This window comes from Ipomoea nil, unplaced genomic scaffold (assembly GCF_001879475.1).
Source record: "Ipomoea nil cultivar Tokyo-kokei standard unplaced genomic scaffold, Asagao_1.1 scaffold0688, whole genome shotgun sequence".
Lineage (NCBI taxonomy): Eukaryota > Viridiplantae > Streptophyta > Magnoliopsida > Solanales > Convolvulaceae > Ipomoea > Ipomoea nil.
Genome location: NW_017617116.1, coordinates 1,982,962 through 2,124,603, shown reverse-complemented (window position 1 = coordinate 2,124,603; position 141,642 = coordinate 1,982,962). Strand labels below are relative to the sequence as shown.

The 141,642-nt window shown below is 33.4% G+C and overlaps 14 protein-coding genes across 26 annotated transcripts; 5 read left to right on the top strand and 9 right to left on the bottom strand.

Annotated features, from left to right (window-relative positions):
- Positions 1-9,437: 9,437 nt before the first annotated feature.
- LOC109175409 lies at positions 9,438-10,753 on the bottom strand. Its single transcript, XM_019324673.1, has 4 exons — positions 10,738-10,753; positions 10,516-10,595; positions 9,960-10,367; positions 9,438-9,857 (listed from the first exon to the last, which is right to left on the bottom strand). Exons 1-4 carry the CDS (start codon positions 10,751-10,753, stop codon positions 9,438-9,440), a joined length of 924 nt encoding a protein of 307 aa, XP_019180218.1.
- Positions 10,754-26,675: 15,922 nt separating this feature from the next.
- On the top strand, positions 26,676-30,828 carry LOC109176087 (ethylene receptor 2-like). 2 transcript variants are annotated; one of them, XM_019325509.1, is made up of 3 exons: positions 26,676-27,397; positions 27,912-29,644; positions 29,869-30,828. In XM_019325509.1, exons 1-3 carry the CDS (start codon positions 27,349-27,351, stop codon positions 30,427-30,429), a joined length of 2,343 nt encoding a protein of 780 aa, XP_019181054.1. In that variant the 5' UTR covers positions 26,676-27,348; the 3' UTR covers positions 30,430-30,828. The 2 variants fall into 2 exon arrangements, with proteins under 2 accessions (XP_019181054.1, XP_019181055.1); XM_019325510.1 differs by having other exon boundaries at positions 27,787-29,644.
- Positions 30,829-31,396: 568 nt separating this feature from the next.
- Positions 31,397-33,375, top strand: LOC109175408. The gene is made up of 2 exons (XM_019324672.1): positions 31,397-31,451; positions 32,666-33,375. Exons 1-2 carry the CDS (start codon positions 31,397-31,399, stop codon positions 33,373-33,375), a joined length of 765 nt encoding a protein of 254 aa, XP_019180217.1.
- A 3,880-nt stretch (positions 33,376-37,255) lies between these two features.
- Positions 37,256-45,616, top strand: LOC109175407 (putative late blight resistance protein homolog R1B-16). The gene is made up of 4 exons (XM_019324671.1): positions 37,256-37,464; positions 37,663-37,743; positions 42,910-45,120; positions 45,426-45,616. The coding sequence occupies exons 3-4, from the start codon at positions 42,939-42,941 to the stop codon at positions 45,614-45,616; spliced, it is 2,373 nt and encodes a 790-aa protein (XP_019180216.1). The 5' UTR covers positions 37,256-37,464; positions 37,663-37,743; positions 42,910-42,938.
- Positions 45,617-55,423: 9,807 nt separating this feature from the next.
- On the bottom strand, positions 55,424-56,266 carry LOC109175406 (AT-hook motif nuclear-localized protein 19-like; the record flags this gene model as incomplete). The annotated part of the gene is made up of 1 exon (XM_019324670.1): positions 55,424-56,266. A coding segment is annotated over one exon (837 nt), but the record flags the coding sequence as incomplete, so codon positions are not given.
- Positions 56,267-60,231: 3,965 nt separating this feature from the next.
- LOC109176199 (bet1-like SNARE 1-2) lies at positions 60,232-64,621 on the bottom strand. 2 transcript variants are annotated; one of them, XM_019325652.1, is made up of 6 exons: positions 64,483-64,621; positions 63,024-63,180; positions 61,650-61,706; positions 61,506-61,565; positions 61,327-61,373; positions 60,232-60,636 (listed from the first exon to the last, which is right to left on the bottom strand). In XM_019325652.1, exons 1-6 carry the CDS (start codon positions 64,494-64,496, stop codon positions 60,609-60,611), a joined length of 363 nt encoding a protein of 120 aa, XP_019181197.1. In that variant the 5' UTR covers positions 64,497-64,621; the 3' UTR covers positions 60,232-60,608. The 2 variants fall into 2 exon arrangements, with proteins under 2 accessions (XP_019181197.1, XP_019181196.1); XM_019325651.1 differs by having other exon boundaries at positions 61,288-61,373; positions 64,483-64,619.
- Positions 64,622-65,875: 1,254 nt separating this feature from the next.
- LOC109176198 lies at positions 65,876-73,876 on the bottom strand. Of its 3 annotated transcripts, XM_019325649.1 has the most exons (3): positions 73,871-73,876; positions 71,205-71,207; positions 65,876-67,865 (listed from the first exon to the last, which is right to left on the bottom strand). In XM_019325649.1, exon 3 carries the CDS (start codon positions 67,841-67,843, stop codon positions 66,110-66,112), a length of 1,734 nt encoding a protein of 577 aa, XP_019181194.1. In that variant the 5' UTR covers positions 67,844-67,865; positions 71,205-71,207; positions 73,871-73,876; the 3' UTR covers positions 65,876-66,109. The 3 variants fall into 3 exon arrangements, with proteins under 3 accessions (XP_019181194.1, XP_019181193.1, XP_019181195.1); XM_019325648.1 differs by lacking the exons at positions 71,205-71,207; positions 73,871-73,876 and having other exon boundaries at positions 65,876-66,060; positions 66,100-68,298; XM_019325650.1 differs by lacking the exons at positions 71,205-71,207; positions 73,871-73,876 and having other exon boundaries at positions 65,876-66,763; positions 66,818-68,298.
- Positions 73,877-74,020: 144 nt separating this feature from the next.
- LOC109176196 (putative SWI/SNF-related matrix-associated actin-dependent regulator of chromatin subfamily A member 3-like 3) lies at positions 74,021-79,215 on the bottom strand. Of its 3 annotated transcripts, XM_019325645.1 has the most exons (18): positions 79,163-79,209; positions 78,332-79,132; positions 78,106-78,239; positions 77,892-78,027; positions 77,735-77,788; positions 77,517-77,642; positions 77,277-77,428; positions 77,041-77,125; positions 76,736-76,906; positions 76,509-76,652; positions 76,240-76,392; positions 76,032-76,099; positions 75,824-75,946; positions 75,622-75,721; positions 75,369-75,481; positions 74,713-75,286; positions 74,572-74,643; positions 74,021-74,474 (listed from the first exon to the last, which is right to left on the bottom strand). In XM_019325645.1, the coding sequence occupies exons 1-18, from the start codon at positions 79,175-79,177 to the stop codon at positions 74,253-74,255; spliced, it is 3,243 nt and encodes a 1,080-aa protein (XP_019181190.1). In that variant the 5' UTR covers positions 79,178-79,209; the 3' UTR covers positions 74,021-74,252. The 3 variants fall into 3 exon arrangements, with proteins under 3 accessions (XP_019181190.1, XP_019181191.1, XP_019181192.1); XM_019325646.1 differs by lacking the exons at positions 75,824-75,946; positions 76,032-76,099 and having other exon boundaries at positions 74,163-74,474; positions 76,268-76,392; positions 79,163-79,215; XM_019325647.1 differs by lacking the exons at positions 76,240-76,392; positions 76,509-76,652; positions 76,736-76,906; positions 77,041-77,125 and having other exon boundaries at positions 74,163-74,474; positions 77,252-77,428; positions 79,163-79,214.
- Positions 79,216-82,556: 3,341 nt separating this feature from the next.
- On the top strand, positions 82,557-85,187 carry LOC109175711. Its single transcript, XM_019325045.1, has 5 exons — positions 82,557-82,744; positions 84,203-84,317; positions 84,412-84,501; positions 84,651-84,749; positions 84,834-85,187. Exons 1-5 carry the CDS (start codon positions 82,677-82,679, stop codon positions 84,930-84,932), a joined length of 471 nt encoding a protein of 156 aa, XP_019180590.1. The 5' UTR covers positions 82,557-82,676; the 3' UTR covers positions 84,933-85,187.
- A 3,447-nt stretch (positions 85,188-88,634) lies between these two features.
- Positions 88,635-91,367, top strand: LOC109175701 (1-aminocyclopropane-1-carboxylate oxidase homolog 1-like). The gene is made up of 3 exons (XM_019325029.1): positions 88,635-89,267; positions 90,270-90,591; positions 90,949-91,367. Exons 1-3 carry the CDS (start codon positions 88,729-88,731, stop codon positions 91,198-91,200), a joined length of 1,113 nt encoding a protein of 370 aa, XP_019180574.1. The 5' UTR covers positions 88,635-88,728; the 3' UTR covers positions 91,201-91,367.
- Positions 91,368-92,849: 1,482 nt separating this feature from the next.
- Positions 92,850-121,602, bottom strand: LOC109175705 ((+)-neomenthol dehydrogenase-like). 4 transcript variants are annotated; one of them, XM_019325033.1, is made up of 6 exons: positions 121,572-121,602; positions 98,622-98,812; positions 98,196-98,455; positions 96,745-96,846; positions 94,378-94,560; positions 92,850-93,290 (listed from the first exon to the last, which is right to left on the bottom strand). In XM_019325033.1, the coding sequence occupies exons 2-6, from the start codon at positions 98,677-98,679 to the stop codon at positions 92,901-92,903; spliced, it is 993 nt and encodes a 330-aa protein (XP_019180578.1). In that variant the 5' UTR covers positions 98,680-98,812; positions 121,572-121,602; the 3' UTR covers positions 92,850-92,900. The 4 variants fall into 4 exon arrangements, with proteins under 4 accessions (XP_019180578.1, XP_019180577.1, XP_019180580.1 ...); XM_019325032.1 differs by lacking the exon at positions 121,572-121,602 and having other exon boundaries at positions 98,622-98,898; XM_019325035.1 differs by lacking the exon at positions 121,572-121,602 and having other exon boundaries at positions 94,378-94,557; positions 98,622-98,898.
- On the bottom strand, positions 108,660-121,623 carry LOC109175708 ((+)-neomenthol dehydrogenase-like). Of its 2 annotated transcripts, XM_019325041.1 has the most exons (7): positions 121,486-121,623; positions 121,328-121,400; positions 118,910-118,913; positions 111,408-111,586; positions 109,958-110,059; positions 109,279-109,461; positions 108,660-109,075 (listed from the first exon to the last, which is right to left on the bottom strand). In XM_019325041.1, the coding sequence occupies exons 1-7, from the start codon at positions 121,506-121,508 to the stop codon at positions 108,686-108,688; spliced, it is 954 nt and encodes a 317-aa protein (XP_019180586.1). In that variant the 5' UTR covers positions 121,509-121,623; the 3' UTR covers positions 108,660-108,685. The 2 variants fall into 2 exon arrangements, with proteins under 2 accessions (XP_019180586.1, XP_019180587.1); XM_019325042.1 differs by lacking the exons at positions 118,910-118,913; positions 121,328-121,400; positions 121,486-121,623 and adding an exon at positions 111,807-111,891 and having other exon boundaries at positions 111,408-111,662.
- Positions 121,624-128,084: 6,461 nt separating this feature from the next.
- Positions 128,085-130,813, bottom strand: LOC109175706 ((+)-neomenthol dehydrogenase-like). 3 transcript variants are annotated; one of them, XM_019325037.1, is made up of 5 exons: positions 130,692-130,813; positions 130,130-130,385; positions 129,273-129,374; positions 128,735-128,917; positions 128,085-128,529 (listed from the first exon to the last, which is right to left on the bottom strand). In XM_019325037.1, exons 1-5 carry the CDS (start codon positions 130,727-130,729, stop codon positions 128,143-128,145), a joined length of 966 nt encoding a protein of 321 aa, XP_019180582.1. In that variant the 5' UTR covers positions 130,730-130,813; the 3' UTR covers positions 128,085-128,142. The 3 variants fall into 3 exon arrangements, with proteins under 3 accessions (XP_019180582.1, XP_019180583.1, XP_019180584.1); XM_019325038.1 differs by having other exon boundaries at positions 128,735-128,914; XM_019325039.1 differs by lacking the exon at positions 130,692-130,813 and adding an exon at positions 130,642-130,674.
- Positions 130,814-133,749: 2,936 nt separating this feature from the next.
- Positions 133,750-136,978, bottom strand: LOC109175709 ((+)-neomenthol dehydrogenase-like). The gene is made up of 5 exons (XM_019325044.1): positions 136,851-136,978; positions 136,428-136,683; positions 134,876-134,977; positions 134,619-134,798; positions 133,750-134,341 (listed from the first exon to the last, which is right to left on the bottom strand). The coding sequence occupies exons 1-5, from the start codon at positions 136,871-136,873 to the stop codon at positions 133,970-133,972; spliced, it is 933 nt and encodes a 310-aa protein (XP_019180589.1). The 5' UTR covers positions 136,874-136,978; the 3' UTR covers positions 133,750-133,969.
- Positions 136,979-141,642: the final 4,664 nt, after the last annotated feature.

Here is a 141,642-nt window from a genome sequence, read left to right as displayed (position 1 = left end):
GACAGTTCACTTTTAGTCTTTTTTATCAGAACATCTTAATTTGGTCATAGTATTATTGTAGCATGACCATTTTTGGTCATCTGTCAACAAAATAGATCATTAAAATGCCGTAAAATACAATAATATTTTGATCTTTTTTTTTTTTTTTATACAAAGTAGGTTGACTAGTTATATTTTTTATGTTTATTTTTTTTTAAAAAAAAATCATAGTTGAAAATCGAAATGCCATTGTATTTAATAACATTTAAACTGTTTTGTTGATAGAGGACCAAAAATTATCATGTCACAATAATACTAGGATGAAAAGTAGATGTTTTGAAACAAAATGAGTAAAAGTGGACTGTCACATATAAATTTAGGATTATAAATGGAATTAACTCTTTATAAAAAGCTAAAAATCTATTTAAAAAAGAAAAGAAAAGAAAGCAAAATGTGTTAAGTATAGTAATGGAATAGCTTGCATTAAACTTCCAAAATACTATTTTCAAAAGAGACTTTAATTTGCCAAATTTTCAATAGACTTCATTGCTCTAAACAGTCATTCAAATGGGAGAAAACGTAACATTTAATAGTAATAAAAAAAAAAACTAATTTAAAAAGTGAAATAATTGTTTATGTGATAAATGTATGAAGGTTATGCATTTTTAATGATGAAGGGAGAATAAGGGTTTCTATTTTTGTAAAATAGTATGATTATTAATGGAAAAAAAAGTTGAGAGTTTATTTTTCAAACATTATAAGCATATTTGGTTTAAAAAATAATCTTGAGGAAAATAGGAATGTTATTCATAGAGAATGAAAGAGAAAATTATACTTTTAGTCATAAATAATTATCGCATTGTCACATTATATTTCTCTTTTAATTCTGCATTGTTACATCTTTGACTTTCATTTGTTTTGTCACAATTAGTACTCCATTTAAATTTCTTTCATCCAATCATTTAATCAGGATGGTGAATATATAATTTCATCATTCAATTAAAAAGAGTTTATAAGAGATTGAGAGAAATTACATGTTGAGGCAAGAGACATGATAAAATTATATATAATCATCTTCTTCTTTTTTTTTTTTTAAATGATGAAATGACAAAAATTTAAATAAAGGGTTAATTGTGACATACAAATAAAAGTCAATGATGTAATTAATGAAACAAAATTAAAAGAGTATGATTAAGTACGACAATGTCACAATAGTCAATAATTAAAAATGAAATTTTCTCAATTAAAATTAAAAAAAAAAGGAATTAAATATGAATTCTTTTACTATTATTTGGCTCACTTAAGAAATAGATTAGATGTTCGAAATTGTATTCCGATATTTGATTGATTTAAGAATAGAATAAACATTCAAATGATAAAAAATATATAATTTATACTAAACAATAATTATAATTATATATTGGTCCCTGTGACAAGTAAAATTTTAGAGATTGGAGATTTGGGGGAAGGGTTGAATAGGCTTTTAAACAATTTTAAATTTTAGCAAAAACTACACTACGTACTATACACAACAAAATTCTTTAGCTTGCCAAGGATTTTAGTATTTTATTCAAACAAGTATGTGATTATGGATGATTAGCATATTGGTATGGTAAAACAAGGAGAGAGATTATAGTGGTTCAAGAAATCCTCACTCCACTTTTCTCTTATTGTCGATGATAAAATTCGCTATCTATTTGGTAAAAATACAAGTGAGAGTCTACCTTTCACCAGGATCAAATACCAAGTCCTCTTGTTACTTGCTCAACTCCATTAATGGTCCTTCAATAGCTATATCACCAAGCAATTGGCTTCACTATCTATCACTATAGTGCAAGGATCTTCCACCAAGTCTCCTTGAACTCAATATCGCCAGCACTTCTCGAGTGAGAGTTGTAGATGTTTGGTGCTAAACACTGTGAATCAAGAAAATAAATTCATGTTGGAGTTAGAACATTGAATTGTGATTTGAAAGCTTCAAGTTTATCTCTTGAAAATCTAGGTATAAATGCTATGAAAATCAAAGGTTAATAATCGCGATATTCAAATCCATCTTCTTCCATATATTATCAAAGATTTTTTTTTTTTTTTGAAAGGTTATCAAAGATCTTATTATTTTGTTGTTTTGTCGAAACATCACTTCATCAATTCTCCTGTTTTAGTGAATAAAAGCCAATCGTTATATTGTAGACCGCGGTGAAACGGGGCAGTTTCTTTAAGTAAAGAAACAGCCCGCTGTTATTGTTAACAGAGTCCGCATATTTGGTGTATTAAACACCAACTGACACTACAGACCTACAGTATATCTAAACCAATACTGTCTCACGACAAATGAAACTACAGTTATATCAAAATGATACTGTAGTTGTGATAAAGTGAAACTGCAGTATATAAAATGAAACTGAATAACATTTCACATATTTGAGTGTATATTGTACAATGAAGCTGTAATTATATCAAAATGATCATGTAGTTATGTTTTAATAAAACTATAGTGTATATAAAATAAAGTTAAATAACATTTTCACATATTTGAGTCTATAAATATCGAATGAAACTGTAGTTATATCGAAGTGAAACTGTAGTTGTGTTGAACTGACACTGCAGTGTATACAAAATGAAATTGAATAACAGATTTACTTTTTGCGGAAGGGTGCGGAACGGCGGGAAACGGATGCCGTTTCTTTTCATTAATAAACAAAACGACATCGTTTTGATGTGCGATGCATGATCGATCATGCACTGCGGTGCACGATATAATTTGCGAATAAAAGCTTGTCCATAAGTTTTGATTGTTCGCTATATCCAATAAACTCATGGATCTCTAATTTATGACCCAATTGATTTTGGGCTCAAGCCCCATTGCTTTATCAATAACCTAGTAGTTTAGAATAATTTGTAAGTGGATTTTTTTTAAAAAAAAAATATTATTGACTCTATTACAATGTTGTATTTTGTCATATATACTTTCTCAACTTACTGAAGCACAAAGAGTCAAGGGCCACAACTATGTTGTTCGACCACAAGGCCTTTGGCTGTAAGTGGATTGTTAATGTAACTACAAAATTAAAAGTTTGATTCCATATTAGTCTCATAATGGTATAAATATTAGATACTGTAAAAAAAAAAAAAGAAAAAAAAAAGAAGGAAAGATAACGACAAATTATACCGTGGACCGCGGTTCAAAATGCATTGTGATCCAGGCATCAAATATGCACTGCAATTTCATTTCAACACAACTATAGTGTCATTTTTATATAACTACAGTTTCACTAGACAATATATACTCAAATATGTGAAATTGTTATTCAGTTCCATTTTGTATACACTGCAATTTTATTTCAACACAACTACAGTTCCATTTCAATTCAATTGCAGTTTCATTTTATAATATAATAAAAATAATACTTGAGACAGTGTCAATTTAGATACACTATAGTGTCTGCCATTTTGAACCGTGGTCCATAGTAAAGGAAAACTAAAAACAAAGAAAAAGGCCCAATTTCGTGGTCCACAGTAAAGGAAAACTAAAAACAAAGAAAAAGGCCCAATTTCGGTTTGGCACCTATTGGTAATCCATACCAAAGCTTTATTGGACAAATACGCCCAATCAAGTAGCCTCTTGTTCCATTGCCATAATCAGAGATATAATCTTTGAACATAGAAGAGAAATATTCTTATTTAATTTAATTAATGTATTATTTTCCAATTTTGCTCCTTATTTTCAACAATAACAACAAAGTGTTCATGACTTTTACAAACATCATTATAGAGAATGGATCATAATTTGAATATACACTCACACATTATATTATTTAAGAATTTAATGTTAATTTACGTTAAAAAAAAAGTATGAACATATCACGAAAACACATAAAGAGGCGTTTGATTCGTCACTTTTAAATTGAAGGAACAATCATAATCAAATGTAATTGAAGTGTTTCTCAGCTCTATTAATTTTTAATATCTCATAATCAGAACCAAAACTGAGAGGTCGAATGCTCTCACCCTACTAATAAGACTTTTAATCAAAATTTTCGTTTTCATATTCAATTTATTTTCAGTATTAATTCTGATTCTAATGTACTACCAAGTACACAAATAATAATAATAATAAGGTATCCCTCCAGCCGATAGCAAGAAGACTAACGGTCAGCACACTAAGTGGTAGGGTGGCCAAATGGTTTGCTACATTCACATGGGTGGGGATCAAATCCACGTCCTCATGCTTAAAGGACGAGGTGCTGAACCACCACACCAACCATGTTAGTTAATAAGTATTATTATTAAGTTTCACAATGCAACTTAGGTTAGACTAATCTTGAGCCCACAGAGTCCCTGCTCGTGAGCCACCTTATTAGTCTTCAGATTTTCAATACTATTTGTACACTCTGCTCATAAGGAGTCATCTCCTTTGGCCGGTCAAGGGGACAAACTATTGATTCAAACCAAACACTACCTTGAAATAACTATTGCCTTCATGGCTGCGTAGATGCAACACTAACATACAAGTTTTAGGGGTAGTTGAATGAAATATTTAGCAGTGCCACTTGTTGTCGGTTCAATGGACTATGCCATTAGTCCAAAAGTAGTTATTGCATGCATGCATGCCTAACACAAACTATATTCTATAGACACCATACCTTCATGAATGGGTGTTAACCAAATTATGGATCTCTTAATTATTTCCCCAAATGGAACCATGAGGGCCACAACTTATGTTGGGAAATGTGTATTCTTGGCCGGGAAACATGCATTGCCCTACAAAGTGAAATTTTAGTAGGGAATCCAAACCCCTCAAATCATCATGTACTAGGAAATTAAGCTTAATCATGTCCTAACCACAAAACCCACTTCAATTCCACCTCGAAAAGAAAATTGAAAGAACATCTCACCAACCTTAATTACTTACATACATACCTAGGAATCCAATGATGCTAATTAAGTCATAACAACTTGGATATGAATGACTTAATCTTTATGCCTAATTTGTGTATGTGGCACATTGTGACAAAGTTTGTCTAAAATTTTAATTTCCATTTCACAAAGGACCCATACTACCAACTTTCATGTTAAATCTAAATTTAGTATTGCAGTGCAAGGTGGAGCATGGATGTTGAGAAATGCAAAGGAAATATATATCAAACAATAATGTTTTATTCTCTTTCCTCTTTAGAGTGTTGGTAAAAGCTAAGTACATCTCTATCTTGCTCTCACATATGATTTCTTCCCTAAAATATTCTAAATTAATGAGTTTCGATATATGATTTAATTCGGGTGCATGAATATAGAGATAGACCAATAATCTAAACTTTGGAGGATGACACTTGATGGATTTAATTATCCGGGGTGGTCCCGAATTATCAAACTCGGTTAAGAATGTAGGTAGTAAAAGGATAAAGCGATGTCGTTGTAAGGTCGTTGGGACCATATACTGTATTAGATATCGCTAATAAGTTATTACAAGGCTTGATTAGGACAAATAGTAATGAAAGTAGTCAACGTGTCTCAATTGGACAAAGGAGGGGCCTTTTATACAAGCCACGAACCTCCTAACTGCCCGCCTAATTAGGGGGGACGGTTGTCCCCCGCTTTGACCGCGCCCGGTCCGGAGACCGGGCAACGCGGCCGAGGTCGGCTGCGGGCCTCGTGTTGACCTCCTGCTGAGGCGCCCGCCGGGGCCTCGTGCCGAGACGGACGGATCAGGCACGTAACGTCGCCCCTGGGCTCTGTTCTTGCTCCGTGTTCTCTGGTCGGTTCGACTCCATTCGTAATATATCCATCAACACTAATTTCGTACTTGCATTAGTAATGATAGTGGTGAAATCATTTTCAAGGCAGTGATCTATATGGCCAAACATTGGTCCATAATCAGGTGCGAACTACTGAAGGATTGCACCACACTTACTAAATGATTGCACTACAAAGGTCCTCAAATATGTTTGGAAGCCGTTGCGGTGCAGTCCTTTAGTAGTTTGTAGGTTTGCAGGTTGCGGTGCAGTCCTTTAGTAGTTTGTAGGTTTGCAGGTTAAGGGTGATTCACACCTGACTATGATTCACCAAACATCATCAACAGCTATTTTTTTTTTTTTCAATATAAAACCTTGTTGCGATGAGGATTGTATATTCAACGTAAACCAATAATAGTCTGAACAATAACAATATAAGGAGATAAGTAAAGAGTTCTAGCCAACTACTAATACAAGAGTCCTAACACTCCCCCTCAAGCTCAAGGTGGAGCAGTCGAAATGTTGAGCTTGTCACGAAGAAGAGAGAATCGAGTCGACGCAAGTGGCTTGGTAAAAATATCAGCAATCTGATCCTTCGTGGAAATAAAGTGAACCTGAATTTCCTTTTTGGCGACCTTGTCTCGGACAAAGTGATAGTCAATTTCCACATGCTTAGTCCGAGCATGGAAAACCGGATTGGCACACAGGTACGTAGCACCCAAGTTGTCACACCATAGACTAGGCGGAGAAGCTGGAGAGAAACCGATTTCCTTAAGCAGAGAAACAAGCCACGTCACCTCAGCCGCCACATCAGCTAAGGCCTTATATTCTGCCTCAGTAGAAGAACGCGCCACAGTGCGTTGCTTCCGGCACGACCACGAGATTAGATTAGAGCCCAAAAATATTGCAAAACCACTGGTGGACTTCCTATCATCCGGACTACCAGCCCAATCCGAATCAGAAAACGCATGCAGCGAGGTAGATAAAGACTTCCGAACACACAGCCCCATGCCAAGAGTGCCTTTCACATAACGCAACACCCGCTTCATCATAGACCAATCGGCAGTAGAAGGAGCCTGCATGCGTTGACATAGCCGGTTGACTGCAAAAGACAAATCAGGACGAGTCACCGTTAAGTACTGCAAAGCACCAGCTAGCCCACGATAGTGCGTAGGATCAGCAAAGGGAGCAACATCACCGTCCTCAGAGCGGGCAACTGAGATCGGGGTAGAAACCGGCTTACAGTCAACCATCCCTGCACGCTTGAGAATATCCTGAACATAACGGCGCTGAGACAAAAGAATACCATCAGAAATAGAGACAGTCTCAATCCCTAGAAAAAAAAGATGGGGGCCCCATATCTCGAATTTTAAACTCCTGAGCAAGCCGATCCACCAGTCCAGTAACTCGGCTAGAATCCGAGCCCATGACAAGAATGTCATCGACATAAACCAGAAAATAAAGCTGCACACCATGATCAGAATAAATGAACAAAGACACGTCAGTCTTCGATGGAGTAAAGCCAACGGAAAGAAGAAAGTTATGTAATCGGGTAAACCATGCACGCGGGGCTTGCTTAAGCCCATACAAAGAGCGCTGCAGATGACAAACATGAGTAGGAACTGACTTGTCCTCGTATCCCGGAGGCTGACGCATATACACTGTCTCAGCCAAACGCCCATTAAGGAAGGCGTTGTGCACATCCAGCTGCCGAATACACCAATCACGAGAATAGGCCAAAGAAAGAAAAAGACGAACCGTGGTGGGCTTAACAACCGGACTGAACGTCTCAAAGAAATCCTTGCCCGCAATCTGATTAAAGCCCTTGGCAACTAACCGGGCCTTGTGTCGCTCAACAGATCCATCAGCATTCCTCTTGACACGGAATACCCACTTGCAGCCCACAACATTCATCCCTGGAGTATAGGGAACAAGCTGCCAGGTCTGATTTTGAAGCAAAGCATTAAACTCAGCATCCATGGCCTCACGCCACTCTGGATGCTTGACTGCCTGGGAGTAACACGTGGGCTCAGGTGGATCAACAGTAGACACCAACGCCACATGCTCCTGTGGACCCGGGCTTCGTGTGGCCATAACATGAGAACGAGGACCAACCACCTTAGTCCCACGGCGAGGACGACCACGAGCCGGCCTACCACGAACAGAAACTGTCTGCTCACTAGACACAGAGTCAGCCGGTACCGGATCCGAATCCACAACCTGTTTCTCAAAATCACTAACCACCACCTCGGTAGTAGGAGGAGGCACAGAAACAACTGGAGCAACACCCCAAGGAGCAGCCGGGGGCCGAGAAACCACCTGCGAAGAAATAGAGCCAGCAAAAGGAAACACGGACTCATCAAATCGCACATGGCGACAGATAAAGACCTTATTAGTGTTAGGATTCAGACAACGATAGCCTCGAAAAGAGTCAGGATAACCTAAGAAAACACAGGGAGACGAACGATATTCCAATTTATTACGATTATAGGGACGTAACAAAGGAAAACACAGACAGCCAAAAACACGCAAGAAAGAATAAGAGGGAGGCGAACGATGTAGCCGAAAATGAGGAGACTCATCGTTCAACACACGAGTCAGCATCTTGTTAATCAAGTAAACTGCAGTCTCAAACGCATAATCCCAAAAACGAGAGGGAATAGACGCCTGAGCCATCAAAGCCAACCCAGTTTCAACTATATGCCGATGACGGCGTTCTACCCGACCATTCTGCTCATGAGTATACGCACAGGACTGCCTGTGACGAATACCGAGCGACTCGAAAGTAGAGTGGAGCTTTTTGTACTCTCCCCCTAGATCAGACTGAATAGACACAATTTTGTGGGAATATGACCGCTCAACTAGTGACCGAAACCGTTCAAATATAGAATAAATATCTGTTTTCGCACGCATAGGATAAAACCACACATAACGCGTAAAATCATCCATGAATAGAACAAAATAGCGAAAACCATTAACAGAGTACACAGGCGCTGGGCCCCAAATATCAGTATATATAAGTTCTAATACTCGAGTACTTTTAGTCTCAACACGAGGTAAAGAAAAACGGGAAGACTTCCCTAACTGACACGAGGAACACAAACGAGACAAATCACTAGAATTAAACGAACTAACACCGGATGTCTGCAATATCTAACGCAACACCCGTGTGTGTGGATGACCAAGCCGCTTGTGCCAAGTAGAGGACGACGCACGCGCAGCAACAAAAGCAGACGGACTCGAAGACACAGGCCACGAATATAAGCCACCGGAGGTACCCCCCTTAAAAACCACCTTCTTGGTCAAGAGATCCTTCACAAGAAAACAGTCAGGATGAAATTCAAAAAAGACACGGTTATCTTTAGCAAACCGCTGAACAGAAAGCAACGAAGAGGACAACCCAGGAACATGCAGAACATCATTTAAACTAAACGATCTAGAAGAAGAAGCTATCGAAGCAGACCCAACACTAAAAATAGGCATACCTGCACCATTACCCACACGTAAGGTGTCCGGACCATCATAACGAGCCGAAGAAGTCAACATAGAGGAGTCGGGAGTAGCATGATTCGTGGCTCCCGTGTCAGGAAACCACTGATGAGACTCAACACCACCGGTCTCACCACCCGAAACAACCATATGCGCCTGAGGATCTGTGGTCTCAGAATATCGCTGGAAACAAGCCCGTGCCGAGTGTCCAAACTTCTCGCAAATCTGACACCGGATGTCCTACCGCCCACGGCCACGACCCCGACCACCTCGGCCACGACCCGAGCCTCCACCGCCCGAGCCGCCACTGCCCGAGCTTCCACCGCCATTGCCCGAGCCTCCACGATAAGACTGGCCGCCACCGCGGCCTCCTCCTCGGCCACGCGACGCTGCCATAGCAGTCGGGGCAGCAGCATCACCACCACCCGGCGCACAAATATACTCCTGTGAAGTTAAATAATCAGAAAGCTCAGTTAAGGTTACCGGAGAGCCACGCGTCAGTGGTGCAACAAGAGGACGAAGCTCCGGTCGTAAGCCACGAAAAACGTAGAGATTCTGATCATCAAGCGTAATAACCCGGCCGGCCAGCGCCAAATCCTCAACCAGAACTCTCGCCCGACTCAAGTAATCCGAGACGGACGACGCCCCTTGGGACAGCCCCTGCAGCTCGCCTCAAAGCCTCAAAGCCCGGGAACGTGTCGCCGAGCCAAGCTCCTGCTCGATCGCCGACCACAGAAGCCGCGACGTGGAGCGCCCGATCGCCATAGGTAGCATCTCGTCGGACAAGGATGAAATCAATAGAGAAAGAACAGCCTTGTCCTGCCGGCGCCATTGCTGCTGCAGCGAAGCCAGATCAGACGGCCGGCCACCACTGTCCGCCGTCGACTCCACCGGGACGGACGACGGCAGTGCTGCCGTCGGACATGGCAGTGTGCCATCAACAAAACCAAGCAACCCTTGGCCTTCTAAGAATGACAACATCTGAGTACGCCAAAACAAATAATTGTGGGCGGTAAGTTTGATAGACACGAAGTGATGGGCGGAGGACAAACTAGTATTCGGGTAAACGGGAGTGGGGGCAACCTCGGACACAGTCCGTTCAGACGAATCACGAACAGAACCGCCATTGTTATCTCCCAAGGTTGCCATGAAAATAAGAATCCCTGGATACTGATACCAGATGAGGATTGTATATTCAACGTAAACCAATAATAGTCTGAACAATAACAATATAAGGAGATAAGTAAAGAGTCCTAGCCAACTACTAATACAAGAGTCCTAACAGTTGCAACCTTATATATAATTCTAAATTTTCAACCACTTTAGCAAGTTTTCCAGTATACCATACTACATATCTAGAAGCAGACTTCAACTTGATTTTCTGAAAAACCTGTTGTGCTGGACAAACAGGGTGCATGTAGATAAATTAACAAAGACAGACTATTTCTGTTAACTTTTCAAAGCTCTTGAAAACAATGTTGTTTTTGTCGAATAATTCAGTTCTGCCGGCTTGAGTGTGAGGTATAATATACAGACATACAGTAAGCTGTCACCATAATCTCTTGACTCTTGGCATATTATATTATATTCTACAACTCTACAAGCAGTTGCAGCTTCCCTAGTTATTATCATGCACAGTATTTGTATGAAACAAATTAAACCCAAGCGCAGCCTAGGAAAACGTAATCCAGCTAAATTAGTCAGACTGTTGGTTTGATATTATAATCACAAAATTCTAATTCAACTTTCAATGGAAGTGGTCTGACCTTTTAGTTTGAATCTGTCAACTATGAATAAACAACCTAGATTGATTTATTTCATTGTGGTTCTTTTCCAGCTACGATCATAAAGTGAGGTTTACTAAAGTGGCTACATGTTTTTGCAGTAAAAGTGACCTAATGACTTTTTTAGTTTGAGCCGATCAACTATATATAATAACTGATCGCAGCCGGCAGGCACGCTAGTTGGGTGTGCATGCACAATGCACTGCATGTTGAATTCATTATATTACTCAGCAAAAACCAATTAACAAACACATAAAGAGACAATGGTAGCTTTATTTAGGGTAAAAAGTGGGCATTTTAATTTGTTGTAGTTAATGAAGCATGCTTATCTTCTCTTCATAAAAGGACAAAGGAAATCGCAGTAGATGATAATGAAAAACGAGGTTGGTCCAATCTATTTTTTAGTTCTCTTTCTTATTTTATATATATCTATGTATTAGGATTCAGGTTCATGAACCTGGTGACACACATCCCTATCTGAATGGGATTAACTTTAATTGACCGTGAAATTTCAACATTAATTATTATTACTCCCTTTATCCCACAAAAACTATTCATCTTTTTACATTTTAAAATTTTGTTTTCTTGCATTACCTTTTGAAAAATGCTTTATTCCCCTTTAAAAAAATTTCATTCTAAATTCTCTTTTGACATAACTTGAGTGTTATAAATTAATTGATCCCATTAATTTGTTATCAAAGCAGACTTGTTATGAAGAGTAGTATGGAAAAAAATTTAGAAGGGTGAATATTATTACTTTTATTTTTTTTCTTTAAAATTTTATTTATATTTTTAGGAGATCAGATAAAAATTTTGTATCTTTTTCAGTCTTATTATTAAACTAGTTTTTTACGCGCATTGCGCAATTAGAATAATGTCCACGTTTTTTATTTTATTTTATTTTATTTTATTTTATTTTATTTTAAATAAGTACTTTAAAGTATATTAAGGTAAGATTATATTGGAATTGTTCATGCATAGATAATTGAATGTTGAATTTGTGTATTTAAATAGGTAATTCTAAGTTTACAAATGCAAGATAATATAGTCAAGATTGATTATAATTGTCAATATTATAATTGTATTGGTGTGGTTGAAACCAAATACAAGACATAAGGGAGAGCAAATAAAAATTAGGGCATAAAATATTAAATATATACTAATATTGAAGAGTTAACTGTTGATTGCCAAACAAGGACATTGCGAGGTAGTTTCCCATCTCAATTTGTTGTGTGATCTGAATACTCTTTTTGTAAATAAATTTCCCAAGTAGTTAATATAATTGACTTAATTATATTTATTTATTTATTTTTTAAAACAATTATTATTATTATTATTATTATTATTATTATTATTATTATTATTATTATTATTATTATTATTATTATTATTATTATTATTATTATTATTATTATTATTATTATTATTATTATTATACCATTAGGTCATTTTACATGTTAATCTAAATAGCTAATTTTTTCAAATATCTTTTTACCAATCGTTGATGTAATTCGCTGGTCAAATCCGTTAATATAATCCGCTAACTGCTAATTGCTGATTGTCAAACAAGGACATTGCGAGGTAGTTCTCACTTCAATTTGTTGTGTGATTTGAATACTCTCTTTGTCAACAAATCCCGTAGTTAATATGATTGTCTTTATTAATTATATTTTTTTTTATTTTTTTATGGTATTAATAAAATACTTGGTAAATAAATATATAGCATTATTGTGTATTATAACTTTGATATTTAATTAAAAAATAGTGCACAAAAAAAAAAAAAAGACAATGTAGTGAATATAATCAATTGATGAATTTGAATGTAAAGTATTTTTACATTGGAGAAATATAAAGACAATATAACTAATAAAATTATTTCTCTTAATTAATTTATTGATAATGAATAATTTTTTTTTTTTAATAAAGACATTGTAGGGACAATGTAGTGAATATAATCAATTGATGAAATTGAATGTAAAGAATTTTTATATTGGAGTAAAATAAAGACAATATAACTAATGAAATTATTTATCTTATTTAATTTATTGATAATGAATAAATTTTTTTTGAATAAAGACATTGTAGACACATAATTCTAAATTAAAGAAATACATATATATATATATATATATATATATATATATATATATTATTTTTTGTTGTAGCTACTAAATTATTATTTAATTTAATAAGAGTAAAATATAATACAGAGTACCAATTATGTCAACTTTGATTGGGATGAGGTTCGAACCTAAGACCTTTTTTTATTGAAATCAATGAGTAAATTAACGGTGAACTAACAGAAATTAACGGAAAAGATAATATTTAACGGAAAAGTTAACGGATAATCATATTCATTAAGGATAAATTAGGAAATCTAAAGGAAAAATTAAAATTTGATCAATCTGAGCCATTCATTTGATTAAAAAATTTGACCGTCATTTTTTCTATCCATAGGCCTAACTCTCTTGGGCTCTTATTAGTATAGTAGATAGATATATATCTGTAGTAGTAAATAATACAATTATTTTACCAATGATCTTATGATTTAATAGCACGAAATGACTCGAGCATTTGCAGGAGTAATTCGAGCCTAAGAACATCGAGTTTTTATGCTTTGTTGGAGGGAGAAAATTGAGGAAATAATTTTTTTTTTTTAAGGGAAAATGACACTTTTTCCCCCTGAGTTATATACCTATAGCATTTTTTCCCCCTAAATTATTGAAGTGGCTGTTTTCCCCCCTGAAATGTTAAATGGACATATTTACCCTTAAACTAAATATTTAATTTATTTTTTTTCTCCAACAAATTATGACCATAATTTGGTTCAAACTAAACAAACACTATAGCAACCAAACCGAAATATTCCAATTACAATTTAGAATCGAAATTCGATACTTAGAGTTTATTAAAATCGTGAACCGGAACGGACGGTTCATGTTTCGAACTGAAAAAATAAAATACATTTATTGTTGAATTTAGACTATTTTAAAATAAAGACGGTTAAAAATCGCGAATCGGATCCGGAACCGCCGGTTCACGGTTCAAGATTGAATTTTTTTGATACATAATTTTAATAAATTGACATTTAAATATTGGATTCTAGATCTGAATTATAACCGGAAACTATTAATTCGATTGCTTTAGTATCCGGTTCAATTCAAACCGAACCGTGGTCATCCCTACGTATACGCAATAATTTGTTGGAGTAGTAAAATAAATAAAATGTTTACTTTAAGGGTATAAATGTCAATTTAATATATCATGGGGAAAAAGCACCACTTTTAGAATAATTGAGGGGGCTAATGTGCTTACCTAAATAATTGAGGGGGAAAAAGTGCTATAAGTATATAACTCAGGGGTAAAAAGTGCCATTTTCCCTTTTTTTAACTTAGGTGATCCTAGTCGGACTAATTCTAAGTTCACAGGACCCTACCCCTAGAGCCACTGCGGAGGTAAATCGCAAGTTGCGCAAAGTCTTTATGTGCGCATAAGGGATCCAATCAAAAACTTTTTTTCTCATACATGTTTCCAGTAAAATTCAAACACCACAATGTTGCCTCCGGTCATAATCTTTAAATCCGACGACCAATCAACTACGCTAAGCTCGATGGGTCAAGAAATATAAAATTTTAATTTTGCAGTAAGTAGATTTTTTTTTTTTTTTTTTTGTGAGATCCACGCAAAGAAAAACTTTAAAAAAAAAATGCAGCTGCCTAGTTAGCACATGCACATGTCAACTGGGAGTGTATATTCATATATTTTTTTTCTTCTCTGACATCATTATTTTTTTCGTATTTTTTTTCTCTCCCTCTTCTCTCTTAAAGTCTTAGCTGATTTGAAAAAACTTGATAAAATCTTTCACGGATGGAGATGCTCTAAGTTAATGGAATAAATGGTTAAATTAGCTAGGAAGATAATATGAATCCCTAAGAAATTATTGCAAACAGTTATAATGATCAAATTAAAACCTTTTGACTCAAATCTATCACCAGCCTTTGAGATATTATTTTCTAGAAGGATCAAACACAAGCCGCCCACTAGAATCATGCATCAAATTATTATGCTCAATCATATATATAGCATCCAATTTTTTGTAGGAAAAATCTATTTTATTAATTTATGATAAAAATATTAGTTCATAGAAATTTTTTTACAATATTCATCATAAAAATATTCACTTCAAAAAATAAAAAATACGTGTCAGGAGTATATTTGTACACTTTATGTAACTGACTCAATAATTTTTACTATCAGTATTACTCCGTATAATATTTTTCTTAATTCGTAAATAAGTTCATAACTTATACATGAATATAAAATTTTTTTAATAATACTTATCTTAAGTAGTTATATTTATTTGAAAGGAATATATATATATATATATATATATATATATATATATATATATATATATATATATATATATATATATCATAAAAAAAGTAGTTATATTTATTTAATAGAAATTTTGTTTAAAATTGGGCACAGCATTTTCCAATTATGGCATGCTTGGTGTGCAATGCACCTTAATGGGAAAGCAATAACCACATAAGATAATGTTGGAAAATTGGTCTCCACTAAAGCAACATATATGATTTATCATTTTTTTTTTCAGCTCTCCACTACAATATACCATTAATTATCCACCCATGTATATCTCAGTACATCCCTAAATTTGTGATTATACATCATAGAAAAGTCTTCATCCTCATATAATTTAAAAAAAAAAAAAAAACATTACTGTAAAATCTTTAGTTTACAAAAAATTCACTGGTTGAAGGTGCATTATACGTAAAATCAGACTTATTACCCTAGTCAACAAAGAATATAATAATAATGAGGTAAATAAGGCTAAATCGTTAATAAATTGATCAACTTAAATAATAAAAAAAAAAGTCAATAGATAAACCACAAAAATCTATAGTTTATATTGCATGGAACGTAACTTCAATCCTTAAGGTAAATATAATTATTTACATATTTTTATGTACAATATATTACAATTAATTAATATTAATGAGAAAATCTATCATTGATACCAATACCTCTTATAGCTTTAGAATTTATACTGGGTGCAATTCAATAACGCAAAACTTTTTATATTCACTATACTATTGGTCAATTGACACTAATTAATTTTTTTTTTTTTATGTTTGTATTTTTATGATTGTTGAATTGTACGTTGCGCTACATGTAGTGCTATCATTTATATATGACAAAATTATCCTTACATCATTAAACTTCTGTTAGTATTTACTGGGGTTGGAGCCTTGGAGGTGTGTTGGCAACCATTGATCATTTTGGTCTACTAATACCATATGAGAACAAAAAAATTTACAAAGAGTCTTTTTATTAATATTGATCAAATGTGGTTACAAAGTTCAAGAAGAAACCATGTATAGCGATACAAGATAAAGTCTTAGCTAGAGCAAGACCGGTAAAAGTAAAATTTACGATTATATATAAAAATGAAGTAGAAATCCTAAAGCTGATAAATCCTTCAGAATTTACACCAGACACCCAAAATTCAAATATTATAAAAGTTTTGAATGCAAACAGATCTGAAGGGAAGACAAATATAATATTATTTTGCCAAAAATACAAGCCAATAAAATAAAACATTAAATATTATATTAATTTTAATGTCAACTATAATAATGAACATCTCCTATATAATCTTGCATTGATATATCCATAGTTGAAAAAATCGCTAGGCATTCCTCAGGCACTCAGGGGGGCCTAGGCGGCGATTAATATAATCAGCCGCACCCATGTATTTTTTATTTTATTTTATTTTTTAAAATTTGTTTAAATTTTTCAGACTTGATAATTATAAACTATTTAATACTTTAATATATAGTTAATACTAAAATATTAAATATTAACCTAAAAAAATTAAAGTTTGAACAATTTAAGGTTCTTTAGCTCAAAATTATGTCGTTTTGAGTGGAATAACCCATTTAAAAAAGAAGAAAACAATAACTAATCGGCTGACTAAGTGACCTAATCTACTAGCGCCTAGTGCCTCGGCGCCTAGGCGGAATTTTTGCAACACTGAATATACCTTGAATTACTTATTTAAATATAAACATTGGACATTAAATCATTTGCGCAATGCGCGTGTAAAACTAATACGAAAAATAAACATATATATTAGTGATTCACCTTACAATGTACATCGACAATAGTTGACGGTATAATTATTGGTCATCGGATAGTGTCACAATTTCTAAGTTAAGCGAAATTGCTTTCCAAACTAATATAATGACTGCTCAGCTCTTAATGTGGCCTACCATTCTTATCTATAATATCTACTTGATAAAGATATTAGGATTATACTAATTTATTTGTACACGTTTAAAAAAAAATATTTTTTTTTGAAAAAAAAAAATAAAAAATTATATGATACGGTATGTATTTAATTTACAACCTAACCATTATGCATGCTTAAATTTATATTATATTCAATCACTACCTAGTACCTACCAACCGTTATTAATGAAACTTTAAATGAAAAGGTTAGGTATTCTAATCATACCAAATTATCTTCTATTCGTAATTTAAACATTTAAGTAGGTATGAAAAGTTAGACTATGAGAGTGATAAAAGGGATATTTATAATCATTATTTGAGAGGGTGCACATAGTAAATTCCACTCCCATATAAAATCACATAGGAGCAGTGAGTACTGAATGTGTTAACAAAAATCAAACTTGTAATCTTTTAATATAAGAATAATGCATCACTCACATAGTTATACCCATTTCGGGACTATTATTATTTTTTTATTATGAATATATGTTACCCCTAATTATTGTCGTAATTGTCATTTATGTTGCTCTTGTAACAAAGTCTATTACTCATGTTTCCTAACTTCGTTGGATTATATGTTGGACCCATGAATTGAGCCTGCTCCAAATTTATGTCATTATTATTGTGTGGACCATATTTTGTATATTATAAAATAATGTACATTTAGTTCAAAAATAATGTACTTTTAGTCTATTAAAAATGCACTTTGTATTCAGAGAAAGTACATTATTTGAATACTAAAAGTACATTATTTTATATAATGTACATTCAGTACAAAAATAATGTACTTTTAATATATTAAAAATGTACATTCTTTTATGGTCCATACAACACTATGTGAACACAATAATTTACCAACTTCTGAAGAGATAAATTTAATCTAATTTAGTTTCGAGATTAAACACCAAACTGCACACTTCAACAACAAGAAGTCCATTCTAAATCCAAAGCCCCATATTCGATCGTAACAGAGATCGAACTTCCGCCGTACCCCGCTACTAAAAATAAGTATTCTTAAGTGAGCATTCTTATCCATCATACCTATGTTCTAGACAAATAGGCATGCACAAGGGTACAAGATTTTTTTTTTTTTTTTTTTTTTGAATGCTACTAGCTCTATTACATTGTAGTATCTGTTCATATACTTTCTCAACCAGCCAATAACGCCTCCACTGAGGCGAACTCACAACCTTCCAAATGGAAGTCCAACCCGGATACCATTAGACCACATAGTCCTGGTCACAAGGGTACAAGATTAGTTTGCAGAAGTCAAAGTAGTTAGTGAATAATGATTCACCACATGTTAGTTGGAGGTTCAGGAATTAGGAGGCTTATTACCCGTACTTGAAAAAGACTGCCATAAAAAATCCTTGTGTGAATATAACAATTCCTAACTGCATATAAAAATAGGTACACCACACAACTCATATAAGATTTGCAACATGTCATTACTTACCTAAGTTCAATGAACTTCCCACTTTATCATTGAGTTGAAAGGATCCTATGTTGGCCCAATTTTAACAATTAAAAACTTATATATTCTAAGTTATAAATAAGCTATTAATTTAACTTCATAATTTTTTAAAATAAACTTTTATTTTGAAAGCTATTCTATATGACCATGTTTGGTAAAATAGTTAATTTATTAATCAATTTTGGCTTATTTGACAACTATTAATTGTTTGACTTGATTAAAAAAATAATATAAGTGTTCGATTAATTAATTTTTTGTAACTCCAAAATATTAAAATTCAAAAAGTTGTTCAAAGCAACTTTTTCAATTAGCTTTTTGAGAATAAAAAAAAAACTAAATAGCTATCAGCTAATAGCTAATTTACTAAATACCTTTCTATAATCAGCTAATAATGTTTCAATCAGCTAACAGCTAACATCCATTTACCAAACAGGGTAATATATAGGTTTTGGAAAAGAAAAAAAAAAAAAAAACCTCTAAATTATATTTCTTTCACTTTTATTCTTGTTATTTTACAAAAATATCGTACTCTACCTTTCATTAATTACCCTATTACTCCCTCTCTAGTTCACTATTTAATCTTTATTGTCACATCTACTTCCACCTCACCTATTTTGAAATTTTACAATAATAGATGACGAAACTCCAATAACTTTCTAACTTTCTATCTATCTATATATACTAATATAATAAGAGCCAATAAAATTAAAAAATTTCAATCCAATTATTTGCTGAAATGAATGGTTCATATTATTTTAATTTTATTATTTTTTAAAAAAAAAATTTCTACTTTACCTTCTATTATATTATTTACTTTATTTTTTTTTTAAATAGCTCATGTTGTGTCTGTTATAGTAACAAAATGCATTTTTCTTGCCAACAAAAATGGACAAATATTTCAAACCACTAGCATTTTCCTAAAAATAAAAGTGGACATAATTTGGTTATAAATTTTTGTCTGTCGTAAATACAGAGATAAGGTATGAATGTTCATACACCTTGGAAGGTGGAAGAAAATGTTGAAGAAAAAAGTATTGAATCTTTTTTTTTTTTTTTTTTTTTCAAGGTATGACAAATTTATAGGGTAATAGCTGTACTCAACTGACCCAATAACTTAAATTAAATGAAACTAAGCTAGTAAGTTACTAAAATCTTATTATAAAACAGTCATAGGACAAAATTGATAAACATAAGTACCACACTAACATTTTGGCATTTTAATTTCAATGAGCCAACTTCTGGTGTGTGTATGTATGTATGAATGTATGTATGAATTATTAGATCATATGATAACAAGTATTTAAATTAGGAGAAAACTAAGAACTAATTTAAGCTTTACATTTGAAAATTCGGACGTACCATATCAAATTTTAAAAAAATATTGTGACATTTACGTAATTATCACTAACTTTATAATGAAAAATTGAGCACTAAAAAATGCACTTTTCCATGGGAGAAGAATAATGTGGGAATAAAGTAAGAATTTAAATTTCAACATTTGATTTGCATGAATAGAATTATTGAAAATATCAATTGCAATGTTTGATATGCATGGAAATTGAAAATGAACAATACTATAAAGTCCAAAATGCTCATACTACTACTTCTTCAAGTAACAATTAAACTATCAAACTTGAAAGACTTGAATAAAATTATACAATTTGCAATTTCAACGAGTCATTTCTTAGTTAAAATTGATAATCACTAAGTAATCATCTTACATGTGCAATGTTAATTATTTGAAGTGGTTTTGACATGTCACTTTTTTTTTTTTTTTTTTTAATTTATAAAACTAACAAAAAAAAAAAGAGAGAAAAAAAAAAATTCAAAAGCGCAATTTTTCACCTTTGATATGGAGATGAAGATTTGTCTATGATTGAAAATGATGTTGTCTCTAGATTGAAGATATATAATTTTGAAATCTTATTCTCTAGATAGGAAACAATAAGATGAGCCTTAGCTTCTTTGTCTTCAATTTACAGACGAAAAGAAATCTTTGGGAATGGCCTTTGTCTTCTATGTTGAGCATATAACAATTAAGTATGCAATTCAACTATCAGCTTAAGTTTTAAGTTGAGATGAAGCACATGCTTCAATTTGGTATCAGAGCTAAACTGAAGGTTATGTGTTGAATTTCTGCGCCACCTGATAAAAAAAAAAGAGATTACGTCGGATGTGTTTTAGTTGAGATAGAGCACATACATAAATGTGTTATTCAACTATCAGTTTAAACTTTTAATTGAGATGTATCGGAGAGAACAAGACATATGTCAATTGTTAGTTGCAAAACGAATTGAAACGTACGTAATTAGGGATGCTGACGATGAGGTTTTGAAATATGAAGAAAGAGTGCGTCCAAGTTCCCTTCATGTATGTTTATGGGACCCTCCTTCCCTTACCCTTCCCTAGATTTCCTTTCTATCCCCTTCACATATGGATAAATACATTATTAATGCCTTAACACAACTCAAAGTAACTTAAAATAACTTTATAAACTTTACTTTACTAGTAACTACATAATGCAATGTTTAAATTCTTCTAAAGATCAAAGAAGGAATTGAATTTTATCGATGATGAGATGAGCGTGCCATCACCTTGCTTTCGAGATGTGAAGTGTTGAGTTTTTCCGACACTGAGATCCCTCCTCCTTAATAACCAAAAAAAGCTAGAAATTTGACATTATTAAGACCTGTCTTATATGAGATTCAAAAACTTCTAAATTCATTATCAATATTTCATTAATTTACTTTAATCTTTATTTCTTGATGTGATAATAATGCTTTATAAGTTTAAGAAAATAATTTTTTTATTTATATTTTGAGTTAATTCATTGAATTATCATTAATGTTATGAAAATATAATTCATGACATAATTAAATGTGAACAATTTCATATCAACCGTTAAGTTATAATAATATCAACTCAACTTTGGAAGAATGATCAGGGATCGAGTCTCACCAGCGGCAGTGTGGGAGCAACCTCTCAAAGTGAGGGGGGCTCCTTGTGCGCAGTGAGCACCGGTCTAGCCTCTGTGGTTCATGTTCAGTTGAGTCACCATGATTTACATCTTCCCAAATGCTCTGTCGGGTCGGGGTGGGGGGTCCCTTAGGGTTGGGGTTCAGCCTTTGTTGAAAGAATAATAATATCAAACTCCTTAACAATTTTTTTTCAAAATCTTTATTGACCACTAAAATTGTAAAATATAATTTCCTAAAATTAAATTGTTGTGGCCCTAAAAAGACATTTCTTCGAAGTATCATTGTTTTTTTTTTTTTTTTTTTGAAAACAAGTATCATTGTTAATTAATAATATTATTAATTGATATAAATAAACAAAATTACAAAAGCAAAACCACTCCTAAATAAAGGACTAAAAGCTCATAATTGCCCCTTACAATTGCCAATGACCTTTCTTTAGTTTGGGTTAAATAAAATAATAATTAAGAATTTTTAATATTTGTTTTCCTATTGAGAGTTATTTTTTTAGAGATACAAGAATTTGACTCTGAAAATCTATAATTTAGAATTTTGTAAATCAATTGCTAATATAACACTACTGGAAATTATTGAATTTCCGACCACATGAAAATGATCTTAAATCAATTCGAAAGTAAAAAGTGGTCGGAAATAGCAACAAAGGTTTTTCCGGATACCAAAAGTGGTTGGAACAAGGCTTTCGACTTGATTTAAAATCACTTTCAGGTGGTCGGAAATTTCAAAATTTCCAGTAGTGATAAAATATGAAAAATATTAACAAGTTGATATAGTAGTATGGCAATTAAATCCCTATTTATTATAAATGGTTTGAATTTAATTTCCATTAAAAATATTTTAAACTCTCCGTTCCTTATTTATAAAGATAAAGAAAGGTTTGACATGAGATTGATTTTTTTTGGTGGAAGAAAGGGGCCGAGGCCCCCGGGTTAATAAAGCCTTCTAACTGCAACATTGTTCGCGTCACGAGCAATCATCGGGATGATCCCGTGGGGAGGGTGCAACAAGGTTGTCGTTCCTCATTGAGAAACCTGTCCCAGGTTGGCGAGGCAATCAGCACATTGGTTACCTTCACGCAGCATGTGTTTGAGCTCTTGACATGAGATTGATGGTGTAGTAGATTAATTGTATCATGAAAAAAAAAAAAAAAAAGGAAAGAAAAGAGAGTCACTATCTTTTAGAAGAAACATCTTCGCATTAAAGTAAGTGGAGTAATTAACTCTTTCACTAATTTGGCTCAACTACTTTTGACGGTAATAAACAACATTGTATTTATGGCCTAAAAAAACAACATTGTATATATTCTTATGTCATTTTCTATATTTCATAATGCATTAATTGTTCATTAATTTTAAAAGATAGTTTTTTGGTCACTTTTTTCTTTCCCTTCACTCATGGGAGCATATATTTTTGAGGTAGAATCAATATGTTCTAATCAAATTCTTCTTTCTAGTTCAATTACTACCAAAGTATATAGCCACAGCTAAGCTATACTTATAATCTATGTAGTATAAAACACGAGAAATACTAAAACAACAATTCAAAAAAAATTAAAAAAAAGAACCACGCGAAAAATATATAACATGTATATATTAAGTCTGAGTGTGTGTATCTTATAAGAAGGAAGGTAGGTTAGTATCCTTCAATTATGTCCATTTTTTCTTTAATTTTTTTTTTATATATAATGTGCTATAAAAGTTGTATTTTACATTTTGCCCAAAGTCTCTAACACTTTCAGAACCTAGAAGTATAAACAAAACCCTATATTGTAGTGGAAGTAGAAACAGAACCCTCTGTTGTAATAGAAGTAGAAACATATTGGAATGTAAGAAGTAATTGCCTTGTATCATTAGAATGTGGATTTTTGAGACAGCCTAATATATGATTTCTTAAAGAGGAAGTGCCATATTCTTTAGACTCACATGCAAAGAGTTTTGCACAATATAGATCTTCCCTTTAGTAACTTTGCTCTCATCATTTAAGATATTTTCAAAGCGATCCCAAACTTTTGATATGAACTCAATCTCTTTCCTCTTATTTGCAAGAAAAAACTAGAGGAGGCATAGATATGTAGACACTTGAGTATTTTTCTATGTAGCTTGGGTTTCCACTCCATGTTCCTCAGTTGAGCAGCACCAACCTGAGAGCCATCATGGCTGGCCGGAGACAGAAGCAGACAATGGAGTCTCCAACTACGAAGTCGATGAGACACCCAGGGACGGAGCCAGAAATTCGATTGAGGGGGGGCGAAACAGTACAGACGGATTCGGAAAATTTTTCCAATAAAAGCGAAACATTAAAACAAAAGAGATAATTTAATAAATAAATTACCTTAGAAATATAATTGTAAATATTGTTGGATATGGACGAAAAATTAAACACATCGAAACTTTATAAAAATATTCATAACAAAATATGAAACATAATTAATTTGATAAAATATTTTGAATAGAAAACACATTATAAATTACACATCTTATTATTAATATAAAAGAATGTTATATATATATATATATATATATATATATATATATATATATATATATATATATATATATATATATATATATATATATATATATATATATATATATATATAGGGTCCGGATCAGGTGAGGACCTAATCTTAGGTGAGGACGTGAGGACTAATCTAGACCATTAAATCAGAATGATGTATGATTGAGATTAAGAGAAACAAATCACACGGATTAAGAAAACAAATCCCTTTAAAATATTAAAATATATAAATTTAGGGTAAATCAGTCTTATTAAAAGATGTGCATTCCTATACTGAGTGTTGTGCATCAATAACTTCATTGTTGTGCATTCAAACCCCGCCAAAAAATCATACAGTGAACATCCAATGTTCTACGATGCATTGAACTATGTGCTATAATGCACAACTCCCTAGCCTATAGTGCACAACTTACAACACTAGGTTGCACAATCAGCACACACGAATGCACAATCGTACTACCCAGGCATTTATACATATACACGATAATCCAGATATAGACAATATTATACTCAAAAGAACAAGCGAAAAAAAATAAAAAATACTGATTAGTTTGCATGGGCGAACACTCAATCAATGATGAAGAAAGCGCGGCTCCAAATTGCAACGGTGATGATCCAAGAAAATAGGAAACCAATTTGGCCCAGGATTATACATGCGTTCACACTTAAAAAAAAATAGAAAAAGACACTATTATCCCACTTTAACAAAAAAGATCAATCCATGTCATCTCAAGAACTCAAATCTGGACCATCCAAATAAAAAAACAAACGCACAAGATTAGTCCTCACGTCCTCACCTAAGATTAGGTCCTCACCTGATCCGGATTCTATATATATATATATATATATATATATATATATATATATATATATATATATATGTGTGTGTGTGTGTGTGTGTGTGTGTGTGTGTGTGTGTGTGTGTGTGTGTGTGTGTGTGTGTGTGTGTGTGTGTGTGTGTGTGTGTGTGTGTGTGTGTGTGTGTGTGAGAGAGAGAGAGAGAGAGTAAAAAGAATTGTAAAACTATGTTGATGTCAAGATTTAAACCCTTAACCTCACTATTACCAAATATATGTTTTACCACCTAATCTAACTCACTTATTGTTAACATCTATAATACTAAACCCTGTACTATATATACATATATACATACAAAAACTATATATGGGGTGGGGGTGGGGTGTGGGGAGGGGGGGGGGGGCAGCTGACCACCCTGCCCCCTTTTGGCTCCGTCCCTGGAGACACCCAAGCCCGCTTTGACCGTCGAAGACTGCGAAGTTCCCGGCGATCCAGCCGGTCGATCAAGGATTAGATGGTAGGACTGGGGTCGTCTCATCGCGACGGCCATTCGTTGATGGTGAGATTGCTGATTGGCCACCGGTGACTTCCCCAGGCGTTAATGCGTAGCTGACGACTTTTCAGCGTATGGAGGCGGCGAACAAAGAGAAGGATAGTGGCGTTGGTCTCGGCTACAAGCTCTGCCAGTCAGGGCCCAGTGCGACTGCCCCATGTCGGAACCTTAGCTTTGGACGTCGGCATCTCGGCGGTTGAAGCAGGCTTGGGTGTTTGTCAACTTCATTGTTGGAGACTCCGTCGTCTGCTTCTGTCCTCGGACAGCCATGATGGCTGTCGGGTTGGTGTTGCTCATACTGCTGGAGTGGTATCCGGCGTGGTTACATCTTACATGTAGGTTTTTTTTAGTCCATGTGACTGCTTATGTCAGCATTAACCGAAATGTTACATGTAAAATAGGTGAGTTACACTAATTTGACGAGTTGATGGGTTCAATTAGAGCTATCTTATGCTGTGAGCACATGCCCACCTTGCAAGGTTGGCACGGTTCCATATCCATAATTTCTATACTGTAGATTCATAATTTCTATATTGTAAATCCATAATTCTATACTGTAGATTAATAAAATTTATACTTTAGATTCTTAATTTCTAAACCGTAGATTCATAATTTCTATACTGCAGATTCATAATATCTGTACTGTAGATTCATAATTTCTGCATTATAAATTCATAATTTATGTACTGTAAATTCATAATTTAAATACACTGCCTTCATCACTTTAAAGCTTAAAAAGAAAATGAAGGGATTAAGGCAGCCATGGCAGCTGCCTTCATCCCTTCATGGATCTGGTGATATCCTGTTTTTTTTTTTTTTTCTAATAATTTTTTTAAAAAGTTTTAGCTAATTACCTGTTGGGATAACCTGTTAATTTAAGTCATTTGAGACAACTTGCATGATTTTACAATGTTCAATGACCTAATTATACTTTTTTATAGTGTTTAATGGTCTAATTGCACTTTTTTTTTTCTTTTTCTGTTTAGTGATCTAATTGCACTTTCAAGTTACTGAAGCAATTTGAACCTTATTTCATAATAAAATAATAAAATAAAATAAAAGCTCCAACTACTATCATGTCAGCCCGAAGTTTCCACTCTAACATCGTACAATTTCGACACAGCACGCCATAGCCCCCCCATACCGTAACGAAGTATTTGCCCAATACAGATACGATGAAAATCCATACGCTCAATATACTACTCTCCGTAATAGCCGACTCCATATAACTCCACCTGTCTTCTTCTTCATTCCATTGCAGATTTGCACCACTTTCCTAGCAAACAACGCCTCCTTCTCTCTCTATATCTACACTCCCTATTACACTCTCATGCTCCCTTCTTACACCCGTTTCTTCATCCTTATTCGGAAACTTCCATTGTTACACCACAACACAAATCTTGAAGAATCACAAAGTTTCCTTCATAAAATTCTACTGGGCCGGGGTGCAGTATATCTTGAAGACTTGAACCCTCCATATAAATACAAAAACAAGTATGGTTTTGTTAGGGAAGCGAAATCCTCTCTTTCCTTTCTTTGCCAGCTTACGAGCTTAATCGCCGGCTTTCCGGGTTAATTTGGAAGTGCAAAAGTGCCAAAACCCGGGAATAACTGGTTTGATTGCATCTGAGTCTCTGAGTTTTCTGGGATTTTTGGGCTTTAATTTCTTTGGGATTTCCCCTATACAAGAAACCAATGCAAGGGAGAAGCATTGGTGATGACGGAGTTCTGGGTTTTCACTGTCAACTGCGAGTTTGGTTTTCCAGGTAAAAAAATCCCATCTTTCTTCCACATTTCAATATTTTAGCTGTATTTTACATTAAAATATGAAAAAAAAAAAAAAAAAAAAAAAAACTATTACTCCGTACTTTACTAAATGTTGGCTACTTTTTGTGCTTTTTTATATTCTTAAATCGTTTGTTTTTGTTATACATGTGAAAGCAACGATTTGGATTTTTTAACAAAAATAGTCTTAATTGCTATTGATATATTTGGTGTATCAGACTCTTTTTTGGGTACATAGTGTATCTGAGTTTTTTTTTTTTTTTTTTTTTTTTTTTTTTTTTTTTTTATAGATATATTATATTTCATGTGTTTGATCAATTCAAATAGTTTAAATATGTAAATGATATAATTTTTCCATGTACCTGGACAGGTTACTAAGCAGGAAATGAGTGTTTTAAAGTTATGTTCTGTGAGTGTGTGATTGGGACAGGAAGTTAATGGAGAGTAGTTATAGTCTATTTAGTTAATGGATTAAGGAATTTAGCATATTTTAAGGTATGATGTTGAAGCTGCTAGCATCAGGGCTGTTTATTTCGTGGTTCCTAGTTGTGCTAGCAGCTGCTGATAATGGCGTTGGGTGTAACTGTGATGATATCGAGGGAGTTTGGAGCATCGAGAGCATTTTGGAGTGCCAAAAAGTTAGCGACTTTTTGATTGCGGTGGCCTATTTCTCCATCCCGATTGAGCTTCTTTACTTCATTAGCTGCTCGAACATCCCGCTTAAGTTGGTGGTGTTTGAGTTTATTGCGTTCATCGTTCTGTGTGGGATGACTCATCTGCTCAGTGGTTGGACTTACTATGGGCAACATCCGTTTCACCTTATGCTTGCCCTCACGGTTTTCAAAGCTCTCACGGCCATGGTCTCGTTTGCTACTGCTATAACGCTTATAACGCTCATCCCCTTGCTGCTGAAGGTGAAGGTGAGGGAAATAATGCTGAAGAAGAAGGCCCGGGATCTTGGTCGAGAAGTTGGGATGATAAAGAAGCAGAAAGAAGCAGGGTGGGATGTCCGGATGCTTACTCAAGAAATTCGCAAGTCGCTCGATCGCCACACGATACTGTATACGACGCTGATTGAGCTATCCAAGACGTTGGGTTTGTGTAATTGCGCGATTTGGATGCCTAACGAGGGAAAAACGGGAATGAATCTGACTCATGAGGTGAGGGGGAAGGACTTTTCGAGTTTATACAACTACTCTATTCCGATTCTTGATCCGGATGTTCAAGAAATCAAGAAGAGCGTCGAAGTGAAGCTACTCGACCCTGAATCTCCACTTGCTGGTGCTAGTAGTGGAGGGAACTGCGAGCCCGGAGGCGTGGCTGCAATAAGGGTGCCGATGCTGAGGGTTGCTAACTTTAAAGGCGGGACTCCCGAGCTTGTGCCTGCGTGTTATGCAATTCTGGTGTTGGTGATTCCCGCTGGGCAGGGGAGATGTTGGGGCAACCAGGAAATCGAAATAGTAAAGGTTGTAGCTGATCAGGTTGCGGTGGCGATTTCCCATGCTGCGGTGCTCGAAGAGTCTCAGCATATGCGGGAGAAATTAGTCGAGCAAAACCGAGCTCTACAACAAGCACAGAAGGATGCCCTGAGGGCCAATCAGGCAAGAACCGGCTTTCAAATGGTCGTGAGCAATGGGATGAGAAGACCTTTGCACTCGATCTCGGGCTTGCTCTCAATCTTGCAAGACGAGAAATTAAACACTGACCAAAAACTCCTCGTAGATGCGATGGCGAAAACCAGCAACGTCCTCTCGAACTTAATAAACGACGTGATGGATACTTCGACAAAGGACAACGGGAAGTTCCCGCTCGAGTTCAGGTCCTTTCAGCTACACTCTATGGTAAAAGAAGCTGCCTGCCTTATCAAGTGCCTTTGTGCTTTTAAGGGTAATGATTTTGCTGTCGAAGTTGACCGATCCCTTCCCAATCGTGTTATGGGTGACGAAAGACGAGTTTTTCAGGTTATTCTTCACGTGGTTGGGAATCTCTTGAAGATCAGCGGGGGAGGGTGCCTTAAATTTCTCGTAGTACCTGAAAAAGCAAGCCATGGAGGAAATGATTTCCGATGGAAGACATGGAGATCAAACTCGTCTAGTGAAAATGTTTATATCCGGCTTGAAATCGGGATATGTAGTTATAAGTCTAGGACGGAAGGTGCAACAAAATCGAACGGTAGTAGGGAGGTCGAGGATGGCTTAAGCTTTAGCCTGTGCCGAAAGCTAGTTAAGGTATGTTTGCCATTCTACTGACTCTGTTACAATGCAGTATCTGTTCATAACTACTTTCTCAACCTACTGAAGACCAGAGAGCAACTTGGTGCCACTAGACCACAAGGTCCTTGGCATGTTTGCCGTTTTTAATTGCACTATACATTTAATAGGGACTAGTGATAACTAATAACTAGTCATCATGTATTTCGAAACATCATATTTTGAAACATTATGTTATGCAGTTAATGCAAGGAGAGATATGGATGGTCCCAAATTCGAAGGGGTTTGATCGGAGCGTAGCAATTCTTCTTCCATTTCAACTCAAGCCATCAATCGTTTTAGACATATCCGAGTATGGGGAGTTGGCCTCTAACCATACAAATCCGTATTTTCTGTTCGAGGGGCTCGAAGTCTTGTTAGCCGACTACAATGATCTGAATAGAGCAGTAACTTGCAGGCTGCTCGAGAAACTTGGATGCATCGTTTCCACAGTTTCGTCTGGATATGATTGTCTCGGTGCACTGGGCCCTGGAGTATCCTTGTTTCAGGTAGTCCTTTTGGAGCTTAATTTACCGGATTTGGATGGCTTTGAATTAACCATGAGAATCCGGAAGCTTCGAAGCCGTGGTAGCTTCCCACTTATCATTGCTCTAACAGCAAGCAGCGACGAAGATGTGATTGGGAGATGCTTGCAAGTTGGAATGAATGGTGTTATTCGTAAACCAGTTCTTTTGCAAGGAATTGCGGGCGAGCTTCAACGAGTCCTATTACTCACGAACAGAATCATATCACCTCGAGAATGAATGATTCACTGGAGTGGTCCATTGCACGACCCGGATCAAATCGGTATAGAATATGCACTTTTTTCTTTTTTTTTGCTCTCGTGTCATAATCTTCAATCTTGATATTCAATTAGCAGTTCATTCTATCCACCTTCATACTTATCACCCAACTCCTCCTGTCTAGCGATCACTTTAAGTATGTACAGTCGATGAATACATAACAAGGAACATCATAGCACACTACCGAGAAACTGTAAATTGCTCACTTGTTGATGTTAGGAGCCAGTTTTGTTTAATTTCCACCCAGCCTGAATATGCATTGTGTTCTATACATGACTCTATACTTGTGATCTTCAGATTATATAATGTATATATACTTACACCACTCTGTAACAGTGGATTATATTTCTTGTGTTATCACGTTATTAGTGTTGGGCGGATCCCTGTATGTGAAGGGCCAAAGTCAGCACCCTGCCTCGCCTTCGCTATTTGCTATAGCTTTTGGCGTAGTGGTAAGTGTTTGATCCTAACAAGTGGTATCAGAGTCAGGTTATGGTTTCGAGTCACAGCGAGAGTAAAAACTGTGCAATTAAGGCTGGGGCCACTACGCCAAACGCTATAACCAGTAGCAAATGTGCAACTTTAATTCCTTATGCGTTATGAGGCAAGTGGTGGACTTGGCCCTTCACTCCTAGACTGCCATAACCTGAAATTCTCTTGTACCATCGGACTTTGATACTTCGAATTTTGCACTCGAAATTAGTAAACCAGCAACTATGTTCATGCCCAACATGCATGGTTTCTTTAACATTTCCCAACTCCATTGTTGATGGATCTTGTACTATGATGTTTTTGTGATGCATTATCTGTATATTCTCTTGGTTGTATTTTGGTGATGATTTAGCAGTAGCTTTGCATGTGGGGGGAGGAGCATGGGTGGCATGTTGTGTGGGTGTGTGTTATGAGGAAGGCATCAGAAGTGGGGGAAATGTATGGAAGAAATATTGGTCAAAGATATTTCTTCTCTAGTGGTGTGTTCTCTGGTAAACTTTGTGACAAATTTGAAAACCATGCATGAATATGAGTTGGTACGTCATATATGAAGTTTGTCCAATGTCACCACTTTTCTCACTAAAGTCAACTGTCAATTTTCTTCACATAGTGCCATCATACTATTTTTTTCTTCTTCCTTCCTATTGTTTAATTCGTCAAAAATACTATTTTTCCTATTAAACTGAGAGAAATTATATTTTTGTTTTTCAGTTATACCTGTGATACAAACTTAGTTTCTGAGTTATATGCATCACTATCTTTAAGAGGAAATTCTATGTTGCTACTTTTGTATAGGTTTTTTTTTTTTTTCACCATAAAATGCCTCATTAGGGAGTGAATGTGTGTAATTGTGTGAATGGTAAATGTAGGGGAGTTTTGCAACTTGCAAGGTCCATCTTCAACCCTTAAGTTATATGTGGAGTGAAGATGTTAGTCCTTCGGAGACTATTCTATCACCAATATGTTACTAGTATTTAATAAAGTAGTTGGTTATTCAGATACTAAAACTGTCACTGTGTGCATAAATTAGGGGTTAAAATGGTCAAGCAGATGAAAATGGTCAATTGTAGTATAATGGCACCAAGTTGTTCCCTCACAGGGGAGGTTGTGGGATCGAGCCTCTAGAGACGATATTGACGTACTGTATTGTAACAGAGTTAGTAGTATATTTAAAATAACATTATCAGACTCAGATTACTTACGAGTGTAGTAAATGGTATTTTTCAACTCGACTGATCTTTATTGGGTGAGATAATATGTAGTATCCCACTGGACAAAGCATATTGTGATATTCCATGAAACTATAATGGGATATTGACAGAAGATGAAGCTAATTTTCAAACGTTTGCTAATTGCCAGACATGCATTATTGTGAATAACAAATGGTCAATCTTTGTCTAATGGTCTGTGTGGCTGGACTGGATGTTTGTAGCTCAATGACACCTTTGTGGCTCTTTCAAATTTAGGAGATCATATGTTTGTACTTTTGTGGGGCATTGAATAAATGTTCATTTTTAATATAATGTTTTTAACAGTACATTATTTAAGTAGTATATCAAATAATGTATTTTAAAAAAATGAGCCTTCATGGTTGGCGATGGAGATTCTGATTCATATTCAACTGGCAGAATAATAAATTCAGAATTATAGGCAACTTAGGTTGGTTCATGAAATGTTTGGTTTGATGAACTTCTAAATGCTCTAGACTCTGACGGGATATTCTATGCAGTAGCAATACTTTACAATATATGGAGAGCAAGGAACAGGGCCGTATGGGAAGCAACATTACCACGGCCGGAAGTGGTCCTCAAAATAGCCGCTGCTACCAAGCTGGCTTGGACTCGGGCGCACCCACAGCAGCCCACGGCACCGCCCACCACGCTCCTAGCCATGCCAAATCCGTTGCAAGGGAACGCCAACCTCCATGCGCCAGATTCCTTCGCTGCCGAGCCACCTGGACCGCCAAGGCGCATATGCCGTGTGGACGGGGGGTATTTGCAGGAGACAGGACAAGCTGCTTTGGGGGTACTCTTACTAGACACGGACGGGGGATATGTTTCGGCATTCAGTGGACCACTACAAGGATGCTCCTCACCACTTATGGTAGAGGTGCTCGCATGTAAAGAGGCTCTATCATGGTTGAAGGATCGGGGTGAGCAGAGTGTTGAGGTTTATACGGACTGCCTGACACTACATCACTATCTTACTACACCAACTATTGTGCTGCGCACATATCTAGGCTATGCCATTGACACTTGCAGGCTTATTGCATCTTCGTTTCAGTCTTGTTCGTTTCATTTTATTCCTAGAGTAGAGAACCATTTAGCTCATGCTTTAGCTACTACAGCTTATCAGCAAACTGCAATTATGTATTGGGATCTGCTCCCACCGGATGTTATTTCGGCCTACTTTTAATGAAGCATCATAAAATTTTCAAAAAGGTTGGTTCATGAAATAGTGCCGTGAACCTTAATCTAACCGAACCTAAAACTTCTACTTGATTTTTAAACTTGTATTAAATTTCGACCGATTAATTTTTGTTATTTAGTGATAGTAAATAGCAGAAAATAAAAGCAGTAATTAAATCAAGTACACAGTAATTTGTTACGCAGTTCGAAGCGCTTCTCCTACGTCTGCGGGGCAACCCACGTCTGCCCAATCCACCGTAAATGTTCACCGAGTAGTTTTACAATAGAACAGTACATTAGACTATCACAGTCTTAGCTACCATACTACAAACAACCTTCCTAACATCCAACCTGGATCGTGATGTGCATGCCTTGATAACCTTCGAACAGTACTCCAACTGATTCAGGTGCAGACCGTAGCTCAGCAGAATAATTAAATATATTTGATTCAATTCGTTAGCAGTAATAGAATGTTCACTTCTAAAAATAATATTAAATCTCAAATTGACAACTTCCACAATGATCTTTCTTTCCTTTTATAGTGATGAAGCTTCCAATTTCTCAAGGCACAAAAGTAGCTTTCCAACATAGTAACTCATTCTCAGCCATTCGTTTAAACACCACACATTTTGCTTGAACCATAACCTGTTAGTTGATTTCCCTTTCATATCACTAATAAACAAGAGCCACTCAAACATTTAACATATGATGAATAAAAATGGTCCAAGAGCTTTGGCTAACCTAAGTCTATTATTTATAAAAATAAATTAGCCAACATAGGTTTAATATGTACAAAATATGTACACTTACAGTTCACTTGTAGTCTTTTGTCGATTAGAGTCATAAGACGATGTTTACTCAATATACACCATTGGATAATGATTACGGATTTTCCTTTTCATCCAAAAAAAAAAAAAGTAATTTTTAATATTCAACTGAGGAAGAAAAAAAAAATCGTCATACTAGTACATAATTAATATAAGGCGATTTTTTCGCAAATTTACAATTTTTTTTTTAAAAAAAAATTTTGAAGCATCAAAGTATCAAACTTTTAAATGTGATTGCAATGATATGATGATTAGACCAAGAAGAGACCAATTCCTGGCTAATGTGATTGTGGTATTGGTATATTTAATAGAAACGTGTCTCACACCATCCATAAATGTAAAGTTTGCAATAATAAGATGTCACATTCGAAGCCTAAGTTTGTTTATAGGCGAGGGGTTATGAATCTTAGTACATATATATCACTTCAATAATGCATGCCACTGGGTCATATCGCGTAGCTAACAATGTACCCTCATTAATTAGCGGAAAATGCTACATGTATTCTCATATTATACTTCTAACTTCTACTTCCACACACTGAATTTTGATGTAGGCACTTGTATTGGGATTCACATAAAAACATAACTTATCAGAATTCGTGACATCAGAGAGTAAAATTTAAAAAGTAAGATTAAAGAATACATGTAGTAGAACTCTTAATTAGCTTACGTCATGTATACCAATAAAATAAAGGGTGATGTATATAATTATGACAAGATATATAGATAGAGACCGAAATTTAGTGATATAAATTTATAATTGTAAGTAAAAAGAAATTTAGTGACTATAATTTTTGCCTATAACAATTAGCGGTCGCGGACCCTAGTTCAAAAATGTTACATTATTATTTCGTTTCTTTTTCTTTTTATACAAATAAAGTTAATGTGTAAAAAAATATTACTAAAAAGTTGTAATTCGGATCTTTTAAATAAGGATTAATATTTGATTTATGGTCAAAGAAAAACAAAGCAAATTTTTAAAAAATGACTTTCTTTCTTTTTTTGGGAGAAGTCATTTTCTAGGCAGAGAAAAAGTTCATGGGTGACGAGATGGGAAGGCGACCAGTGGTCGCATTCCATCTCTGGTAGAAGGCGATTGACGATGGTTCGGCCATTTTCGATCGTCGATTTTGTCTTTCAAGTTGACTGGATAAAGTTTAGGGTATTTGACGCTTTTCTTTTCTACTCATTTTCTGGTAAATGAACTAAGCACACGAATACAGTTTTCTGAAATATAACCAAACACTAAAATGAAAATATTTTTTGACAAATAACTCAGGTTCCAAAAAATAATTTCTAGAAATCATTTTTTCTAGCTTGAAAAAAGGCTTGATTCAAGCTCGTGTGCGCCGGCACCTGCGGGCACGAATGGAAGGACCATCAGTTATGGAACCAATTCCCCATGGTTCAATTCAAAAATCTTACAAACCTTAGCTTGGATGAGCATTTATTAAGGAAACTTCATGGTTTTAAAAATTTGAGGTGTGGAGTCTCAAAATCATATCTATTTGTTGAAATTGACTTTCTCCATCATCTTGAGTTATCCCGTAGTAGTATATGTAAACCACATCTTCTTAATGATCTTAAACTTAGCAAGTTCCCATCAAATATTAAGAAAATACATTTCTTTATGATTAGTCTTTGGTCGTTTGCAATCTTAATTCCATTACAAACCGCAAACAAAAGTGTTAGCAAGTTGGTGGCCTCAAGTGGTATAATACTATAACGGTATTGAACGACCTCGGATCCACAGGAAGGTGCAGTGCGTTCTAGTTAACAAAATTCTGTCTTTTATTAAAGAGAAATAATAATTGTCTTTTAGGTTGTGTTTAGAAATTTGGAAAATGATTTCACATTTTTCAAATTTTTCATGTTTGGATGGGGTTGGAAAACCCAGTCAACGGAAAACATTTTCCGTTGACTGGGAAATATCAAACCCAATTTAGCGGAAAATGACTTCCGCCAAAATTTGGCGGAAGTCATTTTCCGCCAAACGTAAAACAATGTTTCCGGCGGAAACCAGACCACTGTTTCCGCCGAAAACCTTAAAAAAAAAATGAGAGGAAGAGAGGATCTCTGGTTTCCGCAGTCAGAAACCAGTCTGGTTTCCGACTATGGAAACCAGAGAGAACTTCTCTCTGGTTTCCGGCGAGGGAAACCAAAGAGAAGTAGAGAACTTCTCTCTGGTTTCCGGCAAAAACCGTAAAAAAAAAAAAAAAAAAAAAAAAAAAATTGAGAGGAAGAGAGGAACTCTGGTTTCCGCAGTTGAAAACCAGTCTGGTTTCCGGCTGTGGAAACCAGAGAGAAGAAGCGAGGGAAACCAGAGAGAACCGGCGGTGGAAACCAGAGAAGTTCTTTCTGGTTTCTACTGTCCTTTTTGTTTTTTTTTTTTTTTAAATTTATTTTTTTTTAACTTTTTAATAATTAATATTTTTTGATTTTTTTTTAAAAATAAATTTTATTATAAATATTTTTTTTATTTTAAACAAAATAATTAATAATTAATTGTATAAAATGTTTAATTATACCATTCTACCTCATTTTTCAGAAAATGAACCAAACACACAAAAGACAGTTTTCTGTTGTGTTGCCAAACACGAGAAAGGAAAATATTTTCTAAAAAATAACTCATTTTCCAGAAGTCATTTTCCTACTTTTCAAACGGACCCTTATTAAACAATAGATATAGATAATATAAATGAAGAAAATGATTCCCCATGCCATTTGAATAGTCAAGCTCCACAATAAGGTGAATTATTAAGCAATAGATAATTTAAATGAAGAAAATCAATCCCCTTTTGAATAGTCAAGCTAGATGATAAAATCAATTATTAAGCAATAAATAAATAATTTAAATGAAGAAAATATAATATTCCCGATTTGAATAGTCAATAAATAATTTAAATGAAGAAAATGAATCCCCAAGCCGTTTGAATAGTCAAGCTTGACGACCTGAGGGACCAAAATCAATTTAATTAAGATCGACAAAACAAATGAACAGCATATATATCCTTGTAACTTTGTTCTATAAATGGGCTAAAACCATATTTGTTGTCTTCCACCCAAAATCAATCTCTCATCATATATTAGCATTTCAATTCTCCCGTAATTATCTGCAGCAATCTCTTTTCATATTTTCATATAAACCACTCTCATCTCTTCTTCTACTTTAATTAAGAAATCTGCAGATTTCTTAAAGATATATATTGGATAGTCGCTCTGAATTGAAACTCATTTCTCTGCCCATTCACTTACGAATCAGATCAGAGGTAATTAAGTTGTTTTTGAAATAATATAATATTATATTGTAGGTATTGTTAATAAAGCCATTTCTTTCATTCCTAACTTGTTTGCTTAGTTTTTGCTGTTGTGTTGTTGGCTCTATATTGTTCATTAAATTAGTTTATATTATGAATTGTTTCTGGGAATCTAATCATTCTTTCCTTTCATCTTTTATCTAATTTCAGGCAAATTATAATCTTTGACAAGTTATTAGTTCTTTCAAAGTGTTCATCTCCGGATCAATCGAAGTTTATGCGCACTTACCATACTAAGGTTAGTAAGCTCTTGCTAGTATGAAGTTTGTGGTCAATTTGGAAAAGGCTAATTAGTTGATGATAAAAATTGATAAATTAAAGCTCACTATTTATGAAATTAACTCTTTTATCTATTATTTGACTATGATAAGTCTTTTATTAATAATCTGGTCTAAATTAACTTTTGTATTAACATGTTCTTTACATTTTCACTAATGCATGAAGCTCATGAATTTAATATGTCTATTTTAGTATCAAGTCCATTTTTACATTCACACATTTAAATTTAACTCTTACTAAATAAATATTTAATTAAAAGAAAAAATTTGAAACAAAATTAATAGTCATTTATGGTCAAATTGAAAGTCAATAATAAAAATTGATGAATGTCAATAACTATACAATCATTCCTAGAATTTACTCTCTCATCTATCAATTGACTATCGTAAATTTTTACATAGTATAACTTTTTTCCAAATATTTGTTTACGAATTATTTTATTTCAAAAGTTTTAAAATAATTTGATGAAATTTAAAATTTTTTAATCATTTGTTTAATATCTTAGATCAATTTATATATTGATATAATAGATTAATAGTAGAAAAATTTCATTGATAAAAGAAAATAATATATTTTATAAGTTGAAATGAAAGTGAGATTATTTTTAAAAGAAAAAAGGTAATTAAATGGATGAAGAATGAATAGTAATTAATAAAAAATTTCATCATTTTAAAAGTGAGAAGATTACATGAGTGCAAATAGTCTTATCATCCAAGGCTGCAACAAAATTTTCTTTCACTTTGAACCCACCAAAAATTATATTGTTACCAAAAAAGCTATTATCTACTAATATATATATATATATATATATATATATATATATATATATATTATCTACTATCTACTGAATGTAATAAGAGTCAATATTAGTAAAGGTATATAATGACAATAAAACTATGTTGGTGTAATTAATAATATGGATTAATAATTTGTACATTTTTATTTATTCCTTATACATCTATTTAAATATAGTAAGAGTCAATATTAGTAAGTTTATAATGAAAATAAAAATTATGTTAGTGAAATAATGTGAATTGATAATTTGTACATTTTTATTTATTTTTTGTACAATGATAATACATTTTTAAAGTTACTTTCTTTCACTTTTTACTTTTCAATTTATGTACACACTTTAGAAAAATAATATTCGATTAACTATTTATTACACTTAATTTACTCATTGGTGAAGTATTTTCTAATATAATAATAATAATAATAATAATAATAATAATAATAATAATAATAATAATAGTACTAATAGTAATAATGATTACTAATAGTAATAATGATAATAATAATAATAATAATAATTATTATTATTATTATTATTATTATTATTATTATTAAATTAGTATACACAAGATGAAACTCATGTCAATTTTTTTTTAACACTTTTATTCTTTGTGGTAATAATTAAAATTAAAATATAATAATATTTAGTTTATTTACTTAATTTTTTTTTTGAAAAGTTTATTTACTTAATTTGATTTGTTTCTTTCAACTATATTTTTTAAACAAAAGTGAAAGTTATTATTTTTAGAATCTTCATCAACGAATATGAATGTCATATTATAATTATTCTAAGAATAATTTGTACTTTCTTTACTTAAATAAATCATTATTTGTTGTAACTTTAATTTTATATTCCAAATCTATATTGCTTTAATTAAATTGTGCATTTCATTACATGCCTAATTTGATTGAGACAAAATTTTAACTCTTTACTGCCTCATCAATATCGCATTAAGAAGACTAAATTTATTTTAGTATGAAAATTATAAGAAATCATTTTTATTATGAATTATAGCCATCTAGAACAATACTCATATTTACTAATACTTTATTACAAATTGAAAATACTCTTTTTTTATTATATTGAAAATAATTATTTTTATTTTATATTAAATATTTTATGTTAATTATTTAATATTTAAAAATGTATTAAGCATTTACTTATTTTAATTTTTGTATCGGACATTAATTTAATCACGTAATGCACTCGTTATAACAAGTAAATAAATATAATAAGAGCCAATGTTGATAATGTTATAACGGGAATAAAAATTATATTGGGGTAATAATGTGAATAGATAACTTGTTCATTTTGATTTATTCATTGTAAAATGATAAGACATTTTCAAAGTTATTATCTTTCTCTTTTTATTTTTCCATTTCTGTACAAACATTAGTAACGAAATATATATTTTGTTAATTATTTATTATTTTAATTTACTCATTACAAAATATTTTTTAACATAATAATAATAGTAATAGTAATAACAACAACAACAATTATAACATACATTTTCTTTTTATATAATAATTATAACAAATAAATTAGTGTATATAAAATGAAATTTATATACATTTTTTTAAAAATTTTTCTATTATTTTTTCAACTCTTTTCTTCTTTGTAATAAAAATTAATATATAATAATATTTACTTAATTTGATTTGTTTCTTTCAATTATATATTAAAAATAAAAATATAAAATATAAAATGAATGTTACACTATAATTATTCTAACAATACTTTATTTTCTCTTTACTTATATCAAATCTTATTTGTTGTAACTCAAACTCTAATTTTCTATTCTAAATCTATATTACTTTAATTAAAATGTATATTTTATTATAAGTTGATTAACTATCTATGAGACAATTTTTTTTTTTTATATTTTAAGAATTTAAATGCACAATTTTCATTATCTAATCAATCTTATAGGAAATAAATAATATTTCAAAATATTTAGTGAGAATTTACCAGATGAATAGTTCATATATAACAACAATTGAAGTTTCAATAATTTACACAATGAAAACTTATAATAAATTTATATGTTATAAATTAATTTGCATAACTCTTTAATTACTATTCAACAACATCAGTAAACTTATTATAATCATGTCACTTTAAAAAAAAAAAATTTATTGACTCATCATTATCACATTTAAGATGAACTGAATTTATTTTATTATAAAAATTGTTAGAACATATATAATGTGTATTCTCAATTATAACTATATATCTACAATGTTGGTAAGGTTATAACATGAATAAAAATTATGTTAGTGTAATAAAATATGAATCAGTGACTTGTACATTTTAATTTATTCCATGTCCAATGATAAAACATTTTCAAAGTTACTATCTTTCACTTTTACTTTTCGATTTATTACAAATTTTGTTTTTTGAAAAAGAAGATTTATATGTACGAACTTTAGTAATGGATGGAATATTCTGCTAAGTATTTAGTATTTTCAAGTTTCTCATTGCAAAAATATTTTCTAACATTTTAATAACAACAACAACAACAACAACAATGATGACATTTTGTATTTTACATTATTATTATTATTATTATTATTATTATTATTATTATTATTATTATTATAACAGTTAAATTAGTGTCAATGATTTCTATTTTTTCAACTATTTTTTCTTTGTGGTAACAATTAAAATATAAAAATATTTACATAATTTGATTTGTTTAATCAACTTTATATTAAAAAAAAAAAAAGTAAAAACTACTATTATGTGAATATTTATCCTAAAAGATATATATGAATGTCATGATATAATTATTCTAAAATATAGCCTTTCTTTTTCAACTATTTATTTCATTTTGCTTAATATATTATAGCACAAATTTTAATTTTTTTATTCCAAATCTTTATTGCAAATTAGAGTACATTTTATTACAACTTGATATACTATGTATGTAATAAAATTTCTCCATATTTTAAATAATATTTCAAAATGTTAATGAGAGTTTACAAGATGAATAGCTATATATAACACCAATTGATGTTCTAATCATATACACAAGGAAAATTTATAAATTCAAATGTTATAACTTAATACCATAACTTTTTAATTACTATTCAACAACAACAGTAAGCTTATTATAATTATGTTACTTTAAACATAAAAAAATGAAAGTTAAGTTTTACTGACTAATCATCAATATTGCATTAAGAATGCTTATTTATTTTAATATAAAAATTGTTAATAAATTATTTTTATTTTCGATTATAACTATCTACAACGATACTTATATTTACTATTACTTTTATAACAAATTGAAAATATTAATTTTGATTATATTGAATATAATTATTTTTATTTTATATTAATTAATTATTTATTTTTTGAAAATAAAAGGTTAATTCATTAATAATTATTTATTATTTGAAAAGTGTATTAAGCATTTACTTATTTTAATTTTTATATGAGTCATATATATATATATATATATATATATATATATATATATATATATATATATATATATATATATATATATATATATATATATATAATAAACATAATAAGTGTGAATGAAAGTTATACCATTGATTTAAGTCCATTTTTTCTGTTAAGTTTTTTTTGTACATTATGCTATAAAGGTTGTACATTAAAATATTTTGGACAAACATACCCCTATCGTTATAACTTCCATTATCTTTTCCACTATTGTTACCATGCACATGCATCCACCATATATTTTCTTATCTTCGTCATTAATAATAATATATACACATTAAATATTTGAGTTATATGTTAATTATTACATAAATATAAATATCAAATTTATAAAAATAATTTACATTATTATTATTATTATTTAGAATAATTTAAATATCTAAAATCTAAATAAATTTAAAATTTTAATATAATGTATTAATATTGGGCACCTATATTTGGCGCATCGCGCATAAAAAATACTAGTATATATATATATATATATATATATATATATATATATATATATATATATATATATATATATATATATTATCACAGGAATAAATATGGGCACTAGAAGGGTAATTGTCACATCTCACAAAACACTACTTGTAATTACCTATTACTGTGTATAAAGTTTCCCATTTTATGGCAACTCATTTTCTAAAAGATACATTTATAATTTCTAAAAGTAAAATCTTTAATATCAATTTATATCCTCTTTGTGCCAACACTCTTCTCTTTTCGTCATCACGTCCATTATCAAGTGCTTTGGCTCTCATAATTTTTTCACTTTCTTACTTTAATTTGTTCTTTTATTCTGATTGATGAAAAATATTGAATATATTTCAACCAAACCTTGTAATTGTAGAAATAATAGAAGCTTTTTGAGATCAAAATGATGCCAAACATCTCTAGTCCAGATAATGATATAGTTGTGGGTTTCAAGAAAGAAGAAGAAACTATCATAGAACATCTTATTCATGGGTCAGACGAGAGAGAAGTTATTTTAATTACTGGTATGAGCGGATTGGGGAAGACAACTTTGGCCAAGAGAGTGTATGAGAAGAAAAATGTAGCCGACTTCTTTGACAAGTGTGCATGGTGTACTGTTTCTCAAGAATATGATTACAAAGACTTGTTGAACAAAATATATAGTCAAGTATGTGGCAGCGAGATAAAGATGAGCAGTAGTGTATCTGCAGAGCTTCGCAAAAGTTTGATGGGAATGAGATACCTCGTAGTGTTGGATGATATTTGGAGTCTAGAAGCATGGGAAGAGTTGAATAGAGTTTTTCCCTCATGTGACAATGGAAGTAGAATTGTCTTAACAAGCAGACAAGAAAGTGTGGTTTCTGATGCCAAACATATTCATCTTCCATTCTTCACTACTGATGAGAGCTGGGAATTATTGCAAGTGAAGTTATTTAAAGGGAAGGGATATCCTGAAGAGCTTGAAAATGTTGGAAGAAAAATATCTAAAAAATGTGGGGGATTACCTTTGACAATTGGTTTGATGGCGGGTCTTCTTGAAAAAGTTGAAAAGAGTGAGCAAATGTGGAGTGGATTTCTATTTACTTTAAACTCCGATGATAAATTTCGAGACGTGATACAAAGCAAAGATGCGATAGAGCTTAGTTACAAGTATTTATCAGATCATTTGAAGCCATGCTTACTTTACTTTGCTGCATTCCACGAGGATGAAAAAATTGATGTTTCGAAACTAATGGAACTATGGATATGTGAAGGATTCATCATAGAGAAAGGGAGAGTAGAAGATGAAGCAGAGGAGTACTTAAACCATTTGGTTTGCAGTAACCTAATTATGGTGTCTGAAAAGAAGTATGATGGTCACATCCTATCATGCACGGTTCATGATTTGGTACGTGACTTTTGCTTAACAGAAGCTAGAGAAAATATTTCCTTGGAGGTAATTAATATGAAAAAGAAATTGGATCCAACTCTGAATTTTACCCCACATCGAATATGTTTTCATTTACGAGGGAGACATAATCTTCCTTCTGAATTAGTACCATGGAATTCTTCTATTCGCACAGTTTTGGTTTTCCAAAATGGTTATGCTAGTCCCTTTTATAAAGGTTCATGGATTGCTAAAAAATTTGAGCATCTCACAATCTTGGATTTAGAGGCAATCCGTGTGTACCAATCAATTTTGTTTGAAGGTAACTCACTGATTCATCTAAGGTATCTAGCTCTCAAAGTAGATGGAGATGAAGATGATGTTGCAGATGATGTCTCGCCATTATCACTAGGGAATCTCAAGTGTCTCATAACATTAAAGTTGCGATCACATAAGGTGCATTTCCCAATTTTTTTCCTGAATATGAGTAGATTGAGACATCTGAATATTAGTGGTGCCAGTTGTGATAAGTCTTGCGTGAAGAAATCAATAGCAGATATGATTGAAGCAATTCCTTGTTCAGAAGAATTGCAAACCTGGGTTTCGTCATGTCCTCTCACTGCAATGCACGAACCTTTATTGAGAAAGCTTCCCAATCTCAAAACTTTGCAAGGTGGTTTATCAACATATCCATTCCCCGAAATTGACTTTCTCCATGATCTTGAAAAGTTGAACTTATTCGGTAGTTTTGAAAGTCATCCGCATCTTCTTAATGATCTTAAACTCAGCAAGTTTCCATCAAGTCTTAAGGAAATGTGGTTGAATGGTATTACTCTTTCCGTGTCTGCAATTTCAACAATTGCACAACAACTTCCCAATCTCGAGAGTCTAATATTACTCCATTGCAAGTTTGAGGAGGGCTTAGAATGGAATGTGGATGAGGAAACCCAATTCAAGAAACTCAAACGCCTCCAATTAATTTTTCTTGATATTGTAATTTGGAATATTAGCATTCCTGCTGAGTCATTTCCTTGCCTTGAGCAATTAGCTTTGGGATACTGTCGGAACTTAGTAGTTATAACTTCTACTTTTGAGGATGTTTTAACATTGAAACTCATAACTGCCAAGGATTGCAATCCCTTTGTTGACGTTTGGGTGAAGCAAAATGAGGAATGTGCACGGGAAATGGGAATTGAGCAACTCAATGTCGAGATTCTCGGTAAGTACTATACATTATACAGTAGTCACTGCTGGAAAGTATGGAATTTTCGACCACCTAAAAGTGATCTTAAATCAAGTCGAAATCCTTATTCCGACCACTTTTGGTATCCGAAAAAACTTTTATTGCTATTTCCAATCACTTTTTACTTTCGACTTGATTTAAGATCACTTTCATGTGGTCGGAAATTCCATAATTTTCAGATTTTCAGCAGTGAGTGATTATGCATTATTTTTACTCTGATCTTGGTTTAATTAACTAAATCTCTTTAATTTTCATGTTTAATTTATTGAAATGATTGACAGAGCCATCTGAGTGTTATAATAATTTTGATTCCAAGTCTGAGCATGATGAGTCAAACTTTGTAACAAAGGAGGAGAAAATAGGAGAAAGATGGTGGAGAAAGAGACCAAGAGTGAGGATGAGGATATTGGATGGCATGCGGGCTAAACTAAAAAGCATGGAAAAGAGGATGAGAAAGAGATCAGGAGTCTAATCAAAGTGATGCACGGATCGGATCGATTATAAATGTAGATGAAGGTTAGGGTTGGGGTGGGGTTCAGCCTTTTGGAAGAATAAATGTAGATGAAGGTTATATCTTTTATTTGAATAATAATATTTTTATTTCTTTCTATTGTAACTCTTTTCAATTAAAATTCTTTTTTGACATTTTTTCTCCTATATTTGAATTCATTTTTCTTCTGCAACTCTTCACCGCCCAGTAGCAACTCCTTAAAGTTCTAACTCTAATTTATGTTCATAAATAAATTACATCTTTTCCCAATTAATTTTTTTTTTTTTTATGTTCATAAATAAATATTTAAATTTTTTTTATGTTCATAAATAAATTACATCTTTTCCCAATTAAAATTTTTTTTTTTGGAATGTTACTAGCCCTTTTCTCCTATATTTGAATTCATTTTTCTTCCCTATTACATTGTGAGTAAATACCCAAAATGGTCCCTCGACTATAGCTAAATTCACAAATTGGTCCTCGACTTTTAATTTCAACCAATTAAGTCCTTAACTTTGTAATTTTAACACAATTTGATCTTCTGTCTATTTGACCGTTTGTTGACTGTGATTTTTGAGGATATATATGTAATTTCATGGTTCATCGTCGATTTTTTAAAGTTTTGGTTGCATTTCCAGACCGCACTGTTACGTTTGAATCCACTGCAGAAAGCAATCTACCAAATTCGATCGCCTTTCTTCATCCTCCCTTTGGATTCAATGTAGTTGAGTTCGTACCAGAGCGAAGAAGATGACGTGTTTCCGAACCAGTGCAACGTCATCCTGAAGGTCTCCACGTGCTCCGACAAGAGCTGAAGGTTCTTCTGGAGATCGTCGATCACGGTCAACAAACGGTCAAATAGATGGAGGACCAAATCGTGTCAAAATTACAAAGTTAAGGACTTAATTGGTTGAAATTGAAAGTTTTTGGGTATTTACTCTTACATTGTAGTATCTGTTCATATACTTTCTCAACCTACTAAAACATAAAGAACCAATAACGCCTCCACTAAGGCTTGAACTCATAACCTTCCAAATAGAAGTCCAACTCAGGTACCATTAGACCACATAGTCTTGATTTTTTTTTTCTTTTAATTTAATATATATCTCATATATAATATAAAAACAAAATTTTTTTATAAATTAAATATATCTCATATATTAAATAATATAACAATAATATAATAATCACATCATTTAAATTTTATAAAAATATCTTTTTTAGTCTTTTTACATTTATCAATTTATCAAAAAGTTAATTTTACCAAACACTTTTAAGCATAATCAGCTAGTTAACAGATCTTCAGTTTTCATTTTCTAGCTTATAACTTTTCAGCTTTCAGCTACCTTTTCATTAAAAAAAAAAAAATTATATTGTTTTGAATTTGATTTGATTAAAATATGAGTTTGAACTCAACCTTATATATATAAGTTTTATATTATTGATGAGTTAAACACGAAGATTTAAATACCGTCTAGGATGAATGAATGAATAACCTAATGGATGTATTTGATATTACCATACCCTGATACCCACCACATTTAATAATTTAATTGACTAAATATATCACATTCTTTTTTATTACAAAATAAAAGAAACATCCACATATACCCAATATTTGCCTACACTAAGGCTCAAACACTAAACCCCCACATAAAGAGTCAAACCAAATACGAATAAACCACAAGTCAATTGATACTACTCAAACCATGTTAATTGACATGTTTCACACGCTAGAGTTTTTTCCTAATTTAGAGCACTCCCTTATACGGTGCTGGCACTCAAATTTAGACCTACTGTCATATAGATTGACTTCCAAAAATTTGGTGGTAATGTGTATATCATCACAAAAACATGTTCCGTTCTTGATTCAAAAAGAGATAGAAAGAGATGTAAAGTAATTTAAAAAAAAAAAAAAAAAAAAAAAAAAAGTTAAACTAAATTCATGTTTTCTTTGTGAAATTAATTAAGGGGTGTGTTCCACGTCTTTTAAAGACTATTATACATTTTAAAAAGACTATTATCAATTGAAACATCATTGAATTAAAATGATATTTTAGTTGTGCTGAAATGAAAATGCAATATGTATAAAATGAAATTGAATAATATGTCTCACATATCGAGTGTATATTGTCAAATAAAACTGTAGTTAACTTGAAATGATATTTTAATTTTGCTAAAATAAAACTACAGTATGTATAAAAAGAAACTGAATAACATGTCTCACATATTGAGTGTATATTATCAAATGAAACTGTAGTTATATCGAAATGATACTTTAGTTGTGTTGTACGTAATGAAACTACAATATATATAAATGAAACTGAATAACAGTTTCACATATTTGAGTGTACATTGTCTAATAAAATCATAGTTGAATTAGAGTTATAATTTATTAGTGTTATAATAAGACTACAGTGTGTATAAAATGAATTTCAATAACAGGTCTCACTGTAATAAAACTATTATATGTATAATGTCAAATGAAACTGTAGTTGAAACAAAATGAAACTTTATTTGTGCTGAAATGAAAATGCAATGTATATAAAATGAAACCGAATATTTTATATAAACAGAAATAATTATGCGAAACGAATACCATTTCTTATGCCTTTAGTTTGGTTCCAATACCAAATTAAAGCATGTATTCTATCTCAACTAAAAGCATAAACTGATAATTGAATTGCACATTACTCAACAATTACACAGTAAAATTTGCCAATATGCTAAACCACTAATACATATTCTCATGGCGAGTAATTAATTATATTAATTAGTGGTGTAGGTTTCATTAATGGGAGCTTAGTGGAATCACATAGAATTGCTACAAAAAGTTATGTGGCAAAATGCAAGTGGCAGTGAGCTATGGGCCTATGGCCGAGTCTACGCACTTAAATTGTATGAAAAGGCAAACGGCCTAAGAATGGAAAAGCAATACTCAATTTGTTCTTATTGGCCCTCTTTTCCTTGAAATGGGTATCATTATTTTAGTGGTGGGAAAACATTTTAGTAATTATTGGGGCTAATAGGTCCCTTCAACAGACTTTTAGCTATGGAATGTTTGGGATTGAGTTGCTGATCATATTTTATTTACGTTAATTAGCCTCTTCACGTGAAGAGGGTCCCACATGTTTCATTAGTCTTTTACTAAATTAAATTAATTACGATCCGTTGAGTGCCCTTGCAAAGTGCCAAAATGTCATGTCTTGTGGGTTTATAAAGAACACTACATTGGTCTCATCTCTCAACCAAAGCCATGTCCTTTCACCTTTCCGGCTTTCCCATAGTATTCCCAATAGTTATGCTGTACAACCGAATGCACCATGCGCGCATGGTGCATACGATGCAAAATGATGTCGTTTTGATTAAAAACGCGTCTTACTTAAAAAAAAAAATTAAGTTTGATTCTCGGCAATAGCATTATTGTAGATATATAGTTATGAATTTTTAGATATATAGTTATGAATTTCTGGATATATAGTTATGAATTTATGGATATTTAGTTCATTCATTGTGGACATTTAGTTCATTCATTGTAGATATTTACTTCATTCATTCACTGTGGATATATAGTTATGAATTTATGGATATATAGTTATGAATTTCTGGATATATAGTTATGAAATATAGTTATGAATTTCTGGATATATAGTTATGAATTTATGGATATTTAGTTCATTCATTGTGGATTTCTACTTCATTCATTCACTGTGAATATATAGTTATGAATTTGTGGATATATAGTTATAAATTTATGGATATATAAAAATGCTATTGACGAGAACCGAACCTGATTTCTTTTTTAAGTGGGACTCAGGTTTTTTTAACCAAAACGACGTCGTTTTGCATCGTATGCACCATGTGCATGGTGCATTCGGTTGCACAGCATAATTTGCGTAGTACTCCCTTTCAATTAAATATCTATACTAATGGTAACCAGCTTGGTTGGTGTGAATGGTCGTACACTATTGTCCCTTAAGAGGTCGGGATCGGAGTTTGAACCACCTCTTATATGAAAATACCAATCTGGCCAATATTTTGCCCCTTAATTAGGCCGGTCTAGTGCGAATGTGGATTAGTCTGAGTATGATACGGGCTTAAAGGTACCTTCTACAGTTAGTGTTTGCTCAGGACACCTCGTGATTTAACCAAAAAAAAATTCTATTCTAATGGTTATATTACATCAATCGTTATGTTGTGCCTCTGTGTGCACCATGCATGGTGCACACGGATGCAAAAACGACGTCGTTTTGACTAACGACGCGCATCCCACTTTAAAAAAAAAAATAGTTTTGATTCCCCTCAACAGCATTATGTTGTTAATTGATTCTGGATTTTTAGTTTATTGATTCTGGATTTTTAGTTTATTGATTCTGAATTTTTAGTTCATTGATTCTGGATATTTAGACGAAAATCGAAACTTTGATTTTTTTTCATTCATGCTGGATATTTAGTTCATTCATTATGAATATTTAGTTCATTCATTATGGATTTTTAGTTCATTCATTCGGGATTTTTAGTTCATTGATTCTGGATATATAGTTCAAATTATGCACAACATAATGTTGTTGCCGGGCATCAAAACTGATTTTTTTTTTTTAAGTGGACGTGTGTTTTTAGTCAAAACGACGTCGTTTTTGCATCCGTGTGCATCATGCATGGTGCACACGGATGCACAACATAATTTGCCATATTACATATTTATATCTTATACCTTTTAAAAATTTATTTATTCAACCCTTCTAGACTTTTACTCTATCAAATCGGGATCAATGCCTCTTCTTTAAGAATAAGTGAAATTAAACTTTTTTTAGTACTACTGACTCTGTTACATTGTAGTATCTGTTCAAATATACTTTCTCAACCTATTGAAGCACGAAGAGTCAATATCGCCCATATTGAGACTTTAACTCATGATCTCCCATTTAGGAGAGTTACTTTGAGAGTCAATCTCACCCCCCCCCCCCCCCCCCCCCCCCCAAAAAAAAAAAAAAAAAAAAAAAACCTAGAAATGCTATGTTGAAATCTTTAAAAAAAAAAAAAAAAAAAAACTTTTTCATAGTTAAAATACACATACATTAGAAATATTTGTATAGCATACTAACACGTATTGTAAGTATGAAAATGTTAAGCAATAAAGAAATATGTAAGAAATGAAAGTGCGTAAAGTAAAGAGACATGCAACAAATTTGATAGTGGTTCAAGATTGTTATAATTTCTCTACTCCACTCTTCTCCTTTTCCACTAGGAGGTAATTCACTAGTATCTTTTGTCCACTATATTAGAAATCATGTGTATTAGATTTTGATTATACCAAACTTATTATGGAATTAGGTCTCCAATTTTTTTTATTTATCTAGACTTAGGTTTTTCTAGGCTGTAATTGTCCAGAAGATTATGCTTTGGAACGAACAATACTACCCGTAAGTTAACCACGCACATTGGATAGTAATTCAATTTAGAAGGTAACCTTAGGAATGTCAATTTCCTAGAAAGTCATTTTCCAAAGAAATTCAAGGACTCGGAAGGTGAAGCTACATAATAGTCAAGGTACCAAATAGTTTATAGTCGAAAAGATCAAAGATCGAGAAATTTAAGACTGAATAACTAACGATTTGAAGACCCAGAAAGTTCAAGGCTGAATAGCAGAAGGACCAAAGCATATCATTAATCGGAAGGTCATTGAGATCGGAAGGTAAAATTAATACCGAATAGTAAATGGATTGACTCCTAGTCAAAGGTTACATTTGGAAGGTTGCCCAAAAGGTTGATGGTAGTCCAAGTGATCAGGGTTTAAGTGAATTAAAAAGTTAAGATTTTAAATTATCATCCTCTAGGGATGAGACTCTATGGAATGATCTTTGAAGAAACAAAACTTGTCACAGGGGTAGTAGAGAAACAAATGAAAGCTAAGCAATGATTAGAATTTGGGGACACTTTGTATGCTGCTTGAATAGATCAGAGAATGTTTTTGCTCATTGAAAAGGAATCTATATTACTTATCATTCTCTTAGTCTTTGTAAGTTCATCTTATCAATTCTCTGCTACAAGGATTTTCTATTGCTTGTAGAAACCTCTACAACAACAAATCCTTTGTTGTTAGCATTACCTTGCTACTAGATAAGTCTTGTTGCTTTGACAATTTTTATTGCTTTCAAACTTCTACTATTGTAAACACTTCTGTTGCTTGAAAAATCATTGCTGGTTTGTAATTATGTTGTATAGTTTATTTGACTTGATTCTAAACTTAATTTGTACATTGCATTATCAAAATTTAATTTACACTTATTTCTAACACCTATATTATAAAATTGATTAATTTAGTCCCTATACTGTTAAAAATAGAAAAATCAAATAATTTATTAACACTATTAATTTGGTTATACCACGAGGTGTCCCGAGTATGCCTAATTATAAGAGGCACTTTTAAACTCATATCATACTTAGACTAATCCTCGTTCATACCGGGCTGGTCCAATTAAGGAGAAAAATGCTGGCTATATTCATTTCTCCATCGAGAGGTTGTTTTGAACTCTCAACCTCTCTTAAGATATAAGAGTGCACGGTTACTCAGCTCACGCCATCCAAGCTAGTTTATTAACACTATTATTTATGGTTATATATAATAAGCTAAAATAAAAATGTACTAAAAATATTTTCAACATTACAATAACATTAACAATAACTTATTGCCAACTACTATGTAGTGTGATGACACATCTATCAGACTCCAGTGGTGGGGGCATTGATTCTTTAAGATAAAAAGATTGAGAAAGTAAACAGGTGCTACATACCTTGTAAAGAATCATGAGTGTTTTTTTAAAAAAAAAAAAAAAAAAGATAATATAAGAAAGATAATGTAAAAGTAATTTCCTCAATTACACAAAAAAAAATTAAACAATATATTACCAACATTTACATGGATAAGAATAGCACAATTAAAATTATATATCATGTAAAGAAGGGTTATGTGATACCACATAAATAATTAGAACATTTTTCAATAATTATACAAAAAATAATATAATTAGAATTATATATCTTTTATGTGGTATATGATTCTAATTATATTTTTTTATCCTTATAATTTTGATAGTATATGATTTAATAAATAAAACATACAGAATAATTCTTAACTTGTTTCATTTTTTAAAATCAATTAGATTTTAGAGTAAACTTTTATAGTGACCCATCCATAAGGTGTCATGCAAAGGTAAAAATAGTACAATATAATATTTATTTTTATTATTATTATTTCAACTCTATTTTGAAATATTTTTTCAACATTTTTTTTGTTGAAACAATCAAATTAAACTTTACAAAGAATGAAGGACCAAGTAATGAAATAAGAATTTTGTTATATTTAATTGGGAAAAAAATAGTTTTATAAATATAAAAGTAAACATACAAGTAATGAAGTTATAATAAAGATGATGATTTTGTTTTTTTGTTTTTTTAAATAATAAAGATGATGATTATTTTTATAATAAAATGAGGGGTACAGCCTTTTAAAATAATTTCGACCATTTTATGAATAGATCGGTATTATTAACTAAAATTGTTTACATCATAATAAACTCACCACCCATTCAAAATAAAATTTTAATTAGTTGTGCCCCGGCCTGTATGTATGCAAATGGCAAATTATGATCCACACAGTGATGTATGAATTATAATAAAAAAGTACATTTTTAATATAATAAAATTGTATTATTCGTGTACTGGATGTACATTATACAAAATAGTGTACTTTCAGTACTTAAATAATATATTGGCTCTGTTTGGCAGAGCTTATTTAGGAACTTATAGCTTATTTTAAGTTACTAATAAGCTATAAGTTATGTTTGGTAATGTTCTCAAAATAAGCTAGTATCTTTAAAATAAGAGCTTATTTTGAAAAGTTACCTTAGGTAATGTTTTAAAAATAAGCTAGTATCTTTAAAATAAGAGCTTATTTTGAAAAGTTACCTTAGGTAATGTTTTAAAAATAAGCTAGTCGTTTCCTAACTTTTTTTCATCTTTATCCTTATTATTTTAAATAAATGACCTCCTTTGGTTAAAAAATAAAAAATAAAAAATATGACATCCTTTACTTTGCCCCATTAAAATGTTTTTGGCATTTTCTCTTTCTCCTATATTTTTATTCTATCATCTTCCGCAACTTTTCACCACCCAACAATTCTTTAAATTCTAACTCCAATCGTCCATTCATAAATAAATAACATCCTTATACTTCCCCATTAAAAACTTTTTTCTTTTGTTTTAATTTAATATATATCTCATATATATTATAAAATAAAAACTTTTTTTATAAATTAAATATATCTCATATATTTAATAATATAAAAACAATATAATATTCACATCATTTAAATTTTATGAAAATATCCTTTTTAGTCTTTTTACATTTATCAGCTCATTAAAAAGCTAATTTTACCAAACACTTTTAAGTATAATCAGTTAGTTAACGGCTCTTCAGTTTTCAGCTTCTACCTTATAACTTTTCAGCTTTCAGCTACCTTTTTAGATAGGTTTGTCAATGTACATTTTTTAAATACAATATAAATTTTTAATATACTAAAAGTACATTATTTGATAGTATGGTTCACACAACTGCATGTTATGATGGTATATATACACAAATTTATATAAAAGTAAACACTCACGTACACAATCCTTAACATTCTCATTATTATTATTTTTTTTAGTACTACTGACTCTATTACCATTCTTAACATTCTCATCAATAAAATAATAATCTCATATATATATATATATATATATATATATATATATATATATATATATATATATATATATATATATATATAATAAACTAGCCATTTAACATAAAGTCTATACCCACTGCATAGAGTTCCATCCCCTCATTAAAATATGTAGGTATACTTATTATTATATTCTTTCATTCTTTATCAATTATTGCCAAGACAAAGAATCAGTTCAATGCACCTCCTTTAATTTAAACAATTCGGTCTTCAGATCATCAACAACTACAACATATCATTAAATTGTATACTTAAAATACAATGTCACCAAATTTTACGAAATTAAGAATATATAGTCCATAAGTTAAAATATGATTAATATCTTAATAAATATCATTTCTAAAACGTAATTAATTATGTGAACTCACAAGCACACATCAACATTTTTCTTTTCATTTTTTAAATATATACGCACACGCGCACACATGCACACATGTAGCATTAATTCGCCTTCTTCCCGCCTCGTTGTCTTGAAGCTGGAGTGTTGCTTCTATGCATTTTAGATCAAAGCTAAGAGAAGTAGAAGAGTTTAATGAATGATACATAACACCAAATTTCATCATCACAAAGCATTTAAATTAAAATTCATCAAACAAAGATATATGGATAGAAAAGATGAAGTAAAGTATGTATATGTGAAGATATATTTTCTGCGGATTAAGTAATAATTAATTCTTATTTTATACATACCTAGAAAAAGATGGAATTCATTTCTTAATTTTCCACCCAAAAGATTTTTAAAATCAAACAAAAATAAAGGAATTAACCATATTTTATTGCAAACACAGTCCATGGAAGCAAGAGAAATTAATAATAATATTATTATTATATGATTTCTCTTCATATATCTATCTATATATATATAAACCACACCACAACAAACCTCAGAATTGTTTTCTTTAGCACAAACATGAAACCTAAACATAAACAAGATCAAATACTTGTGAAATCAATTGAGTACCTCCGATCTTCTCTTTCTCCTTTGCCCTAATTTTTTGATCTGATCATCTTAAAACTGTGGCCTGGGATTCCCCCAAACATATGCATCGCCACTCAAATGTGCTCCATTATTTGGTGTTAGATTGTAAAGAGGCGACATTGATGAAGGGATTATTGGCATCTGTGCCGCCGGGGGAGGCGGCGAGCCGCCGCCGAGAATTTGCGCCGCCGTTCTTCCGCCGCCGTGATCATCTTCTTCCTCCGGTACTGGCAATCTTTCGTAAGTTGCGTTAGTGAAGCTGGCAGCTATGACCATAACTGGCCCCACAGCCACCAAGGGTCCCACCACGCTTCCGCCCAACACCTGTCCCTGGGCGCCGGCGAGGTAGACGGTGAGCCCGTTGGCCGCCTGGGGAGCCGGACCGGGCAAGAATGCTCCGGTCAAGGACAAAAGCTCGAACCGGCCCTGAAGCACCAAAGCTCGAACCGGCTGTCTTAGGGTTACATTGGCGACGGAGCCGTTAGCGCTCAGCACGCAAACACCTCTCTGGTGTCGCCTTGCAAACTGAGCTATGCTCTCCGCCACGTCGCCGCCGGCGGCCACCTCCATGACGTGGCTCCGGATGGCGTTGGGGCTGTCGCGGGCCACCAACACCGGCGGTTTCGGCTTGTTCTTGGACCCCGCCGGCCGCCCTCTCGGCCGCTTCGTCGTCCCAACTTCAACTGCTCCCTCTTTAGCCTCATCTCCATCTTCATTAATATCTCCATTATTACTGCTTTTTCCATTGCTTTCCAATTCGCTAACTGAAACAACCTGTTTGGTAAGTGCAGGTGAGCAACTCGCCGGCAGGTCGATCCCCGGCAAGCCCACCGTCCCGGCCCACCACCGATTAGCCAGACTTGCAATAATTAATTAATACCCTAAATCAAGAAAAGCTTAATTATATGTGTGTGTGTATATATAAAATATAAAGAGTAATTAAATCTTGGGAAGGGAGAAGCTCCTTTAATTTTTTGTGGGGAATTAGATGCAGCTAGCTAGAAGTATTTCATGGAATCAAGTAAAGGGAGAAAGAAGATAACTGCAGAAAAGTGCAACAATTTTTCTTTTGTTTTTTTTTTTCCTTAAGAATTAGATGATTGAGTAAATTGATGAAAAGATATATAGATGAGAGATGCAAGATACTATATATGAAATTGTTTCAAAAAGAAATATACATCCAAAAAAAAAATGCATATACAGGAACTTCGACTTTATGTCTTATCCTATGTATATCATTACTTATATTTGATAAAATTGTATAACACACTTCTCAAAAGTATAATGCGGAGTAGTTGATCAGATTGTTAATTTGGTAACCATAAGGTTACAAATTCTTCAATTCTCCTTTGTCGACTGAGACCACGATACAGGATTTGTCGTTTACCCAGTGCACATCCTTGGAACAGATCGAGAAGATAACTTTATCAAACACAATATATGCATAATATCAATATGTACTTATAACATGTACTATATATCATGCCCCTTAAACTTTCAATACGGATGGGGGAAAAATGTGTGTAACAAGAAGATACTGAAAGTTTGGTTATTGTGATTAGATGTGATGAAGAAAGCAAGGTTAATTGGATGTATATGTATTGTATTGTTATGATAGAGAGATAAAAGGTAGCTAATTAAGGAAAATTAAAGATTAGGGTTTGATAGATGTTGGTGGGGCCTTGTGGGCATGTGGACATCGCTGTCTTGGCTCCGACACATTGAGCGGATGGGGAAGTCTTTGGGTCAAGAAGCGTTTTGGTGGAAGGGTTAGAAATTAACTACCCCGGTTAGAGTAGGTTAAGAGTATAACCTAATACATGGTGACATGGTGTCATGGTGTATATATACTAGGGATGGCAATTTCAATCCGACCCGTGGATATCCACCCGAATCCATTCCGCATGGATCGGGTTTTTTTGGGTGATGGTGGGTGGTGGGTCGGGGGTGGGTCTTAAAAAAGAAAACTCGCGGTGGGTCGGGTTGGATTCGGGTTCTATGTACAAGACCCGCCTAGAACCCCACCCGACCCACCATGCGTGTGTGTGTATATATATAATAGTAAAATAAGTACTAATATGTAGTTATTTATAATAGTTTATATAACTTCGTGTATCTTTTTATTATTTTTTATATCAAAACTACTAAATTTATTTTTAAAAATTAACAATTTAGTTATTATATTTAAATATTTCCATTATTTATGTTTTAATATCACTAATGGATTTTATTTTTTTTATTATGTGTAAATAATTTAAATATTATTTTTTGAAAAACATAATAAGATGATAAGTGGTGGGTATTCGTAGTGGGCACCCGCACCCGGTGGGGGTGGGGTGGGTTCTGAAAAAGTCCACCCGATGTGGGTTGGAGGTGGGGGTGGGTGGAGAAAATATAAGGTGGGTCGGGTGATGGATGTAGCCCTCCCCGACCCACACCCGACCCATTGCCATCCCTAATATATACTATATCTACACTATAGGGCACATCTTTATGTGGACCATAACAAAAATACATTAATAACATACTAAAAGTACGTACATTATTTGTGTATTGAATGTACATTATACAAAATATTGTAATTTTAGTATTCAAATAATGTATTTTTCTTGAATACAATGTACATTTTTAATATACTAAAAGTACTTTTTTTTTTAAAACTATTAAAAGTATATTATTTGTGTGCTGAATGTAAATTATTTCAGACTATTCACGTCCAAATGAACACAGATTAATTACAAGACTATACCAAAGTCGGCCTCGACTCGATGTGAAAGACTACGGGATCGAGATAGCCGAGGGAAAGTTGAAGCGTACTAACTGAGGTAGCCAAAGACGGCCTAGATCTCGCATTCCACAGAGTTGCTGAGGACAATCCTCAGTCATGGCTCTTTTTTTTCTCTCATCGGATAGATGAGGTCTGACACCCACACCTTTAGGGCATGATAGTTCATTCTGTTTTTCATTAAGTTTGGCCTTGTGTTGGCCTCAACCATTTTTTGTTAAAACTTGGTTGAGGTCAGATTTCAACCTTCTTTTTGTGTGTGTGTGTAAACTTTCACTCCCTTTCTACTTGGCCAATTACAAGGATTGAGTAATAAACAATATAATAATGAAGAAAATGATTTATTTATTTTGGATCACGAATTGAAGTTAATATGGGCACATAGGATGATTAATAATTACACGATCATATTATGAAGTTATATCCTCCTTAATAGCAAATTGGCTTCTTATTTCTCACCATGGAGGTATCTATACTAGGTTGAACCTTGGAGATGAGTTGGCAACTGGCCAAACTTCTTTGATAACATGGACTCTTGACTCTTTCTAGTTTCTACCCTTTTATTTTTGCAAGCTTTGAGGTAGCAACCAACCTCTCATTGCTCTCTACTCCATCGGTTAGGTTTAATTATTTGTCGATTTAGGTTGTCATTGGGGTTCATGTTACAACATCCATTGGAGTTACAAAAATAAAATTGTAAAGTTGTGCTTTCACTACGATCTATAACTTTTGGCATAGCAGTAAGAGTTCTATCTAAGACTGTATCCGTTCCTTCGGTCAAACAAGCAAGTCCAAAAGCCTTATATCTTTATAGGAAGTCCGCTGCTTCTTGTTTTCTTGTTTCAGTGTCCGATTAGAGGAAACGTTTAATCATAATAAATGATATTAGAATCAGATTACAAGTTGAACTGTTACGAGACCTTTGAGAAAAGAAGCGCTAGGAGTGGTGTGGGTGAAAGTCGTCAACTGTCAACTAAATCTGCGATAATGAGTTCAGGTTCACACCACTCCTTTGTCTAAAAAATAATAATAATAATAACTGCATCAACGTAAATAGGAATATGTAATATAATATAGATTTCTAGTGGTCGGAATAATCTAGTTGATGGGGTCGTTAATTGATAAATAAAATATATTCCTAGCACTGTACATATAATTGATCAATTAAGACCACAAGCATATGTTGAAATTAATAATAAAAATAATCCAGAAATTGCTACAACCATCTAGTTGTCTTTTCACAGGGTAATAATTGTCCATAAATTTTTCTCATGTTCATCGAAAAAGTTGACAAAATTGTTCACAGATGATCAAGGTCCATGTGCTAATCTTTAAAATATAGATTTTAATCAAACTTTTATCATCTTAATATAAAGGAAAAATATATATTTAATCCCTGAGTTATACACATATTAACGATTCAGTCTTTTAATTGTTGACTCCTCAGTAATTAATAAAGTGGCATGTTTGGTCTTAAAGTTAAGTTTTCGTCTCAACTTTGACAAAAAATCTCATATTATTAGAGGGATAAAATAAGAAATTCACATCTTATTCTCCTTAAATTAAAATTATTTTTGCAACATTATTTTTCACTTCCCAACCTCCTATTTTATAGTTCTTCCACTCTAAAGCATTTCAACAAATCATAAGACCAACTCAATGAATACAATAATAATTGAGAGGCTGATTCAAAATTTGGATATACTCAATGACCAAAGATGCAATTATCCATGATATAAATTCATGTCAAATTTGTCCTCCTTAACTTTATTCTCTTTTCTTTTCCTTTCCTATTTAAAAAATAATAATTATTAGTTTTCAAATTTTATAGATGAAAACAAATAAGGTCACTCACTAACAATATATATCAACAATCTAGGGGGGGGGGGGGGGGGGGGGGGTTCAATAGTAAAAGAAATTTGTTGGCACAAGAATCCAATAACTATACACTTTACAAGTTTAAATTCAAAATATGATCCAACTAACTAATTCAAATCCTCTTTTGGAAATACCTTCAAATGTTCACTCTCCTAATGGCAAATTGTTGAAGTGGGAAAGAAAAGAACCATACATGTGTCATTAAGTTTGAATTTCAATTCTCATGCAAATCAAAAGAAAGATCATTCCTGTAGTTTGTGTGATTAAAATTATCCCTACCCAACAAATAACTGTCAATACCATTTTCACGAGTAATAACAACGAGCGTTCAACAGTTATCAACACTGATTATCACACTGCAACAAATGCCATCTTCGGCATAGCAGACAGAATTCCCTTTGGTTGAACACAGAAATTTTGCAAGAAAATAATATCTCAAACTTCCTCTGCTGGTTGAAATTGTCAACCCCGAGACCAATACTATGCTTCTATTATCTTCATAGGCCAAATATCAACTCTGGTATAGCAGGATAGTCAGTTCCACTTTCAACCGTGCATAAAATACATGAGCAACCTACAAGCAAAAGAAATAACTAGCACTTATCTTTACCACTTGAGCAAATGAAATTCAAGTATACCTTGGTTCTTCACTGTATATGATAACTCATTATCCTGGACACAAATATTAGAAAATTTGAAGAATCTACATTGGAATTGAGCAACACTGGTGCAGCATCAACTTTCAAGTTCTTAGAATTATAGATACACTTGCTTGCAGTCCTTTAGCTGTAAATTCTCAGTCCAATTGAAGCATCCCAGTTAAACTAGTAGAAGAAATCAATTCATGCATTTCTATTGTCCCCTAAGTTTGATTACTATAGAAATTTGCAGAAAACTAATATGCTTCTTTGGTTCCAAATCACCTAGTTAATGGATTAGCAATCCCTCAACTATTTTTTCCGGATATGTTTGGATAAACAATTCCACCAGCTACTTCTGTATTGCTATTTTTTGTCTACTATTTTCTAGTATCAAAACAAGGGAGTGACGGGGTTCATTAGTACAATCCCCCCAATCCACGAACCAATCAAGACATCTTATAGTGGACACTGAAATAATAGAAATCTCTTAAACACAATGGATTTTAATTCCATGTTTTCAGTAATTCCACTGAGGGCCAATTTTGAGTAATACACAAGTTGTAGATCAAAATATAGATGCTTACCTAAAAATATAGTATATCAAAAAGAAGGAAAGCACAAACCATCCAGCAAGCTTGCATGTTCTCCGATTTGATTTCTTCTCAAACACCTAAAAAAGTAAATTGATTATCAAAGTCCAATTTGGCAACCACAATTTACACAAACATATATAATGGATAAGTACACAAAGTAGTACATATCTAATGAAACAAAAAACAATAAGCTATTCTAGTTTCCATACCATCTTGAAGCGATCCATGGTCCTTGACAGGACTCCTCTTGATGAATCCATCTCATTCCCCTAATTTATATTGATAGGTAAAGTCGATCAACAATAAGATATATTTTTCAATACAAAGCCCACACTATTCTGCTGCCATCATACCATTTTGTCTAGCATTCGATTATGACTTTCCACCTCCTCATGTATGTCTCCTGTTAGCTGTAAATAAATATGCAAGGACAAACTGCATTCAGAACTGTCATTAAATACATAGCATGGTGAATTTAAAGCACATATAATTAACCCTTAAGATGATAAATAAAAAAGTCACAAGAAAGGATATGAATATTACTAATGAAGCACTCTGAACAGCATACAACTTTGTTTGTACAGAACTTCCATAATATGCATATGAACTTTATAAGGATAAAATAAAATACTAGAAAAGTGTATCAACTTTATTCATGAAGCTCTCTGAATGTCATGCATATTCGTAGTAATCTGTATATAGAAATTGCATGACGATGAAAATACTTGTTGTATCAATAGTTCATGGCTAAAAGCTCAGAGTTATGGTATAAAAAAATAAAAAATAAAATTAAAATTAAAAAATCACCAATTAGATAATGTGTTGTGATAGTAGGAGCCAAAACCACCTCATGCACCATTAGTCAGTGCTCCTAGTTACATATTCTTCTATCAGCCCTTGGAATAGCTTTTACAATATGACAACATGAGACAAGCATACAAAATTAAGAGATTATTCTGGCTCAATGCTTGGAGTTTTACACTTCACTGTAGTACCTCACCCTGGAGTATCAACTTAGCAACTCCAGGAGGACATTGCCACTAGGACACCAGTAACAACTATACGCCTCTTAACATATTTGCATTTCAGTCATTGTTAAGTACAAGGGCACAGTCAGAGCTATTTTCTTTCACTGTAATTATCTAAATTCAGAAAGAAACTATATCTTTAAGCCATCTGTCTGAAAAACTAGGACATCAAATCTAAGGGTCTATGTAGCATTTTGATCCTGATCCAGTAATTTGTCTAACTTCATAAGGATGAAATAAAATGCCTAAAAGTAGATGGCACAAGACCTTGAAAAATAAAAAATGGCATTGTTCACCCAACATGAACATCAAGGTAATTGAAACATTAATCAGTTAGAATATAGGAAGTATTTCCCCACCAAAGAAATTCACACCCATCCTTACCTCAAGGATATAACTTCAAACCCATCTACTACAGATGTTGCAAAAAGTTAAGTAATGAACACATTAAATAATGTTTAAAAAATTACAATATAGTAAGTGAAATTTTGCCTATCTAAAGTTTCAAACTAATGCTATATGCCTTTTAAGTTTTGATTTTTGGATTTATAAAGCTATACACAGCAACTGCAACTGTAAAATAGAGTGAGCCTTAAAAAGAATGCAAGCACCCAAGTAAGAAATTCTGCTTGCATGTGTGGATCAGTGGGTGGGGGGGGCGGTGATGGTTTGAAAAGAACCCTCACAACAGAAACTCACCTTCTTTAAAAAGGTGACTCTATCTTGTAAGTTGTCCACAGCTTTGTCATTATCATGTTCATCCATGTCACGGGAGTAAGAATGTGAAGCCCTGATGCCACCTTCCTCAATACTATCATAGTTATCAAAGAGAGCTGATCTAGTGGCTCGATGATCCCTGCACATAAATAAGTCCAGTGTGTAAAAATTTAAGAAGTGCTAGACATTAGTAAAATTACTACATTGAAAATAGGCCCAATCATCATGATGATGAATTCAATAAAGAGATCTTCACACATCAAGATGCATGGAAGTACATGACAGAAATTACAACGTATATGCTTATAACACTTCCATAACTCAGCAATGCAAGAAGATGAAGAAATAGCTTAAGGTAATAATGTTTGAACTCAGACAATCTTACCTCAAGAACGTGTGTATTTGCATTTAAAGATATGAGAAAATAATGCAACAGCCAACAGATTGAGATCATAAAAGGTTCTATGCTTCAAATAATTTAAATCAATAGCCATTAACATAATAATGAAGGCAATTTCAGTTAATTGTTCTGTTTTCCTCCTTAGAACTTTAAGGGCCCCTTTTTTGGCTCCATTTGCAGTTAATGCTCAAACTATTCTGATGAGTATGGACTACCATCTAAATATCTAATAATCAACCAAAACATAGTTCAGAACTTCCTGGCCTAGTGAACCAATCTATTGAAACAGAAGAAAAAGCATTGGATCTTATTATACAAAACAGAGAAAATTTTCATTAATGATAATTTATAATTTCAAAATTTTCAGACACCATGAAATGACACAACACTAAACCATGCAAAGAGATGTTAACCAATGAAGGTAGAAGCTCAGTTCAAGTAAGAAGTACTATGTTCTGAAATGCATAGTTTACACTTCATATTTTGCTCCACCTCATCATCTAAGCAGATCATTCAAGAGTGGATAAGCTTTCCATTTCACTTATGTTTTGAGCTTTCATATAACCAAATTTGAGCAATACCTTTTCAGCTTTTCTAAGTAACTTCCATTCAAACATGGTTTTCTGAAGAAAAAGATCAGTCACAACTGCAAGCTCATTGCCTAATGACAGAACAGTAGATATCAAGACATTTCCAGTCAATTCCAGAAGTCATAAAAACCATTCCACTGGAAAATTTCACAAACTTGTTTCTTCGAAGAGAAGAATTCCCTAACTTCCGTCAACTACATCTTCCATTTACCATTTCCGGCTTTGCGGTTAATCCTTTAACACCATTTTCTTTATACTTATGCCAAACTAATCTATAGTGTCACCGACATTGACTCAATAATTCATCATTTCGCATAATTCAGGCTCAAAATACACTTAGTAAATCACAAATACGCATCAAAATACATACAGTGAGAGAAACGTAGAATTAAATACATCGAAACTTAAAATGCAAGCACGTTACCCTAAAATCAAGAATGTAGAGACAAACCTTCGATAGCTCATCGAATTGTTTCAACGGTGTCCAGAGGAATATCAATGCAGAACAAAGAGCGAAGATTATACAAAAAAGCAAGAAGAAATTGAGGACAATATGACAATTAAAACAAGAAAAAGCGAATTAAGAAGCAACTGAAATGACAGATTTAGGATCGAATTTTAAGTTATCAAAAATAGTATTAAATTCCGGATATTTTGTGTTTTTAATCCCCATGTATTTCTTATTACTTGTTTTAGTCTCTCATGTTTTAAATAATTTGCAACTTTACTTCTCAAAGCAACAAAACTATTAAATTATATTAGGATTTTATTTTTTTTGAAAACAATAAAACTGAGATAGATTACTGCATGAAAGAAAAAATAAAGTCAGACGAGACAGATCAGAGTACAACAAATTATCCTGAAAATACATCTTAGAAGCTAGAGAGTGTGCTATCATATTTTTTTTTTTTTTTTGAAGATCGAGTGTGCTATCATATTAGAATTTTATTTAATACATAAATATTTAATATTTTTTTTTCTTTATAGCCTTTTCAATTTTAATAATTCATCTTGCAAAATATAGAATTGACAACCTTCTTCTCTAAATTTTTCCTCTTTAATTGTGATATATTATCTCTATTCTCCTCCCCGAGTAAACAAACCTATTAAAATTAAGTATACTAGTTTACAAATGAAATGTCAAAATTTAAAAAGGTTATAAAGAAAAAATATATATAAGAAATTATTAAGTAAAAATTTAATAGAGTTTAATAATGTTGTTGCTTCATGAACTAAATATTTGAAAAATAAAGAGTTAAAAATTAAAATAATTGAGAGGCTAAAAATAGTTCCCTTAAATTTAAATTATAAATAGACAATAGTTTGTGAATAAATTTGCATCAATTCTATGATTACTAATGGTACTCGGGTTGGACTTTCATTTAGAAGGTTGTGAGTTTGAGCCTCAGTGGAAGTGTTATTGGTTCTCTCAACTTCAAAGGTCCCCGACAGAGCATTTGCTTACTGCGCACAAGGAGTCCTTCCGCTCTTGATCCCAGATCTGTTTTCAAACTTTATCCATGTGATCAACTGAGCTACTGAGACTAAAAATGAGGATTTCAATTTTCACGTTCAACCGGTACACATCAACACATGCACCGTTGTTCCCAAGTTGACCATTTGTCGGTGCAAAATGCTTTAAGGAATTCACACAAGATCAGATGATTTATGATCCCTTTGGTGATTATATTTAGACAAAGCTCACTTTCACAAAATGCTTAAATCTCAACACAATTACAGGACACCATTTTTAACAAAATCTCCATTGAAGCAGAAAAGAACATAGCAAAAACTAAGTATCATGAGAAATCCACATGATTAAAAGATTTACTGAATTACAGAAGAGAAATTAACAAGTAATTCTTTTATAATTAATAACCACATAAAAGGAAAATGTACTAATTCATACATGAAAGTATATATAATCCACACTGCCTTCATGAAGTGCAAGTGTGGAACTATATACTCCAGAACTCCAAGCTTTTCATGGCATTGTGTTTCAACTATCATCTAATTTATCATACAGATTCCAATGTTCACAGCATATCCAACCCCGGGATTGTTATCCCCGACTCCAATCACCACTCCACGTAGTCCTCGAGATCAAAACTGCTCGCGCAATCCAACAAAGCGTTTTGCTGGTGCTCGTACCAGCATATATAGTTCAGTCCCACGAGCAACTCACAGATAGCTGCCTCGGTCATTTTGCAATCACAAAAGAACAGCGTTTGGAGCAGAAGAACGTTAGCCCTCGTGACAACCTGCTGCTGCTGCTCGAAATTACGCTCGCTTTGCCACCTAATCATGTTGTGTGCCAACGGGGAAAGCCACTCGAGGGTTCCTTCGAGCCTTTCTTTCCAACCATGAGCAAGAGGGGCATCGTATATTGCTAAACCGTTCATATAAGACTTCAAGTTAGTCTTCAACGCCTTTCTTATGCTCGTGGGTAACATTAGGTATAGATCGTTCCTAGCTTCCTCACCAACGAGATGCGGGTAACAAAGCAGCTTCTCTATGACGATTATGATATTCGCGTAATGCAATGATAGAGCTGAGCCTCCAACGGTTGATGGAGGAGCATAGAACAATACCCGAGTTTTGGGACCAAATCTTGCATTGTTGTTACTCATACTACCCCGGAAAGGAATGCCACTTAGGGATCTAGTAAAGAAACGGGACGAATTTGGTGTTTGTCTCCTCGTTCCACTTGTAACACTGCAACATCTAGAAACCTGGCTGGTTCTATCGTCAGTGCCAGTATCATTATCATTATCATTATCATCATCATCATCATCATCATCGTCCCGCCTTGTAGCAGAACTCAAACTTAAACATTCCATAAATAACCTCCCGGGTCCAATCCCACACGCGAAATTGAAATCCTCTGCACTGAACAACCCACCTTCACTTCTTTGCAACCCGCTTTGAGCCAAGTAGCTCGTGCTCCTCCTCCTCTCTAACGTTCTCCCGATAACCCCTGAATGATTACTGGGATTCTTCTTGCTCAAACCCAATCTTTTCAAATCTATCTGACTATGTTTCTCCTCAAAATCATGAGCCCCGGAGTTTGAGACACTCAGAGAATCCCTCCTAACGATTCTAACCCCGAAAACAGTATTGATCCGGGCATAAACTGTACATACAGTCCTAGCCAGCATTTCAACAACCTTATCATAATTCTGATTCCACAATGAAGCATCTTTCAAATGCCTCACATCTTGTTTCTGCCAAACCAGTTTATGCTCATAAGCTTTCCTAGTCTCCTCATGTTGATTCTGCTGGAACTTCCTCAAACACAACTCCAATTCATTCAGAACCTCCATTTCTCTATACAAGCTTGCAGTGGACCCCACATACCTCTCCATTTTCTTCACCATCCCCTCCATATCCTTCACCAGAAACCCAAATTCCCTAACATCAATTAGGCCAGAAGTGATATCCCCATACACATGCTCAAACCCCTGCAATGCAGGGATTGTGCATTTCTTCCCCAACCTAGAAACCACACTAGCAACCCTGTCCAAATCATCTAGTTTCTCTACAAAAGCCAGTTCTAATAGCCTGGTTTCATCACCAGAGACAAGAGTTCTTATCCCCACACACTTCAAGATCTCATTGTTGAGCTTGCTTATCTCAGGGTCACTCAAGGATTTGTGCAAATGAACAACCTTAGACATTACGTTAGCCACTTCAAAAGAAAGTATCCCTATCACTTGCTTTTCTTGCTTCTTAGAATTCTCGAGTAGCAAAGCATGCTTAACGTTATTACTCACCTGATTCCTCATCCTCAACAGCCAAGGCTCCGCCACCATTTCCCACTTTGCTTCCCCAAAGCTTCACCTTCAAAGCCCGGAGCTTTTTTTTTTTTTTTGAGATCTGGCTACTTGGCTAGCTACTTTCCAAGAAAGTTAGCATTTTGGGGTGGGGAAGCTGAGTTGAGAGAAAGGTATTTGAAGGATTCTTGAAGAAGGAACCCATTGATTCTGTACTGAAGAAAGTGGGGAGAGTTTATAGACAGAAAAGTGAAATGCGCATGGGTTTGGAAGTGGGGAGAGTGCTCAAGACTGCAATTTTTTTCAGGGAGGCGTGGGGAGAAGACAGTGGAGATGTAATTGATTGTTTCAAGTTTCAACTGAGCTAAAGAAGAATGGTAATGGAGGGAAACAGAATGGAAGAAATTGAGTGGAAGAACAAGAATTTGGGGCTTTTTATATGTGATTTTGTTTGTATAATGATTCTTCTGAAAAGGGCAATGGCAGTTTGAAATGGGGCCTTGGAAAAAGGTCTCCACATTTCTATCAAGTTATCAACTTTATTACAGACAAATGCTGTAGATTTTCTTAAGAAAAAAAAAAAAAAAAAAAAGAGTTTTTATTTTATTTTTGTCACATTCAATCATATATTCCTAGTCAAATCGCAACTGTTAGGATCAAACGCTTATCACTCAGATTAAAAGATATAATAAGGTTAATAATATGTTTCATTAGCGATTATAGTGTGCAAGTTCAACCCAAAAGAATAGCTCAAGTGAGCTCTTTTTATGGGGGAGAATTTCAAAATAATAACTCGAGTTTGATTCCCACAAGTGACAATTTCTTTTGAGCCAGCTTATGTGCCTCTCGGAGCGAATTAGGTGGACCTGGACCGCTAAACGGATAGAAAAAGACTCAGAACACAGTGTAATTTACACCAAAAAATAAAATAGTGTGCAAGTTCAAATCTTATGGAAAAAAATAATGTGAATCTTCTAAAAGTGTTCAAATTTGTATTGCATGATGCCATGATAAATATGAAAGATAAATAAGACAAAAAATATATATTATTATACATTTGAATTCAATTTGCCAAGAAGTAATATTTTTTGAAACTTATTTAAATTTGACGAGTATCCACAAGTCAAAAATGTTGACCTTAGGTTGAATTTGACAAGCAACAAAAAGTTGTGTACTCTCTTCCAGTTTTGATTTGCTTCTTTAGTTAAAAACTTTGACTTCTGGGCATTGCAATTGCCATCATCACTGTCAGAATTTTTACCACTACCTCAGAAGTGGGAAAGCAGTAAAAAATAGAAGGGGGAGTGAAAATTCAAAAAACCCAACAAGAAAACAAATAGTTAAGCCAGGCTCTGTTCAGACTCCAACCATGCATTTATGAAGGCATGTTCATCTTTAAAGAGGGGAGAATTCATTAGTCCTCATTATGTTCTCCACTTACCGAACTTTTAATAGCACACCAAATTGTAATGTGCCATTGAGATTTGAGAGTTAATATTTGTATATTTTTTTTTTGAGGAAGTTAATATTTGTAGTTATTAAATGCATAAGCCCACAAAATTAAGGTGACCAATTAAAATCTTTTTTTTTAATTGAGTCGAGTTAAATTTAAATAGTAAAAAATTAAAATTTGATTAAAACAAAACAATCAAAATTTAAACTTGACTTAACTTCAACTCGAGTTATTCGGGTTTGGTTTGAGTACACTCAATATTTTTTCTTTCTAATTTTACACAAATAATGTAAAAAAATTATTTTAAAACTGAAAAATTGATAAAAATGGAATTTCTAGTATATCTAAATTAACGCGAAATAAATTCACCCGAACTAAACATATTCGAAATGAATTTGGTTCGGATATCGAGTGTCAAAAATATCATCCAAAATTTTCATATACCCAAAGTAAAATTCAAGTATCACTCAAATTGAACCGACACACAATCCTAGTTAATCGAATTACTCAAACCTTAGCTCAGCTCAACAATGATCAAATCGGATACAATTATTCGTTGAATCAAGTTTGAGTGCTTATAAGTAATTCATTTACATCCTTAGAATTATGAAGGAAAATGTTGATGTTAGATCAAACAATTGTTAGAAGGAGGTATTTAAAAGTTAGGGGTTCAGTGTTACCATTCTAAACGGAAAGTTACAAGTTTGAGTCTCATCCCTATCAAAAATTTTGACATAATTATGTTGAGTAGATACCGCGGTTAAATTAGGTTGTAGTACAAAAGAAAAAAGAAAAAAAAAAAAAAAAAAAGGCATTCAAGTTTCATTTTGAAAAAATCAGTTGGAAATATATTTATATATTTATGGAAATTTTATAATTGTATCGCTAAAATCATCCAAAAAGAAACGAAAAAGAAAAAAAAAAAAAATTGGGCTGTTTAGCTAAGGTACCTAACCCCACAAGGTAGTGAGTGTAGGTGAGGAGACTTATGTTGATATATCTTTGTTGTAGTGTGTGCCACAAACATAATGACTAAATCCACCTTGTTCACTTGGAAGTGCCAAATTTCATGATAATTCAAACATATTCTAGTACACATATAATGAAAAGAGTAAATTTTAAATTCTTTCATGATAATTCAAACATATTGTAGTACACATACACATAATAGTTTCAAATTTAATTTCTCTTCAATGCTAATTTCGTATTATTTTTGTAAAATTAAATAATTAAATAATTAAAATATAATTAAATTACTATCTCGTGAACAATATGGTAGAATCGTTTGTCGAGCATCAATTTGAAAATCATTGAATTAGATATACATTTAACGGTGACAATGATAGAAAACTAAATTAGGTAAGACCTATTTGAATATTAAAGTATTTAATTGAATAATGTTGAAAGTCAAAGACCTATTTAAGAATTATTATAACATAATCAGAATAATTTACATTTCATCTCTCAAAATTTTAAAAGTCAAGACGAAATTTGTAACAAATTTTAAAAGTCAAGACGAAATTGGTAACAAATAACTAAATTTAAAACAAACATTAAAAGGACAAAGAATTAATGCCTGCACTGGGGTTTGAATCTATGACATTCCATTTGAAAGAGTCACAACTATGCTGCTTGATCACAAATAATTTTATTTGTTGGGTTGACAATGCATAAATTAATTATAACCAAATATATTCCCTTGTGCGCAGTCTAGCCTCTATGGTTCATGTTCAGTTGAGTCACCATGATTTACATCCTCCCAAATGCTCTGTCGGGCCGGGATGTGGGGGGCCCTTAGGGTTGGGGTTCAGCCTTTAGGAATAATTATAACCAAATATATTAGTATTATACATCAACTACCCCAACCTAAGAAACCAATCCATTTTTGGTATTAGCATATATCTATGCATCCATGTATATATGTAACTCTAAATGCGAATGATGTACTCGCTCCAATTAACCAGCTCACACTTGGCATTTTGGAGAGGGTAGAGAAGAGTAGACCCCAATTCAACCACCAAGATAATAGAGTAGCTATGGAGGGAATAATGGGTTTATTTTATTTTTTTGTAATAATTTTTATTGATATTAGTTAGATATATAACTACATGGTTATTTGTTTGAACACAACTACATGATTATAGTTAATTATGTATTTGTAATTTTTTCTGAAATCAAAACTACTACCACTAACTCATCGGCTAAAGGTCTTGTGGTCGAGCGGCATAGCTTTGGCCGCTCATCTGAGAGGTCTCAAGTTCGCCCTCCAATGTGAGGACATTGACTCTTTGTACTTCATTCTTAGACAAAAGCGAAGTGGTGCATTTGGTCCTAACCGTTAAAACTAACGGAATAATTTAAAAAATATTTAAAATTTTAGGGGTAAACTAGAAAATTCACATTTTATTCACTTTCTTATATTGAAACCACTTTTGCAACATTATTTTAAACTTCCTAGCATTCTATTTCAAGATTCTTCAATTCCAAAAGTAATTCAATAATCTTCGTATGACTTGTTAGTAACCTGAGTCTCGTATAAGGAACCTGTGACTTAGTACAAACAAGAGAACACTTGGTCATTGTCTTCAAGCATGTAAAACACACCATCTTAAAAGTTTATGATTTCCCTTACTAAACATAATGGTAATCAAACCATAACTTTTGAAATACAAGAAGATAACAAATTTCTCAAGTTATTTTTATGACAAATTCATCAAGGGAGTAACTTGAGATTATTAATACGTAAAATTCTTTAGTAAGCTCTGTAGTAACTTAATCAAGAATCGTATATCCTAACAATATATGAAAATTATATTATATATATCCATCACCTCATCTGTCTTCTTAAAAATCAGAGTAATGAATAAGGAACCTAAGATTCAGTTATGAAAATTCTAAAAACTTTTGTTACTTCTAAAAACGATTATTGACTAAACTACTGCATATGAAAATTTTTTACATACTAAAAATCTCAAGTTATTCCGTTAGTGATCGAATTTCTCATAAAAGCAAATTGAGAAATTTGACATCATTTTGTATTTCAAAAGTTCTGGTTTGATTACCTTTGTTGCTTTGTAAAGAAAATTGAAAATTGATAGGATAGTGTGTTTCACACGTATGAAGACAATGATCAAGCGTTTCTTTGTTGTGCTAAGTTAAGTTTGTTATACGAGAGCCAGATTCCTAACAAGTCATACTAAAGTTATTGAAATGTTTTTAAAATTGAACAATCTTGAAATAAGAGGCTAAGAAGTGAAAAATAATGTTGTGAAAGTGGTTTTGATATAAGAAGTGGAATAAAATGTGAATTTCCTACTTTACCCCTCAAATTTTAAATATTTTTAAATTTTTCTGTTAGTTTTAACGGTCGGAGACCAAATGCCCCACTTTGTTCATAACTAAGGGACTAAAATAGATAAGATCATAACTCAGGGACGGAGTTAGAACTTGAGTATAACTCAGAGACGGAGTCATAACATAAGTATAACTCAAGGACCAAAGATGTCATTTTTCCATAATAATAATAATCAGGGGTAATTTAGTCATTTTCGTATTTTTCTCTTTCTAAGGTAGCACTGAATTAGTATTCCCATAGGAGAACGTATGAATTGGAATTCCTCAAATAGAGAGAATTGTAATTCGATGTAATTATAATTTGCTTCAACCAAACACAATAATTTAGAATACCAAGAAATTATGTTGTAAAGAATGAAATTACAACTATATCTAACCAAACACCGTGTAAACAATTATCCCTCCGTATGCATGCAAGTTTTTGTTTGGAAATTGGAATCGCCTGTGCTTGCTTTCGATGGTGCTCTGATCTACTGGACTACTGCCCCCACAAAGTCTCTTCAAAAAAACTTTTTAACAAATAATGTCATGGAGCAATAGGGAGAAAGTTTTGTTGTTGTTTAGGTTTTCAGCCTTACTTTTTGACTAGTCATTGTACACATATATTTGACTATATTTCTGGATTAAAGCACCAAAAGGTCCAAAAGTGATCAATTTGGCAACCAAATCAACAATACTTATTTTTTGAAACCTATCAACAATACTTATTTTTTGAAACCAATCAACAATACTTATGGTACTACTATATGAGAGTTAATACCCAAAATCGTCCTCGACTATAGTGATTTTTCTCAATTTCGTCCTAAACGACTTTGGTGACCTAATATCGTCCCAGACTTTTGTGTTTCGCTCAATTTAGTCCTCCATTTGTTATTCCGTCAAATTGGTGTTAAATTAAGGGACAATTCAGTAATGTCAATATTGATCTCTCTTTACTTTCAACTTATGAAGTGCGAAATTCCTCTTTCTTGTACGAATTACACCCAGAATTACTCCCGGACCTGCAAATCAAATTTTATATTCGCAGTTTTAGAAGTAATTCTGGGAGTAATTCGTAAAAAAAAGGGATTTCGCAGTTCACATGTCTATGAGTAAAGAGATGCCAATATTAAAATTACTGAATTGTCTATTTATTTAACACCAAATGGACAGAATAACAAATGAGGGACTAAATTGAGTAAAAACACAAAAGTCTAGGACTAAATTGAGCGAAACACAAAAGTTTGGAACGATATTAGGTCACCAAAGTCGTTTAAGACGAAATTGAGAAAAACCACTATAGTCGAGGACGATTTTGGATATTAACTCACTATATGACTTAGATAACTTAAATAATTCTGATTAAGAAATTATAAAAAATTAAATTTAAAGCTACTTGCATTTTGAAAGTACATGAAAATGTACTCAGTAGTAAATAATTAAATTTCAAAATTCCATGCGGATATACATATTTTCGAATTTACATTACATGATCCGCTATCAATAAGAGCAATAGAGCATAGATATATAGAGAATCAAATCCCCAGCGTTAAATATTTGTTTGAATTTACAAAAACTCCAGGGGATAATGGAACTACGCAAAATACAATGGGAAAAGCAAGCATGATTCTCTCTCTCTAGAACTAATACCCAATCAAAAAATCATCGGAAAAGCATCTTGAGCTCTTCGATTCTGGCCGACCGGACTTCATCGTCGGTGAGAGCTCCGGCGATCATCTTCTGTTTTCTAGCTTGAACCTGCTGCATCCTTTCTTCCACCGTCTCCTTAACGATGAATCTTCTAACACAAACTGTACGTTTCTGACCAATCCGATGAATTCTCATGATTGCCTGCTCTTCAACCGCAGGATTCCACCATGGATCCTGCATAGCATATATACATACATACGTTTAACGAATCAGGAGTTGAGAGTCATTGTGAGAAGAAAAGCAGGAAATCAAGAAATCTAAAAGCATATACCATAAGAAACACATTGGAGGCTGCTGTGAGATTCAAGCCCACACCCCCAGCTTTCAGAGACATAAGCAAAACCTGCAAGAAAATTTTTAGTCTTTCATTCTTTCTGGCATATTCATGTGATTATAGTTTTTGAGTGCTTACCATTTTCTCAGTAGTCTCACTGAACTCATTCAAAACCTTTTCTCTTTGTTTCTGTTGAGTCTTTCCATCAAATCTTAAAAACCCAATGCCACTTTTTTTGAGAGGGATCTCCAGGAGATCCAGGAACAAAGTCCACTGGCTAAAAACAATGCTTTTTTCACCAGACTTTGAATTGCGTATTCGTTGCAAGCAATCCATCAGTTTTGTCACCTTCGAAGACTCCTTCCAGTCCTTGTTAACATCAATTCTGAACTTAGTTGCTTTAGGACTAGTGATCAGCTCGTTTCTATTTAACACCCGACGACAGATTGGACACATTCCAGAAGACGGATTTCGCCAGCTTGATAACAGACATTCTCTGCACATTGTGTGTGCACAAGGTGTGAACACAGGGTCATCTGGAGACTCTAGGCATATGGGACACTCTGTGTTTTCGCTGTCCTTACGAATTTCCTCAACAACCTCTTCAATGTATGCTCGTGTAGGCGCGTTCTGAGAATCAGAATCAGGGTTGAATTCAAGAAACTTCTGGGCAAGCTTGTCAAGGTTTGCATATTTGTCTACATCGCCCCGGCTGCAAATTTAGGGGAAATAAACTGTTTTAGAGATCATTTCATCATAGAGACATGCACAGTAAAGTTCTAATGACATTTCACCTCATCACAAGAAAAGGATGGTTGCAACACTGTCTCAGTCTGAGTAGCAACTCAAGAATGTTTGCAAAGTTGTGAAGAACTTTGCCTTGTGCTACAAATTCATCAAACTGGACCTGGTTCATCAACAAGAAACTGTAAGAACCCTTGAAAATGTTGTTAATTCTAACAAAAAAATCAGAGCTTTCTTGGAGGGTATTTAAAGAGCATGAGAAAATGGGAAACCAAACAAACTTGCTGGGGCTGCAAATCTTACTTTAGATTTCTGGTAGAGGGCATCATAGAAATCGCGCTCTGCTTCCGACTGTTCACACTCAATGACTTGGATGTCAGTTGGTGGCAGGACAAGAATTGGCCTAATTCAAAGGAACAAGACATCAATATGCTGCCAGATAAGGCTTTGCCTCTCAAGTAAACTTTGAGTATTAAAGAAAATGAGAAAAAAGACAATGAATTACCTCCCTTCCTTGTCCTTTGTTTCCTTTGTTCTCCTAAGCATTAATGGCCTCAGAATTGCCTTGATCAATTTCAAGGCTCTCAGATCACCATTCTCATAAGGTCTCTGTATTAACTTATTCCACCTAAAAGATAGCAAACATTTAAGTAATCTAGTTCAGTTAAACTTATTAGCATGTATATATACAGTTAGTAACATATAAGGCATACCATGCCCAATTGCACCATGGCTCAACATGCAAGAAACACATAAGGCTGTAAAGATCTTGCACATTATTCTGCAGCAATTAGTGAGGACATCATTAACATAAACCAGATTTCTAGAACAATCTAAAAAGTATTACATTTCTCGGTCTTATGAAAGCCTCATTTTTTTTAGGAAATGTGAAAAATGGGGCACTTAGATGAGGAAACATACCTGAAGTGGAGTCCCAGTGAGACACCACCTGCAATGTGCAGACAATGTGAATGCAGCCTTAGCACTCATAGTTCTCCAGTTCTTTATGGTGTGTGCTTCATCCAGTACGACTCGATGCCAATCAACTTTATGGAATATGCTACTCTCCGCATCCTAAATCACAGTTAAAAACTGGTTAATGGGCATAGAACCAAATAAACCGAATAAATAAACTTTCAAGCTCATGGGAAAAACATTGATACTGATCTGAAAAAGATTGGATCACTTACAGCCTTATATGAAGCAGTTAGAAGACCATAGGTTGTCAAGACCACATCTGGTTCTGCTATCGCTCTGGGGTCATTACTTCTTTCCCCACCATAATGAACAAAAACCGAAATGCTCTCTGGCTTTGAATGGGCTTCAAGTTCATTCTGTTATGAGAATTATAATCAATATCAGTCACATTTTCATATTGACATTAAGCAAGAAAGGGGCTACAGACTAATAAACTCACCTTCCATTGACCAAGTAATGCCATAGGACATACAATGAGAGTGCCACCTTTAATCCTTCTGTTCCTAGAATGCTCAAGTTCTTGATTATCAGGGATACCCTTGCCTGGCCTCGCAAGTATTAGAGCAATTGTCATTACAGTTTTCCCCAGGCCCATAGCATCTGCTAAGATCTGCAGAAACCACATTTTGATGAGAAATTAATACATGCAACAACAACAAAAACCAGGACATCAAGATATTAATTTGGAGTTAAAGAAAAAAAAAACAAAAAAACAAAAAAAAGAGGTAACAAAATAAAACTCACTCCCCCTCTTGCTGTTTCCAATGCAGAAGGAAATTCTGCAGTTGCTTCACCCGAGAAAATGTTCACATAAATTGCAGGACCCCTCCTGTTGAGAAAGATTGGTCAGCAAATTCCCAAATTAATAGAGCACTTGGGCAAATATTTTACAAATTTAGGTGACACTCTTAATATTCAGTACAAGGTAGTTTTTTTTACTGTTTTGACATCTTATTTTATATCCCAAGAAAAGTGCATACTCATCACAAATTCGATATGCTGCCCAACATGGATGCAAAACTTTGGCTGTTTGCTCAGCTTCAGTTCCCTTCTCCAATTCTGACATCCAGTAAAGAGCCTGCTTCTGGTAGGGCCTTAGGCTACACACAAGTGTTTCAGGTGGCTCTACCTCCTACAAAATGCATATAAATCAAGAAAGGTCAGCAGAAAGGCAAAATAACATTAAAAAAAAAAACCAAAATCATGTATGTGCATTATACCTTGAGATCATACATCTCTGCAGCACCAACAAGTTTGTTTAAAGTTGATTCTGATAAAACCTCTTCAGTTTTGTTCTGCTCAATGCAACCCTTTATCCGTTTTGCCACAGCTTCTACTGAAGCACCCTATATCAATATTCAAAACCTCAGTTGACCTTACATTGATAAATTACAAGTATAAATGTAGAAAACCACAAAAAGAGCAAAATTCATAATACTTCTAAGTCCAGTGGGCGTTTGCGAGAATCAAAATCATCTGGTTTAAACTCAGCCTGTAGACAGTAACACAGATAACATTAGTTACAACTCCAAGACTTTGAAGAAAAAAAAAAGAGTAACTTTTATTAGACTAACATGATTTGTGGTATGGTATACCTTCTGAAAAGGATTGATTTTCAGTAACTTGAACAGAGTTAGAAGTGGATATATTGTGGCTTCAATTTCTGAAGGGGAATCTATCCTCCAAGATGACTTATCGCCATTCGTAAACACTGAGCTATGAATGTAGAAACTGCAACCCAAGAACCATCTTAACAAGAATCCATAGGCTCATTCTAGACAGAACAAAATCAGAACCAGACAAAGTTACCTGACATATAACATGATTTCTTGCATCAGATGAAGATTCGCAGGTGCCGCCACACATCTACCTAAAACCTTTACCTTTTTGGAATTCACAAGTGGAATAAGGCAGTTCCCCCATTCCATTGGAAGGCGGCCAATCTACAGAACCAATTACAATTAAATCTCCAAACCAAAAACAATAACAAATGCCACAATCTCAATTCTGAAACAAAGATTACAATAAAGATTACCTCTCCAAATCGTTTGGTGGAGAACCTGACAATAGATGAAGCAACTTTTGAATACCTACTTGAACCAGCCTTAGGAAAAGCAAAGTGAACAATCTCATTGTTCTCAATCGTCCTCCCTTTCGTAGTCGAAAGCCCATTCACAACATTCCTCCCAACCAACATCCAATCAGCCTCTTCAGGGAAATCCCCATCCTCAATCACAACAGTACTAAGAGTCATATCCACTTTCTTCTCAGTCTTCCCACCTGGACGCCCAGACATGAATCTCTCCACATATTCCCCCGACACGGGCCTTGCAGACAATGGCTGTACAGAGAGCACCTCTCCTTTCTCTTCTTTCACAACTGCCATGTTCACAACACTTGAAATTGGCTCAGCTTTCACGCTATGTTTGATATCAGGTTCAGATATCACTATAGCCTTACTATCATCTCCAACATCAGGCTCCGTCTTAACTTTCGAAATCTTCAACTCGCCGCCTTCCTGTTTCATCTTCTCTGCCTCCTCTTCAGAGAGCCACTTGTAGTAATGGTTCATCCAGATAGGCTCATTCTTATCGCCCTTCTCTGGATAGTCCGATCCTTTCGACTCTTCGCCTATTTCCTGTTTCACCGGGCCGGAAATCCGGGCCCCGGTGGAAGTAACCGTCTTTTTGACGTCCGGAGGCAAAGGGTTGTCGAGAATGTGGTTTATGGCGGCGGCGGCGCTGTTGTTGCAGCAAGAGAGGGCTTTCTGAATGTCGGGTTCCGAAACCCGGGAACCCACGACTGATCGGATCAAATTGATTTCCTTCTCGCTTTCTGGTTCATGATGAGTCGCCGTTTCCGTTTCCATATCGGTTTCCATGGCCGCACAATTGGAAAAGAAAAGAAACCCTTCAAAGAAAGAGAGGAACTTTTGAAGGAATAAACAACAAGAAAACAAAAACCCCAAAGACTACCAGAAATCTTTAGTGAGAAAGTGTATATATGTATACAGAGAGAAAATGAGGGAAGAAGGGGTAAATGGGGGGATTTCTAAACTAATTTGGCGCGAAATGAGTTTTGGCGTGGTTAAAGTTTCGCGGCTTTTTACATTGAACGACGTCGTTGTTTGTGCACTTGTGACCTAGGGAGCTGTTGCGATAGCATTTTTACTGTGTACCGCGCCATTCTTTTGCCTCCAAAACCCACGAATGGTGAAATTTTAATTATGATCCATAATTTTCGTGGGAATTTATGCTCTTACCCAAATCATATTTTTCTTGTGTTTAATTAGGTTCTAAAATTTGATAATTTTACCGAATTAAATCTTCAATTATTAGAATAAATTATTAAATCAAGAAAAAAAATATTATAGTTGATGATTAAATTGGATAAAATCACTATAATCGATGACTACAATTAATATTAATATAGTGAAAATACCAAGTTATCTTAACAGATGACTTAATTAGATAAAATCATCAAAGTCCATTAATAGATATACAAATAAAGGTTCAAAATACTAGTGTGCAAAAGTTCAAAAAAAAAGTAAATGTTCTAGAAGTACTATATGATGTAACTATACAACCAGCTTAGTTGGCGTGAGTGGCCGTGCATTATTGTCCCGTAAGAGAGGTCGAGAGTTTGGACCTCATTTTGTATGAACAAATCAATATGGCTAGCATTGGCCTGCTCATGACACCTTGCGGTTTAATCAAAAAAAGATATAATTATTGTAAAATTTTACGATATCATTTTTGTATACTTTTTACATTATTGAGTTTAAAATAAAACTATTTTTATTTTACCCATCATATTTTGTCCTATACGGCCATACATATAATGATGTATCTCTCAATTTAATTACGATGTGATTTTTGATATATCAATTGATTATTATTATATAACTAGTTTTTTCAACGCGCTTTGCGCGAAAGCTTGTGCCTAATCTTTAAATTTGGTTAGTAAATCATTTTGAAATAGATAAAATGAATTTGTAAAGTTTTTTTTTTCCTTAGTTAACGAAGTTCATAAATATTCCCGTACAGTTTATTTTGTTGATGTATTTGAAGTTTTCACAAAAAATACAAATTCATGATGAATATATACAACTGTAATTTTAAGTAAGGGTACTCAACATTATATTACATCTATTTTTTCATTGTGTTATTTAGTTAACATGTATCTTCCATTATTTCCAATCTCACATAAAAGTATGTTGCTTACTGGACTTATAAGATTTCAAAATGAAAGTGGCAAATGTTGTAACTATTAGAGTGTAATTTATAGGCTTTGTTATTTGTTGAATTGATACATCTAAAAATAAGTAATAGTAGTTGTTTTGATTGAGAATACCATTTTTGTTACATGTAAAATGATGTATTTTATGAAGAAACCACATTGGTGTAAAGGTAATCGGGTATCACTGTACTTGGGAAATTCGAATATATCCAACCAACGACCAAAGGGTTGTTGGCGTGTTTGATTGCAAAGCAAAGAATCAGAAATAAACAGACAAAAATGGCTTGGATTTGAAATCTTGTATTCCTCTAACACAGTGCAGTGGTGTCCTTTCCAGTACCACTTTCAGTGAAGGAAATGATGTTTTCTCTTTACTACTACTACATGAAGAAGAACACGTACATTTATATTTGTCAATAAAATGAAATGTGTGGATCTATTTTAGCACATTCATTATCAACATCCAGGGAGGATCTATCAAATCGTTGACGCAACAAAAACACGCAGATTAGCAACAGAACTTAGAGTTGAGCCGGAGTGACAACGGTGAGGGCTAATCGGGCGGTCTTGATCTTCTCTCTGAGGAAGAAAGAGGGATGTTTCTTGAACACGTGGAGGAAGGGTTGAGCCATTTTGGTGGGTGGCGGAACAGACATGGTTTCTGTAGATCAGAGAGGGTTAGCGGGCACCTAGGATAATAATTAACGGCAGTTAAGTCTATTTAACACTAACAGAATATGTTTGGGCATTTTTTACAATAAAAAATATAATGTACAACACTAATAACACAATGTATAAGAAAATCAGCAGTTAAAAAAGAGACAAAAATCAAGGATATAACCTTCATTGAAGCTTATTATGTTTTTAGATTTTATATATTTAATAAACTGCAGTATTAATTCTATTCAATATATACATAGAGCAATTTTGAAAGTAATTATAATTAAGATATTGCTTTAGAACTGGATTGATCAATAATTGTTTAATAGATCTTATAAAATGGGAAGTACTGAGTAGTTGCAATTAATGAGATCTACTATTAATTTAATTTATTAAAAAATACAACATTACCAAATTGAATATTTGAATATAACTATTAAATTATATTAAGGGTCATTTTGAAGATTTGAATCATGATTTTCAGAAATTATTTTATAAATTTTCAATTTGTAATTGTCAAAAGGAAAATATTTATTATGGTCAAAGCAAAAATGACCCATTGAGGCAAAAGAAAAAAAAAAAAAAACCAAATTAACAATTTAATCTACATGTGTTTTATAATAAAATTACTATATAATCTTTAATCTCTAACGTGCATTATTTATAAGTTTAAAATTTTGTTTTAATTTTTAGTAGTTGTCTATAAATTAGTAAAGAGTGTGTAATAACTAAATAAAGAATTAATTTTTGTAGGAAAACTTAATTAATAAAGTGTCTATAAAAACTACTCATCAAGAATGGAATACAAATTAGTAAATTACAGATAATTTTAGGGTGTGTTTTGTTCATAGGTTTTTGACAATTTTTTAAAAACTCAACTATAGATGTTGATTACACATTAAATTAAAAATTTTATTTCCTAATTAAAAAAGTGGCATCATTCTATCTTATTGTTAATCTAAATTTTAAGTTTGGATGAGTACTTTAGATTTTTGTTTTGAAATTTTTGTTTATATTAATGTTTTAGATGTTATTATATTAGAATTAATTGTATTGATTTTTTATTTTTATATTTTTAAAATATTTATTCGCATTATAGAGTCATACATAACTAAACATAAATATTACTAATCATTCCAATTATACCCTATTACCAAACATGCAAAATATTTTTACTAAAACTCATTACTATTATCAAATATTTAATTTTCATTCTGATTCCTATTCACATATGCGAACCAAACACACATTCAATATTCAATTCATCTCATGCGTTTGCCGTCCAACTGGACGATAAAATATAGCGCGGCATAAAAGGGAAAATGACAAAACTAACCCGAAGCAGTTCGAATTTTAAGAAAATCTGGAAGTATCCCCGATGCGATCTTCGTCCCTCCTCTCTCCCGTCTTAAATCTCTGTCTCCGTTTACCTAGAGAGAGAAAATCTTAGAGAGAGAGAGATTTGAGACTTCCGCACTGCAATGGCGTTCCTGTCCTTCCTCGGGAGACTCCTCTTCGTCTCGGTCTTCATTCTCTCTGCGTACCAAGAGTAAGCTCTGCTAGTGCTCTTCTCCTTTAGATCTGCTTGGTTTCGGTACTCATATTGTACACTGCAAGTGTGTGTACTGTATTGTTTAATAAGATCCTTAAGATCTTTACATTTTTGAACTTTCGAAATTTTTGTTATGTTGCTTGGTTTGGAGTAAGATTTGGTTTATTTGATCCTAGAAAATTTTTATGTTCTACGCTTTTGTTATGTGCATCTGATGTATCATGATCAATTGGCCACTATAAGAATAATACGGAGTAATATATAGCATAATAATTGTGAGCCCTGTTAGCTTTCTGCCGTATTTTTTATAAGATTCACTTAATGACAGGGCGTTGGATTTTACGGGTTAATTATTATTAGTATTATTATTTTCTCTTATGACGTCAGATCAAGTAATGTATGCTCAAGTATTAGATATTTGCAAGTTACTGATTGAGTGTGGTGATTAATGTTGTATTATGTATAATTGGGTGGACATTGTCATTGGATTACAGACTTGGGAGCATTTAATGCCATTTACTTTTTCAAGTCTATAAATGTTAATTCCTTTTAATTGTTTCTGATTATTCAATACAGGAATGGTATTCTGTGGGATGATAGTTTGTGCTACTTATTTTGTATTGTTGGAACAAATTACGACTGGGCATAGCTACTTATTTTTCTTTTAACTCTATGCCTATATGGATGATACAATTTATAGCTTAAGGTATTTTTGTTGTATTTACTATTTAGAAGGATTCAGAAATGGTGTGTTTGGCTCAATCTAGTTTTCTCTAAAGTGCAACAAGTTGGAAAACTATTAAACTATAATGATTGGCCATTCAATATTTTCCACCTTTCAGGAAGATAGTTGACTAATATTCGGTCCTTCCTCTCCCCAACAGTTGAGCTACTCCACTCTATAAATAAAATAGGCTAGAAGCCTAGAATGCTCCTATTGAGCAAGAAAACTAGTAAAAAAAGCAAAGCTACAGCTTTTGTGCATCAAGAAAATGGATGTGTTTCTAATGTGCAATGACTTTTGCAATATTGTCTGCTGTTGCTTGTGAACAATTACCAAGTGTGGTCAGTTTTGCATTGCATCATTAGTTACAGTATATTGGTTTCTATTCACAAATATGTGTGGCTTAGTATGAAGGAAAAGTAGTGCACCGGTTGTTCATTAGTTGGAGGTATTGCATGTGGAAAAATCTTTAATTTCCTTGGAGAGTTGGAGGAGACCAATGGACTATTGAGCTCAACCTCCAACTACACATGATGGCTTTAGCTATTTGCTTTACTTTCCATTTTCCTTTTCTTTTTAAAAAATTTATTTTTAATTCTATTGTGAAGATATCCCCCTTCCATTTTATGAATTTATGATATCTTATAACTGCACTGCATCATCTTTTTCGTGAATTTTTGCTCAATGGAATTGAGAACTCATCAGCTCATCTAATTATTTCTTGCATGTAGGTTTAATGAATTTGGTGTTGATGGCGGGGCAGCAGCCAATGCATTGAAACCCAAGTTCAATGTTTTCTCAAATCATGTTTCAAATCACACTGGCATTCAAGTTCCTCATATTGAGGTAATAAGAATTGAGATTCCATGCTGAATTATTTTCATTTAGGATATTAGTTCAAGATTTTATGCATTACTAACATTATTTACACTCCATGCAGATGAAGCATCTAGTTCTGGGTACTATCATTATCAGAGGGCTTGGAAGCTTTCTATTTGTCTTTGGCTGCTCTCTTGGTGCTTATATACTGGTACGTGCATTAGTGATTGTGATGTTCTAATTCCCTGAAAAGGAAGGTTTTGGCTTGTTATATTGTATATTTGTATTATATTAAATATAAACTATTTTTACCTTTTTGTATTTTTGTTTCAATTTTTTTTTTATTATTTCTTGTTTCAGATTTTGCATCAGGCGATTGTTACCCCAATCCTGTATGATTTCTACAACTATGATGCTGACAAAATGGAATTTGCTCAACTTTTTGTTAAATTTACACAGGTAAGCCAAAGTACTATTATCATCAACTTGTTGATTTATTGGTTATTATCAACTAACTTGGATACACCTTTGTTGTTCCCGCAGGGTTTGCAACTAATTGGAGCGTTGCTCTTTTTCGTTGGCATGAAGAATTCAATGCCTAGGAGACAAACAAAGAAGGCTGCCAAAACAAAAACCAATTGAGAAGGGGTGACACGGTTTCAGTTTTGACGCACATCGTTTACAAACTCGATTGTTGTTAGTTTTCCGGTGGCCTGGTGTGGCCTTATAACATCCTGATCTTTTGATTTAATCTCTGTTCTAGTTGAACTTTAATCTTATTTGGATGGAATCCTAAATTTTGAAAGTTACTTGTAGTAATTTTTACTTGAATCGGCAATGTCGAATTGACGCTCTTGTGCGAATTAATTAACCTTTAGAGGTAACTTGATTCATAGCCATCTGCTTAACAGCTCTTGCCAATTGCCATTGCTGTCTAATTCTCGTGCATTATACGGAATTTATATTGAGACAGCATTTGATTTTTATAAAAAGAAGCAAAACAAATGAAATATTGGTTTCAGTTGGGGATTTATATAGTGAAGGTGTGTTTGAGGATTTCAAACATAATTAAGTTTAAATAATATTTTGAGTGTTGAGATGTTATAAATATTAGGAATAAGGGTCAAATAGGCCATCGAACTGCACCCGATAAAACAATTAGGCCACTGAACTTAAAAAACCAACAATTAGATCCCTAAACTAATCAATTTCAAACAATTTTTCCAATTTAAAGGTTTCAAACAGGTCAACAGGTCATCCTTCCAAATTAATTATTTTTTAAATTTTAAATTTTAAAAATTAATTAGTTTTAAATTAAAAAAAAAAATGGTTCCGGCTGGATTCCAGTTTTTTTTTTTTTTTTTTTTTTTTTTTTTTTTTTTTTTTAGTTTAATTTAAAACTAATTAATTTTTTAAATTTATTTTTTAAAAAAATAATTAATTTGGGAGATGACCTGTTGACCTGTTGGAAACCTTCCAATTGGAAGAATTGTTTGAAATTGATTAGTTTAAGGACCTAATTGTTGGTTTTTTAGGTTCAGTGGTCTAATTGTTTTATCGTGTGCAGTTCGATGGCCTATTTGACCCTTATTCCTAAATATTATTTTAAGCTTGATATTAAATTTAATTATTTTAGTTGAAAAAAGTATCATTGCTTTATTATATAGTAGTAGAAGTTTAAATATCAAGAAAAGCTTGGTAACATTAAAGGTTGTCTTTAAATAAGAAAGAATTTTTAGATCAGCCGATTGCTGGCAGAACTTGCGATTCATTCTTGATCTGCGTGATCTCTATGCCACAATTGCATGCAATGAATATATATTTGCATGACTTATATATATATAGTGATATAGTGAAAGGTTCCCGTGCGGATGTGCGGTGAATTAATGTGCGTGTAATTTGTATTTAATGTGTGTGAGTGTTGTGCTTAATGTGCCTAATATTTGTATGTGCGTGAGTGTTGTGCTTAATGTGCCTGAGATTTGTACTTAATGTGCGTGAATGTGTAAAATGCAGTAGAAAATATTGATGTCAGCTTCTTCCCCATCCCCAGTAGCCATTTGCCCCCTCCCTAATGATGATGAGCTTCTTCCCCATCCCCAGTAGCCATTTGCCCCCTCCCTAATGATGATGATGCGGAGGCGGGTTATGGTGGTTAAGAATTATGGGAATAATACAACAGAAACCCACACTTAACTGCTGTGCAAGTTTTACTGTGCGTGCGTCATTTATATAAACACTCAACTGCACTGAAGGTAGCTGATAATCCAGAATCCATGGCCAAATTGAAGGAAGAAGTAACAAGAAGCTTGGGTGTTAATGTGCGTGAGTTTCTGTTCTGCTTCCTTCTGAGCTCGTAATTCTGAAATACGCACGCATATTAAGAACAAATCTCACGCACATTAAACACAATACTCAGGCACACTAAGTACAAAACTCACGCATATTAACATGACGCACATTAAGTACAAATCTCAAGCACATTGAGTATAAATCTAACGCACATTAAGTATAAACCTCACGCACATTAATCCACTGCACATCCGCACGGGAAGCCACAATGCACTTGATCCCTATATATATATATATATATATATATATATATATATATATATATATATATATATATATATATATATATATATATATATATATATAAGCGTTCAAACACAAATTAGTGTTAACATGTGAATTACTAAAGGACTACACCGCAACTACTACATGAATGCACTGCAACGACTCCCAGATATGCCTGGAGGACCTTGTAGTGCAACCTCTGGTGGTTGCGGTGCAATCATGTCCGATGTGGTGCATTAATATAGTAATTGCAGTACAATCCTTCAGTAGTTTGCAGGTTCGCATGTTAATGTCGATTCACACTTGAACGCGACCCTATATATGTATGTATGTATGTATTACATCAATTGAGAAGAAGTCTTTATGAGAAAACTAAAAGTGTAACCAATCTCATCTTTATATTTGAAAAAATCAAAAGAATCATATCAATTTAAAATAATAATAATAATAATGTGACATTATCGTAATTATCACCAACTTTACCATGCACTCTAGAACATTACAGAGTTGTTTATTTCATTTATCTATTTTTCCTTTTCTAATTTTTTCATTTGGGCAGTTTTCCAATTTTCATTATCAATTTTTCCAGTTTTCTGATTTCATTTTACAAATTTAATTTTTATTTTTCAATAAAAAAAATTAATATACTAATAGTAATGGTGTAAAAGGCAACAAAAGTCAATAAACACATATTACTAAATAAATTAAAATTATTTTTAATTATTTTAGTACATAGTTTGATTACAAAATAAAATAATACTAAATGAAAATAATAATAATAATAATAATAATAATAATAATAATAATAATAATAATAATAATAATAATAATACATTACTAAATAAATTACAACTATTTTAGTTCATGTTTGAGCATAATTTGACTATAAACAATATATACACAAAATTATAATATCTCATATAGTATTTATACATTTCTACATCAAAGATAATACTAATAGGGAAATGTTGCATGCGCAGGGGGATGGGAATGGGAAAACGTATGCGGAATAATAATAATAATAATAATAATAATAATAATAATAATAAAAAAATACTTGGTAATAATAATTGAAATAGGAAAAATGGTTGTATGTAATAATACTCCGTAATAATAATTCGAATAGGAAAAATGGTTGTGTGCGCACCGCAGGGTCCAGGGAGAGGGGAAGGAAAAAATGGGAAAAGCTGGCATACACGCAAATTAAGCTACTCCCATTAGCTTTAAAAAAATGAGAGTTGTGATTAAAAAATATTTAAAAATGTTAATTTTCTAAAGGATCTCTACCTAATACCCAAATTAACCTTTTTAAAAAACTTTGATCAAACCATTAAAAATATTATTCAAAACGTTGTGATTCAAACATGCCGGCCTATCTCTGATTCTCTTCCATGTGATCATATCTATGACTTCTTTGTCACCATCCTACCACAATTGGGGTCGCTTTTTTTTTTTTTTTTTTTTTTTTTTTACATATACTCTCTAGTCTTACTTTTAAAATTTTATTTCATAATGTGACGAATTTTGATAAGTTAATCTTTTATCATGTAAGTTCTAATACAAGTGTCTACATCAAAATTTAGTGTGTATAAAAATACGAAGTTAGGAATATACAATATAAGAATATATGTAACATTTTTCGTCCAGCTCAGTGACATCATCAACAGAGGAGATAGCACGTGGCTTGTGATTCGGAAGAGAAGCTAGCGGAGTATTATTTTTGCTTTAATTTTCTTTAAATTTCCAGAGAATGCTTAGATAATGTTATGGATGAAATAAATACAAATTATTAAGTTTTCTTCCTCTGGTCTTTCTCTAAATTTCTTCCCCTTTCTTCTGCAAGTCTTTTCTTCACACAAAAATGGGTGCTACTAAGGTTACAGATGATGGAACCTATGACAGAACAACCGAAATCAAAACATTCGACGAGACGAAAGCCGGCGTTAAGGGTCTAGTCGACGCCGGAATCACCAAAGTTCCTCGGATGTTTTACACTCCGCCGGATCCCTTTGTTCAGGCATCATCAGACAAAACCGGCCGTTTCAGTATTCCGGTGATAGACCTGCAGGGCATATACAACAGTAGTGGGGATGGTTCAGTGCAACGTAGGGAGGTGGTCGACAAGGTCCGAGGTGCATCGGAGGTGTGGGGGTTTTTCCAGGTGGTCAATCATGGGATTCCTGCCAGTATCCTGGAAGAGATGTTGGGTGGTACCAGGAGATTCTATGAACAAGATAGTGAGGTGAAGAAACAATGGTACACGCGAGACAGTTCGAAGAGAGTTGTTTATAACAGCAACTTTGATTTGTATAGTGCAGGCTCCGCTAACTGGAGGGACACAACTTACTGCAGCATGGCTCCTTATCCTCCCAGTCCAGATGAATTGCCAGAGGCCTGTAGGTAGGTACACTTTAGCAATCGTTAGATTGTCAAATGAAATTGTAATAAGATTAAAATGTTACTTTACAGGGCGTTTGGTTGGGAGGAGGGAATTAAGGAAAAAAAGAATTGTAATACAGTGAGAAAAGAGTAAAGTGAGAATTTAAATTACATTGTTTGGTAGACATGAATATAATGATTGGGAACCATTGTATAATAATAATATAGTAATAAGAAGGGTAAAATAGTCATTTATCATGTAATTATAATTCTTAGGGGAGATCTTAGGAATTGCAATTCCCTCCCACTAAACCATGGAGTTTGGTAGGAATGGAATTACAATTTCATAATACCAAACACCCCATTAGTGTTGCTATACTGAAGAATCTATTGTATGTATAAAATTAAACTGAATAGCAAATCTCATATAGATATGTATATTGTCAAATGAACCTGTAGTAGAATTTTGATTAGACCACGAGGTGTCCTAAATAAGTCCTAATTATAAGAGACACATTTAAGCCTATATCATACTAAGACTAATCCTAACTCGCATTGGGCCAGCCTAATTAAGGGACACGATGCTAGTCATATTAGTTTTTCTATGCCAAAGGGGATTTTAAACTCTCGACCTCTCTTAAGGGACAAAAGTGCATGACTACTCGCACTAACAAAGCTGGTTTCAAATATGAAATTGTGTAAGTATAAAATGAAACTGAATAACTGAACTCATACATATATGTATTAGTGTTGTTATAATGAACATATTGTGTTTATAAAATGAAACTGGGTAGAAAGATACGATTGTAATTAAAATGAAATGATATTCAACATTACTATAATAAAACTAGTGTAGGTGAAAAATGAAACTAAAGATATAGCTCTTACCTTGGTCCATGTTAATTACTACATGAACCATGGTCCACATTAAAATTTGCCTACAGTTTAGCCTGGTAAATTTATCATCCTTTGCATTATGGTTAGTAAACTTTTAGCGTTACAGTTTATTTGATTTTTGTGCAGAGATATACTGATTGAGTACTCTGAGCAAGTTAAGAAGTTAGGGCTTACCTTATTTGGTTTGCTTTCTGAGGCTCTTGGCCTAAACCCGAACCATTTGAATGAGATTGGGTGCCCGGAAGGACTAGCCGTTCTGTACCATTACTATCCAGCATGCCCTGAACCAGAACTAACCATTGGAGCCAGCAAGCATTCTGATTCTGACTTCATGACAGTCCTACTACAAGACCATATTGGAGGCCTTCAAATCCTCCATGACAATCTTTGGGTTGATGTTCCCCCTGTACCCGGAGCTTTAGTCATAAACATTGGTGATCTCTTACAGGCAAGTACCAGTCTTAACTGCACAGTTTTTACCCTTGCTGAAACTCATTCTTAACGGCAAAGTTTCAACACCTTAAGTTCTGATACCACTTCTTAGGATAAGTGCTTACTACTAAGCCAATAGCTATAGCTCGTTATTTCCGGCATATTTTTTAGAGGCAGGGTGTTGGACTTGGCCTTTCAAGTCTCTGTTCAACAATTTCCCTAGTCATATGGTGCTGGACTTCACCTCTGCCTAACAAATAGTTGATCCTCTGACCTCGTAGTTGCATTAGCAGTCTGTTTATCAGCTGCGGGCCCCAATTGCATTAGCAGAATTTAATTCTTTTTCATTTTTTTTTTTGGTTGAAATTTGCAGCTGATATCAAATGACAGGTTCAAGAGTGTTGCACACAGAGTGGTGGCCAGTGATGTTGGTCCAAGGGTATCAGTGGCCAGCTTCTTCACCACCGGCCATGTACCATCATCAAGGATCTATGGTCCGATCAAGGAATTGTTGTGTGAAGATAATCCTGCAAAGTATAGGGAAACTACAGTGAGAGACTACTCAGTTCACTATGATGCAACAGGGCTTGGAGGTAAATCTGCCTTGTTAGGTTTCAGGCTCTAGATAAACTTTGTAGTACAAAGATTAGTATCAGTTTGGTTTGTATTAAGTAATTCTCAATACTTTACAATTAATTAATCATATGTTGTTGAGATTACAACTTGAGTCTTAAAGGCTGACCAATTGTTGTCTGTGAAACTGCATCAATGAAATATTTGGCTTGCTATTATGTAAATTTATTTAAGTGATTCAGTGGCATATTAAGTGGTCATTTTAAGGTAATATTTTGAGTGAAGTTCATTTCTACTTTGAATTAGGTTAAACTGGATTAGGGTTCTTATAAGGGAGAGAGAGAAAGATGAGGGGTGGTGAGAGGGTTGTAAATAGAACTCCCAAAATGAATTTGAAAAGCTTGTATGCTCTTGTATGTATGCATCTTGTTGGGCATATTGATTTTATACTACGAGAATTCTTTTGAGGTTTTTTTTTTTTTTTTTTTTTTTTCACTTTTGTACTAGTCTCAATTCCTAAAAACTTTTTGTCAACGTCTCAACGATATTACACTACGAGAATTTTTATTTTTATTTTCACTCTCGTACTAGTCTCACCTCTAACTTCTCTAAAATCTTTGTGCTCCCTTTGTTCACGTCCATTGTACAAAATATTTGAGTGTTCAAACATTTTTAAATAATCAATTTTTTTTGAGAAACTGACATTTCAACGCTCTTAGCACTCTCAGAAGAGAGAATTAATTTTAAGGAAAGTGTGATTCACATACTTTAGATTAACCGTTTCATCAAATTACTTATTGAGGAATTCATATTTTTTTTAATTGTTGTGATAAAATTTTGTATAGCGTAAAATCGACCAATCGGTATGAATCTCACCCAAGTTAAAATTAAATTGGTAACAATGGTGGAAACATGGATCGGAATTGGTAACAATGGTAGCAACTATTAAATTTTAACAAATCATAGTCTTTCCAAGAGGACCACGGCTGGTTAAATTTCGAAAGTTGAAAGACCATTAGTGATTAACTTGAACCATGAATGATTAAATTTGAAAGTCGAAGGACCACAGATGGTCAATTTAGAAGTTTAGAATTAAACGTGATAAAATCACTATGCTCAGAAGACCCCGTGTGAGATTAACTCATTATAATTGTATTTTAAGTGCTGTTGGTTTTGATGATCTGTTCAAACTTAGTAGTGGCCTGCATGGACTTTACTTTATTGCAAAAATAAAGTAGTCTGTATCAATAAGAAAAAAACACGTATTATTGTTCTCAAAAAGGTTGAATCTCCAATTCCAATGGTCTCTCACGTCCCGATTTCACAGAACATCTGGGAGGATGTTGTAGCTAGTAATCGTAACTCTACTTATAATCATTACCAAACAAGACCTATTATGTTATTAATGTAATGTCTTGACAATTGTCCACAAGATGCTACAAGAAGCCATTCTAATTGTATTAGATACATGATTGAACCAATGCAAAAGTGTTGTAAATAAAGCGTGACAATGTTCATTAATTCGTTAAAAATAAAAGGGAATTAACTAATAAATTAACATCTATAATATTTTTTTTTGAGTACTATTAAATCTCAAACTACTAAAGCATAAAGAGTCAATTAAGAAATTAAATTTATTTCAATAATTTAAAAGTAAAACAATTCAAGAGCAACAGGAAGAAACCAGACTGTCGGTCATTCATTAGTACTTAGTAGTAATTATTACTAATACATCCATTAAATTAATTAGGTCTAGAAAGCCATAACATTTTTCTGGCAGAAGAAGAAGCCAGACGGTCCATCATCGGGCAATAGAGCCAACTTCACAATATTTTCAGCGCCCTCCTCAGGGGTCAACATCCCAACATTAACAGTCATATCAGTCTTCACATGGCCTGGGGACACACAATTGATGCGAAAATTATTGGGATATTTTTGGGCTAAAATCCTTGTGTAAGCATTCACTGCTGCTTTGGAGACTTTGTAGGCTGAGGCATATCTTGGCCAACCTTTGGCTTGTGCTATGGTTGGACCTTCCTTGTAATTCTTGAGAAATTCCTTCACCACTTCATCCACCCTTTCCTCTGTTAGGCTTTCGCCATTGCTCAATATCTTTCTAGCCATCTCATTTTTTGATAGTAGCTGCAAGCATGTATTTTTAATATAATTAAGGTTCAGTAGGTAATAGGTAGTATTTGAAAGAAGAGATTAAGGTTCGAACTTTGACGACGATAGTGTAAGAATTATATTTAAAGTGGACAAATTTCTTGTGCGCATAAGTATTTTGTCTTGTTTGCTGAACCAATGAGTCATCCTGATTTAAATCCTCCCAAATGCTCTGTCTATTTACTATGAACTAGGATGAAGGGCTGGTTCTAAGCATCTCTAACATGTGCGATTGCACAGGGCCACCAATTTTTAAGGGGTCCCATATTTTTTAAAAAAATTATGTATATATAATACACATGATTTAAGGTTAAGTGTAGAAAGATTGGACCAATTTATGATAGGGTGAAATTGAGCTAAATTGACAATTATTTTAAAAACCCAAAAATATATATATAAATAAATAAATAAATAAATAAATAAGTAAATATATATATATGTATATATATATATATATATATATATATATATATATATATATATATGTGTGTGTGTGTGTGTGTGTGTGTGTGTGTGTGTGTGTGTGTGTGTGTGCGCGCGCGTGTGCGAGTTAAAATTGTTTAGAGATATTTTATCAAAAGAAAAGATAGGGGCAGTGAGTGAATTCATTGAAATAGATGAATTGTTTTTCAAATGCTACTATTGCATATCGAATATTATTGACTATCCCAATTACTATGCCTCTGCAACAAAAAGTTTTTCAAAATTGAAATTATTGAAATCTTACTTACAATCAAGTATGTTGAAAGAGGGACTCATTGAAATAGTTTAATCTCCATTGAAAATGAGCTTTTGGAAGGAGTTGATATCAAAGATTTGGTAAATCATTTTGCGTCTAAATGTGTACGGTGCATGTATTCACTTTTTAAATGAAATTTTAGATGTATTTAAATACAATATTTGTATTTTGATACAACTTTTTGAACAAGTATTATTTATATATATAAATTACTTGAAAAGAGGACCCCAAACTAAATGATTTAGTACAGAGCCCCAATTTTTATTGTAACGGCTTTGATAGCATCGATGTTAAATGTATGGAAGTAAGAGTTGATGATCACACCTTTAGGTTCCCCTGAGTGGAGGAAACATTGACAGTTCTAGGGGAATGGGAGAGCTGGAGAAGAGGTAGAAATGCTTGAACCATTCTTTTGGTGCCATGGTAGTTTATATTAATGCACTGTTCAGCCAACTCATAAGTTTGAATGAGTGCGCCATCACTTTTCAACTCTATTTCTAACTCCTGCTTCAATAATCAGAGGAATTATTGAATATTAATATTAATCGCTTGGGCTTAATTCGCTAATTTTGTAAGTAATATTTAAAAAAAGAAATTAAAGTTTGAATCTCGGTAGCAGCAGTGTGAAGATTATGTCTAAAGTAGACAAATCATTTGTGTACATCATAATTTACATTATCCCAAGTACTCAAGCCGGGTTGTGGGGTCCTTGAAGTTGTAGATTCTCACTCTTGGGGAAGAAGGAATTGAATATTCACTTACATTACTATTTACTAGTATTTGCCCCGTGCGATGCACGAACAAAATTTATAGGTATTGTTGTAATGTTATGATACTAGACAGATTTAGTTTTATTAAAAATATAAGTATAATTATACAATGTAATATTTAATATTTTTAAAAGTTTAATTATGTCATTATTATGTGGATTTTAAAATTTATTGTTACTTGTATTATTATTTGAATTTGAAATTGAAATAACTAATTTAATTACATAGCTAACGTATTTAAATAAAATTTGTAAATAAAATAACAGGCAATATTTGTCAAAAATCTTCACCAAAAACTTATTCATTTGAAAAAGATTATTTATGTAAGAACTATATTTATTTTATACCTCGTATCTTATTTCTCTTTATATATATATATATATATATATATATATATATATATATATATATATATATATATATATGTGTGTGTGTGTGTGTGTGTGTGTGGGGGGGGGGGGGTCAAATTAATTATAATTGAGGTTTAAATGAATATATACACAAATTATATTAAATATAAAACTCTGCCCATCATTGTGAACACAATAAATGCATTCATATTGCTTATCTCATTTGGCAAGAAAATTTTTTTCCCACTTTATTTTGCTTTAATAGAGATAGAGATTTTCCTTATTACGTCATCCCAAAATAATGCATAATTCTTCAATTTGAGTAATGCTAACTTTGTATTATTTTTCCCAACTTACCTTTTTATCATTAAAAATGAGAGAAAATTTAAATTTTGGTCACATGACTATAGGGATTTTGTTAATTTCAGCACATGACTTTCAAAAGTGTCAATTTAGTACCTTTACTATGCAATTCTTATCAATTTTGATCACTCCGGCCAAATTGTCAGTCAAATTTGGCCAAAAAATATTAATGGTTAAAAAATTGGGGATATTTTAGTCTTTTTGTATGTATTATTTTTTTCTCCTCATTTCTTCGCCGGATCTTTGGAAATTCTTCGAAGAAGATGGCAATAGCCGGTGGCATGGTTGCCGGAGGGCGACGGTGGTCCGGTGACCGGCACGTCGCCGGATACGGACTTTTTTCAAGAAATTCGTAATTTTATGTATTATGCTGCGACTAATAGGATTGAGGAGCCAGAATCTAGTCCGAGTGCTCAGAACGGCCAGAATCAAAGCACGGAGGCAAAGGAGATTTGCGATGCGGTGAATCCAGGTCGTAGATTGCCCGAGTCTCTCTCGAAATCTTTTGCGGATGTTGTGAGGGAAAACAAACATGCTAAAAATATACGAGAAGGAATGCGACCAGATTTTGGCCAAAGGCCAGATGATTATCGACGGAAAGCTCCTTAGGTTTTCCAGATGGGCGCCGAGATGGAGTGAGAAAAAGGACTTGTCGTATGCAACAGTCTGGATACTGAATGTCGAAGAGGAAAGGGCGGTGGAGGGCAGGAGGTTGCTCTGACAGCTGTGGCGGAGAATGAGAGAAGCAGCGAAGGCTTGCTGGCGCCTGTGGAGGAGGATGGATTGTGGGAGAATAATAGAAGAGGGATGAAATGACTAAAATATGTTCAATTTTTTAACCATTAATATTTTCCGACGAAATTTGACCGATAATTTAGTTGGAGTGGTTAAAATTGACAAAAATTGCATAATCAATGTACTAAATTGATATTTTTAAAAATTAAGTGCTGAAATTAACAAAGCCCATATAGTCATGTGACCAAAATTGAAATTTTCTCTTAAAAATTATTATTAAGAAAACTTTAATTTTTCACTGAGTGGGTCTCATTTGATTTGAAAATAATTTTAACATGTGCACTCTCAATGCAACCTTTACAGGTAAAGTTTAAAGATAAATTATTTTTTTTTTATATTTAATTTCTTAAAGAGCTGCCTAAAAATTAATGCAATTTTTATAAGATGGAGAGAGTATTATATGGATAACTTACTTCATTTGCAGAACTGATTCGTGAGGAATCTGCTTCTATCATCTCTTTGAGAATTAAACCATCTCCTTCAATAATAAGCCCATTTACACCTGCATTGTTTACCTACAATTAAGTAAAGAAAGAATATTATAGCCAACAGAAAAGTACTATTAAATATAATAAGTTGAATTTAAAAATTATTTAAAACCTCATTCTTCATAAAGTCATTGGGTTGGAACAAATCAACTTTGTCTCCGATAGACAAATCATGAATAATGTCATCATCCCTTAGGGTTGGGGTTCAGCCTTTTAGAAGAATGAATAATATCATCATTTACCAAGAAGAGAAGTATATGAAAAAAATATTATTCTCTAATGCATAAAAGTATAAATAATACATTGTCTTAATAGTCAATTAATTTTTAAATATTTGAATCATAAAACTATTTATCAAACAAGCTAGCTAGATTATTGTATAAATTTTATTTAGAATTAATCAACATTTTGGTCCCTCAATTGTTTCCCAACTGTCAATGCAGTCTATAATTTTTAATTTCAACCAATTTGATCATCGAATTGTTTGAAATTTCGTTAATTGAACCCTTTCAAAGACCAAAATGATAATTTTCACATTTTAAAAATTTCGTCAATTTAGTCCTTAAAGGTATTTAATTGATGTAATTTTAAGCAATTTAAGAATCAAATTGTTTGAAATTAAAAATTAGGGACTATATAGACAATTGAAAAACAATTACAGGGCGTTTGGTTGGAAGGAAAGAATTAAGGGGGAAAGCAATTTTAATTTGGTGGGAAAAAAATAAGGTAGGAATAAAGTAGGAATTACAATTACATTGTTTGGTAGGGAGAAATAATGGAAATGGGAGAAGTGATATAAATACTAAAATACCCTTGTGTAATAATATTAATAATAATATTGAAGAACAAATATGTCATTTTTCCTTTTCATTGTATGGATGAATTCATTAAATTGCAATTCCCCCCAACCAAATAATGTACTTTATCATTTCATTGAATTGCAATTCAATTCTAATGCAATTCATGCCCAACCAAACACCACCTAAAAATTGCAATTCAATTACAATGCAATCCATGCAATTTTTTTTTTTTGAAATCAAACGCCAAAACTTAACAAATTCGAGATACAATCAGGTAGGATAACAGTCCAGACTCCTGAGACAGACATAGAACGGTTGCCCGAACTAACTCATGAGCCACACGATTCGTTGATCTCTTGACATGGGAAACACTAACGCTCCCAATGTCCTCAGCAATCGACAGACATTGCTTCAGCATTAAACCGACATACGAATAATTAGAATTACAAGAGCTCCAGGATAACATTCCTTTGCATGAGCATAGTCCACCGTATAACAACGGGAAACTTTATATGGATGAGCATTTAAAGAAGAAATGAAAAGAAAAGAAAGGATCGGAGTGGATAATTATATTACCAGGATATCCAGTTTCCCGAACTTGGTTTTGACGAAATTCACAAGACAAGAAATGCTAACTTCATCTGCAACATCAAGTTGGTGAAACACAATACTATCTTCATCTTCTCCACCACATAACTGTTTGAGCTTCTCCACAGCTTCCATCCCTCTCTTCTCATCCCTTGCAGTGGCCACTACCACCACCCCTTCATTAGCAAGCTGTCTGCATATTTCATATCCTATTCCTCTGTTTGCTCCGCTCACAACACCACACCTACGCCTCCCCACATAACAAACACAAATAGACAAACAAATTTAACTCTAAGCGCTTATTACCACTATGCCAAAAGTTATAATTAGTAGTAAAGGGGGCAACTTTTCATAACCTGATTTCGAGAGTCAGGGTGTTGAAGTTGGCCTTCATCGGCCTCCGCCCAAAAATACTCATAACATCAAAACCATGAATAGAATGTTGAAAGTAGAATATACTAACTACATACATACCTTCTGCTACTGCTGGCGGCGCTCATCTTAGCTTCCATTATATATATATATATATATATATATATATATTTGAGTTCTTTAACTGGCCTGGCTATGACAGAAGTAAATTAGAGGCTCCCGGCGCCACCACTCTCTGCACTCTCCACACACTGCGGTTATATATAAAAGTTGTGGTGAGTCGGTGGTGAGAAATAGGAATATTCAAATTTCAAACGCGCACGCCTCGCCTCTTCTACGACGATGACTTTGAGTAATTGCGAGTCCCCTTTTTGTTTTTTGCATGCATGGGCAGCTCAGGTAGTGAAGTTTGAAAAGAATGACCAGGGATGAGTTTCATTAGCGACAGTGTGGGAATAATCTCTCGTGATGAGGGCTCCTTGTGCGCAGTAAACAAAAGTCTAGCCTCTGTGTTTCAGTTGAGTTACCCTGATTTACATCTTTCCTGTGGTTTAGTTGAATTACCATGATTTACATCCTTCAAGATGTTCTGTCTGGCAGGGGTCGAGGATTCAACCTTTTGAAAAGAATGAATTAATTAATGGAGGGCAAAATTATATCGTGGACCCAACCCTAACTACTTAAAAATAATATATGTTATACATTAATTTTATTTATATAAAATAAAACAACGTTGGTACTACACATACATAATAATTTATTAATTTTTTTGTATATAATATTTTGATTGCATATACATAATCGGTTAAATACTTGTTTATAAAATCAATACTTAATTTTATAATAAAAAGGGGTTTTGACTGAAATAGGAATGGGCCTAGGCTGATTGACAATAATGGGAATGATTTTTTTTTTTTTTTACAATAAAGGAAAAACAGAGTTTGGGAAACACGGTTGGGCTAAGGTAACAAAATGAACTCTCCCAATTCTTTGTTTTACCAAGAAGGAATCGTAAGGGGAATCCGGCAAAGCGGTGAAACTGTGAGTACTAGGATTGTAAACGTAGAAGCTCCGACAGCCATTTTCAACCTGGAAGCTACTATAGCACAGGAACAAGCCATTGCAGGAAGACTGGACAGTCATTCCATATTTCTCATCACCAAACTCTAGAGTTCTGAACGGGGCATCGCTACCGAAGTAGGGGTGGGTGATGAGTGAAAGCCAGCGTTTGGAGACAGATTTGAATCAGAGAAGCGAGCGTTGTATCGATTGATGCTTTTGAGGAGAGAGATAAGGGAAATGCGGTTGTAGTATAATATACGACAACCGCATTTTCTAAATGCGTATTTGTGTATACGACAACCTCATTTGGGAAACACGGTTGTTGTATATTATACTACAGCCGCATTTCCCAAATGCGGCTGATATTGACGTGACCATCAAGCTCAACCAAGTTTGGGAAATGCGGTTTTCAGCCCAACCGCGTTTCCCAAACTCAATTTTCCCTTTATTGTCAAAAAAAAAAAAATATCATTCCTATTATTGTCAATCAGATAGGCCCATTCCTATTTGAGTCAAAAACCCTAATAAAAACTTACTAATTTTGATCTAAATATCTATTCAAACTAGTGATGGATACCAAACACCCTTTCATAACCCTCAAATTAATTACCCTTTATTACCTATTATTTCCCATCTACTACCCATTAATTACCCATTATTTCCCTATTAATTATCCATGAATACCCCCTACTCACCAGTCACCATCTACAATTCTTATGCTAAAAAAAGAGGGGGAAAAAGAGAGGACCGGGAGGATGCATGGTTTCATTTCTCTAAGAGCTCTACCATGATATATGTATAAAATGATTACAAAATAGTGGATTTCGACTCGTCACCGTCCAAAAAGGCTCGTGGTTTTCACAATTTGATTTTCACGTTAAAATTGTTGTGTATTTTTCTTTTTTCTTTTCAAATTACTTATATTTTGTTAATTCGATCAGTTATATATGTTGCCCTTAGGATTGAGGTTCAACCTTTTGAAAGAATGATTGCATGTAAAACACTAGATTTATGAACTTTAACTTTAAAGCTTATTTACTTATATATAGTTAACCTAAACTGTGCCTTTCATGACGTATTGACGTCCCATTTTTGTTGTTGCATAATTAGAAACAATGTTGGTACTACAACTACATAATATGGTAACTACATCTACATAATATGCTAACTACAGTTCTATAACATGTTTATAAAATTAACAACTTATGTCCATAATATGGTGAGTACATTTTGTTGGAGATTTATATAGTAAATGAAATTAATGTTTTAGACGGACTACCATGAAAGTTTAAATAATATTTGAAGTTATGGAGTTATAAATATTATTTGGTAGAAAGTTAATTAAAATACTGGAAGAAATTTACTACGGAAGGATTAAAACAAGTCTTCCTGGTGACTTTTGATTGGACCAAAAGATGATAATTACTGGTTTTGCATGAACCGGAAGTTTACCGATTTGTGGATAGTGTAAGGTTCACCGAATTGATTTCGGCAAATAGCATGTGTGCTGGTTTTTTTTAATCAAAAGCAGCACGTGTGTTGTGCTTACTTTCATGTTTCCCATGCAAACCTTTTAAGCTTAGCAAATATTATATATATATATATATATATATATATATATATATATATATATATATAGATATATTCATGATTTATGTAATTAATTTTCTTCCATGATAAATATATATTTTAAGATATATCTTATGGAAGTTAGTTTTAAACTACTGGTAACTTCCATGTAACCTCTCATAACAGTTAGATTTTACATCTATAAATATTTGGAGAGGCATCTGAAAGACATAGACAATTTTATATGATTATTATGTAATTTGCAAGAAATCAAGATACTTCACATGCTTACAATTCTACAGGAAATTTTCAAACAAAGCAACTTGAGAATTTCATTCATCTTCTTGTATCCCATAAGATTAAATCTCGAATCTTGTTGCTTTTATAGAGGGAGATTTAAAGCTTATAGGAAAGTGATTACACGCCTGAAGATATCAAATGATCCAGTTTTTGTTCCTTGTTGTCTTCTGTATTTTTGTTGTATCTCAAATGTATTACAGAATACAAGCACCTTTTTCCAACGTAAAGATCTGGGAGAGCGAGAGTGGTTTGAAGCTCCGCGTAGAGGGGTTCCGGCAAAAGCCATTTGTCCATCCAAAACTGTGTTTCTCTGCTACTCCGGACAATGCGAGTTAGGCCTTCCTCCATGGTCCCCCAAGCTGCAGCGATTCCCCGCCAAGCATTAGAAATGTTTCTCCTCCCTAATGCGGTTCCCACTCCTGCTCCTTGCCTCCTGTATTTCGTGTTGATGGTTTGTGCCCAAAGGTTGTTCGACTCCAACATGAGTCTCCATCCAAGTTTCGCCATACAAGCCATGTTCATTTCGCTCAGCCGTTTCACCCCCAAGCCGCCAACATCCTTAGGCGAAGTGACCAATCCCCAGTTGGCAAGACTCATTTTAGTTACAGTGTCGCTGCTGCCCCAAATAAATCTCCTCGTTTTCTTTTCAATTTCCATGCAAATGCCTTTGGGTAAAGCAACGATCTGCATGGTGTAGATTGGGATCGCGTTCAAGACCGATTTGGCCAGAACAACCCGCCCTGCCAGCGACAGGGTCTTAGCTTTCCATCCTTCGAGGCGGCTCGTGATCCTGTCCATCAGATGAGAAAAAGTATTGCAAGTGACCCTGCCATGGATGGCGGGGACTCCCAGGTACTTACCCAAGTCATTTGTGCGCTCAATGTTCAACCGGTTTGCAATCTCATCCGCCAGGCCCTGATCTGTGCTTTTTGAAAAATAGACTTGGGATTTGCCCAAGCTGACTCTCTGACCGGAGGCTTTACAAAAACACTCCAGACACTCTTTCACTACCTCCACCTGGTCATAGGTCGCTTCCGTGAATAGGATCATGTCATCTGCAAAACAGAGGTGAGTTAAAATGGGCCTATTGGGTACAAGTTGAATACCTTTCCAATTGCGGCTCTTTGCCTTAGAGTCAATAAGTTGACTTAGCCGCTCCATGCACAAAACGAAGATGGCTGGCGACATAGCGTCCCCTTGCCTGATGCCCCGTTCCGGTCGAAAATACTCCAATCGCTCCCCATTCCAAATAAGGGAAAGCCTTGAGGTTCGAATGCAGGACATCATGAGGTTCTTCAATTTATCCGTAAACCCCGCATGCTCCAGTGTATCCTGAATGAAATTCCAAGACAAGAGGTCGTAGGCTTTTTCCAGGTCCAACTTTATTGCCATGAACCCCTTTGTACCCCGTTTATCACGCATTGTGTGCATTACCTCCTGGAAAATGAGCACGTTATCAGAAATTTGCCGGCCAGGAACAAAGGGACTCTGAAACGGTCCTACGAGTTTGGGTAGGATGATCTTAAGCCTATTCGTGATAGTCTTCGTGATGATCTTGTAGCTGACGTTGCAAAGGCTTATGGGTCGGAATTGTTTAATGGTCTCCGGATCTTTAACCTTTGGGATTAGGGTGATGAGGGTGTCATTAAGTCCAGCTGGAATGATACCCTTCTCAAATGCTTCTTTAACCAGACAGGAAATGCTATCACCAGTAGTGTCCCATGTGTGCTGATAAAAACCCGCCTGAAACCCGTCTGGCCCGAGGGCTTTAAAAGGCTGCATGTCCTTCAAAGCGTTGTGAACCTCCTCCTTGAAGATTTGTCGGTTAAAATACGCCCAATCCCTGGTCCTTATTCGCGGAAGCTTGCCCACATCGGCTCCATAGGGTCTCTGGCACCTGCACAAGAAAAGAGCTGGATAAAAAAATTGCGAATGTGATCCCGAAGCCCAGTGTCGATCGAAATCCACTCGCTGTTATTATTCATCAGCTTGTGCACCACATTCCTGGACTTGCGAATTGTCGCAGCCGCGTGATAGAAGGTCGTATTACGGTCCCCCGAGTAAATCCACTGTTCCCGGGATTTTTGATACCATATAAGCTCTTCTTGGTGCAGTATATCCCCCATTTCTTCTCTGAGCTTCATATCCAACTTCACCAGTCCTCTGTGATTATTAATTGTCATGGCTCTCTGAAGACCTTGTATTCGAGCCATGATGTCACGTTTTCGTTTAAACACACATCCGAAAGAATCCTTATTCCACGTTGCCAGATCACTAGCCAGGTTGTGCACATTTTCCACCACGCTATTAGTAGGTTTCCAAGCTCGATCAACTATCCCATGCAGGTCTGGATGCGTGAACCATGCCGCTTGAAAGATGAAAAGTGCATGCTTAGTTGCTTACCGCTGGCCCTGTACCTGTAGAAACAAAGGCGCATGATCAGAAGTTAATCGTGCCAGGTGGGTAACACATGCCTCTGGGAATCGAATGCGCCACTCCAAATTGCACAGAGCTCGGTCAAGCCGGGCCCCTTTTGGTGCTTCGCTAGATCCGTCTTTTACCCATGTTACTTTGGGCCCCGAGAAGCCCAAGTCAACGAGGCCCTCGTCTTGAGTCCAGTTTGCAAAATCAGAGCTCCGGTGGGAAGAGAAAGAGCTGTAGTTATTTGTCTCCTCCCTGCTCAGGACGGTGTTAAAATCTCCGGCGATGAGCCACGGGCCATGAACAGACTGCCGGAGGTCTTTCCATAATCTCCGTCTTAAGTGGTGGGCGGGACTACCGTAGACCAGTGCTAAAAACCAGGGCGGTTGGTGGTGAGTGTCCACCTGCAAAAGAATAAATTGGGGGTGAGTTCTGAGAACCGTAATTCGCACCGGGTCCTTCCAGAAAACCCAGATGCCTCCACTGAAGACAACAGCTTCCACTCGGACCCAGTCGGAGAAACCCAACTTCGTGCAAATTGCGTTCGCCTGGGCACCCGAAACTTTGGGCTCGAAAAGGCCCAAAATGGTAGGACGGTGCGTCTTAAGGAAGTGATTAAGGGTGCGCAGGAACAGCTTGCTACCTGCACCCTGACAGTTCCAGAAGAAACAATCCATAAAACAAAAACGCACAAAAGAAAACCGAAAACAAACAGACAATAAAGAAAACACACGCGGGGGCGCTCAATGAGCTCCCCCGTTACCTCCACTCTCATACTGCGCTGGATCGTCCTCCAGATCCATAACTGCATCCCCTTCATCGTCAAAGCTTCCCGGCAGGTCACTATGGTGTTCCTTTGTGGGCTGCCATACCAGAGATGGAACATCGCCGCTAGTGTCGCCCACAAAGACCCTAGTTGACCGAGCACATGCAAATAATTGAATTTGAACCACATGTAAATAATTGTGCAAGAATTATATATATATATATATATATATATATATATATATATATATAATATTTGCTAAGCTTAAAAGGTTTGCATGGGAAACATGAAAGTAAGCACAACACACGTGCTGCTTTTGATTCAAAAAACCAGCACACATGCTATTTGCCGAAATCAATTCGGTGAACCTTACACTATTCACAAACCGGTAAACTTCCGGTTCATGCAAAACCAGTAATTATCATCTTTTGGTCCAATCAAAAGTCATCAGGAAGACTTGTTTTAATCCTTCCGTGAAGCGGTAAATTTCTCCCCGTGTTTTAATTAATTTTCTACCAAATAATATTTATAACTCCATAATTCCAAATATTATTTAAGCTTTCATGGTAATCCATCTAAAACATTAATCTCCTTTACTATATAAATCTCCAACAAAATGTAGTCACCATATTAGTGTAGTTAGCATATTATGTAGATGTGGTTCATAGTATTTCAAAGGTTCATATTACGTATATATATTCATGATTTACGTAATTAATTTTCTCCCATGATAAATATATCTTTTAAGATATATCTTATGGAAGTTAGTTTTAAACTACTGATAATTTTCATGTAACCTTTCCTAATAGTTAGATTTTACATCTATAAATATTTGGAGAGGCATCTGAAAGACATAGACAATTTTATATGATTATTATGTAATTTGCAAGAAACCAAGATACTTCACACATGCTTACAATTCTATAGAAAATTTTCAAACAAAGCAACTTGAGAATTTTATTCATCTTCTTGTATCCCATAAGATTAAATTTTGAACCTTGTTGCTTTTATAGAGAAAGATTTAAAACTTATAGGAAAGTGATTACACGCCTGAAGATATCAAATGATCCAGTTTTTTTCCTTATTGTCTTCTGTATTTTTGTTATGTCTCAAATATATTACAGAATACAAACACATTTTTTCAGCACATTTACATAATATGCTAACTACATGTCTAATTTTCAACAAAATACTTATTAACTGGCCTGGCTATGGGTTATGACAGAAGTAAATCAGAGGCTCCGCCACCACTCTCTGCACTCTCCACACACAATGGTCAATGGTTATAAAAGTTTGGTGAGTTTGTGGTGAGAAATAGGAATATTTAAAGGGGCAAGCCTCGGCTCTTCTACGACGACTTTGATTAATTGCGAGTTCCCGTCCGCAGAGCTTATTTATGAGCTTTTATTTTAAGCTATTAAAAAGTTATAGTCTCTGTTTGGCAGAGTTTATTTAGGAGCTTATAGCTTATTTTAAGCTACTAATAAGTTATAAGTTTTGTTTGGTAATGTTCCCAAAATTAGCTCCTAGCTTAAAATAAGAGTTTATTTTGGAACGCTACCTAAGGTAGCGTTTTAAAATAAGCTCAGTTTTTTAATTTTTTTTTCATCTTTATCCTTATTATTTTAAAGATTTTAAAGAAATGACATAATTTATCATTCCCAATTAAAATCTTTTTCTCTCTTCCTTTATCCGCAACTTTCACCGCAAATATTATTATTATTATTATTATTATTATTAGATTTGCAACAATATTGCTACTTCATTATGAGATGCTAGATCATGATTATGCTAATAGTTTTATTTCAAAATGTTAAACATTTTTAATATGTAAACAAACTAATTTAAATTTTATGAAGATGTTCTTTTTAGTCTTTTTACATTTATCAACTTATAAAAAAAAAAACTAATTTTACCAAACACATTCAATCATAATAGCTAGCTTAATAGTACAGTTCTTCAGTTTTCAGCTTCGAGCTTATAGCTTTTCAGCTTTCAGCTCTTTTTCAGCTTTCAGTTCTTAGCTTATAGCTTTTCATCTAGATTTACCAAACAGATCCTAATAATGTCCCAAAATAAGCTCGTAGCTTAAAATAAGAGCTTATTTTGAAACGTTATAACCTTTCAAAATAAGCTAGTAGCTTCCTAACTTCTTTTTTTTTTTCACATTTTCCTTACTAATTTAAATAAGAGTAAATACCCAAAATGGTCCCTCGACTATAGCTAAATTCACAAATTGGTCCTCGACTTTCAATTTCAACCAATTAAGTCCTTTAACTTTGCAATTTTGACACAATTTGGTCCTCCATCTATTTGACCGTTTGTTGACCGTTTTGAGTATTTACTCTTTAAATAAATGACATCCTGTATCCTTCCAAATTAAAGCTCTTTTCTCTTCTCCTGCAATTTTCATCACAATTATTATTATTATTATTATTATTATTATTATTATTATTATTAGATGAAGGAGATTTCGCAACAATATTGATATTAATTTCATTATGGGATGCTAGATCATAATTATACTAATAGTTTTATTTCAAAATGTTAATTTTTTTAAAGACAAAATGTTAAATTTTAATATGTAAACAAACTAATTTAAGTTTTATGAAGATGTCCTTTTTTATAAGCTTGTCAAAAAGCTAATTTTACCAAACACTTTCAAGCACAACAGCTAGCTTAACAATTCTTCAGTTTTCAATTCCTAGCTTATAGTTTTTCAGCTTTCAGCTCCTTTTAAGCTTTCAGCTACCTTTTCAGCTAGGTTTGCCAAACATAGCCTATAAATTGATGGAGGGCAAAGTTATATCGTGGGTCCCAACCCCAACTACTTAAAAATAATATTATTCCTATATGAAAAATTTGTGTATAAATAAATAATGATTTGTTATCATAGGGGTAGTCTACATACTTTTAGTTCTTTTTTATTCGAACATTCACATTTGGTCCTAGTATTATTTTAGTATGATCTTTTTTTGTCATTCGTCAACAAAATTGTTGAAATGTCGTTAAATGCAAATACATTTTGATCATTTTTATACAAAGTGAGTTAATCCTCCTATATTTGTATGTTTATTTTTTTTGAAACAAATGTGTAATTGAAGACCGGAATATCTTTGTGTATTTAACAGCATTACAACTGTTTTATATCATGTTCGGTTCGTTAACAACCCAAACTATGATCTGACCAAATGTTATTGATGACAACTACTTCAGGGACCTACGGATAAAATACTCCAGCTATATGCAAAAACTTCAATGGTTATATCATGCACCAGGGCACACAATATATGTACATAATTTTATAATAGAATACACATAAACTTTTAACATAATACACATAATCTTCTCCCAAATACTACCCATTAAACCATTGAGTTAAGCCCGTGCGGGTAAATACACATAATCTAACATAATACATAATACACATAAATTTTTAATATATTACACATGAACTCTTAACATAATACACATAAACACTTAACATAATACACATAAACATTTAAGGCTTGGTGGACACGGTTCCACACTCCCATGGTATATTGTATAATAAATTAATAATCCAAGATTACCTGGAGAAACTGGGCTATGCTGCAGGGCTTTCCATCTTCGGCCAGTACTACCTGGCTTACTCTGAACCAGAACTCACATTTGCACTCAGAGACCATTCTGACAGTGGTTTTTTTACGGTACTGATACAAAATGCTCAAACATTGCTAATCTGCTGCAGGTATGTATCAAATCGACAAAAAGAGTATTAAAATAAGCTATAAACTACTGAATAAGCGATACCAAATATACATTTAAGAAGGCAATTAACTAAGGAGATTCAGAAGTACAAAGATTATAATTGTATTTAAGTCTTGTTGGTTTTTATGATCTGTTCAAAAATAAAACATATATATATTGTTGTAGTAATCTATAAAAGTTGAAGTTGAATCTCACTTTAATACCTTACTAGTAATTACTAATACATCCAGTATTAGGTCTAGAAAGCCATAACATTTTTCTGGCAGAAGAAGAAGCCGGACGGTCCATCATCGGGCAATAGAGCCAACTTCACAATATTTTCAGCACCCTCCTCAGGGTCCAACATGCCAACATTAACAGTCATATCAGTCTTCACATAGCCTGGGCACACACAATTGATGCGAAAATTATTGGGATATTTTTGGGCTAAAATCCTTGTGTAACCATTCACTGCAGCTTTGGAAACTTTGTAGGCCGAGGCATATCTTGGCCAACCTTTGGCTTGTGCTATGGTTGGACCTTCCTTGTAATTCTTTAGAAATTCCTTCACCACTTCATCCACCCTTTCCTCTGTTAGGCTTTCGCCATTGCTCAATATCTTTCTAGCCATTTCATTATTTGATAGTAGCTGCAAGCATTTCAGAGAAGAGATTAAGGTTCGAACTTCAGCGACGACAGTGTGAGAATAGTGGACAAATTCCTTGTACGCATCAACATTTAACCATGTTTACTGTGTCAACGAGTCATCCTTATTTATATCATCCCAAATGCTGAGTCTATTTACTATAAACTAGATGTTAAATATATGGAAGTAAGAGTTGATGATCACACCTTTAGGTTCCCCAGAGTAGAAGAAACGTTGACAATTCTAGGGGAATGGGATAGTTGGAGAAGAGGTAGAAATGCTTGAACCATTCTTTTGGTGCCATGGTAGTTTGTATTAATGCACTGTTCAGCCAACTCATAAGTTTGAATGAGTGCGCCATCACTTTTCAACTCTGTTTCCAACTCCTGCTTCAATAATTAGAGGAATAGAGTTAATACCATAGGTCCTCCGAGTAGAGTGATTTTGTCACGTTTAGTTCTAAATTTTCAAATTAACTAATTATGGTTCTTCAACTTTCAAATTTAACTATTCGTAGTTTAAGTTAACCACCCATGATCATTCAACAATTAAATTTTAACCAACCATGGTCCTTTCAAGAGGACCACGACTAGTTAAATTTTGAAACTTGAAAGATAATGGGTGGTTAACTTGACCAAGAATGGTTAAATTTAAAAGTCAATGAACCACAGATGGTCAATTTGCAAGTTTAAAACTAAATGTGACAAAATCACTATACTCGGAGGACCTTAGATGATATTAACTCCAGAGGAATATAATTAAATATTAACTGTTGTCACATATATTTGCCAATCGTTCTGGACTAGGGTCTCTATGGTCCACAACTCGATCTAATATTGCAAAGTGCAATGGACCACTGGAGAGAGTTTTATATGGATAACTTACTTCATTTGCAGAAATGATTCGTCCGGAATCTGCTTCTATCATCTCTTTAAGAATTAAACCATCTCCTTCAATAATAAGCCCATGTATACCTGCATTGTTTACCTACAATTAAGTAAACAAAGAATATTATAGACAACAGAAAAGTACTATTAAAGAGTTAATACCATCTTAGATCTTCTGAGTATAGTAATTTTGCCACGTGTAGTCTTAAACTTTCAAATTGACCACCTATGGTCTTTCGACTTTTAAATTGTTATCATCCGTGGTCCAAGTTAATCATCAATGATTCTTCAACTTGTAAATTTTAAGGTTCTCAATAGGACCATGGCTAGTTAAATTTCGAAAGTTAAATAACTATGAGTAGTTAACTTGGACCACGAATGATTAAATTTGAAAGTTGAAAGACTACAAATGTCTATTTGAAAGTTTAAGATTAAACGTGACAATTCTATACTCGAGTATTCTATATGACATTAACTCTATTATTAAATATAATAAGTTGAATTTAAAAATTATTTAAAACCGCCATTCTTCAGAAAGTCATCGGGTTGGAACAAAGTAACTTTTTCTCGGATAGACAAATCATGAATAATGTCATCATTTACCAAGAAGCTAAGTTTGTGAAAAAAATATTATTTTCTAATGCATAAAAGTATAAATAATAAATTATCTTAATAGTCAATTAATTCTTAAATATTTGAGTCATAAAATTATTTATCAAACAAGCTAGCTAGATTATTGTATAAATTTTATTATTACAATACTAATTTGATTAATTTAGGATACCAACTAGTACTTATCTTAAATTATTCTATAAATTCGGGTTCAAATCTTCACAATTTACCTTTTAAAAATTCACAATTTGTATACTACAAACACACAACGTTAACATATATGTAATTGATTACTTTGTCAAATACGGCAATCATACAATATTAACTGATTAGGATTTGATGACCCTGTATTGTATTCACAAATTCCAACTGTTATATGTTTTGTTTTTTGTTTTTACTGACACTTTTTTTTTTCTTTTTTTTTTTTAACTTCCTTCCGTCATTTTCTCTTTCCTAATCACACTTACAAAAACTCCTAAAATACCATACCAAAACTCCCACTATTGAAGATGCCCTTAAAAACACAATTTATATTTTAAAAATTTACAATTTTAATACTAAAAGTACACAATTTATACGTTGTTTAGGACCAGGGTCCACTAGTTATAGATAAGGCAAAGGGGATTGAGATGAGATCGATATAGTAGAGAGTGCGTGGCCTTATAAGATATTACACCAAAAAAGTAATGATAAGCAACATGAGGTGACGATGCCTCATGCGTGGCCGCATCACTGAATTTTACTGTGTAAATCATGGTCCACTGTAACAACCGAAAACTTTGTGGGTGGATGAGCATTTTAGCAGAAGAAATTGAAAGAAAGGAGTGGATAATTACCAGGATATCTAGTTTCCCGAACTTGTTTTTGACGAAATCCACAAGACAAGAAATGCTAACTTCATCTGCAACATCAAGTTGGTGAAACACAATACTATCTTCATCTTCTCCACCACATAACTGTTTGAGCTTCTCTACAGCTTCCATTCCTCTCTTCTCATCCCTCGCAGTGGCCACTACTACCACACCTTCATTAGCAAGCTGTCTGCATTTTCATATCCTATTCCTCTGTTTGCTCCGCTCACAACACCACACCTGCTAGGCCTCCCCACACAACAAACACAAATTTAACTCTAATTAAGCACTTACAACTATGCTAAAAATTATAATTAGTAGCAAAGATGCAACTTTTCGTTACCTGATACAAGTTTGAAAGTAGAATATATACTACATACATACCGTCTGCTACTGCCGGCGCTCATTTTAGCTTCCATTGTATATATATTTGAGTTCTTTAACTGGGCTGGCTATGGCAGAAGTCGTGAGTCGGTGGTGAGGGAAAGGAATATTCAAACGCGCACGCATCGGCTCTTCTAGACTTCTACGAGGGGTCCCCTTTTTGTCCATTTATGAATTAATTAATGGGTAGTACCTGTCTAGCCTGGTTCATGTTCAGTTGAATTACCATGATTTCCATCTTTCTAAATGCTTTGTCGGAATTAATGAATTAATTAATATGGGGGGTGGGGGCTCATTAATTAATATGGGGGGTGGGGGTGAAAATTATGGCAAATTATATCGTGCACTGATTATGTATCGCACATCAAAATGATTACTATTTGCCTCAAGTTAGGTTCAAACCTATCTATCACATCTCACTTAGGGGAGCAATTGGATACCAGTGGACTACAAGCCACTTGGTATGACGTTGTTTTATTTAATGAAAAGAAACGGAATCTGTTTCACGTCGTTCCACAAAAAAATAACCATGTTCTTCAGTTTCATTTTTAGTACACTACAGTTTCAGTTCAACACAACTACAATTTCGTTTCGATATAACTACAGTTTAATTCAATATTTATACACTCAAATGTGAAAATATTATTTACTTTTATTTTATATACACTATATTTTCATTAAAACACAATTACATGATCATTTTGATATAATTACAGCTTCATTGTACAATATACCGTCAAATATGTGAAATTTATTTAGTTTCATTTTATATATACTATAGTTTCATTTCACCATAACTACAATATCATTTTGATATAACTACGTGAGGCAGTGTCGGTTTAGATACACGTCGTTTCTTTACTTAAAAAAATGACGTCATTTTGATGCGCGGTGAATAATCGATTATATACCAAGGTTGCGAATGTGTTTGGCCCGATCCATTTATTAATTAATTAATGGGGGGCAAAATTTATATCGTGGACCCAACCCACACTACTTCGAAATAATTTTATTCCTCTATGAAAAATTTGTGTATAAATATATAAGAGTTAATACTCAAAATAGTCCTTGTAATCAGTAAATATTAAAATTACTGGGGTAATTTGTAATCCGTAAAAGAGTTCTATTGAAATTATTGGGAAAATTCATAAAAATGGGTGATTTATTTAATCATTATAAATAAATTAAAAGAGTTACTAATATTGAAATTACTAAATTGTCATTTTATTTAACACCAATTTGACCGAATAACAAACATAGGACAACATTAAGCAAACACACAAAAAAAATTGAGACTACATTAGGTCACCAAAGTTGTTTATGACGAAATTGAGAAAAATCACTATAGTAGAGGGCCATTTTGGGTATTAACTCAAATATATAATGTTGCAAGTATATAAAAATAGCACAAACAGTTCTGAATCTATATAGGAAAAATGACACTTTTTCCCAAGAATTATATGTTTATAGCACATTTTCACCTTGAATTATACATGAAAATACATTAGCCCCCTCAATTATTTTAAAAGTGACAGTTTTTCCCCTAATATATTAAATTGACATTTCTACCCTTAAAGTAAACATTTTATTTATTTTATTCTACAACACATTATTGCTTATACCCTTCAAGTAAACATTTTATTTATTTCTAAAGTAGCAAATTTGCAATCCACCGTGACAATACAAGCAAAAATAGAATAATTTTTTTGACCACTTCACCTAGCAAGTGATAAACTTGTTGAGTTGAAGTTAGCCTTATATTGCTTCCTAGAAAACGATAATATGGCTTTTGGGATAGAAATAGATGGCGGTATAGAATCTCACTTTATTACTTTACTAGTAATTACTAATACATCCATTATTAGGTCTAGAAAGCCATAACATTTTTCTGGCAGAAGAAGAAGCCAGACGGTCCATCATCGGGCAATAGAGCCAACTTCACAATGTTTTCAGCGCCCTCCTCGGGGGTAAACATGCCAACATTAGCAGTTATATCAGTCTTCACATAGCCTGGGCACACACAATTGATGCGAAAATTGGGATATTTTTGGGCTAAAATCCTTGTGTAACCATTCACTGCTGCTTTGGAGACTTTGTAGGCCGACCCATATCTTGGCCAACCTTTGGATTGTGCTATGGTTGGACCTTCCTTGTAATTCTTGAGAAATTCCTTCACCACTTCATCCACGCTTTCCTCTGTTAGGCTTTCGCCATTGCTCAATACCTTTCTAGCCATTTCATTATTTGATAGTAGCTGCAAGCATGTATTTTTAATATAATTGGATCGGAGTTAATTATTTTGTGCGATGTGCCTAACTAGCTATTTACTATAAAGTCGTACGGACATAGCTCACTGGTTTAATAAACAGTATTTGAGAGAAGAATAAGCTATTTGTTATGAAGTAGATGCACAAAAGTAAGAGTTGGGCACACCTTTAGGTTCCCCAAAGTGGAGGAAACGTTGACAATTCTAGGGGAATGGGAGAGTTGGAGAAGAGGTAAAAATGCTTGAACCATTCTTTTGGTGCCATGGTAGTTTGTATTAATGCACTGTTCAGCCAACTCATAAGTTTGAATGAGTGCTCCATCACTTTTCAACTCTGTTTCCAACTCCTGCTTCAATAATCAGAGGAATTGAATATTAGCCGGTCTATGGTCCACAACTCCATATATTGTTGGATGCTGGAACATTGACATGCATGTTTATTTTGATTGCACTATAAACTTAATTTTTGAAAGTTCATTTTTAATATACTGTTAATTCATTTTTAATATATTATCTTATACATAAACATTTAATATATTGAAAATTAACTTGAATGTACTAAAGATTAATACTTATCATCAGTGGTTTGTCTTACAATGTAAGTCATAATCAGTGATGGAACCACAATAAGGATTGCTGTCCTACTCACCCCTTATATATAGTATACTAGTTTTTTACGCGCATTGCACGATTGAGATAATGCCCAATATTTTTTTAAATAAGTATTTTAAAGTATATCAATGCAAGATTATATTGGAATTGTGCATGCATAGATAATTGAATGTTAAATTTGTGTATTTAAATAGGCAATTCTAAGTTTACAAATGCAAGATAATATAGTCAAGATTGATTATAGTTGTCAATCAAATAATTGTATAGGTATGGTTGAAACCAAATACAGGACATAAGGGAGAGAAAATAAAAATTAGGGCATAAATTATTAAATACTCCGTATATACTAATATTGAAGAGCTAACTACTAATTGCCAAACAAGGACATTGTGAGATAGTTTCCCACTTCAATTTGTTATGTGATTTGAATACTCTTTTTGTCAATAAATCTCCCAAGTAGTTAATATGATTGACTTAATTATATTTTTTATTATTTTATTTTTTTTAAAACAATTATTATTATTATTATTATTATTATTATTATTATTATTATTATTATTATTATTATTATATCATCATACCCTTAGGTCATTTTACATGTTAATATAAAAAACTAATTTTTTCAAATATCTTTTTACCAACCATTGATATAATTCGCTGGTCAAATTCGCTAATATAATCCGCTAAAGCTAACCGCTAACTGCTGATTGTCAAACAAGGATATTGCGAAGTTGTTTTCACTTCAATTTGTTGTGTGATTTGAATAGTCTCTTTGTCAACAAATCCTTCAAGTAATTAATATGATTAGCTTTATTAATTATATTTTTTTAATTTTTTCATGATATTAATAAAATACTTGGTAAATAAATATATAGCATTATTTTGTATTATAACTTTGATATTTAATTAAAAAAAAACAGTGCACAAAAAAAGGTAATAGACAATGTGTGAATATAATCAATTGATGAATTTGAATGTAAAGAATTTTTACATTGGAGAAATATAAAGACAATATAACTAATAAAATTATTTCTCTTAATTAATTTATTAATAATGAATTATTTTTTTAATAAAGACATTGTAGGGACAATGTAGCAAATATAATCAATTGATAAATTTGAATATAAAGAATTTTTATATTGGAGAAAAATAAATACAATATAACTAATGAAATTATTTCTCTTATTTAATTTATTGATAATAAATAATTTTTTTTTGAATAAAGGCATTGTAGACGCATAATTCTAAATTAAAAAATGATATGTATTATTTTTTGTTGTAGCTACTAAATTATTATTTTTAATTAATAATTTAATAAGAGTAAAATAGAGTACTAATTATGCCAACTTTGATTGGGATGAGGTTCGAACCTAAGACCTTTAAATTCTTATTAAAATCAATGAGTAAGTTAACGGTGAACTAACAGAAATGAACGGAAAAGATAATATTTAACGGAAAAGTTAACGGAAAATCACATTCATTAAGGATAAATTAGGAAATATTAAGGAAAAATTAAAATCTGATCAATCTGAGCTATTCATTTGATTAAAAAACTTGACCGCCATTTTTTCTACCCATTATAGGCCTAACTCTCTTGGGCTCTTATTAGTATAATAGTAGATAGATATATTAAATATACCAAACATTAACCAAAAATTGTTGACTTACATGGTTAACCCATTACTTTGATATAATACATAATGGTTTATGGTTGAAAGTTGAAACCATATAGCACTTAATTTGATTTTTGAATTTTTAAATATCAACCGTGAGAATTCTAATTTGAGTTTTTTATTTGTAATATTCTTGCTTCTTTTTTATTTTTTCTATTTTTTTTTAATATTAATAGTGAGATAAGTGAACTTTTGTTAGTGAGATGAGTGAACTTTTGTTTTTGACATTTGTTAATATTAATAGTGAGAATTCTAATTGGATTTTTTATTTGTAACATTCTGACTTAACTTTTTTTATTTTCTTTTTTAATATTAATAGTGATTTATAATGTGTTTTCCATTCAAACTATTTTATCTAATTAATTATGTTTAAAAAAAATTTAACTTGATGTATTTTGATTTTTCATCTCTAGTCAACAATATTTATGACTTGGTCTCTATTGATGGAAATATAAGGTTGAACCTGGTATAATAATAACATCGCTAAAATACAGACACTATTAATGTAGGCTGGACTAGAATAATAAATGAACAGAAAGAATATGTTCTTGCGACATGTTATTGCTAACACTGCATTAAAAACATTTCACAACCAGGGTATCGTATGCTTTCGACTTGCAAACGCAAAACTCATAAGTACTGTATGCTAAGACACAAAGGGAGAAGGATAAGGGAAGGAATGTGTTGAATGAGCGAATAATGACTTACGGAGGGGTTATTTATATACTATTGAATATAACAACTCCTTCCTTTCCCAGCCACACATATGAGAGAAATAATAGGGACAACACATAAAGGAATCAATTGACTCCACATATTCCCTTTGAATGTTTCCAACATCTATTAAGTGTTTTATTTTCAAAAAAAATCTCATTAGTTTTAATTTTTTGCCCCCACTAAAAAAGATTTTTGGATTCGGGGGTCATAGTCCACAATGTAATTTGTCAATATTAGCAACCTTGGCTAGTAAGGTAAGAATGAGACTTCAGTGAGTCACCTTTCATGTAAGGTGAGGTGGGTCGTAAAGTTAAAAAAGAAATTATTTTTTCATTTATTTAATTTCTTAAAGAGCTGCCTAACATAATTAATGCAATTTTTATAAGATGAAGAGAGTATTATATGGATAACTTACTTCATTTGCAGAAATGATTCGTGAGAAATCTGCTTCTATAATCTCTTTAAGAATTAAACCATCTCCTTCAATAATAAGCCCATGTATACCTGCATTGTTTACCTACAATTAAGTAAAGAAAGAATATTATAGACACCAGAGAAGTACACTATTATTTAAAAACCCCATTCTTCAGAGAAAGTCATCGGGTTGGAACTTGGAACAAAGCAACTTTGTCTCAGATAGACAAGTCATGAATAATTTCATCATTTACCAAGGGGTGTTGTTATTTGCAGCACCCTTTGATAAAAAATGGGTATAAAGCATTTTAAAATTATAAAAAAAGTAAAATTTTTTAATAATTAATAGGTGGTGTAAATGGACAAAAGAAAGTACATTTTACTATTTGCACCATTTAGTCAAACTTGTAATTAATAATTTGTTAATTCAAAATTTAATTAATTAAAACATTTTTTTAAAAAAACGAAACGTCACCTTCTCCGGTGAGAAGGCAACCCAGGTAAAAATCTACCTGGGTCGCCTTCTCCGATGAGAAAGCGACCCACTGAGCTGCCTTCTCACCGGAGAAGGTGACTTTTTTTTTTTTTTTTTTTTTTTTTTTTTGTTAAAAGAAACGGATAATAAATATTACTCTTTGATCATATTTAATGATGGTGGTGCAAATATCACTTTTCTATTTGCATCATTTATAAAGTTATTATACCTATTAATTAGGTGGTGCAAATAGCAAAATAGGTGGTGTGAATAGAATTTCCTTACTAAGAAGCTAAGTATGTGGAAAAAAAAATATTATTTTCTATTGCATAAAAGTATAAATAATAAATTATCTTAATAGTCAATTAATTCTTAGATATTTGAGTCATAAAATTATTTATCAAACAAGCTAGCTAGATTTTTTTGTTTTTTGTTTTTTTTGTTTTTTGTTTTTTGTTTTTTTAAAACAACAAGCTAGCTAGATGCTTGTATAAATTTTATTGCGAATTAATCAACATTTTCGTCCCTCAATTGTTTTTCACTATTAATGTAGTTTCTACTTTTTAATTTAATTTTAACTAATTTGATCATTGAATTATTTAAAATTGGAATAATGTTCAAATTAGCCACTGAACGTAATCTGAAAATGCAACTAGGCCACTGAATGAAAAAAAAAATACAATTAGACCACTGAACACTCCAAAAAAAAAAATGCAATTAGGCCATTGAATACTCCAAATGTATGTAATTTCACCTGATAGCAAGTTACCATCAATTTCAATAGGCTACCTACATATGTGACAGCTGATTAGTTGGCATTTTTAATAATAAATTTAAAACAAAAAAAATTTAAAAATTATTTAAAAAAAAAAAAAAGAGGAAACGATAGACGGCTGCCAGCTACCCCACTTTTGCACTTCCTTCGTCTTCGGCGTAGACGAAGGACCTATCTTCGTTTGCGGCGAAGACGAAGGAAGTGGTAAAGGGGGGTGGCGTTGTCTCACGCCACCCCCCTTCCCCCTCCTCCGTCTCTGCTGGAGACGAAGGAAGAGGGGAGGGAAGGGGGTGGCCGCGCCATTTTTTTTTTTAAAATAATATTTTAAAATTATTTTATTAAAATTTATTTAAAAATTATTAAAAATGCCAACTCAACTGTCACGTGAGCAGGTAACCTGCTGAAATTGATGGTAATTGTACTTTTAGAGTGTTTAGTGATTTAATTGCATTTTTTTTTTGTTCAGTGGTTTAATTGCATTTTTTTTGTTCAGTGGTTTAATTGCATTTTAGGTTACGTTCAGTGGCCAATTTGAACCTTATTCCTTTAAAATTTCGTCAATTGAACTCTTTCAGTGACTAAAATGGTGATTTTCATATTTTTAAAATTTTATCAATTTGGTCCCTAAAAGTGTTCAATTAATAAAATTTTAATTAATTCAAAAATCAAATTGGTTGAAATTAAAAATTAAGGAGTACATTAACAATTGAAAAACAATTAAAAGACCAAAATGTTGAGTTTCTTCTTATTTATTTATTTATTTATTATTATTATTATACTAATTTGATTAATTTAGGATACCAACTACGTATAGAAGATAAGGCTAAGGGGATTGAGATGAGATTGATATACTAGAGAGTGTGTGGCTTAGGGGTGTTTAATCGGTTAACCGAACTGTTTTAATCGAAGCGATTTAATCGAACTTTTTAAACCTTTAACCGTTAATCGAATCGAAATTTGTGTTACCGAATTAACCGAACCGATATTTTTTTCGGTTAACCGATTAACCAAATTTTTTAAGTTCAAATTTAAAATCCTAAAAATAACACCTAAAATAATAAATTCAATTAAAATAATACATATCATAATAAATTCATAACAAAATATACAAAAACAATACCGTAACAATTCTATAAACATATTACATTTATATATTTAATACATTATATATATATATATATATATATATATATATATATATATATATATATATATATATTAAGCGTTCGGTTAATCGTTCGGTTAACCAACACTTTCGAACCAAATTAACCGTTAATCGAACTTTGAAAAAATCTTTAACCAAATCAAAAAAGTTCGGTTAAAAAACGGTTAACCGAACTTTATCGATTTGGTCAGTTAACCGAAAATTATCCGAAATTTGCACACCCCTAACGTGGCCTTATAAGTTATAATGAAAGCAACATGTGATGACGATGCATCATACATGGTGCCATCACTGAATTTTACCGTGGGTCATGATCCACGTAATAGTATGGACCATGAAATGTATTATATACTCCAATTTTATTTGACAACATTGTTATAATTTTTATTTTATTTTTCATATACATTAATTTTATTATAACAATAACAAAATATTATTTTAATGGGAAAATTGTAAAAAATGTCTCTCTATAATATGCCAATTATCAATGTCACCCCTGAATTATGAGTGGTGTAAATGTTGCCCCTCAATTATCAAAACGGTGCACATATAGCCCCTCCCGTAACGGACATGTGGTTCCCCGTTAGTGTACGACACCCTTAAGTCGGAGTAAATGTGTAATTTAGTTGTTTTTTCCCTCCCTCGATTCGAAGTACCATCGATGGACAACGGTGGGGAACCACAGGTCCGTTACGGGAGGGGCCATATGTGCACCATTTTGATAATTGAGGGGCAACATTTACACCACTCATAATTCAGGGGTGACATTGATAATTGGCATATTATAGAGGGGCATTTTTTACAATTTTCCCTATTTTAATTCTACTACAATTATGATAACACAGCGCTGTGTAACAATCGGAAACTTTATGATTAGCATTTTGACAAAAGAAAAGAAAGGATCGGAGTGGATAATTATATTACCAGGATATCCAGTTTCCCGAACTTGGTTTTGACGAAATCCACAAGACAAGAAATGCTAACTTCATCTGCAACATCAAGTTGGTGAAACACAATACTATCTTCATCATCTTCTCCACCACATGAGGAGTGTTTGAGCTTCTCCACAGCAGGGCCGGATTTTAGGCTGTGCAAGCTGGGCTACCGCACAGGGCCCCCAATTTTAGAGGGGCCCCAAATTTTAGAGGTTCAATATTTAATTTTTACCTAGCTAGTTTAAAAATAAAAATTAAAAAGTTTTCAATTAAACTTTAAAGGTTTCATGAAGAGATGGTAAGAATGTGTATTTATTGTATTTTAACTTGGAGGTCAAAGGTTCGAAACTTGCATGTATTAGTTTTAAAAATTATGATTTTGGTAGGGCCACATTTATTTACTAGAACAGGGCCACCAAAACTTAAAATACGGCCCTGCTCCACAGCTTCCATTCCTCTCTTCTCATCTCTTGCAGTGGCCACTACAACCACCCCTTCATTCGCAAGCTGTCTGCATATTTCATATCCTATTCCTCTGTTTGCGCCGCTCACAACAGCACAACTGCTAGGCCTTCACACACAACAAACACAAATTAACTCATAACATCAAAACCTACTATACCATGAATATATAGAATGTTTCACACCTTCTGCTACTGCTGCTGCTCATTTTAGCTCTTCGATCAACTCCCAAGCTAAGGCAATGGCAGAAGTAAATTAGAGGCTCCGTCACCACTCTCTGCAGTCTCCACACACAGCGGTTAATAGGAATAGGAATAGGAATATTCAAATTTCAAACGCGCACGCCACGGCTCTTCTACGACGACATTGATTAATTGCGAGTCCCGGCCCCTTTTTGTCCATTCGTGGGTCCCAACCCCAACTACTTAAATACGGCAAATTATATTATGCACCGCGGTGCATAATCGATTATGCACCACGCGTCTTTTTTTTAAAATGAAAATTAACAGTGTTTATTTTCGCCGTTTCGCACTCTTTTGCAAAAAGTAACTCTGTTATTCAGTGTCATTTTGTATACACTGCAGTTTCAGTTGAACACAACTACAATTTCATTTCGATATAACTATAGTTTCATTCGATATTTATAGACTCAAATATGTGAAAATGTTATTTAATTTTATTTTATATACACTATAGTTTTATTAAAACACAACTACATGATCATTTTGATATAATTACAGCTTCATTGTACAATATACACTCAAATATGTGAAATGTTATTCAGTTTCAGTTTATATACACTGCAGTTTTATTTCACTATAACTACAGTATCATTTTGATATAACTGCAGTGTCGGTTTGGATATACTGTAGTGTCAGTTGGTGTTTAATACACCAAACAAACGGACTCCGTTAATTCTAACGGCGGGCCGTTTCTTTACTTAAAGAAACGGCGCCGTATATGGGCCGCGGTGCATAATCGATTATGCACCGCGGTCTATAATATAACAACTGCTTAAATACTATTCCTATATGAAAAATTTGTCTATAAATAAATAGTGATTTTTTATCATAGGGGTAGTCTAGGTAACTTTTAGTCCTTTTTTATTCAAACATTCACATTTGGTCCTAGTATTATTGTGGTATAATTATTTTTTATCCTTCGTCTACAAAATTGTTGAAATATCGTTAAATACAAATACACTTTTGATCATTTTTATACAAAGTGAGTTGACATTCCTGTATTTTTATGTTTATTTTTTTGAAACAAATATGTAACTGAAGACCGAAATGTCTTTGTATATTTAACAACATTACAACTGTTTTGTTTCATGTTTGGTTCGTTAACAACCCAAACTATGATCTGACCAAATGTTATTGATGACAACTACTTCAGGGACATACTGATAAAATACTCCAATTCTGTGCAAAAACTTCAATTGTTATATCGTGCTCCAACGCGCTCAATGCATTGTGCGACCTAAAAATTCTCTGTTTCATATGTACATAATTGTATTGTAGAATACACAAACTCCTAACATAATACACATAATCTTACATAATACATAATATACATAAACTCTTAACATAATAATATACATGAACTCTTAACATAATACACATAACGTTAGGTACACCGGCGTACTCAGCAACACCAGGCAGTGGACGCTTCGATGCAGCCTTCCTCGCACTCTAGGTGCTACGTCGATGCAAGCTACAACCATGCCACCGGGGCGGCTTCTTTTGGGGCGGTGCTTCTTGCACACGATTGCCGCTTCTTAGTAGCGTGTAACAGTAAATTACCGGCTTGCTTCTCCCCGCTAATGGCTGAATCACTTGCCTGTAAAGAAGCACTATCATGGTTGAAGAATCAGAATGTGGCTATGGTTAACCTGTTTACAGATTGTTCGGAGCTACGCAGCAGCCTACTATCGACACACGCCCCGGCTATGTCCTTTGTCGGGATTATTATTACTGAAATTAGAGTTGCTTTGTCATCGTTTCATTATTGTTCAGTTAGTTTGGTTTCTAGAGCTTTGAATTTACATGCTCATACTCTTGCTGCAGCAACCTCTGTTCAGGCTACTCCGCTGTATTGAGACTCTGTCCCCCCAGACTCTACTGTTGCTTTCATTCATTAATATATTGCAACCATTATTAAAAAAAAAAAAAAAAAAAGCATAATGCACATAAACTCCCAAAGTGCACAATGCATTGTGCACCTTGGTGCACGATATAATTTGCCTAAAAACTTGGGTTGTGTCTATTGGAATTGTTCTCAGAGGCACTAGGGCTGCCCAAAGATCACCAGCAAATTATGCTGTGAAAGTGTAAGGTGGACACAGTTCCAAAACTGTTCATAATTATGAATATAAAGTTCAAAAATTATGAACATAGAGTTCTATAATTATGAATGTAAAGTTATGAACATAGAGTTCTATAATTATGAACATAGAGTACTGTAATTGTGAATATAGAGTTCAATAATTGTGAATATGAAGTTAAAAAACTATGAACATAGAGTTATAATTATGAACATAGAGTTCTGTAATTGTGAATATAGAGTTCAATAATTGTGAATATAAAGTTCAAAAATTATGAACATAGAATTTTATAATTATGAACCTAGAGTTTAGTAATTATGAACACAAAGTCGTGTTCACCTTGCAAGGTGGACACGGTTCCACAGTATAATAATCCAAGATCACTTTTTTTTTTTTTCTGAAAAATGACTTATTTTCCAGAAAATATTTTTCAGAAGTCATTTTCCTACTTTCCAAACGAAGCCTTTTTTTTTTTTTTTTTTAAATAAAATTGTGCATTTATTCCATCAAAACCAAAACGTCTACAAGTATACGCCATAGCCCCGAAAGTGGACTATGGCTCAAAAAAACAAGGCCTTTTCGGCCAAACACTATGTACAAGGGGTGACCCAACAGTGGCCACCCCCAAGTAAAGAATAAAACTCCCAACTCAACTGACTAACAAGGCCAACCTAGTGGCTCACCATCAAAGAACCCTAGAGCTCGGTTTAGCCTTCAACTCCCATATCTCTCCAAACCATTCTCAAAACATAGACTTAAATGGGCTCCCCGTCCCACACAAGTGTTGGGACCGATGCCCGAGCCTTAAAGATCCATTCTACCAAACCATCCTTAAGCCAAAGTCCCATCCCCACCGGCACGGCGTACCGTGTTTTAGTCCGGGGGAACTTTCAGGGTCCCGACTTAAGCAATGGTACTCACCCCTCCCACCCTCGCACCCAAGACCAACTCCCTCCGGCATGGCGTACCATGTTTTAAGCCCGGGGGAGCTTTTCAGGTCCCGACACGAGCAATGGCTCCCTCAACCCCCACCCTTAGGCCAAAGGCCAACTCCCTCGGCATGGCGTACCATGCTTTAGGCCCGGGGAGCCGTTACGACCTCGACCTAAGCAATGGTTTCCCTTAACCTCTCAAAACCCCCTTTTTTTTCCATGTTTCTTTTTTCTTTTCCCTTTTTTCAGCCTTATATCACCATCACCAATCTGCACAACCTTATTCCTTTTTCCTATGGATCTTTTTGAGCTCAAGAGCACTCCCAACTCCAAGTGTGTGCTGTACTTGGAGCCCACCAAGTCCCCCCCATTCTACCACAAGCTAAAATGGGAGTCCAAGGCTAGACTCTACTTTCGGGCCCATTGATAGCAACCCTTAAGCTGACAAGTATGCCATCCAGAGCTAGGAGCAACTCTTTTAGGACTTACAGCCTCATTTCTGTCTGCTCAGATCAGCTTTAAGTCCCATGACCTTCATTAGAAATGGCTTCTGGTCTTCATCAACAATCTACCTGCAAAAATGGCTTCCCTTCTGCAACATAGTTGCAGTTCCACCAAACAAACAGCTGCCCAGCTGGTCAGCCAGCTCTGGCCTCATCCTAGCTGTCAGTTCCCTCAGGCAACCAAGCTGTTTTGCCCTCAGAGACTGCCCAGCTAGCAGTCCATCACTGGTCCCACCACCAAGTATAAGATCACTTGGAGAAACTATGTTGTGCTGTAGGGCTTTCCATCATTGGCTAGTACAACCCAGCTTGCCCTGAACCAGACTCACATTTGCACTCAGAGACCATTCTGTTGATTTTATGACTTTTGGGCAGTCAACGGCAAACCAACACTACCATTAGAATAATGAGAATATAGGAAAAATATAAGAGAAATATATGACGAAAATATAGGAATGTTGTATGGAAGAGTATTGCTTGTGAATACTGAGAGTTGTCCCCACTCCTCTATGTGACGGGTCTATTTATACATATTTTGGGCCTAAATCCTTACAAGGAATAAGAATCCTAGACTGCCTCATATTGGGAGTCTTTAGTTACATAATGAGACTTAATTCTATTATACTAGAAATATTGAGTTCAATTCTAATTATATTGGGAATAACATGCTCAATCCTTGACAAACCAATCATTATACCCTGCACCACGGCGCATATAGCACTATGCGCCTCGTTTCTCCCAAAATGACGTTGTTTTGGTAAGTTATGTAGGGAGTTGACGTGATTATGTGTATTTGTTTATACAATTATGTGTATTTTTTTATATAATTATGTGTATTTTTTATACAGTTATGTGTATTTGTTTATACAGCTATGTGTATTTGTTTATACAATTATGTACATTCATTTATACAATTATGTGTATTCTAGTATAAAATTATGTATATTTTTTAACATGAGATTTTTTTAAGGAAAATTAACCGCCAACACTGGGTAGCGAAATTTCAAAAAAAAAAAAAAAAAAAAAAAAAAAAAAAAACTAAACGACGTTGTTTTGCATCAGGGCGCACAATGCAATGCGCGCCCTGGTGCACGATATAAATTACCTTGACAAATTCTTGGATTGCTCCGTGTTGTATATCCTTCTTGGGCTTCCTCGATCCAGCTTCTTTCTTAGGCCGGTCCATGTGGCCCAGGCCTAATATATTATCCATCATCCATGTGGCCCAGATCTAGTATACTATCCATCATTCTGACAATGGTTTTTAACAGTACTGATACAAGATGCTCAAATTGGTGATCTTCAAGTTTTTCATGAAAACCAGTGGGTTAATGTCCCTCCATTGCACGGTTCTCTGGTAGTCAACATTGATGTTCTTCTGCAGGTATGTATAATGTATCAAATTGACAAAAAGAGTATTAAAATATGTTGGAAAAAATAATTTAAAATGGCATAAAATGACATGTTAATTGGTTATTTTGTGGTACAATTATCAGTGAGGTCCACTTCCGATTTGGGTCGGGTCAAAGTGGATTCGGGTACTTCGTAGTGAGACGAAGAAATTGATATATTGTACGCTCAAAACGGATAATGGGTGAATGGGATATTGATTCTCAAAGTAGACCCATTTGAGTTGGAAAATGAAGGGAAAAAGTGAACTTTTGTCCCACATTGGTTTGGAATGAAGATTTTCCCCCCTTATATACAAGAGCTTTTTTGAAACTTGTAGAATTGTATAGCATATAAGCTCTCTCGCGGGGGGGCGCACGGATGTCTCGGCCTGGCTGCCTGATAGTCTCGGCACTTAGCAGGTTAATTGTCTTAGAAAAGGGCCCTTGGTCGAAACTTCAAAGTTTTGGCCTACACGAACCTGTGCAGTTTTGTGACCGTTGGGTATTCAATTCTTCTGTTACGGAATTAATTTTTTTGAGTTAATTCCAATTTTTAATTTTCGAATTGGCCTACACGAACCTGTGCAGTTTTGTGACCGTTGGGTATTCAATTCTTCTGTTACGGAATTAATTTTTTTGAGTTAATTTCAATTTTTTATTTTCGAATTGAAACCCAGGATTAAGGCTGCTGTTACAGGAAGGTGGGGGGGGGGGGGGTGCCCTTAAGTGCCTAATAAAAGCTATTAATTCCTACACCCCTATATAAAGAGGAGTTGGGTAGTAGAGTTTTACACACAGAAAATATACAACACGAAAGTTCATCTTTTAGCCTCGATCAAAAGCTCTCTGCTTCTACTCATTCTTTAGTCATATTGTGTTCATAGCTTTGTCTTGCTCGCCGGATTCCTTGTTTGAGTGCTTAAACATTGAATCACAAGCAAGTTTTATCCTAGGAAGCCTAGGCCACAACGCTCCTAGCATCTTTGGGAGGTGGCAAATAAGGTTTTAAGGAAAGAGTGCTCACTTCTCTTGCAAAAACCCAACACCAAACACTAGCTAAATTTCTTCATCTTTTCTTCTCTTCTTTCTAGAAAATAATAATATTATTTTTTGATTATTATTTATTTTTCTACCAACGATTCCAACAAAATAAGCTATAAACTACTGCATAAATTATACCAAATATACATTTAAGAACTTTTCTGTCTTTGTTTTTGACTTTTAATTTGTGGTAGTTGATCACAAATGACAAGTTCAAAACTCAAAAGTGTGCAGCACAGAGTAATAGCACAAAAGATAGTCCCCAGAGTTTTTGTTGCAAGTTTCTTTAGACAACCCTCGGTGACGTGGACGCCAAGAAAGTATATGGACCGGTAAAGGAGTTGGTTTCGGATGAGAACCCTCCATTGTATAGAGAGACAACCACAGAGGAATACCTTATGCATTTCTACAAGAAAGGGCTTGAGCCTTGATGGTACCTCTTGGTTGTTGAGGTTTAGGTTGCAGAAAGAAGGCAATTAACTAAGGAGATTCAGAAGTACAAAGATTATAATTGTATTTAAGTGTTGTTGGTTTTTATGATCTGTTCAAAAATAAAACATATATCGTTGTAGTAATCTATAAAAGTTGAAGTTGATAAAATCTCACTTTAATACTTTACTAGTAGTAATTACTAATACATCCATTATTAAGTCTAGAAAGCCATAACATTTTTCTGGCAGAAGAAGAAGCCAGACGGTCCATCATCGGGCAATAGAGCCAACTTCACAATATTTTCAGCGCCCTCCTCAGGGGTGAACATGCCAACATGAACAGTCATATCAGTCTTTACATAGCCTGGGCACACACAATTGATGCGAAAATTGGGACATTTTTGGGCTAAAATCCTTGTGTAAGCATTCACTGCTGCTTTGGAGACTTTGTAGGCCGAGGCATATCTTGGCCAGCCTTTGGCTTGTGCTATGGTTGGACCTTCCTTGTAATTCTTTAGAAATTCCTTCACCACTTCATCTACCCTTTCCTCTGTTAGGCTTTCGCCATTGCTCAATATCTTTCTAGCCATTTCATTATTTGATAGTAGCTGCAAGCATTTGAGAGAAAAGATTAAGGTTCGAACTTTAGTGACGATAGTGTGAGAATTCTGTCTAAAGTGAACAAATCTTTTGTGTGTTTCAACATTTGGCCTTGTGTCAATGAGTCATCCTAATTTATATCCTCCCAAATGTTCTATCTATTTACTATGAAGTAGATGTTAAATGTATGGAAGTAAGAGTTGATGATCACACCTTTAGGTTCCCCAGAGTGGAGGAAACGTTGACAATTCTAGGGGAATGGGAAAGTTGGAGAAGAGGTAGAAATGCTTCAACCATTCTTTTGGTGCCATGGTAGTTTGTTTTAATGCACTGTTCAGCCAACTCATAAGTTTCAATGAGTGCTCCATCACTTTTCAACTCTGTTTCCAACACTTGCTTCAATAATAAGGGGAATTGAATATTAATGTTAACCGAGCTCAGCTCACTGATTCAGTAGACAATATTTAAGAGAAGAGATTAATGTTTAAACTTTGACAATAGTAGTCCAAGGATTATGTCCAAAATTGACGGACCACACCCTTGACCCTCCCAAAATAATGCTAACTTTTTATTATTTTTCCCAACTTAACTTTTTATCTTTTTAAGTTTTTATTAAGAAAACTTTTTCACTGAGTGGGTCTCATTTCAGTCATTTGATTTGAAAATAATTTTAACACGTGCATTCTCAATGCAACCTTTAATTTATAAGATGCAGAGAGTATTATATTGATAACTTATATTGATAACTTACTTCATTCTCAGAACTGATTCGTGAGTCATCTGCAATTATCATCTCTTTAAGAATTAAACCATCTCCTTCAATAATAAGCCCTTGTATACCTGCATTGTTTACCTACAATTAAGTAAAGAGAGAATATTATAGACAACAGAAAAGTACTATTAAATATAATAAGTTGAATTTAAAAATTATTTAAAAACCTCATTCTTCAAAAAGTCATCGGGTTGGAACTTGGAACAAAACAACTTTGTCTCGGATAGACAAATCATTAATAATGTCATCATTTACCAAGAAGATAAGTATGTGAAAAAATATATATATTATTTTCTAATGCATAAAAGTATAAATAATAAATTATCTTAGTCAATTAATTCTTGAATATTTGAGTCTTAAAATTATGAAATAAGATTGAAATTGACAATAAACGAAAAAAGTGCAATTACACCTCTCAATTTTTTAAATATATACAATTTTACTTGATAGCAGGTTAACATTCCATCTACGAGTTGCATGTTGATATAGACGATGACTTGAATTACGACTTGCCAATGGACCATGAAATGTATTATACATTTTAGTTTCATTTCGAGAATATTATTATGCTTTTTAATTTCATTATAATTATATTAAAGTATCATTTTAATTTTGTTACAATTTCATTCGATTATTATAGTCCATACAAACATATAGTGTTGTGTAAATCATTCTTTCAAAAGATTGAACCTCAATCCTAAGCGCCCCACACTCCGACCTGACAAACATATAGTGGTGTGTAAATCATGATTCACTGTGTAACAACCCGAAACTTTTTTTATGGATGAACATTTTAACAAATGAAAAGAAAGGATCGGAGTGGATAATTATATTACCAGGATATCCAGTTTCCCAAACTTGGTTTTGACGAAATCCACAAGACAAGAAATGCTAACTTCATCTGCAACATCAAGTTGGTGAAACACAATACTATCTTCATCTTCTCCACCACATGAGTGTTTGAGCTTCTCCACAGCTTCCATTCCTCTCTTCTCATCCCTTGCAGTGGCCACTACTACCACACCTTCATTAGCAAGCTGTCTGCATATTTCATATCCTATTCCTCTGTTTGCTCCGCTCACAACACCACACCTCCACACACAACAAACAAATTTAACTCTATCTATTGGATCAAGCGCTTATCACTATACCAAAAGTTATAATTAGTAGCGAAAACACAACTTTTCATGACTTGATACGACTTTGTTAGATCAAAAGCTTATTACTATGCTAAAAGTTATAGCTATTAACAGAAGCATAACTTTATTTCCTTAATTCTTTATAAACCGTCATTACATTTTCAAGAGTTAGAGTGTTGATGTTGGCCCTCACCGGCCTCCGCCCAAACATACTCATAACATCAAAACCATGAATAGAATGTTCATAGTACATACATACCTTCTGCTACTGCTGGCGGCGCTCATTTTAGCTTCCATTATATATTTATATATTTGAGTTCTTTAACTGGCCTGGCTATGGGCTATGGCAGAAGTAAATTCGAGGCTCCCGGCGCCACCAGTCTCTGCAGTCTCCACACAGCGGTTATATATAAAAGTTGTGGTGAGTCGGTGGTGAGAAATAGGAATATTCAAATTTCAAACGCGCACGCCTCGCCTCTTCTACGACGACTTTGATTAATTGGAAGCCAAGTCCTCTTTTTGTTCATTTATGAATTAATGGGTGCAGCACGCATGGATAGTTCAACTGGTCATAAAGGTGAAAGTTTGGAGGAATGATCAGGGATTGAGTCTTACCAGCGACAGTGTAGGAGTAACTCTCAAAGTGAGGAGTGCTCCTTAGGAGCTCTTTGTGCGCAATGGTCAAAAGTAAAGTCTAGCCTCTGTGATTCATGTATAGGGTTGGGGTTCAACCTTTTGGAGGATTGAATTAATGGGGACAAAATTATATCGTGGACCCAACCCCAAGTCCCAACTACTTAAAATTAATATTATTCCTATATGAAAAATTTGTGTATAAATATATAATATTGCAAGTATATAAAAATAGCACAAACAGTTCTGAATCTATATACCTACACTATCGAATTTATGTACATGCAGTAGTAAATTTGTATACTTATATTAGTTAATTAATGTACCTAAAGTAGTGAATTTATATACATAAATAGTGAGCCATGATTGAATAGTGCAAGAGACCAACTACAATTGAACCACTAAATCAAATATATTAATATCCAGTTAACATATTTCAAAATAATCATTACATTACAAATTTAATAAAATTTAGAATAAATCATTTGTAGTTATAATTTAACCGCACAAAGCAATGTGCATTGATATCCATTATTTAGAAGCAAGCAAAACAACTATTTAAAATAAACAATAGAATATGAAACAAAAATTAACCAAACAAGTAGTTAGAAACAAAAACAAAAATTAACTTGAAAAATATGCATTGCTTTTAATGACAAATTATCTTGTTATATTATATATGCCACTGTATATATGTATGGTTCTAGAGAGAGAAACTCGTAGGTAGGTTAAATAAGGTTAGTTTAATTTGAATATGAGTCAACAATATACTGAAGACATAATTTGAAATGAAATAGTACTGGAGAAGTTGAGAAGATGATGAAGTTTACAACTTAGCTGGTAAGATTAATTTAAGTGCGAGGGGGACCAAATATTTTGAAGAGACAACAAAATTTTAATATTCTACAGAGTATATAATAATTTTTTTTATAAAAATTAATATTATATATAATATTAAAAAAAGGGGTGGGGGAGGGGCCAAGGCCCCCCTGGCATACACTTGCCTCCGCCCGTGTAAATAGTGATTTATTGTAATTTATGTACTTAACGTAACAACTATAGTGACTTTTGTGTGTGTGTGAAAGGAACGATAATGACTTTTATGAACCAAATTTATGTATCAAAATTTATAGATTTATTTTTAATAATTTAAAAAATTAATATTTGTGTTATTTAAAAGATGTTAATTAAAATTTTTTAATGATATATTTTGTATATTAATTTTATTTATACAAAAAGAGAAAGAGCAAAAAAATTTAGGAAGTAATGTTTTTGGACCAACATCCACCTTTTCACCGGGTCCAAAACTACGTTTCATAACTTACATAAATGATGCATTTAGTAGTATTTTTTTTTTTTTCCGAATCAGAAATAATGTTGGTACTACATATACCTAATGATTTGTTAATTTTTTGTACATAATATATTGATGGCATATACATAATTTGTTAAATACTTGTTTATAAAATCAATACTTTAATTCCATAATAAAAACTTGAGTAAATATTCAAAATGATCCCTCGACTAAATTCACAAATTGTTCCTCAATTTTTAATTTCAACCAATTAAGTCCTTAACTTTGCAATTTTAACACAATTTGGTCCTCCGTCTATTTGACCGTGATCTTTGAGGATATATATGTAATTTCACGCACAAAGCTCAAAAGAATTTTGACCGGTTCAGCTTGCCTACGCCGCTTGGAGTCACGACTTTCTTGAAGAGCCGCTCCAAGGACTTCGTCGATCTATCTATCAAAAGTTATAATCTCTCCGGCATGAGGTGCAGCTCCGGCCTAATCTCGATCGATCTCGCACGTGACCTCTTGTACGTGCACCCCAACTCTAACGCCCTGGTGGTTAGCACGAAGATGATTACGCCCAACTATTACCAAAGGCGACCGAATTTGGTAGATTGCTTTCGGCAGTGGATTCAAATGTAACATTGCGGTCTGAGAATGCAACCGGAACCTTAAAAAAACGACGATGGACCGTTAAATTACTTATATATCCTCAAAAATCACAGTCAACAAATGGTCAAATAGACAGAGGACCAAATCGTGTTAAAATTGCAAAGTTAAGGATTTAATTGGTTGAAATTGAGAGTCGAGGACCAATTTGTGAATTTAGCTATAGTTGAGGGACTATTTTGGGTATTTACTCTAAAAACTTACTAATTTTGATCTAAATATATATATTTTAATTGTACTGACCCAACACAAGCAAATGATGCTATGGAACCGGGTCTGGCCATTAGCATTCCCGTGCAGAGAGAGCGTGTATACTATAGAATTCAATAAGTCTTAGAAAGGCTCTTATAAATAGTGGTGCAAATTCACTTTTCAAATCAATTTGGGACAAAGACTATTTTAAAAAGCCTTACCCCTTCATTTTTTTCAACTCAAATAGGTCTGCTTTGAGATTCAATTTCTCATTCACCCATTATCCGTTTTGAGCGTACAATATATCAATCTCTTTGTCTCACTATGAAGAACTCTCTCGTATGAAAAAACCAATCTAGCCAGCACTTTAATTGACCCTTAACTGGGCCGACTCGCTCGAACTGTGATTAGTTTGAATATGGTATGGGATTAAAAGTGTCTCCGACCTACAGTTATGTGCACATCTATATTCAATTTGAACCCATTTTCCATCAACCAAAATGTAATCCATTAACAGATGCAAATATTACATAATATAAGTGAATATATAATAATATAAGATAACAATCCCATAAGTGCATCAAATTAGCAGTCTTGCTAGCTTCATCATTCATTGATATTGTTGCAGCACCTTAATCTTAATGTGTTTTGCGCCGCATTATTATCGTCATCCATGTCACCCTTCTCTAGTAATAAGAAAAGTAGTTTAATTTATCAAACATGCATGCATGCATCCATTATCAGCTCTAGAAAGCCATAATATTTGTCCTGGAGAAGAATAAGCCAGAAGGTCCATCATCGGGCATCAGAGCTAGCTTCACGATGCTTTCAGCGCCCTCCATAGGGGTTAACATCCCACTATTAATAGTCATATCAGTCTTCACATACCCTGGGCACACACAATTTATGCAAAATTTTGGATATTTTTTAGCTAAAACCCTTGTGTAAGCATTCACTGCTGCTTTGGAGACTTTGTAGGCTGGGGCATATCTTGCCCAACCTTTTGCTTCTGCTTCCTTGCAATTCTTGAGAAATTCCTTCACCACTTCATCTACCCTTTCCTCTGATAGGCTTTCGCCATTGCTCAATACCTTTCTAGCCCTTTCATTTGGCAGCAACTGTATGTATATTCAATTATATATAGGATATCCAACAGAAGTAGTGTGGGAGCAACCTCTCAAAGTGAGGGGCTCCTTATATGCAGTAAGCAAATATCTAATCTCTGTGATTCAGCTGAGATATCATGATTTACATCTTTTCAGAAGTTCTGTCGGGCCGGGGTGTGGGCCCTTGGGATTGGAGATTAACCTTTTGGGAAGAATTATATATAGGATATACACTTAGTTACTATGAACTAGATGTTAAATGTATGAAAGTAAGAGTTGATGATCACACCTTTAGGTTCCCCAGAGTAGAGGAAACGTTGACAATTCTAGGGGAATGGGAAAGCTGGAGAAGAGGTAGAAATGCTTCAACCATTCTTTTGGTGCCATAGTAGTTTGTGTTAAGGCACTGTTTAGCCAATTCATAAGTTTGAATGATTGCGCCGTTACTTTTCAACTCAGTTTCTGGCTCCTGCATGCGTCAAACAGAGAAATTTATGCAATTTTTATAAGATGGAGAGAGTATTATATATGGATAATTTAGATTACTTCTTTTATAGAATTGGCTCGTGAGAAATCTCCATCTATCATCTCTTTTAGAATTGAAGTATCTCCTTCAATAATAACTCCACCGATCCCTGCATTGTTTACCTACAATTCAGTAAAGAAAGAAGATTAAACGATATAAAATGTTATTAATTAAATACAACTAATTGAATTTTCTTTTTGTTGAGTACTATTGACTCTGTTACAATGTAGTATCTGTCCGTACATACTTTCTCAACCTATTCATTCTCTATGTTGGAGTCTGTGGCCCTATGAACTTTTATTTTATTTTATTTTGTAAACTTTGTATTTGAGTCATAAATAGTATTTACTAAACAAAACTATTGTCTAAATTTTATTTTGAAGAAAATATCAAATAAATCACTAAATTTTTACGGTACGTACAATTAGGTCACTAAACAAAAAAGTTATACAATTAAAATATTTAACATTAAAAATTTGAACAATTAAGATTATTTATAAGTGAACAATAAGTTTTTTTTAGTAAACTTGAGATGTGACATACAACATGGAAAATAAAATATTTTTTCTCTACTAATTTAACAAGCATAGTATATTATTAAAGAACATTTTTTAAAAAAAATGCTCCACCCTTCAAATCGAATGAGGATGCAGGAGGAAGCATAGTCCTCTGTCGACGTTGACAGAGAAGGTTGCCTCTTCCTCCGTCAACGAGGAGGTTGAATTGCCTCCTCCGTAAAATATTGATTTAATATATATATATATATATATATATATATATATGATTTTTTTTTTAGTACTATTGACTTTATTACAAGTTACGTAGTATATGTTTTATACTTTTTATTATCTGTTGTAGTTCAAAAAGTCAATACCCTACTATTGTAATCTGGGTTCGATTTTGTGACATTCGCTCAAGGAGAGTCACAAAATTGTCATGTTTGTCAAATAAGAGGGACAAAGACTCAAATAGGACAAAAACATCAAGTGTAGACCAAAACATGACATTTTAAAAAATTGACGAAAATAGAAAAAAGACATTTAAAAAAAGCGTATGTATTTTTGTCCAACTTTTTAAAATGTCCTATTTTTATCCACACTTAATGTTTTTATCCTATTTGAGTCTTTGTCCCCAAATAAAATATATAGTTGGTTATTGGTACATGTGAAAATTGAAAATTTGAGTCTTTGTCCCCAAATAAAATATATATTTGGTTATTGGTACATGTGAAAATTAAAATTAAAAAGAAAAATGTTGACAGCCCAAATTTAGCTTAGTAATTTTTAGTAGACCGTATTTGAGAGAATGGACTATGGTTCGAAACTTAACTGTAATAATGTGCGAATCACTTCTACAGTGAGCAAATCTTTTGTGCACACTGATATTTGACTCTATCTGCTGAGTCACTTAATTAATGTAATTTACCTTCTTCACATGCTCTGTGGGACTAGAGTATGGAAGATTATATAGGGTTGGTGATTCAATCTTTTGGGGAAGAGAATAAAAAAAATGTTTAGCTAGAACAGATCAGAAGAAATGAAAAGAAAAGAAAGGATCAGAGTGGATAATTACCAGGATATCCAGTTTCCCAAACTTGGTTTTGACGAAATCCACAAGACAAGAAATGCTAACTTCATCTGCAACATCAAGTTGGTGAAACACAATACTATCTTCATCTTCTCCACCACATAACTGTTTGAGCTTCTCTACAGCTTCCATTCCTCTCTTCTCATCCCTCGCAGTGGCCACTACTACCACACCTTCATTAGCAAGCTGTCTGCATATTTCATATCCTATTCCTCTGTTTGCTCCGCTCACAACACCACACCTGCTAGGCCTCCCCACACAACAAACACAAATTTAACTCAGAATAATTGAAGCATGTGCTCCATCTCAACTAAAAGCTTAAGCTGATAGTTGGGTTACACATTAATGGTTATATGCTCAACAATAATAACATCAAAACCTACCATGAATATATAGAATTTTTCATACCTTCTGCTACTGCTGCTGCTCATTTTAGTTCTTCGATCAACTCGCAAGCTAAGGCAATAATGGCAGAAGTAGATTAGGGCTAAGGCTAAGGCTGTGGCACCTCTCTCTTCACTCTATGCACGCAAGCAAGCAGCCACACACAATGGTTACTTATAAAGGTATGAAAATAATTGCACGGCTCCTCTACCATCACTTCAATTATTTCCGATCCTCTTCTGAATTCAACTATAGATGACAGAAATAGAAAATATTATTTTAGAACATAGGGTGTGATTGAGACATTGAGTAGAATGAACTCATTCATCTTTAATCAAATTTGAATGGGTCTATCAATAACTTTGAGTATGAAGCAGTTTTAAAACTTCAAATCATTAGGTGTTCAATCTTTAGAAATGTCACAATCATTGGTGAAGGAATGTCATTGATTTTGGGTATGGAGAAGTTCTAAATCTCTAAATCAACTGTCACAATCCTAGCTCAATGAAGGGATAAATTATGACTATAGGTGAAAAGTGAAAACTCTGAATCATAAAAAAAATGACAATATTATTTATGTTAGAGTAATTTTATATGTATTCATTGTTTTGATTGCTTACAAGGGCTGAGTCATGTGTCAAGTACCTCATGTTCAGATGACATGTAGTGATCACTCCCATGTCGAAGGTTATGAGAATGAGTTTCAGTGGAGGCGTTGTTAATTTGAGCATATGGAGTATCTTATATATATATATATAAATTATTATGTGGCTGATTGGCAGATAAGATTCTTGATTCTTTAAATAATTGTCTATTCCCAATAATACGACGGAAATTACTAGTCACCGACAGCTCTCAATCTCTTAAGTATTTCTTCATTCAATTTCTTTTAATCTATCCATACCCTAACAGTTTGTAAAATTTTAATTTATGTGTCACAATCTTATTATAATCTTATAATATTATATATTATATAAAGGAATAAGTATCAAATAATCACCGAACTATACATGATAATATAATTACGCCACTAAACTTAAAAAGACTACAATTAAATCTCTAAACTAACTCATTTTATGTCATTCGTCTAATTTATTGATTTTTCCAATTTTTAAAAAATAATTTTAAATAAAATAATTATTTCAAATAAAATAAAATAAAACAAAATATTAAAAAAAAACTTTATCTCCTTCAGAGATGAAGATACCTTCTTCGTCTCCATGGTTCTTTGTCTCCGACGGAGACAGATTTTTTTTTTTAATAAAAAATAATTATTTTATTTAAAATTATTTTTTAAAACATATTTTAAAATTATGTGACTTGTTAGAAATTGAGAAAACTGGTAAATTTGACGAATTGCATGAAAGGGGTTAGTTTAGAGATTCAATTATAATTTTTATTTTGGTTCAGTGACCTAATTATATTATCGTGCGCAGTTCAATGGTTTATTTGACCCTTATTTCTATTATTACAAATCTCTCTATTTTTTTTTTAAATACTCATTATTCTATACAAGATTGTATCTTCAATCTTGTGACCACCATTTTATAATAATAATAAATGTATCAACACACTACATAATATTATAATATTATAAATCTTTCAATTGTCAAACTTGTCATACACAGATTTAAACCACTTAAAGCCAAAATACTAGTCAAACTTATCATATTGTAAACGTTTTTTAGGCATACAGTCATTATGGACTATATTGGATGAAACAAAAATTTCCACACATTCAGATAAGCTGATAAGATTGCAAATTTTTAGAGTTAATTCTAGCAATGGCCCTCCAACTATATTGATTTTCTAAAATTAATCATCGACTTTTAATTTGGACATTTTATGTCCCTTGACTTTCAATTTCTTTCCAATTGAGGTCCTTTCGTTAGATTACAGTAAATTGCACTTTAAATAAAAGGGTAAAATTGTAATTTCATCTGCCTAATGTATAATTCTTCGTATTTCTCCCTTGTATGCGCGACTTCGGACATCAGATTCACTTAATTGCTTAATCTCTAAATCCACTCGAAGAACAAAATTCCATTAGAGATTAAGCAATTAAGTGAATCTGATGCCCGAAGTCGTGTATATAAGGAAGAAATACGCAGAATTATACATTAGGCAGATGAAATGACTACTTTGTCCTTTCATGTAAAGTCCATTTTACCGTAATCTGACGAAAGGACCTCAATTGGAAAGAAATTGAAAGTCAAGGGATGTAAAATGTCCAAATTAAAAGTCGATGACTAATTTTGAAAAATCAATATAATCGGAGGACCATTGCTGGAATTAACTCACATTTTTATTAGGCTATTTGACTGTTATTAGTCTTAAATTGCCAGCTTCCCATTTGTATAAATTAAACAATTTCATATTGCGGCCATCATTTCCTTTCTTGGCTGGTGATGGATATATTGGGAGCGAGTCCGGAGCAAACCGACTCTAGGCAAGGAGGCGAGGAAACCATGATGATGGTGGTGAGGATGAGTACGTAACGATTTTCTCTGGGTTTAAATGAGTCAACAATGAAACAAGTCATCAAATTATTTTTATTTAAATTCCATGTCAGCATTATGGAAGGGTTACCAGACGAAAACCTGGAGAAAATGCTAATTCAGAGGCATTTTGGTCTTTTTATGGTTGTCTCTTCTCTTTTAATCCCAGCGCTTCCTCCTCCTCCTCCGATATTCGAAGATGGCTCTTCGAACAACGAGAATGGGAAGCCAAAGCTACATCTTTTCGTTCGTTCCAACGTGGGCCGGCGAGGTTTCTTAGGTTTTAGGTTTAATATTCTCATTTCTTTTAGTCAAACATAGTCTTGGATGAGAAGAAAGATCAAAATACCCTTAGATTACACGGCCTCTTGATGAAAATACTAACGGTGGACTAAAAGCGGAACACATTCAATAATAGTGGTCATGAAGTGGCAAAAAAAATTTAAGGTGGACTAAAATTGGAAACACCCATATAACAATAGGACCAAAAATGGAATTCACTCATGTGGCTAATTATATCTTATTTTAGAACAAGAAATTAATTAGGCATTTACGAGTAGTAGATAAACTATTTGACACTTCTACCAATATTATTTTGAAACATTTTATTCGAATGCTCCATTTTGTAACCAAAAGACATAAAAAATTGATTGGATAACAATTAATTTTGATGATTTTATTAGACTAAATCTACCATAAATTAAGTTATAATTTCGAGTAAAAGCCAAAAGGCCTAGTAAAATGAGTAAGGAAAATTGGACCGTTTAGAAGATTCCTTCTTTCTATTCCAAAGGAAAGAATACAAGCCCAACATGAGGCAAATTATGGCATTTTATATCATGAATCAGGGTCCACGAAGTATGATGGTCTCTAGATCGAAAGGACGAGATACAAAATCCATATTTGTAAGGTACAGAATTTCATAACACAAGACACATATATATGTTATATATTTATTTATTTTTCAAATATGATTTATGTACATAATTTGTGTTCATAGGCTCAAAATTTCACAAGACAAGATACAGAAAATCATAACATAAGACACAATTATTAATTTGTTCCAGGTACAGAATTTCATAACGTAAGATACAAAAAACCACAACACAAAACACATACACTGATACACATGAACCAGGGTCTACAGTGCAGTGTGAACCCTGGTCAATGGTATAAGGATTGGCAAATTATACCATGGACTAGGGTTTACATTGCATTGTGGGTTCTGGACTAAAACGACATTCAAATTATGTACATGCAGTTAACATATTGTGTACATTCAGTTAACATATTATGCACTTTCAGGTTAACAAATTATGTTCATGTAAATTAATTGACCTGTACAGAATATGTTAATTGTAATAGGTACATAATTTATTAACTGAAAATACATAATATGTTAATTGCAAGTACATAATACGTTAATTGTAATAGGTACATAAAGAACATAATATGTTAATTGTAGATACATAATTGTTAATTATAATAGATACATAATTTATTAACTGAAAATACTTAACTATACCATATACATACATAATTTGAATGTTATTTTGAATTAATTGCCACATATGCAACCAAAGCAAGTTTGCCCATGAACAGGGATTGCTTGATGGATATCACTTAGAACAACCTCATAGTTTCAAATTACTCTCCTAAGTCCAACTAATTGTGCAATTATGTGTTCTGATTGAAAAAAAAATAAAAAAATCTCGAATGAGTTCTTTTAAACTAATAAAATAATGTAATTAGATTCTATTCTATTATTATCTATTCAGTAAGTTATTAAAAATGTGGTGTTGAGTGCTGACAAATCTAACATTTGATGCTCTAATGCTTTAAGGAATTTTAATTTAACAATTTTTACAATAACTAGTGATTATTTCTATCAACATACAACCTGTCAGCACTAGAATGTCTCAGAATATCATTTGTTAATTTAGTTAACACTACATTAATGATAACATATTGAATAGATAATAATATAACCTCATTGCATTATTTTATTTGTTTGATGAGTCATATTAAAATTCTTAATCCCAACTTAACACTTCTCCTAATTTGAAATTTGAATTCAAAACCATTCAAGAAGGATACAAAATATCACTTCTGAAAAGTTTAATTGAAAATTTATTTAGTATAGAATTATTTTGACCAAGAATAAGAAGAAAAACTTAGGGTGCATTTGATTCAGATTATATAAGATAATCAAGATTATATTTGCTTGGTAATATAAGATTCTCATGTTTGGTTCAGGTTATATAATTTTTCCATAGAATTTCAGATACTTTCGCATTAAATTTTTATCTATTGAAAGG

Coding starts and splice junctions, on each gene's coding strand:
- LOC109175701 (XM_019325029.1), top strand. CDS start 88,729: ATGGGTGCTACTAAGGTTACAGATGATGGAACCTATGACAGAACAACC. Junction 89,268..90,269: donor GAATTGCCAGAGGCCTGTAG/GTAGGTACACTT, acceptor ATTTTTGTGCAG/AGATATACTGATTGAGTACT. Junction 90,592..90,948: donor ACATTGGTGATCTCTTACAG/GCAAGTACCAGT, acceptor TGAAATTTGCAG/CTGATATCAAATGACAGGTT.
- LOC109176196 (XM_019325645.1), bottom strand. Junction 78,028..78,105: donor GAAATCATGTTATATGTCAG/GTAACTTTGTCT, acceptor CTTGGGTTGCAG/TTTCTACATTCATAGCTCAG. Junction 77,643..77,734: donor AACGCCCACTGGACTTAGAA/GTATTATGAATT, acceptor ATATTGATATAG/GGTGCTTCAGTAGAAGCTGT.
- LOC109175706 (XM_019325037.1), bottom strand. CDS start 130,729: ATGGAAGCTAAAATGAGCGCCGCCAGCAGTAGCAGAAG. Junction 128,918..129,272: donor GAATCAGTTCTGAGAATGAA/GTAAGTTATCAA, acceptor TTATTATTGAAG/CAAGTGTTGGAAACAGAGTT. Junction 128,530..128,734: donor CCACTCTGGGGAACCTAAAG/GTGTGATCATCA, acceptor AAATGCTTGCAG/CTACTATCAAATAATGAAAT.
- LOC109175711 (XM_019325045.1), top strand. CDS start 82,677: ATGGCGTTCCTGTCCTTCCTCGGGAGACTCCTCTTCGTCTCGGTCTTC. Junction 84,318..84,411: donor TTCAAGTTCCTCATATTGAG/GTAATAAGAATT, acceptor CACTCCATGCAG/ATGAAGCATCTAGTTCTGGG. Junction 84,502..84,650: donor CTCTTGGTGCTTATATACTG/GTACGTGCATTA, acceptor TTCTTGTTTCAG/ATTTTGCATCAGGCGATTGT.
- LOC109175409 (XM_019324673.1), bottom strand. Junction 10,368..10,515: donor CTGGAAAACTTGCTAAAGTG/GTTGAAAATTTA, acceptor ATCTGGTATCAG/TATCCAGGGATTCTTATTTT. Junction 9,858..9,959: donor CCGACGAGATGCTACCTATG/GCGATCGGGCGC, acceptor GGCGAGCTGCAG/GGGCTGTCCCAAGGGGCGTC.
- LOC109176199 (XM_019325651.1), bottom strand. Junction 61,707..63,023: donor GAGTCACCTTTTTAAAGAAG/GTGAGTTTCTGT, acceptor ATTTATTTACAG/CTAACAGGAGACATACATGA. Junction 61,566..61,649: donor ATCGAATGCTAGACAAAATG/GTATGATGGCAG, acceptor AATATAAATTAG/GGGAATGAGATGGATTCATC.
- LOC109176087 (XM_019325509.1), top strand. CDS start 27,349: ATGACGGAGTTCTGGGTTTTCACTGTCAACTGCGAGTTTGGTTTTCCA. Junction 27,398..27,911: donor CTGCGAGTTTGGTTTTCCAG/GTAAAAAAATCC, acceptor GCATATTTTAAG/GTATGATGTTGAAGCTGCTA. Junction 29,645..29,868: donor TGTGCCGAAAGCTAGTTAAG/GTATGTTTGCCA, acceptor TATGTTATGCAG/TTAATGCAAGGAGAGATATG.
- LOC109175709 (XM_019325044.1), bottom strand. CDS start 136,873: ATGAGCAGCAGCAGTAGCAGAAG. Junction 134,799..134,875: donor GAGCCAATTCTATAAAAGAA/GTAATCTAAATT, acceptor TGACGCATGCAG/GAGCCAGAAACTGAGTTGAA. Junction 134,342..134,618: donor CTACTCTGGGGAACCTAAAG/GTGTGATCATCA, acceptor ATATACATACAG/TTGCTGCCAAATGAAAGGGC.
- LOC109175407 (XM_019324671.1), top strand. CDS start 42,939: ATGATGCCAAACATCTCTAGTCCAGATAATGATATAGTTGTGGGTTTC. Junction 45,121..45,425: donor ACTCAATGTCGAGATTCTCG/GTAAGTACTATA, acceptor AATGATTGACAG/AGCCATCTGAGTGTTATAAT.
- LOC109175705 (XM_019325033.1), bottom strand. CDS start 98,679: ATGTATGTAGTTAGTATATTCTACTTTCAACATTCTATTCATGGTTTT. Junction 98,456..98,621: donor TCATGGTTTTGATGTTATGA/GTATTTTTGGGC, acceptor ATGTGGGGAGGC/GTAGGTGTGGTGTTGTGAGC. Junction 94,561..96,744: donor GAATCAGTTCTGCAAATGAA/GTAAGTTATCCA, acceptor TGATTATTGAAG/CAGGAGTTAGAAATAGAGTT.
- LOC109176198 (XM_019325649.1), bottom strand. CDS start 67,843: ATGGTGGCGGAGCCTTGGCTGTTGAGGATGAGGAATCAGGTGAGTAAT.
- LOC109175408 (XM_019324672.1), top strand. CDS start 31,397: ATGTATGGAAGAAATATTGGTCAAAGATATTTCTTCTCTAGTGGTGTG. Junction 31,452..32,665: donor CTCTAGTGGTGTGTTCTCTG/GTAAACTTTGTG, acceptor TAAATGCTCTAG/ACTCTGACGGGATATTCTAT.
- LOC109175708 (XM_019325041.1), bottom strand. CDS start 121,508: ATGAGCAGCAGCAGTAGCAGAAG. Junction 109,462..109,957: donor GAATCATTTCTGCAAATGAA/GTAAGTTATCCA, acceptor TAATTATTGAAG/CAGGAGTTGGAAACAGAGTT. Junction 109,076..109,278: donor CTACTCTGGGGAACCTAAAG/GTGTGATCATCA, acceptor AAATGCTTGCAG/CTACTATCAAATAATGAAAT.